The sequence below is a fragment of the Sander lucioperca genome, chromosome 20, assembly GCF_008315115.2.
Source record: "Sander lucioperca isolate FBNREF2018 chromosome 20, SLUC_FBN_1.2, whole genome shotgun sequence".
Taxonomy (NCBI): Eukaryota; Metazoa; Chordata; class Actinopteri; order Perciformes; family Percidae; genus Sander; species Sander lucioperca.
In genome coordinates this window covers 2531459-2635314 of record NC_050192.1, presented here as the reverse complement: position 1 = coordinate 2635314, position 103856 = coordinate 2531459, and the positions used below count along the sequence as shown (strand labels likewise).

General features: G+C 43.4%; 1 protein-coding gene and 1 long non-coding RNA gene across 4 annotated transcripts; one reads left to right on the top strand and one right to left on the bottom strand.

Annotated features, from left to right (window-relative positions):
• Nucleotides 1–8093: 8093 nt before the first annotated feature.
• On the bottom strand, nucleotides 8094–100982 carry sbf1 (SET binding factor 1). Of its 3 annotated transcripts, XM_031306355.2 has the most exons (44): nucleotides 100704–100982; nucleotides 68328–68413; nucleotides 65267–65404; nucleotides 63955–64083; nucleotides 63050–63160; nucleotides 60812–60889; nucleotides 56049–56078; nucleotides 53455–53560; nucleotides 52747–52879; nucleotides 52497–52605; nucleotides 48327–48440; nucleotides 40077–40154; nucleotides 38940–39053; nucleotides 38673–38801; nucleotides 37877–37975; nucleotides 37347–37554; nucleotides 36513–36625; nucleotides 35048–35197; nucleotides 33967–34068; nucleotides 31736–31804; nucleotides 31315–31476; nucleotides 30306–30571; nucleotides 29128–29300; nucleotides 28929–29002; nucleotides 26303–26495; nucleotides 25495–25622; nucleotides 24591–24766; nucleotides 22202–22338; nucleotides 21335–21542; nucleotides 21004–21200; nucleotides 20018–20155; nucleotides 19834–19929; nucleotides 18982–19056; nucleotides 18261–18433; nucleotides 17229–17405; nucleotides 17018–17119; nucleotides 16752–16937; nucleotides 14896–15022; nucleotides 14314–14444; nucleotides 12718–13062; nucleotides 10836–11041; nucleotides 10167–10254; nucleotides 9880–10011; nucleotides 8094–9387 (listed from the first exon to the last, which is right to left on the bottom strand). In XM_031306355.2, exons 1-44 carry the CDS (start codon nucleotides 100756–100758, stop codon nucleotides 9289–9291), a joined length of 5940 nt encoding a protein of 1979 aa, XP_031162215.1. In that variant the 5' UTR covers nucleotides 100759–100982; the 3' UTR covers nucleotides 8094–9288. The 3 variants fall into 3 exon arrangements, with proteins under 3 accessions (XP_031162215.1, XP_031162218.1, XP_031162220.1); XM_031306358.2 differs by lacking the exon at nucleotides 33967–34068 and having other exon boundaries at nucleotides 100704–100980; XM_031306360.2 differs by lacking the exons at nucleotides 33967–34068; nucleotides 56049–56078; nucleotides 60812–60889 and having other exon boundaries at nucleotides 100704–100979.
• On the top strand, nucleotides 85236–102733 carry LOC116054684. The gene is made up of 3 exons (XR_004106121.2): nucleotides 85236–85537; nucleotides 97278–97280; nucleotides 102722–102733. It is a non-coding gene; the product is annotated as an uncharacterized LOC116054684 (long non-coding RNA).
• The last annotated feature ends 1123 nt before the right edge of the window (nucleotides 102734–103856 follow it).

Genomic DNA, 103856 nt, shown 5'->3' with positions numbered 1-103856 from the left:
CTCAAACTCTTTGTTTCGGTAGATCACTGAACTCCGTATAACAGGGATGTCCCAATCGCAGGGTTTCTGCAGGATTTACCAAGTCAAATTGAAGACTTTTTAAGACCTTTTTATGAAGGAAATTTAAGACCTATATCATGACAGTATTTGCAAAGTCAATAAATGTATTCAAATTGAATAAAAGCGACACGGAGTAATAATATGCACATACAGTCCACTGCTCGTTTGCAAGGCGGCCCAGAGGCCTCCACTTCCTCAACAAAATTCCCTCCTAAAAATAGAAACCTTCGGCCACTTCCTGTACGTCTTCCAACTTTCCAGCTTGCTCCCTTACAAAAGCTAAAGTAGGATCTTGCGCATGTTCACCAATAAGACCCTCCTGTGAAAACCGTTTTGCGGTTTTTTAAACCTGCAAGTTTTGGAAAGAAGGTATTGGCGATATTGACGGGGGAAGCTTCATGGAATCCCTGGATTTCGAGGCCTGGACATACCGAGCCCATAATCGGTCGTCAGACAGTCTGGCGAGGTCAGTGACTCAAGTCTGTTCGGTGTGTTCCGTGCCGTCATCCTTCATTTTGGCCGATTTGACACGTATAATCGGCAGGGCGGGCACTGCCGGCAGTCGGACTCAAATGACCCATCTGATTGGTGGAGTGCTAACCCAGAAACGGGGAGCGGAATGAGCGTGACTAGAGTCTCTCAAAATCTGACGAAAATCTTTTAAACTGACCTTTGTCGATCTGAAATGAAGACAGATTCAGCAACTGCATGGCCTATTTCTCTCTTAAAAAGTTTTCAGAAACACGTTTCGGTGAACTATTTTAGAACAATATGAGATCGAACGTCTGCGTTCCGACTGCGTCCCAGCTCAGGCGGTCCGCAGCCCTCCGGAGCAGATACGCAGAGCTTCTATTTTTGCCAGACGCCGGAGAGCTCCGCAGCAATTCAGCACAGGGCAGATAGTGCGGGACAGGAAGTCGAGCACAGAAACAAAATAAAAATCTGGTTAATTTTCAAAATAAAATACGTGCTCATGGCGGATCATATTTCCCTGCACTACACCTTGAAAACACAGCACAGAGTTGTTTCCCCTCTACTCCTCTGGATGGAAACTAACTGTTGTTGGTTTTGTGGTTCTTTTCTACGTGAATTTGCGAGATCTCGTGGGTCCTCGTGACTTCAGCTGTCACGTCATGGCCACAGCCGTGCCGCAACAAATCCGGACCTGGTGGGTATTGAAGGACGGCGGAGCACGCAGCCGTTCCGCAGACGTTCTGCATTCAGTGGAAATCCGGGGTTAGACCTCCTTAGACTGTGCCACTACACCTCAAACCTAAACCTTACGGTGTTCTTGTTCCAATGCCAATGTTTCAGGCACTTCACAGGGTTCATCAGTCACTATTGGGGTGATACAAACTTGTGTTCCAGCCAAATCATTAATCAACACAAAATCTATTCCATCAACCGGCAGCGAAGGGACAACGGCTACCACTACGGGTCCGTTTACAGTGTTAGATTTCAGGAAAACGATGTAAAGAACGCCAACAAATCCACCTCCCGCACCGGAGTAGGAGCATTCAAGGCAGTGGTGGGTGGTAGGTCTATTACACCCCGAAATAGCAAGGACTTGGGGACACCTGTATCCCTCAATATGGATATGGCCACACCCCCTTCAGACACAAAACCTCTATAGGCTTCGGGAGGCCGCTTGGAAGTTGTGACCTGCAAGTTTGTAGGACTACCTCGGGGCTGAGTTGTAAGCAGAGCAACCGGGTTTCCTTCCTTTTCAGTGCGAAACAACTGGATTTAATGTGACCTGGCTTTTTACAATAATGGCAAATTACATCACTTCTAGATGATGGGGGCTTTTTAGGCCACGTTTGAGGCTGTACCGTGCCTTGCCACTAAGTCTCCTGAGTCATCACCCTCACTCATGGGTTTCTTTTCCTGTCTCCCTGACTTTTCCAAGACACATCCTTGTTTGTTAATTCATAGGAGTCGGCCATCATAGCAGCCTTTTGGCTATCTTTGACTTCATGATTCCTTATGTGAGACGGTATGCTTTGGGACACTAGCTACAGGCTGCTAGCCACCTGTCAAACGACGCTTCCTGTTGGCGTGCAACATCAAGATAGGTCTCCCCTCGACCCAAATTTGCTTTCTAATCCGGTCCGATTCCTACCGGTTGCGTGGGAACCAGTTGCATGGTGGAACCGGGTTTTGGTACCCAACCCTAGTCATACTCCCTGCTCTGGATTTGGTTGAGAGCTGCATATGCCTCTTGTGCCTTACACTCTGAATAAGCAAAGGCCACTTATCCTCCGGCCAGTCTAACTCTTTTGCGATTTTTTTTTTTCTCCAAAAGCACTAACAAAAATAACCAACTTATTCCTGATTAAACCTGGGCACCAGTCTCAAACAGCTATTGTTATCAAACCAGGCCTCATGTTTTAGCTGTACCTTAAGGGCAGCTTGTTTTTGTTTTTCTTGTTCCAATTCCATCTTGCCGCTCACGCTCCCTTTCCTGCCGTTCCAGTTTAGGGTCTGGTAACCACAAAGCTTCTACCAGGAAATCAACAACTTCACCTTTCCTTAGCTGTGGATCAACGTCCACTTCAAAGTACTGAGCCACTACCAGCAACTGGTCTTTAAGTTTGCAAAAATCATTACAACTTAAATCCGTCTGACAAAATGCCTCTACTTCCATTTTGACAACCTAACTGCTAACATTTCCCTGAACCAAAGCAAACACGTGTGAAAACGGCAATGAGTCAGACCATGAGTCAACCTTTGTTTTGTAATACTAAACTCTGGTGGATTTCGGAGGACTATGGTTAACTGCTCCTCAGATCTCTGCAGGGTAAATCCAGACAGCTAGCTAGACTATCTGTCCAATCTGAGTTTTCTCTTGCAAGACTAAAACTACTTTTGAACGTACACATGTTCCACCAAAACAAGTTCCTTCCCGAGGCTATTTCGCAGAGGCACTGTTGCTCTGTGTAGAGCTTAGCACCGCCCATGACGATTGTGATTGGTTTAAAGAAATAACAATAAACCAGAGTACCTTTTTCTCCCATCCCAGAATGCTGTGTGGACTAGCCAGACCCTCCGCAGCGCTGTGGAGGAAGGTCTGACAATACCAGATTAGTATGCCACTAACTCACCTTACTATATTAGTACAGCCAACCTGTAAGGTGTTTAGTCTAACAATTCCTTCCCTAACATAAATTGTGCTAGTAAAGTAAAGGCTGGCTGGCAGTGGGTTGAGTGCGTCTTACCTGGAACAGCAACCTCAGCTAACTCCATCAGCAGCTCCACACAATTAAGCGACCAGCCCCGTCTTCTGTTGATGGTGTCTAGTTCAAGGTTCTATTATTAGTGGTTGGTCGAAAAGAAAACAAAGCTGGCAATAAAAGGCGTTCGGGTTTCCAGGCCACAGGCAAAGGTGCTCAAAACACGCCACCTCGGTGATTCCGCGACAAGACCGAGTCCCTCCTCCAGCTCGTCGAGACTCCATCTCCTCATTAACTCTGAGCACCTGCGGTTAATAAGCCCCGCCCACCAGCAGCCAGCCTCTTACTAAAACGGCCCGGGTGGCCTAGTGGTAGAGCACGCGACGTGAAGCCTCGGTCCTGACGCATTCCTGCACGTCATTCACAGCTGTCAAAATAAAGGCCTACGTGCCAACAAAAACAATACTAAAAGGGCACACTGCTCACCAAACAGTAGCCCAAACCCAGTGGTGTAGTCTAATGTATTTTAGCGGGTATACTGTACTATATAAATATATGGACCAGAATGGACATATTAAAGTGGGGCATCTGGGTGTCCTCCCCCAGGGAAGTTTTAAGCATTAACAACTTAATTTCCTTCATTCTGATACACTTTAATGCACCGATTTACGGTGGAAATACATTTATTTAGCCTATGTGAAGGAAAACAGATGGCAATTCAACATATATTAAACATATAATGGAAAGTATGTTACATGTCATTGTATATTAAGTGGGTATATGGAAATCCTGGAGCTTTCTTAGTGGGTATACTGCGTATACCTGCGTACGTTTTTAAAAATCAGATCGGGACCAAAAAAGCTGATCGGGACCTATCTACCATATAGGATGATAAAGGTGTCATTTGTCCCGCCCCAAACAGGTGCAAAAGGGCGGTCCGCACGAGTCCACATAATCCAGGGACGTCTGCAGAGAGGTCAGGGTCAGCTACAGAGCAGCAGCCCAGGAGAGGGGGGTGTGTGTGTGCGCGCGCAATATATCCATATTATATCCATATCGTGATATGAGACTAGAAATCGGATTAGATTTTGGATATCGTAATATGTCAAGTATTGTCTTTCTCTGGTTTTGAAAGCTTACAGTAAAGTGATGTCATTTTCTGAACCCATCACACTGTTCTAGCTGTTCTATTATTTGCCTTTGCCCACTTAGTCATTATATCTACATAACTGGTAATTATGTATCTAAAATCTCAATAGTCAACCCTACAACAACGATATCGAAATATTTGGTCAAAAATATCGTGATATTTGATTTCCCCTAGCCAAACTAACCTTAGTTGTTATATCTATAAATTTTAACTTCAAGGCAGCTGTTGGTTGCAAAATATCTCAGTATTTTCAGTAAATAAACTTGTACGGACTTGGAACTCACTTGAGATAGAGAATCCATCCCGGTCAACAAGTTACTGCCTTAATGGTGTTTCTGGCATTACTTTACCGTTTCGGTTTAGTCTTACTATCATCGGAGTCATTTGGATAAACCCACTGTACACTACCTGCGCAGCACCAACAGCAGACGAAGTTAGCTATTACATGGTGAATAGAGTGGAGCATTTCAGCTAAAGAGCCAGATGTATTCCACTCAGGACATGGTAGAGAGTACTGCACATTCTTTAGGTGGCCAGAAACGTGACTCAGTGGATGCTAATGTCGCTTCGCGTCTGCTGGACGTGTAAACATCAAGGGGCAACCCCCCCCTGCTCAGCAATGAAACACATGCCAGAAACTGCAGGTCATCGAGTGGCCGCTTGAAGCCGGGTCCAGAAGTGAGTCAATTTCCATACACCCCCGATGTTAAAATGCCCAACTTTACAGCAGAATTTAACAAGTTTACAGTCCAGTACCAAAAACGGTTGTTTTTTTTGGTCTCTATATGTGGTGTGATTTTGAGGTGAAACCTGGTGAAATTACAACACAGATGAACATTTAAACCCACAGTTTTTATTGGGATTCTAAACACTATATTGACATGATTGACAACATAACCCAGGCTCAGAAAATCATTTCTAATAAAAAAAAAAAAAAAAGAAATAAAAATAAATAAAAAAGGATTATGTCATGTTGTGGCTAATGAATCTGCGTTGCCACAGACAGAGGAGTAAACTAGAGTGAAAAGATGAGTGGGGGGGGTCCTAACTGGATGCAGACTGCAGTCGGAAACACACCGAGTCTTCCCACAGGCGGGTTCTGGCTGCTGTGTCACTTTGGTCAGTCTGCTCCTCTTTTAAGATGCACACGGTCACCTGGAACTTCTCCATGTGTGATCATGATGTTGGCTGTGTACCACCAGACTGCAACAAATGGATGCTGAAGTCTCTCCAAACAAACAGCAGTGTGGTGGGATGGATGGCAGTTAAAACACCACTAGGTACTCTCGCTCTAGACCTTATGTCATGCTTGGATCAGGCAGCTACTTTCAGGGATTCACAACCGGTCAAAAGACCAATATTTAGTGAGAAGATGGCAGTCGGAACAGACTGATTGTACTCCTAGTCGTTGACTGAGAGCTTAAAGGGCAACTTTACACCAGCTGAAACTCTTGTTTTGCTGAACCTATCGCTAATCGATTATAATCGTTTAAAGCTACAGTGCGTAGTTTTCTGTCTCCCCTATGACGAAATCTAAGTAATGATGACAACACTGCCGGTGCGTCCACATGACCCATGCTTTCCGTGATCGCGCAGTTACTAGTAGCCAAGGAGGACATGGAGGATTAAAAAGCATGATGGACTCTTCAGAAGAGGTCATTATCTTCACTTGAGTATCTGCGCGGTAAAGTCACCGGACGCCACAATCTTCTGAACATAGCCATGCTGAGAAATCCAGAGAGAGTTGTGTGGAGCTGATAGTCTTAATTAGCTTTGTAGCAACTCATTTGGCAACGGCTGGAATGTAACGGACGTTTGTTAATATCAAAAAGGTTACGCACCAAAGCTTTTAAGCCAAAAATGCTCGAGTTTCTGCTTCTAAAATGTGAATATTTACCGGTTTGTCTTATACGATAATGAATCAAATGTCAGACTGTTGGTCGGATCAAACCGTAAGTTAGAAATATCCCCCTTGCTGCAGATGCGACGTCACAGTGTGATGTCACACTGTGACATCACTGTTGGATGTGGTTACACGTTGATTGAAACATTCAACCAGAGGGCAGTCAAACACTTATGAACAAATATTACTATATTTAATCTTATTATTACAATGTTTGACTACACCGTGCATTTTAAAAGAACTTGCTGATTTTCTTCAGTTAAATATGGAGACTGACTGTACAGCACATTTAGGCAGCCTGCCGTGTTACAATGTGACACTCCGCCACTGACTATTTAATGAAGACAAGAGGAGTCCATTTCGCTAACAGCAGGCCAGTCAGCAGAAGCCAGCACCAGGAGAACTTTGTATGTCTGACATTTATTGTGACTGTAAGCTACATCCAGAACATCCCATCACTGTGAGTGAGGCTTCCTCTCCCACTAACACACTATTTACACTCCTGCATTAATGGTTGGTTTGGCATAAGGACAACCGTGTTTACAAAACAAAAAAAGAAAGACAGAGGGTTTACTTGTACAATAAAAAAAGAAAAAGAAAAAAATGCATTAGTCACATTAATACAGAAATAAACAAATGGCACATTGAATTCCTAATTTAAAAATAAAGTGGTGCTTGAGGAACTTTCTTACTGAGGAGACAAGTTAAATAAATTACTACCATAAACGTTACATACAAATCTGGAGTAGTATATACAAGGGAGTTAATAGACACAAAAAAAAAAAATCTACAATTTCAAAATTTTAAGTTCAACAAAGACAGCAGTAGAACCTTATTTTACATAGCAGGGTTTGGGTTAACAAGTGTGGGGCAGAGTGGTTTGTGTGTGTGGAGGACAGATGTGAATAGAGAGGGAGAGGGAGGGGAGGGGGAGAGGGAGGGGAGGAGGAGAGGGAGAGGGAGGGGAGGAGGGGGGGTCTGACAAACCATTGACATAAAAACAAAAAGTGACTTGATGTTGAAACCTTCCAGCTAAACGTACTGTTTCTCTAAAACTCTACCAGATGTAGACTCCTATGTACCCCAGCATCCTTAGAGGGAAAGCCTGAGAGTTTTCAACCCGAGTCTTATTTCCATAGTTGTGGCCAGTTCTGACTAATGGGTCATTCTAAATGTTCACTTAACCAACTCCATTTGTAGCAATTGGCAAAACATGACTCCAGCAAAAACAGAGATTCCTTTACGAGTTGAGGGAATTCTCCTACAAATGAAGACAAAAGAAGTAGCTAACTAACAGCTGCTTGCTCATTACCCGTAACCACTCACGACCATACAGCCAGTGTGGTAAGCCAGCTGGTCGCCCTCGCTGACCAAATGAGCTCCAGTCTGTGTTTCCTTTCAGTCGGCTTTAGAAACAAGCGTTTGAAATGATTTCTGTATTTAAATGTATGTGACAATCTTGGCGGCTGACGCTGCTTGCCTCGTATATACTGATTAATACTTGAAATGATTGTTTGTCGGAGTCACAAAATGCAACTCCGGCTAACGAGAGAGGTTGTGTTCATTTAGCCTGGCCCATAATGGGCACAACAATGACAATAAGACCTAGGTGGGGGAAAAAAAAAAAAAAAAATCGGACTTCTCCTTTACCAAACATTCAGTTTCCGACACTTGGAGCACTGTGGCGAGTCAATGTCCATCTCTAAAAACGGTAGTCTCTCCGAAGCATCCCATAATATCACTCTGTTCATTAGTATCCCTCCTCTTAATCTCTCCTAACTTCCAGGTCTCCATCTATAGATTGTTGTTTTTTTAAAGATATCACTATAAAATAAATCCCTCCTTTGTCCTTCAGCATCCCTTAAAAAAAATCTGAATGTTAATAGTGGTTGTACGGATTTATAAAACACACACACACACACACACACACACACACAGGTGAAGAGCAGAGTTTAGCTTAGTGAGGGGAAGTTTTGTCTACTTTGTAAACACTCTCAGTGAAAGTTCACCGACACACTCAATACCTGACAGACTCCAATCTCCGCCTGGCTCTCCTGGTTTGATCTCTGCGCCTGATCCATGGCTTTCACAGTATATCGTCACCATCGTCACCATCACCTGCTGAGGACAGGTGACGAGCATTGATCTCTTTCGCATACAAATTTGAGATTTGGGGAAAAAGAAAAGGAAATCCTTCATGAACCCTTGAGGAGCCCTCCTCCCTCCCTCCCTCCCCTCGCAGCTGCAGCCCCCGAAGCTCCGTCTAGATGTCCTGCGACAGGGCTCCGCCAGGCAGTGAGAGGCCAACAGAGCAGAGACCTCTGAGGACGACTGGGAGGAGGAGCGTTTGCTGTCAGCGGGCGTGTTCCTCAGGGTTGTTTTTAGTCTGCCAACCCCACCAGTGCATCTTGTAGGGCCTTTTTCCCCCCTCCCACAGCAGTGTGACGGGGGGTCCTGTTTGTGGCTGGGCCCGGCGGGCGACTGCAGCTCCTCCGTCATTCCTCCCCATGGGTGTCATAAAGGGCGAGCAGGGGTTGGAGGGAGGGGAGAGCGGGGTTGTGGTTTACAGGTAGAGGGTCTGGAAAGATCTTCATGCTGGTCCAAGCTGCAGGACGCCTCACAGAAATGCAACAACGTGCTTTAATACGCATTGTTTTTTGTGTGCATACAGACATCCAGCGCACATAGTGGTCAGACTGTGTGTGTGGGGGGGTGGTGGTGAGAGGCTGCAGCTACTTGGTGAGACGACAGCGAGTGGTTCTTCAGTACATTTTTTTTTTTTCCTGATTTTTTAAATTTTTTTTTTATAACAAAAACACTGAAACGTTGTGACTCAAGGTTATTAGTTCAACGCTAGCGAACAGAACCAAGCTTAAGTGGTGAAAGGCCCCGTTCCCCCTCCCTGCTCCGCTGGGATTGGCCGGCAGAGGTGTCCGTCAGGTGCCGCAGCACTGCTCATTCGTTCCTGGTTGCATTGCTCCTTAAAGAGTCCCGCTTCCTGTCTAGGCGTCCGACAGGCAGCTCTGAACACTGTCCATCCACAGCTGTGCGTTCATGCTGTCCTGGGCACAGAAGTTGTACACCCGTTTGGTCGTCTTGAGCTGAAAGACGACGGGAGAGAAATTAGTTCCAGCTATCTGCACACATAGACACACTGGTTGGTTACGTGAACGTGCTAGAATAAATATGGGTGACCACAAGAAGCAAACTTTTGCCTTGCTGTATTTAAGCAACGCAGCAGTTGTGTTTAAGGTACGGAGCGTGGACTGGTAGCTGGAGAGGTGCCGGTCCAGCCCCCCTTGAGCAAGGCACCGATACGGGATTTAACAAACGGGAGACAAAATAGCTGCAAAGCCTCCAGTTAGGTTTAGATAAGAAAACAGATGGATACATTCAGCTGATTAAAAAGGGCAATGTTTAACTGCTATATGTGCCACAATAATTTAAGTTTCATTTCTATTTGTCTGGTGGTGTGACTACAATGCTAGCAAGAGGGGGAACCGTCTCGGAATAAAGCGTGAACATTCCCAACGTTTTTAAATACTGATTTCCATTCCTTCAGTGCTGCTTAAACAAAGTGTAGGCCAGCTTACATCAAAGAAGGCTTTCTCCTCTGTGTTTTTGGGTGCTCCCATGGCAGACGTTCCTGGAATGACTGATTCCACTTCGGCCAGCTCGATCACCCCTTTACACTCCTTGTCCCGCCTGCTCTCGTAGTATCTCAGCTGGGGACAGGGACACGGTATTAGAGACACAGGCCGTAAACCTTTCAACTCTTTAAGCTAGCTGCGTCAAAGAATGATTGCATTTTATTTGTGGGCTTGAACATTGACTTCAATCATCGCTCCACCCTTTCATTTTCAGCTCTCCGCCGTCTTACCTGATGTTTGGTCTTGTCCAGAACAAACCACCGCGGTTTCCATGGTTTCAACAGCGCCCCTCTCTTAAACAGGATGCCTTCAAAACTCCTGATGGGAGAAAGTCCAAACAAAAGTGAAGAGATGTTTGACTTTTTAGGGATTTATCTGACACTGGTACTTACTAGGGCTGCACGATATGAGGAAAATCTCTTTATTGCGATTGCGATAGGATTCACGATGTTGGGAGGGAATGATCATTTATTCATCATTAATCTCAGATGCACTGGAAAATATTAAAATGTAAAACACTGAAATGATTATAGTGTGATTTATATATGAGGACCTGTACCAAACAAAGATGTTTACTTCAGTCTGTAGATAGGATTTGTCGGCCGGGACATCTCTTGATTCTCGTGATTTGGATATTGCACTAGTCCATATTGCGATTTCAATAAAAATGCGATTAATTGTGCAGCCCTAGTATTTACACACTGGCCAAACTGGTGAAAAGACGGTGTGACACATAATGTGGAAACATCCATATACCAAGTGATATATTTAATGTATACAAATGAGGTCAGTTGTACTGTTTTCTCAGCTCCTACCCTTCACAGAGCAGGGAGCCGTGTGCACGTTTGAGCTGCGCTTAGAAACATTTCCAACCCTCACACAGAGGGCTGGGTACGCACCTGTTCTCGCTCTCTGTGCTCTGGAACTGGCTGTAGAGCGTGCTGGTGCTCGGCCGACCGGCCGCGGGGGTGGAGGTGGCGCTGGCCTCGCAGTCCAGAGCCAGGTTGATGGAGGAGCCCACGCCGCTCTCCTGCAGGTACACGCCCTGAGAGCGCCGCTGGTGGCTCAGGTTGGACGACATCAGCAGGGAGCTGGAGAACGACGGCTGCCGGGGGAAGGGTACAGGGAGAGTTTGAGTCAACGAAGCAGAGGGAATGTTTTCAAAAGCGCGGGCCACTCCACAAGCAAAAGCAGCATCGAAATGTGACACATCAACCTCAAGCAAGTCTTCTGCAAGATGCTTCACAAACTATACTGAAACACAGACAATGGCTCGCTGGGAGGTAGAAATCTAAAACCTCCAGTATACTTAAAAAAACATCGGTGGTGTTGAAAACGTGCTTGATTTGGATCTAAAACATGCAAACGTGGTCCTTTAAGTTCTTAACTGCATTCTGCTTTTTCACCAAAAGAGGTCAGTGGAAAACTCCACCTGTTTTCATCTTTACTTCTGATTTAAAACGTTCAGTGTTTGCGTCACAGTTACTGGTTTAAGATCTTTGATTGGATGCAAGAAGAGATGGACTAGTCATTCAACAGATGTTTAGTTAGTTTATCTCAAATGGCTTACACCATTCCAATGCAAAGGGTCTGTTTCTGGAATTTGGAATTTTCTTTATTTCTTTAGAAATAATGCCCAACATGTGTGACATGATTTGATTTGATTAATGCGTTTTCTTTTTTGGTCCAGCAGTGTGTAGATGTTTTTTTTTTTTTCTTGGAGAAAAAAATTGTTAAGAGCCATCTGTGCAGCATTTAAGTGTGTGGGGTGAAATACATTTTTCTAATTGTCAATAACTATTATAACATTGTAAATAATTAAAAGCTTAAGACACATACAGTATGTGTAAATATATGCGAGCATTATTTCACAAATGAATGAATTAGAATTTGATTATGCACACTGCAGCCCAAAGCCACAAGTTGTGGTTTAAGTACAGTTTGTGACAGTCCTACCATGTGGACCGTTTATATATAGCTCTTTTCTAGTCTTAACGACTACTCAAAGCGCTTTTACATAGTACAGGAACCATTCACCATTCACACACATTCACACACTGTGGCCGAGGCTGCCGTACAAGGTGCCACCTGCTCATCAGATAAACATTCACACACATTTACACTCCGATGGCGCAGCATCGGAAGCAATAGAGCGACCGCTCTACCACTGAGCCACAGCCGCCCCTTCACCATAGAGTCCAGTGTTTCCTACTGACTGACTTATATGTGTGGTCAAAGCTCACAAATCCCAGACTTCAGCTTTGTTTGCATTCACAAGCTAATCTTCTGAACACACATGAATGCCACACTTCAGCAGAAAGATAAAGGTGCAGTACGTGATTCTGCACAAAGATTGTTGATATTTGAACTCAACTGCTAAACAAATACAACTCCCCCGTCAGAAGCCCCGCCCCGCAGATTTACGGGCAGATAGCTACTGGTCGGCCGGCACATTCACATGCTGCCTCCCCCCCCCCCAACCATCAGCTGTCGCCGCCTGTTGCTGATTGGCTGGAACAGTGTTTTGTGGCTTGTGCACTCCTTTCTGTTTGTTTTCCATTTACACAGCCAGGGCTGTGTATTCACACTGGATTTTCTTTTTCAGCGCACACAGAAAATAAAGAGCTAGCTGACCGCGAGGAGATATTCGCTAAATTTGACAAAAAGTGTACTGGATTAACATCACTTACTATACCTTTAGTAACTAACTTTTTCAGTTTAGCAGCTACAAACACACAACGAGATGTTTCTGGATGGGGGAAAGTAAACCGCTGGTCTCACCTTGCTTTCCAGTTTGGTCTCAGTCCTCTGCGCGTTCTTGATTTTATCCCACGTGTCCTTCCACTTCTCCGACGTCTGGCCGAGCTCCGCCTCCAGGCTCTGCAGGTCCTGCAGCAGCTTGGTGATGGCGTCGGGCACTACCTTGCTCAGGCTGTCGTAGCACGGCCACACGATGTGCCGCTGCGATTTGGGGCCGCTGCTGTCAGGTCTCTCCGGCGTCTCCTCCGCCACGCGCTCCTGCCGGCCCCTCAGCTCCCAGTCGTAGGAGGGCCCCTCCGACAGGGTCTCCTCCATGTAGAAGTCCCACACCTTCAGGTTGGAGTTGAAGGTGTACGGCCGCAGCACCTGGAACACACAATTACTCACTTTAAACTGACCGACCGACTTTGTTTCAATGCTTGTACGATGTTCACGGAATTAAGTGAATTTTAGGGCTACGTTTGACTCTTCTTTTATTTACTGAAGCTGGTCACTAGCGATTTTTATATTTTTTATTTAACCTTAATTTATACAGGTAATCTCATTGAGACACAGGATCTCATTCTCAAGAGAGACCTGTTTGGGACGATACACAACATCAGTTACAGACAGACAAACAGATTACCAAGATTCACCAAATAGTACTACAATATTTGAACGAAAGTGCCAAGTAGACTTAAAACACTAAAGTACACAAAACAAACAAAATTCCAAAGATGTTTTCTCCAGTGCCCTTAAAATGAGTTTAAATCCCCTAGCGGGATCAGGCTGGACAATTATAGGTCCTGCTGCAGTGTATTCCAGCTTGAGGGGGCAGAAAAAGAGAAAAGCCTTTTTCGCCAAGCTCTGTACAAACTGATGGGACGTAGACAGTGACGAAGGCTGGCACTGCAGGGCTTGCAGGACATGTAACTGGATGAATATGTTGACAGCAACCCAGGGATGGATTTGTAGATGAAGTTATACCAGTGCAAAAGTCTACGAATGGATAATGATGACCAACTGAGCAGAGAGTGCAATGATGGGTGAGGGGTTTACAACCAGTAATGAATCTTAGAGCTCCGCGATAGACAGCGTCCAACATCCGCAGAGAGCTGGCAGACGCATTCATATAAACAATGTCACCATAATCCAGGAGAGGTGAGAACGTGGCGGCAACGAGCCGTTTCCTGGTGATCACTGCTAGGCCTGATTTCACCTCAAAAGCTAGGAGCCTTGGTGTTTGTACACGTCATGGATGTATAATAAGACCTGAACACAGCGACTGAGAAGGAGCCCTGATCGAATGATTTAATCGTGTGGCTCTTCTAGACATTCCAAATGTTATCGGACCAAATGGATCAAATTCTGACAGGGAAATGAGTCGTTTTATGGGGGGTTTGACGCTCGAAAAAATGTGTCCACTGATTTACAGATGTCTCTTTCTAAGTCAGTCTATGGGAAATAGCATTGTTGGGCCCCATGGTATCACACGACGGACACAGAAGTTGTAATTCCACTGTTTGGCCGCTACGTCAAATTGGCTTCAAAGCCTGGCGCACTTTCTGGGGGGCCTGGTTCACGTTGTGTCTTGTAGACAGGACGTGAACACATGGAATCAGCGTGTTGGGTGCTCACCTCGTCGTCTTCAGGAGAGAACATGTAGTTGTAGAAGACGGGTGTTTTCTTGTTGAGTCTGTCGATGTAGTCCCACACAGACTTACACACCTGAGGGCTTCTCCTCTCACCTTTCTCCTCATACAGCACTCCTGCACACACACACACACACACACACACACACGGACGCACACAGACAGACAGACACACGCACAGACACACGCACAGACACACACACACACACACACACACACAGACAGACAGACAGACAGACACACGCACAGACACACACACACACACACACACACACACACACACAGACAGACAGACAGACAGACAGACAGACAGACAGACACACGCACACACAGACAAACAGACAGACAGACAGACAGACACACACACACACACACACACACACACACACACACACACACACACACACACACACACACACACACACACACACACACAGACAGACGGACAGACACACACACATGGCTTGTCAGGTAAACATACACTGTATCTATGAGTATTATATGACTGAGTTTCTGGAGATAGACGAGTGTAAACGATAGTATTACTGAGACTAGGAAATGTCCTTACCCAGCTCGATGCGTTCGTAGTCGGAGTCGAGCAGGAAGGTGCGGAAGCGGTTGGACACATAGTGGTAGGCCAAGAACTTCAGGTAGTACTGACTGAACTCAAACTCCATGGGGAACTGCAGGTGGATCTGAGGGTGCAGGGACAGAGGTTACACAGGTCAGGGTTACACTTTTAAGGGGCGGATATACGTAGCTCAAAAAGGGACGCTGACATGCTTCCCTTTGTACTCCGTACATGGGCATGTTCACATTCACACGTTGAAGCCAGTTGCCAACAACGTATTTCAAGCCTACTGTTTCTTATGCAAGGAAGCAATTAAACTGGGAACGCTGGGTGTATGGGCGCTGGAGTCTCATGCAATAAGTGAGAAACATCTAACTGCTGTGAAGGGTCCCCAGCAATACCTCCACACTGTGGCCAGACCCACACAGCAGCACCGCAAGTCATGTAAACCACACGCTGACTAGACACCAGTCCTATAATGCGAATGAGGAAATTGGGGAATTGTTGCAGACAATGTTTCCGGACTCTGACATCTGACGTTTTTTGCAGAAACGGTTAGTTACCACCTTGCAGTGGAATGGCTTCACCAACCAGTCAAGTTTACATCATGCACGTCCATACTCTTATATGTAGTGAAGACTTTAAAGCAATTGTGTATTTTTCGGAAAAATGGAAGTTATGACTATATTGGCATGTAAGATTCCAGTGAATAATTTCCAGTGAGAAACATGTTGTCTTCACTTAGATACTATACAGAAGAGTACAGAGGAGTGATGAGAGCTTCATCACATGCTGCGACGACAATCACCTGAAGCTCAACATCAGCAGGAACAGACAATGCTTCAAATATAGATGTTGCTGCAAAGAAGCTACACATTTTTAACCGTGAACGCCTCACACGCACATCTTCAACCCCGCAGAACAGGTGATCTGTACAATCACCACAGTTTCAAGATTAGGGTCACTAACTCAGTACCCGACTAGTCTGGCTTACCGGAAGGGATAAAGCCCGACATCCGGTGCGTGAGAGACGCCGGGTTAGAATGAAGTTGACCTTTGACCATTTGGAAATAACATGTCATCACTTCATCATTTTATCCTGTTAGACATCTGTGTGAAATGTTGTCATAATTAGCGTAGGAATTTATTAGTTATGGCCCAAAACCAAAGACTGTAAAAATAATGGACAAAGCAAATGCAGAAGTGCCTTAACGCTGCATCCTGTCTAATTTCCAGCAGAGGGCGACTCCACTGGCTCCACAACGAAAACCGTTACCATAGAAGTCTATGGGGAAATGAGCCTACTTCTCAGCTGATTTATTACCTCAATAAACATTTATAATGTGTTTATGGTCTTAATCGCTACAGCATGATGTTCATTTTGTAAATTATGGCCCCATTTATTTTAAAATAGAAGATAAAGCAGGGGATGCTTTAGGGGCGTGGCCACACGCCGACCTGTCAATCAGGACAGAGACTTAGCAATGCTAACCATGACACATACATTAAAATAGACCTGAACTTGTTTTTGAGTGTTGTCTGTGTTTTCCTCTTAAACTTTGACCCTCTCACTCTGTGTTTTCACTTTATCAAAGTTAACTGGAACATTTTGGTCGCCTGAAAAAAACTTTTTGTAGTGTAGTGCCAACAAAGTAAGCCTAAGAGAAAGTTTGCAGATTTTCTGTACTGCCGTACATGCAGATGAATGGCGGCAGTAACGAGAGGTCTGCGTTTACTCGCTGGTAAATCTCTGCCGGATGACTTGCTTAAGAAGGGTTAAAAATCGGCAACTTTCCCTCTTCCGGCCACTGCATAGTAAGGCAGAAAGCTCACATGCAGCGCTGCAGACCCACCTGGTGTACGCAGTCGAGGAACTGCAGGAAGACGGGGGTGAAGCCGCTGTTCTGGCTGCCCAGCGTCTGCGCTCCACGGTGGCTGAATCTGTGGCCAAACGACAGCCATTCCTTCTCCACCAGCAGCCGGAAGCCGTCAAAGGTCCGGTAGTATGGATCAGAGAGTAGCTGCACCAGGGACACCACCTGCACACACAGCACGCCCCACTCAGAGAACACTTCTCAGGAATGAAGTGGAAGTTGTGTAAAGGGTGTCGACCACAAACCTGTGTGGTGACGTCCCAGCCGTCCTCCAGGCTGACCATGACCGACGAGCCCGTATCCAGAAGCTCCACCACCAGCACAGACACCTGCAGCACTCTGTGTAACTGCACACACACGCACACACACACACACACACACACACAGGGTCAGTAAGAACACTGAAGATGACAGAATAAGCAGTAAATGTGCGGTGTCTCAGCAGGGAGCACCAACCAGAGCCATCCACTCCGACTCCTCCAGGCAGCGCAGGAAGCTCATGTTGGGGTCAGTGGTGGAGGAGCTGGGCACGCAGGCCTTCATCAGCTTCTTGAAGCTGTTCTTCACCTGCCGCACGTCGCACACCTCGATGGGAACCACCTCCCACTGCTGGAACGAGTCCTGCTTCCCTCCCTGAACACAACGAAAGCGTCCAACAACAACCACGTCATTTCACAGCACAATCGTTACTAACGATTCATTTCAGTGTTGATTAATCTGCAGATTATTTTCTTACTCATAGTTTGGTCTATAAAATGTCAGAAAATAGTAAGATATACATCCCCGTTTCTCAAAGTCAAAGGTGAGCATAAGCAAAATTTGCAATTCTTTTTTTTTTAAATAACTTACTTTACAAAATGAAATAACAAAAATCTTTTCAAAATAGACATTTTTGCTTTGCTCAACAGCACAAATGACATAAATAGAACAATAAGAAAAATACAAACTCTCATTAAAATAATACATGTTGTGTGCCCTTATAAATAATTACAAATAAGATGGGTGTAATATAATAACTAATGATTACGTCACAAAACACAGTACAGAGCCTCTTCTTAAAGTCTGCATGCTGTGAACTCCTCTACACTTGTTATAGTCACGACCATACATCCACGGGGCAGCGTAATTCACAGGGCAGATTCAACACACAACCATAGATCAGGCATTAGAGAGCGAGAACGGCAGGCGAGTGAGTGACGTCAGTGTGTGATTGGTGAAGCAAGCAAGGAGAGCGACCGTGAGTGGCCTCGGACATTAGCGTAGCGGCTGTGTGAGGGAAAAGCGAGAGGGAAAAATAGATGGCAAAGACGATGCAAAGTGAGCTAACAGTCTGTCGGACGACTGACCGTCGCAGCTCTAATTCATACACTCCTCTCTTCTTTTTCGTCTGCTTCCCTTTCTCCTCTTTGCTAACCTTTTATCTTTGTCTAGCCCTTAATCCCAGTTGACACTTTAAACATGGCGTTAATCAGTGTTGCCAGTTGTTACCTTGAGCTGGGCCTTGTCTCCAATGATGTAGAGGTAGGCCTTCTGCTGGCGGAGAAACAGCGCCTCGCCCGGCCCTCCGTTGGACTGCGGGGACTCTTTCCCCGCCAGGCGCGTCCCCACGTCTGGGTTGTAGGCACTTAGACGCCCGCTGCCCCGGATGCTGCCCCATTTACCTGCGATAAACACACACACAAAGTTGCCTTTAAAGGAATCATGACGTGAAAACAGGAATCCTCAAAACGTATGTGGAAGCCCTTTTCCATGTTCAACAGCCATTAAAGGATCATTCCGGTTTATTATAAGTCTATTTATAAGTTGTAATAAACTGGAATGATCCTTTAAACACACAGATGTGTATAGTATGACGTCCACAGCTACTAATAGCCATGCTGGTACACAAGGCAGAAATTATTGAAAAGTACCCAGCCCAGTTTGTTACATCTAGCTCAGTGACAGCTACGTTACGATCAAAAGGTGTCGGCTGATTGGCTGCTGACATTTAACAGAGAGAAGAATCAAACAGAAACAACAGACAAGACGTCAGACAGCAGAGCTGCAGCCGCGGCATGCACTCGCAGCCGCTCTCTGATGAACACAAGCAATACCAACAGACCATTAGTCCGCAGAGACAGGAACCACGGCAAACACACTGACGCTACTGTTAAAGAGAGATCTGATTGGTTAGACAGGATTGGAGGGGGGGGGGCGGGGCCTACTGTACCTCTAGAGGGGTTCCTGGCCTTGCCAGACACTTTGGGCTGAGAGAGGGAGATGACTTTCGCCCTTTGACCCAGAGCTGAGGCCAAACGACAGAGATGGCTAGTTAACCAACAACGCCACACAATGGAGGATGGTTTCACTCACTCACTCACTCCCTCACACACCAGGGTACCCCCAGGATTCTTCAAGTTAAATTTAAGATTTTTTAAAGACCTTTTTAATACCACCTAGGATGAAATGTAATGCCAACTTCACGGCCATTTAATGGAAAATCAGTGTGGATTTTAAGCCCAAGAAAAGAAGTATTTACCAAGCATCATTACCTGAATTAAATAAAGCATTTTTGTTAAGCGTGTTTGTACTCTTAAGAACAAAAAATGAATCAAATATTTGTCACATTTAGAGCTCTTGTGCTTTGAAACAAAAAATCTGAAATCAAGGAAATTTAAATGTTTCCCACACAAAATATTTATTTGTGACACTGCGGCATTTATTTAATTCTACGAAAAGACAAGAAAAAAAAAAAGTGAGACCTTTGTATACCAAATTAAATACTTCTAAGGCCTTATTTTTTTGAATATTAAATTTAAGACTTTTTAATACTTTTAGGACCCCGAGGGAACCCTGACACACACACACACACACACACACACACACACACACACAAATAGACAGACAGACACACATCCTAAAGATGCAGTAACTCATACATCATCCTCCAGGTCCAGTCCCAGTTTCAGTAACAAATTTAAGACTTGAAACACAATGCAAACACTTTGTTTTGAAACCGGGACTGCGACAGACTGACAGAGAAACTACAGGAGCCCCGTGGGGACGCACAGACATGTCTCACCTCCTCTGCTGAACGTCCCGGGAACATCCTCCCTGGTGCCCATCACCTGCTTCATCAGAGCACCGATCTTGGGCTGCCTCAGCTTGTCTGAGGAGTCTGTAGACAGGAGGCAGCGTCAGCTGAGTGAGCCCACAGTCCCAGTCACATGTCATGTCAGAGTGTGTGTGTGTGTGTGTCCACCCACCGGAGGTGCTCATGTGTGTGGAGGTGAAGCCGCTGAGCGTGTTCCTGCCGCTGCTATCGCTGTAAGAAGGCATGGAGCTGATGATGGCCTGCAGGTACTTCTCCTGCTCCAGGCTGGTGGAGTCGGCCTGGGAGGGCCCTGCACACAACAGACAACACATCAACAAACTAGAAAACATTTTCTGATTCTAATCAATCTTCATTTAGATGATCCGACATTGATTCATAATAGGGTATATACCGTCTCTGCATCACACCCTCTGCACTACGGAAAGCACTAAATTTTGTACAACTCATAACTCACTGACAGGAAAGCCTGTAGAGTTGCATTTTTCACTCTTGTATTGACTGCTGTAGTGAGTTTGTGTTAAATAAAAAATACATGAATGTACTGTAACTGCTTTGGGGTCAATTCTTAACATTCATATTTTGAATAATCCGCTAGGTTAGAGGGTTCCTTGTACAATATCAAAGATAAATTGGTATTGTAACTGACATATCCATAATCGCATCAATACTGAATCAAACCGGGACCTTATAAATCGGAATTGATTCAGGAAATCGGTGCAGATACCCAGCCCTAGAACAAACCTCTATGCTTCAGGTAACTCTTCTTTATTGTTGGCGTACGAGCTGCAAAGGATTGCAGTTTGTCCTGTAATGAACTGAATTGAAGTATTTTAAATGGCTGATTTATTGATTCCTCTAGATCTTTTTGACAAGGGCTTGACAAAAAATACATCTTGCCTCTTAATCTGTGACCCCTGCCCTCCTTCCTACAAGGTGACTCCTCCACTGGAGGAGCTCCGAGTGTTTATCTAGGCAGCTCACATTTAATGACTGGTGAGGAAATGAGTGGACATATGTATAAAGCAGGGCATTCCCCAAAAAAATAACCAGCAACATTCCCTAGTAATATAAAGGTTCAATGTTGATGATGATGATGATCAACATGGTGCCTAAAATAGATAGAATAGAGTCTTTTACCTGAAGCAGGGGCATTAGGGGACTTGAAGAAGCCCACCACCCCCTTTGCGTGGAGGCCTGCAGATCGCAGCAGGACGGCCTTGGTTCGGGAATTCCTCCAGCAAACTACGGGGAAGCGATTCTGCCGGTAGCAGCGGCAGATTCTCTGTATAGTCGTGTCTGGGATACTCTGAGGCACAATCAGCAGGCCGGGGTAGCTGTGAGACAGACAGACACAGACACACAGACACACAGACACACACATTGTATAAAGCACTGAAGAGATTCTGTCTATATATGACTCCATCCTCTAACCCCTCATCGTGCCTGCTGTCTTCCAGTGCTCTCTCACCTCCTGCAGACGGTGTACATGCGGTTGACGGTGGAAATCCTGAAAGGCTCGTTTTTAGAACGCGTCAGGCTGTTACTGAGCGTGCCCAGACCCAGGCGCTGGTAGTCGCGGCAACAGGCGCGCTCCACGACGTTGCTCATGGTCTGTCTGTCGGATGAGCGCATGGTGGAGGAGAGGGTGAGGGAGCTCTGGTCCACTTCCTCTGAAACTGTGAAGGCACACGGGACAACTCACGGCATTAACAACAGCTCCACAGCTCACACACCTGTGGTAGTTGTCTCCAGCGGAGCTGGGTACCTTAAGGAAATGTCATTTGTGTGTAAAATGACTAGGAATGTTAACCATTAACCGACAATAAGAATTTTGACCGATTAATACAATCAGTTAAACAGGTCTGAAAAAAGAAACTTATTAAAAAGGTTTTTTTTTTGCATTGTAAATTAAAATAGGCTATACAATCTATTTCCTAACTACTAGTTAACTTGCTGGACCTCTGCTGGATGGCGCTCACAGACACATGCCACTATACTGATGAGGACCGGCGGTCCTACACACCGAGTATGCCAGGCAGGCACGCCGTTCCAGGAAAGTGGCTGCATGTGTCCACGACAATGCACGGAACACTGTGGCTGCACGACCGCTACAAGTCCGCAGCTATCCGCGGAAAGTATGTTTGAGCCTGGACGGGTGAACTGGGACTCCTATCCTGCTTGTTGGTTTACGGTTAGCAATCATTAACAAGGGTCGGCTACCGGTCAGAAAAAAACCCTCTAAATTAGCATGCCTAAAAATGACATAGTGACACCAGACACAGAGAATGAACACACTTTCTAAGGAGGCCTGAAAAGAGCATTTGACAGTGATTACCCGAAATTTCATCCTCATCCAGCTCTGACTGGAAGCTGCTCCTGTTTTCCCAGGTGGGGGGAGAATACTTCTTCTTGGTCACATACTGCCGGCCAATGGTCCTCTTGGCACTCTTCACCAGGTTTTTGGAAAGTGTCCTGACAAAGACACGGGGGGAGAAAGAGAAGGGAAAGTTGAACATCACTGTTCTTTTCAACAGTATATCCCATTCAAAGTCACTTGACATCTACTTCCTGTTGGGTCTTTACACACACACACACACACACACACACACACACACACACACACACACACACACACACACACACACACACACACACACACACACACACACACACACACACACACACACACACACACACACACACACACACACACACACACACACGCATTTAGATTTGAAAGCAGTGTCCAACCCCAGCTGACAATAAGCTGAGTGTGCCGCTGGTTTAGCATGCCACACGGCAACAGTCTGAAGTAATGTGTCTGAATGGAGGATGGAAACAACAGGGCCCATAAAACGGCTGCCACATTTTCCTCTGATGAATTATTCAAATCTGAGGCTACATAACGTCAGCAGAAGATTACTCATAAGGTCACAGTGATTCAAATAATAATAAAAAAGCAATCTTTTCTCAATGCATGATACTCATGAAACTCTTCCATGGAGGGTGCAAAATTAACTTTTTCAACCATGAGCCAAATTTTACCAGCCACTCAATAGATTACCATTGTTTTAGTACGGTACTACACAATTTAGTACCTTGCTTCCATGTTGTTGCTCTGAGAGCTCCAATCGGTTCTCCTGCAGCAGTTAAAGCAGAGTGGGACGCTAGAAGATTAAACTGAAAAGTATCATGTGGATGACACGGAGCCAAAGCTCAGAGATAAATGTGACTAGATGCAGCCAGTCGGGAATAAAAAAAAAAAAAAAAAAAAAAAAGCTACTTTGCACTCACTCCCTGCAGACCTGAGAGCATGTTTTCACACTCTTGCGTGACAGAGGTGACGATACATGCACGCACATGATGAAACAGATAACATGGAATAGAATAAAGGCATCTCCTGACCCGGTTTCTGTAGCTGCAGTTGCTCCTGCAGGAAAACCTTCCTTGTTTTGCACACATTGTTTAGGTTCATACAGCCAAATCACAGGGGAACCACAAACACAGACATGTACTTAAGTGGCTTGTGTTTTGTGCAGGTTTGCGGTAACATCGGCTAAGAATAGTGTTGAAGACAGACTTCTTTTGTACTCTCAATCTTATAGACTTTAATGAGCCTTGAACCGCTGCTTGAGTGTTTGTTAACAATGCAATGCAGTCCACAGTCAGTAGTCAGGCTAGTTTTAAACTTTGCACAAATTGCACATCAATGTGATCTGCCAACAGGGTGTCATCTCTTATCTTTCCCCAGTTCTCCGTTCCCTGACGGAGTAACAACCTTTTCACTTTTTAGCAGAGGCTCGGCATGTAATAAGCCTTTAACTTTTTTCTAGACTAAGTATCCAGCTAAGTGGCTAAGCGGTGGGGGTCGCAGGGAGGTAAGCCAAAAAACACAGCAGTGGCCTGCGGCGATAAGTTGAGACGGATTCAACATTTGGAGAAACGCAACCCGACGTCACGCTGCGGCGGTCAGCCATGTAACCGGCGATCAGAGTTGTCAGTCCACTTTGAGGCGGTGTGAGAGTCCCGTACAGGAAACAGGAAACATCCGTGGCTCTATCACTGCCACAACAAAGTTTTAAACAAAGCAACAACAAAGCACAGTCACCCCAGCTCTTTTCTTTCTCTCTTTCTCCGTGAAACGAAGCTGCCTTCAAGTGTGGTCGGAAATGTCAAGATCTATAAAGGATCTGACGCAAGACGGTAACTGTGACATATAAAGTCTACTTGTGCTACATTTGGGGGTTAAAGAACACAACAGGACGTCACACAAACGGGCTGTTTAAGTGACACTCCCGCCACCGCGCAACGGGCCCTTAGCCTGGTGAAATACGGGCGGAGCATTCTTGAGCTCGAGGTGTAAATGCAACAGCTGGGGTACAGAAGTGAAGCATCATCTGTGTCACCTGGTGAGTTACTGTACGGTAATGAACACGCTGTGCTTGACTCACAGGGTGCTGCGGGGGATTTAACAGCCTGTCGCTGTGTCTCTGTGTCTTCAGATTTCCTTTGTTTTTCCTCAAATAAGTCCACAAGTCGCTGTCTTCTGACCATTTGTATGGAAAACATGACCCTTTGATGCTGTGGCAGTTTTGATCTTATGTCTCTCAGCTAAAATCCCTCAGACTAATGTCATTAAAATCTTCAATTTAAAATATGTATTTCTCACAATAAACATTTTATGTACTGACAAATACATTCATTCTGCATGGGTGGTTCCTTACCTGAGTGACTGGTTCTTGTCCTTGGTCTTGTGCTCCACCACCATCTTCCCGCACTGACCCACAGTGAAGGCGAAGGTGCCCTGGACGTGCTGAGGATAGCGCAGCTTGTGCATGTGCTTCCTGAAAACCTCAGCCAGGTCTGATGCGACCTCCTCGTCAAACGCAATCTTCATCAGCTACAGACAGACAGAGAAACAGTGAAATCAGTACAGTAAGCAAAGAAAAGAACGGGATATTTGCTAAAGGAGTTGAAAACGCAAAGCTAGGTTTATGGCAGCCGCGGTGTTCCCGGCACGAGGGCTCCGCAAGTTGTCGCAGCGCGTGGTCGTGCACCTCTGAACTTTTATAACTCGGCGCGCGCTGCGCTTTCAGCTCAAAATGACCTGCTGGGAAGACAGGCCGAACAGCCTCACCTGTACAAACATCTGTATGGTTCTTCATGTACAGACCACAGTCTTGACTATGTGGTCAGAGAGAGATACCACACTGGGATAAGAAAAAACATTTTGCTGAAGAGTGTGGAAAAACATGAGGGGTCGCTTTGTCAAAGCCAAAAACAACGGCTTCATGGAAAGAGCGTTACAGACAGACAGTGGTTTTGATTTGGAGACGCACGTTAATGATTAGAGTAGGTAAATGCAATGTTTGGCCGGTACGTCGGTGTTTATCATGTCTTTACTACTGTTGCCAGGCAGCCTGCTTTCCTTTCCTTGACCGCTCTCTTCTTCTCCCTTCTACTTCTTGCTTATTCACAGATTATTTTGTTTGTACGTCCCCTGGTGTTTCGGAGAATACTGCAACGAACAATGTGTTGAGCATAAACCTCTCCGTTCATAAGCGTCTCCGTACATAAACGTCTCCATGCATGCCACGGTGTTAAGAGTACAGTACAGATAAAGAGTACCTGGAAGGTGCAGGAGCGCAGCTGTAGCCCCTCCTGGACAAACTGATCCATTGGTATAGTGACTGAGATCCTCTTCTCCTTAGTCAGAGAGGCAATGGGGAAGGAGCGAGTCACCACCTGCTCCCCCACTGCAGGAGGAAGACACAAACAAAGAGCAGGGTTTAGAGGACCCACAGACCCGCTTGTGTGCATGTGTATGTGTGTGTGCGCGTGTGTGTGTGTGTGTGTGTGACCAGCCTTGTTAATGTCTCAATCACTGTAGCTTTGCTTTTCATTAATCATATGAGTGGATAATAATCATAAAAATGTGTTTACTCAAATTTTCTGAAATTATTATTTCAGCAACAATTCCTTATAAAGCTGTGGTAGCCAGTTCATTTTTGGCATCGTTGGGCAAAAATTCCATAATAACCTTTCAGCAATTTGTAGTTCAAGTGTTTACAAAGAAAACTAGACTTCTGCACCTCCTCTTGGCTCTGTTTTCAGGCTTTAGCCAATCTATTCCCTATTTGGAGACTTGGAGATTGTTTGTGTGTGTGTGTGTGTGTGTGTGTGTGTGTGTGTGTGTGTATTCTTGTTTAAAGGGCTGTTTGAGGGTTAGGACTTGGTTTTAGGATTAGGGTTAGAATTAGGTTATGGTTAGGGTGAGGGTAAGGGTTAAGGTTAGGCATTTAGTTGTGATGGTTAAGGTTAGGGTAAGGGGCTAGGGAATGCATTATGTCAATGACGGGTCGTCCCCACAAAGATAGTGCCACTATGTGTGTGTGTGTGTCTGTGTGTTAGTGCGAGTGTGTGCATCATCTCTCACCCAGTGGGTCATTGGGCGTGCCCTTGAAGATGAGCCGGTAGTTGGTGAGGAAGATGGCGCCCTCAGCAGGGAGCAGAGGCGGACCTCCCATCAGCCCCGTGGCCTCCTCGCGGCCGTCGGGGATCAGGTGGACCCGCATGCCGTCCATCACCAGCTCCTCCCCGGGCAACAGCGTCGGCCTCAGCAGCTTGGGCTGCACACAGACAGAAAGAGAGGAGGGAGATTAAGGACAACATTTTTAAAATTCATAAAGACTTTTAGCTAAATATTGCCACACCAACAGCCTGATTTCCAGAAAAATGTACCATAAATTAAAAATATTTGTAAAATAATTTCTGCGAAGCTGCCAATTTGCCATAGAATCCATCAGGATCTCTAACTGTAATGACCGTCTGCATCGCCTGATATTTCAGTGCGAACCCTGCATAGACATTTCAGTCTAGCAGGATAATAAGGCTGCACAACGATACACCAGTGTTTCCCCGATATTCATTCTGCAGCAGCACACCACTGCTCTCCTGTTTTACCGAGTGCGGGTACGGCCAAAATACATGGCCACGGACGCGGCGCAACACATCTGCTGCAGAGCGCGTCTATACTCGACTCAAACTGCTACACTGACCACGAGAGCGGCGCAGGAAACACACTGCACACACAAGAGCGAAGGAGAGACCGGTTAACAGGCTCGGTAGTAAACAACACGCTAACATGCCGAAGGATTCTGTGTTTTAAGTAAGTGCTGTGCGGTGGATCTAATTTACAACGATGTGAACAGAGATTCCTGTGAATTTGGAAGTTACTGATATATATAATAATTTCATAGTCTAAAGTTCCTTCAAATAGTTAAAGAAGCTTTAAAGAAAAGAAACTTGGAAGGGTTACGTTTAAGAATGGAATTTGGTGTGGGGTTTAGCAGTCAACCTAGGGGACACACTGTACACTAAAATGACCCTGAAAATGTTTATTTAAGAAACAAATCCCTCTAAGGCCGTGGTTCCAGAACCCCCTAAGGGTGTTGAGATGAATCTAAGGGGTCACGAGAAGTAGTAAACAAGTTATATTATATAGTTTTACCCCTTTGGGCCTTTGGAATTATTCAGATAAAACTGTCTTTAAAAAAAAGAGAAAATCACTCTAAACTTCACACAACCCCTTGCAGCCTGGGATGAGGGGTCCCAAGTAGTCACAGCTTTAAATGTATGGGTCACATACCAAAAAGGCTGCTCCAAACTGCATGATGTTCCAGTGGGAACCCTGTTAAGTTATTTGGGCTCAGAAAGGATTATACGACTGAATAATTCTACACTAAAGCGATGCTGAAAGTTTGCAGACAACACTCGTTACCATTATCCATTTATGAAATGGCAACATGCAGCACTAATTAGACGTGGCACCTACAACTGTAATATACGAGAAAACACCAGTAATCGTGCATCCCTACATGTATGCTGTATATACATTTCATGACCAAACAATCACAATCACAATGACACAAAATCAAAATGTCATGCGAATCACAAGCATGCTGAGGTTACTGGCTGGCTGACCTGCACTGTTTGGGAAGTTTAGACCAACAACAACAAAAAAAGACAGAGGTTAATACTGAAATGATTGTTGCATAACACACAACATGTTCTGGATTGGTGGGATCTTGGCAGAGATGATGATAGAAACTATAAAAGATAAATACACAGAAATAAAAGTATAATAATATTGATTTGGGTGTGTTTATGCAATGGGATGTTCATTCCATATTTAAAAAAATAAAAAATAAGGACTGTGTTGTTTTGAACAGTCCCTGAGGATCCAAAGTTTGACTACAGGGCTGTGTGGGCTGCTGAGTTTTTCTGAATACCAACAGTATGAAATATGATGCTGGCTTTGTCCTCTGCCCCCTTTACATCACTTCCTGTCCCCCAGTGAGGCCCCGGGGAGCTTCCTAAGGAACTCCACCTCTGATAGGAAATGAATTACAACTTTAGCAACCCGCTTCCTAATCTGTTACACAACACCTACTGCCACACACGTCTGTCACTGCCACTGCAGCTGGCAACCACATGGCAGAAAAAGGGCAGAGCTTCCTCTGTGGGCATTTAACTGCTGAGACTTGAATAGCTGTAAATTTCACACAAATGTTTCTGCTCAGCCCTCAATCTCATATCCACTAGCTGCACTGAGCATGCCAGCTCACGACATGAACTTGCACGCTACAAGAGAACATTTTGACGGGACATTGTGGAACGAGCAGCAACATGTTTAGTTTAGTTCATTTGACAAAACATGTCACATTAAGCCAGCGTCCCTCTCCAACACACTGCACGCAGGACCAACAGCACCCTTCAGACTGAAGGCACTCGACTCTGCAGGGCCTCGGGGAGCTACAGCAGCCAGGCTGAGCTCCACCTGGGCCTCTGAGACCAAACGGCACAACAAGGGAGCGCAATCACCAGGCATGCACTGCTTAGGCGTGCTGTGAGTCACACAGTTCTGTCTCTGGCGGACAGACGTACCTGCTGTGACACTGTGAGCCTGAGCTGTAGGGATTGGTGGAGAGGGGAGTGGGCGTGGCTGGCGGGGGCTCTGCATGGCCTTTGTCCAGTGGAATGTAAAAATAGGAATTGGTTACCTTTTGGATCGGAGGCAGTCTCTTACTCTCCCGGTGGACTGCGTCTAACGTCTCGATGTGCATCTGAACAATATCTGCAAAGAGGCGGACAGAAAGCATAGCGATAAAGTGACACATGTTGCCATGACGTTTGGTTGTGATGCTCTTCTGCGGTACAAAGAGAGATCAGTGAGTGTGGCAGGTCTCGGTGGCTCCGTACCTGGGATCATGGTGTGGAGAGCCTTCAGGTGCTCGTTGGTCACGCCGCTCTCGTTACACACTTTGTCTACGAAGCGGTTAATGAAGCGCACCACCGAGTTAGCCACGTCGGAGCTCTCGGCGTCTTCGAAGCCGCTCTCTGTGTCGTAGCTCTCCGCCATGCTGCCTGCAATACTGCAAGACAAAAAGAACGGCTTTAACCATTTATGTTTCTAAATTATAAACGACCAGCTTTAGAAAAAAAACAACTTTTTTTTTTATTTTTATTTCTATCTGCAATGAAAAATGAATATTGGATGAAATGATATTCACTTAACAAATTGCTGATAGCAGATCGGAAATAAATGATGTCAGTTTTGAGAGGCAGGAGATATCCTTTATCACTCACTCATCAGGATGAGTTCGCCCAATGATTTGGGGATTTTAAAATAAAGGTTCATCTTTATGAATGTTAAAGTGCTCATATTATACTTGGTGTGGACAAAATGTATCCCCCCCCCCCCCCTCAAAGTGATCAATGCTACTTCACCAATAGACCAGTATATACCTAAAATAGAAGTACCAGCGCCAGTTGTTTAGCCGCCAACAGGTGACTGTGAGCCGGCTACAGGCACCACCAGATGACGGTGCTTTCAGGGTCCATGGTAGTGGAGTTTAGCCAGATAATGTGAGCGTCATACGGCGATGACGGTTAAGTTTAGGCACCAAAACGTTTAGTTTAGTTTAGGAAAAAGATTGTGGTTAAAACACTCCCGAGGAACAAACAAGTGTTTCCTGGAAAAAAGTTTTTTGTTTTTTGCTGCGAGGTGAACTCCGCTCTCCGGCTAGAAAGCGCTCTGTGTTATGTTGACACCATGTTGTGCTATGTCATTTTGAGATTATTTTCCATAGGATATTGAAGTTCATATTGAAGTGTTTTGGCATGGCTGGCCGAGTGGCTCTATATCTATGGAATTGAAAGGAGGATTTAATTCTTGCATGTTCTGTGTTGTTGTGTATGATCAAAAAACATCTCCCCCCTCTGCTTTTTTCACCAATCGCACCCTGGTTATATGTTATAGTGATAATAACTATATTGCCCAGCCCTTGTGGGAAGGTGACCCTTAAGAGCCAGCCACAGAGCAGTTATTTTTAAGTTTTCACTCCCGACCCCCATCAAGGCTGACCGCTGGCTGGTACCTGTTTGTGACGTAGCTGTTGCTGACGCTTTCCACGTCGCCCAGGCCGGAGCTCCTCAGCAGCCGGTTCTTGCTGGTGTCCAGCGGCAGCAGCAGGTAGCTCATCCTGTTGGCGTAGTGGATGGCCTGGCTGAACACCGTGCTCTCCTCCTTCTGCACGCGCTCCGTCTGCAGCTCCTTGCTGAGCGTCGGCCACAGGCGGCTCTGCTCCGACGCCAGCTCCAGGGCGCTGATCTCCCTCCGACTGCCTGACCCGTCCGGCTGCTCCTGACAACAAATCACACGAGGTCCGTCAACCATTAATCATCTCGAGGCCAAAGTGGCACTCGGCTCAGCAGGCTGGCACACGGACTCATTAGTCTACCAGCTGTGGTGGCAGATTGCTTGAAAAGAAAATCACCAAAAGTTTTGAACAATGTTCAAGACCATCAATCATCATTTCTTTGTTCACTCTGGTATAGGGATGCAACCATACAGCAGTACCATGCCTTCTTTTCTATTTAAAGCTCAGTGCCCATGGGCTGGACATTTTCCTGCGCTCTTGTCAATAAAATAAATTATATGTCTGTCAGGAAAGTACTGATATTTTTATTTATTGGAATTGTTTATTATTATAACTTTAGCTTTTGTGATAAATAGTCTGTGTTTGACTGTTCAATGTCCCACACTTCATCACGCAAAACACTTGCACTTGCTGGCAATTCATATCCATGTTCTCATCCTTGCATAAGTTATATATATATATATATATATATATATATATATATATATATATATATATATATATATATATATATATAAATATATATATAGCAGTTTGGATGGTGTATCATGTTATAATGCTCCATGACACAGTGAATATTGAAACTGAACTAAACTAAAAAATAAATAAAAAAAAAAAACGCAAAATCGAATCGGAATCTCAGTATCTGGCAGAAAAATGGCCATTAGATTTTGTTCTCCAAATCGTTCAGCCGTAGTAGCATATTGAGTGGAGCGTAGGTGCTCACAGAGTTGTTGTGCTGCTCTCCCTCTTCTGTCTCCAGGTACAGAGCTCGGATGTGGCTCTGAACGTCGCTGTAGAACATGGCCTCCCAGAATTGCATCGTGGTCCACACCATGTGCTCCTGGACGCAGCTGTAGGCAAACTGAGTGATGCCCGCGCCCATTTTCTGTCACACACACACACACACACACACAGGAAGAGAAGTTTATGAGGGAGACGAGCCACTTGACATGTCTCAACACTCAGAACTATACTAGAGTATTCATGTTCAGCCATCCCACGATCTCAAAATCCCCTCACTCATTCAATTGTTAAAACCAAGAGGGCACGCTGGATCTCTACTGACTTCATGGGTTTCTTAGCTGTGGCTAAGGCTGAATGTGGGCCATGTGGAAGGACTTTGGCGATGCGGGTTAGGAACTTACTCTGCAGAAGGCTGTGACCAGTGGAAGGAGGGCAGCTGCAATACCATGTTCATCTATATGCGAGCAGTCCTGAACAGAAACAGATAAGCAACCAATGATGTGACAACTTGTGAACCATAAAACACAACTTTATAAAAAAAATATACTTCATCTGAGGCTAACTATTGAACTATTTATTGTATCCGCTTTCAATTTTGTCCTCTTTACACTGTATCTTTAAACAGCACATATCTTAAAATCTGATACTCGTAGAGCTTCTAAAGGACTTCTCCTTTGGCATCATAATCAAAAAGATAAAGTCATTTTGTTGTCCTAGTGTGTTCAGCCATGCTAGGATGAATGGTAATGAGATCCTCTGAGACCTCTGATCAGAAAGCGGGCAGCACATCAGCGTCCGGTGAAAGATAAACTGCTCAAATAACAAAAAGGAGTAGGCCTACACATTATGAAAATATAGGGCTGTCAATGTGTGGCCGGGTGAGCTCAGCTGGTAGAGCAGGCGCACATATATAGAGGTTTAATCCTCGACGCGACCTGCGGCTCTTTGCTGCATGTCGTTCCCCCTCCTCCTCTTTCATGTCTTCATCTGTCCTGTGAAAATAAAGGCCTAAAATGCCCCCCAAAAAAATAATCTTAAAAAAAAAAACATAGGGCTGTCAAGCGATTTAAATATTTAATCGCGATTGCGCATGATTGTCTTTAGTAACTCGCGATTAATCACACATTTTTTATCTCTTCTATATGTGCTGTTGTTTCAATGTTTTTAATGCTTATGTATGTGAGCCGACAAATATGCCTGCTTTATGCAAATGTTTATTATTATCGCAACAATCCAAAACAATGACTAATACTGTCTAGAATATTCTCCGGAACAACATTAATACTGTATGCTCAAAAAATATGCTGAAAGTAAAATATGGCAAACCCAAGCCCATCAAGCCACAACAGATATGACTACATGACATTTTATCCAGCGTGGTGTGTCTTTTGCAAGGCGGAGGGGGGGGGTATGCTTGGCCAGCATGTGGTATTTGAGACTGGATGTACTCCCTGTGGTAACTCAGTTCACATTGACAGTACATGCTAATAACTTTAGTCTTGTGGAGAGAACCATCTGGAAGGGCTTTGAAACTCAACTTGCCATTCAAAAGATCCTTTTCTTTATCCAGAAACTCTGCTAAAGGAGCTTTATTTCTGCTAGCCATCCACAACAAAGATCAACGTTACTGCTGCATCGCTTCCTGATTTCCCAAACTACGGAGGGGACCGAGGCCCAAATCACGGAACGTACGTGCGTTAATCGAGCATCAAAGAAATCGTGGCGTTGAAAGGAATATGCGTTAACTGGTTATTATTATTATGTTCATTTTGACAGCCCTACTATGAAATAGAAACATCTGATGGTGCTTTTCCATGACGTGGTACCTGCTCGACTCGCCTCTACTCGCCTTTTTGGGTTTTCCATTACGAAAAAAAGTAGCTGGTACCTGCTAACAGGTACTTTTTTTAGTACCTCCTCAGTCGAGGTTCCCAGCGAGCTGAGGCGAGCCGAAAAGGTGACGTGAAAGCGACAGACGGGGGTGTCCTGAATAAACCCGCCATTTTTAAATAGTTTAGCCAGCTATGTTTTGTTTTTTTTGCTGCCTCCAGCTTCTTTTGAAACTAAATGTGTCTTCTGGCAACAACACACACCTTCCACGTTCTGTGTGTGTGTCGCGTTACGCCACGGCAGTTTACTGCGGCGCCGCTATGACGACCAGCCATGCTGAGGCGATGGAAAACGGACGCACAGTGAGGCGAGGCGAGTAGAATAGAGTCGAGGCGAGTCGAGCAGGTACCATGTAATGGAAAAACGCCATGAAAGTACGATGGAAACGATGCCAGTGGAACTTCGGTTTCCGGCGGAGACACTAACATCGGTGCACCGAAGAGAGCGGGGAAGAAATAAACAGTGAAGTTGTGAGGTGGCAGCAAATGTACAGTGTTGGTTTCAGTGTGTCTTAGAATAAATGCTCAAATCAAGACCAATATTTAAACAGTGGCGTCAAGGACGCACTGCAGGCTCCGGCTGATAATAATACATAATACACTGTCACAGCAGACACTGCAACCTTACTTTTACAGTCTGTGGTTGCGACGTTAAGGTCACAGTGATGCCTGTAGTAATATCACACATTTTCGTGAATTCAGGTACATTTTATGAACCAAATAAATATAAGGTTGTTGTCTACCAGCGGTCCCTGGGGACGCCGATACCGCCGCCTTTGCCAGGCAGCGGCGGCGCACTGAGCTCCAGGGAGCCGGGGATGAGAGCAGGCGGGCGGGTGTCCCATCTGAGCAGAGCACCGAAACAAAAACACTGACACATCACTGACAGTATGACAAGTACATCCAAAACACAACATTCACTCTCAGTGGTTTCTGTGACATGAGAAATACTTTCAAAGTACTAATGTTCAAAAATACAAAAAAACAAAAACACACAGAGCCAAGGAATGGTAGCCCCGCCGAGTGGAAGAGATCACGCCACACCACTGACCCAGCCGACTTAGAACAATTTTTGTAACTAAATATTTGTAGTTATCGTTCTTGGTGCGGACGGCCCTCAATCCAGAACAACAAATACTTGAAAATAGCATGATTACATTAAAAGAGCTGTCCTCAATTATTTGTCTCAAACATATCTTTACTTTGTCATGAGATGTGCTACTTCAGTACACAACAAACAAATATGACTGGGACCACTACAGACGAACTTTTAAGATCTATATTCACATTATAGAAACCAGGAGGAAACTAGGATTTGGCCTCGTTTTATTCGCTATACCACACACTACCGGTCAAAAGTTTGGGGTCACTTAGAAATGTCCATTCCACTCCATTATAAACAGAATACCAGCTGAGATCAGTTGCATTGTTTTTTTTAACCAGGGCAGCAGTTTTCAGATTACATTATGTGCTTACATAATTGCAAAAGGGTTCTCCAATGTTTTCTCAGTTAGCCTTTTAAAATGATATCAGATTAGTAAACACAATGGGCCTTTGGAACACTGGATGAATGGTTGCTGATAATGGGCAATGTAGATATTGCATTAAAGATCAGCCACTTCTTCCTACAACAGTGGAGAACCCTTTTGCAATTATGTAAACACATAATGTAATCTGAAAACTGCTGCCCTGATTAAAAAAACAATGCAACTGATCTCAGCTGGTATTCTGTCTGGAATGGAGAGGAATGGAAATTTCTAAGTGACCCCAAACTTTTGACCGGTAGCGTATATTTGAGTGATATTCTAGTATTTGCTGGCTTACCTGTAAGGTGCAGTTCATCATTCGGACAATGTAGTCAAACTGCTGGTCATCCAGCACAGCTCGGTTCTGCAGGACGTGCTGATTGAGCTCCTGGGTCAAACAAATCCGGGCTGCCCGACCCTTGAGTGCCCGCAGTACAGCTGGCATTAACTGGACAGAGGAGATGACAACAACAGCTGAATCACGCAGGGAAAATACACATTTCAAAATAAACAGAGTCAATTCTTGAGGGAAAAGACAATAGAAGCCAGTAGGGCTGGATCTGAATATTTGAATATTAGATGGGTAGGTATTCGATTTTTTTATTTTGGGATTCGAATATTCATGTTTAAAAAAAAAACAAAAAAAAACGTGCACGCAGGCTGAAATTTACTATGGTGTTTTGTTGGTATTATGCCACTAGCTGCAGGCTAATTACAGTAATGCAGCGCTATGTCGTCCATCTCAGCCAAGATCAAAGAAATGCTGAGTTACAAGCTAGCAGTCTGATGTGTGTAGCGGTCTGTACAGTTATACTGGATCAGCCTGGTGTCGTTTTCAGGCAATTTGATAAAGGTAAAGATAGTACGACCGTTCATAATGCCAATGCTCCAGGCACCGGCTGGCTGAGCATTCATTCCCAAACACTGCGTCTGTCGTCACTCATCAGACCGTCCGGCAAAAAGTTAAGTCTGATTCAACTTTTGGAGAAAAGCAACCCAACGTCAACCTGCGGTCGACAATCACGTAACCGTTAATCAGACTCGTCTGTCCGTGTCGCTGCGTGCGAGTCCCGTTAACATTACCGTAAACAGGAAACATCACTGGCTATCGCTTCCACAAAAAAGTGATGAAGGGAAAAAAACGAAACACAAGCAATGAACTGCTGAAGAGTTTGTGTAACAAACAGGTGACTGTGTCTGGTAACAACAAAGCAAAGTCGCTTCAACTCTCGCTTCATCTCTTTTCTTTTTCTTCGCTGCCTTCAAGTGATGCCTTCATGTGCTGTCAGGAATAACAGCATATATGCGTGGTTTGCTGGTGGAATGACAGAAGAAGTGTGGAGGATAGGAGTAATCCGCTTATGTAAAAAACGGGAGACTAAGAAAGACTTTTTTTACTTGTTGCCAAGGGCTGGCAAGCTACGAGACATTCTCTGGACGGACAGTGGTGAGTGGCCGCGCCATCTTGGTTTGAAAGTGCCGGCATCCAGGCAGTCTGGCGGTGTGTCTGTGGCGCAGGGCATGTGTAATTAAAGGCGTTGATCACTACAAGCTGATGTACATGATCGGAGTAAGGTAATCAGGATAAATGCCGATCCCCGATCAGTTAAAAAAATGCCAAAATCGGCTCTGATCCGATACTGTGATCAGGACATCCCTACTAAAAGCTAAAATTAACTTTGAGGTGTTTTGGTTCTGCGAAGTAGGTATGTTTTGTGTATGTGTCCCGTCAGTCTGGTCATGCAGGGAGGAGTCACCCTTACCTTCTTGGCCTCCAGCATCTTGTTCTCGAAGATGTACGTGATGCAGTTCCTGACCACCTCCAGCCTGCGGGCGCTGTTGGCCATCACGATGCCGTTCCTGTCCACGGTGTCTCCTGTGGAGACATGGGAGAAGTGATCAGACACTCATCACAGTCACAGTCATTCATCACCTCGACCCCATTAAACACACACTGTGAGACAGACTGTTCACACAGGAAGTTTGAGTTGAAAGTGAAAGATATATTCAACTTGGTGTTGCCCGCTGCCTTACAACAAACTTCTGGCAAGTGTTCACCACCTTCGCTCTAACCAACACCACGTGGCTTTTTAACCATCTGAGGTCTAAGTGCATTTTTACATTGCTTTTTACATTTGAAGTATATTTGCATATAACCTGATACCCATGTGTTTCAACAAACTCAGCTTTCTGTATAATGACGCCCAAATTCGTTCCAGAGCAATGTGTAAAGAGATAATGTGGCCCTAAAGCTAAGAAGTTGATGTCTGCTTTTTGAAATTTCTCAAATCTCTTGTGAAAACAAACCTAAACTCAATTGTTTTGGTGTTTGAAAAGAGTTTACAAAGTCTTGAGTTCACAAAAGTAACGTAATATATGGATAAAATAGTAAATAAATGTCTAAAATGACATTTTGTAATACCGGTTTTTGAATAGGACTGTTGTCAATCATCGCTTGGACTCGCCAGCGTGTCTTTTGTCCTCAGAGGGTTAAACATCACAGCTACACATTTTCTACTTTACAACTGCACGCTTCTGATTTCAAATGACCCAGACATTTTCATCTGAGTCCAGTGTCAGTCCCCTCCCCAGCTCACCCAGCGGGGGCCCAGATGGCACCATGCCCTTGAGCTCCGCCTTGACCACAGGAGGTGCAGTCTTGAGCTTGGCGGCAGCGTGGTCGATGAAGAGCTGCACAGCGACATCGTCCAGCACAGGGAACGGCGTCGGATTGTTTACGCCGCTCTGGTTGTTTTCTGACGGCCGCTGGACTTTGTGCATGGCCACAGCGGGGTACGGATTCTCCTAGAGGGGGGGAGGAGACAGAGAGGGAATAAAGAAGGGACAAGATAAGGAAAACAAAGAAGCGACTGAACAAAAACAGAGCCTGAAGAGAAAAGGACATGTCTCATACTATTAGTTATTAGAGACAGGGAGAGAAAAAGAAAAATGGAGAGTGAAGAGATATGCTGGGTCAAAAAAAGTGACGGAGAGGAGAGTCTCACAAGAGGAAACTGGTGGGAAGAAAGAGACACAGCAGGACTAACAGGAAACCAGCAGGATAAAGGGTAAGTAATAGGTAGTCTTTAAGAAATGCTATTTGTTGTCAATTATATTAAAAATATACATTTTTGAAGAGCAGCTCAGCCAGTTCCTTGACGTGGTTCAGGACTTTGTGTGGACAGGCTTCCTCTTGTCGTATCCGCTCCACGTGATTGGCCACCAGCTGTGGAAACGGGACAAAAGAAGTTAGCTTACCTCAAATGTCAGCAACTACCTTTCATATCTGAGCCACGTGTGTTCAGCAGCACAGTGACACACAACACAAAGGCTACATCTACACTGCTACGTTTTGATTTAAAAACTAATATCTTTTGCTACGTTTACGTCTGGCGTCCACAGTACTCCAGCGTTTCCGAGCCCCTAAAACGGAGACATCTAGAAACAGGGCTGCCCCCGTTTTGGTTTGAAAACTCTGGGGTTGCTTTGCAGTCTGGACGGGCACAAACAGAGACCTTTGGAAACAACAAAACAACATCTTATCTGTTAGGTAGGCTTACATACCCTTCAGTAACAGTTCCACCTCGTCGTCGCTCCAAGAAAATAAATCCCTGCTCTTACTTTTCACCGTTGTTGTTCTTTCTTCAAAGAATTTACTTTATATTACACATGCATGAGTTTGAACCGCAGAGTAACGTCAGACAATCTGCTTCCTGTTTACACCGGCACGCGCATGCCTAGTGTATGCCAATGGTCATGTGATATGTGTCGTCAGACGTGTTAACATGGACGGAGATTAGTTCTGCTAGGGAGCTAAACACTCTTGTGTAGACAGAGATTGGTTTTTGTCTCAAAACGCTGCTTAAAAATGAAAATGTAGTGGTGTAGATGTGGCCTTAGTCTAGCTGTGCTGACAGACTCACGTCATCAAACAGGTCGGTGGCTCTGTAAGGAGGCCCCCGCTCTGACACGAAGCCTGCAAACGCCATGCCGTCCAACACCTTCATGAGGAAGTCGTCCTCCGTCAGCGACCTCTGACCCAGGAAGGCAGCCTGTGGAAACACACGTCACGCTAATCAGCTGCTATTCTCATTCGCACACTGGCCTCCCTTTGAAGACTCTTCATTCCTCCTCTTAAGAACACAGATGATTGGTCAGAGCTGTGATCATGTGCAGTATTCAGTACAGACCTTGTGGAAGCGGATCACTGGTTCTGGGTGAATGCGGATGATGTGTAAACACCAGCGATAGCCCTGGAAGAGTCGAGCGAACAGCCACAGGAAGACTCCCCGGATCTCCTTATCCTGAAACACGGTCAAGTTAAAGCAAGCCAGCCAGAAAACAAACACACACACACACACACACACACACACACACACACACACACACACAATTGACCCTTTAACGTCTTTTTCATGCCAACAAGCATCAAATATAAAACCTACTGGCCTCTCAGAGCAGCACAGTGTATAAACTAGGACTAAATCTGTCCACTATAAAAAGTCTGTTTTGGTTGAGGGTATGAGCAATTTGGCCGTAACAACAGTTTACTCTGGTTACATCTCGGATTGCAGTAACTCAGTATGCTGTCTATTGAAAAGTGTTGCCTCTTGAAGTTAATGCTGTGCCCAGAATGTGTCACTGTGCTGACTTTACAGGCAACATTTAGGAGAAGTGCTGCACAATTAGGACTAATGAAAAACCTTTTCATTTGGTAAATTCTCCGATGAAATAAAGTGAAGAAACGTAACTTTACTTAACATTATTAAAACCTTGGTCTCGCTTTGCCAGACCCTCCTCTACGCCGCTGTGGAGGAGGGTCCATACAGAATTCTGGGATGGGAGAAAAATGTGCTCTGGTTTATTGGCATTTCATTAAAGCAGTCACAATGGTCATGGGCCGTGCTAAGTACCGGGAAAAGCCACAGTGCAGCTGCAAAATAGCCTCGGGAAGGAACTTGTTTTGGTGGAACGTGTACGTTCAAAAGTAGTTTTAGTCGTGCAACAGAGAACTCAGATTGGACAGATAGTCTAGCTAGCTGTCTGGATTTACCCTGCAGAGATCTGAGGAGCAGTTAACCATAGTCCTCATGAAGCCACCAGAGTTTTAGAACGCCAACACAAAGAAAGCGGAAGGTAACCTGACATCTGGCTGAAAAAAAAGCAAAATCCAGCGGAATTATTGACGGCGACGGAGCAATCCCAGAAGTGAAACGTCGTGGATATAGACTATTAAAACCTCAACACAAACGTGAGACATCCTGCTTTTTTTGAGAACAAAGCTGCTGAGAAAAGCCGGCCAGCTGAAAGCAGAGAGTTTTTCTTACCTGGATCTTGAGTGCCGAGGGTTGTGTGGAGAGAGGGGGGAAGGCGTGATCAGCGACTTCCAGCTCTGGATCCAAAACCTACAACAGCAACAACATGAAAGCCATCGTCAATCACTATTCAACTGCCTCTCGTAGACTCTCTACTGGAGCCTGTTCCTGCTGCATCAGTGGAACTCTGGGTAACTGAGTCAAGACCTCAGAGAAATCCAGGATTTTCCCTACCATTATGAGGCCGTTTTGGGCACCACTTAAGCCAAATACATGTAAAATCGATGTGAGCATCAAAACTAACTAAATGACTTTCCTCACATCTAATGGTTGTAGTTGGTCCCCAGTGGACTTCTTTAGCAAGTTTTGCCTTTTAAGCATTTTCAATGCCACAAAACAATTTGTGGTTGGGCTATTCATGTGGATCACCAATTCACACAAACACTTGACTAAATATGACTAAATATAAACATATTTTGGTCAAAAGCTTGTAGAAAAGTGGAAGCAATTAAAATAGTCCATGTTTTATAGCGTGCAGCAGCAGCCAGAGCCCTATCAACAAATACTACCTTGGAAACAGTATCAGTGCCAGTCTCAGGCCATTCCATTAAAATTTCATTCAGCTAAGTGTAAGGAGAGCACAGCGGCTTAGCCCTGAATCCCAGTTGCTACCCAACAATCTACAGCACCATCGTTCCTGCAGCCTGCAGCGAGGGAGGTCAGCCAGCCCCACCTGTGTGAGCTGATCGGACTGATACTGATACTTCTGGGTCTGTTGGGGTCATTGATCCTGCACCCGAGGTGGAAAACTGCTCAATTGGAGCTGCAATCCTCCAGTTAATAAATCTGTGTTGGTGTTTGTACTAGGGCTGAACGATTAATTCACATGACTCGCGAGAGCAAATCAGTCTGCACTCCGTAGAGAAAGCATCAACTTAGCATGCTGACGCTACACTGTACCTTGAGCTGAGTTCTGTCATTCAAACAACTCTGAGTTGTAGTTTAAAACTTTTACAGCCATTTTAATAAAATGAAGGGTTTTATTCTGGTTCGAGTCCATACATGCAGTTAATGGATACAGACACGCAGAACTGAAGGCTCGGTTGGCAACTATTAGCTCTGATTAGCGGTTAGCTCCGGTTAGCGGTTAGCTCCGTTATAAAGATATGGAGTGGAGGAGCTGCCACTGAGAGGGGTAACAACCAGACTGATAAATGACGTTCGGGGAGCTTTCACAGCAGCGTGGCCGCGGAGTTTCAACAGTTTTATTAGTACAGTTAATCCCACGGCAAGAACACCAGCAACTAGCTAACGCAACGATAGCTCTCTGAGGGGGCTGGAGGCAGCTCCTCTCTGTGCACTGTAAAAAAAAATACACTGTTGTGTGTGTGTGTGTATATACTATATTTTTACTTTTTTAACTGTCTAGTGTGTAATTGTGTGTTGTTCATACTATAAAATGATTTATTGTTTGTCTTTGTTGAATAACACAAAAGACAAAGCTTAAAAAATAATCGAATCGCAATATTTGGGAAAAAAATCGCAATTAGATTATTTTCAAAAATCGTTCAGCCCTAGTTTGTACACACACAGCTCTGCTCGCTGAGGCCCATAACCCGGTGAACTTCCCTTCAACCCGTCTCCAGCTCTCATTCCATCCATGCAGAGCAAGGACCACAACACACAAGAGTCTCCAGGTTAGAAGCCATAAAGCACACAGAGCAGCCAGTGACAGAAACTGTCCATAACACAAACACATGTGGCATGACCCCCTGGGTTTCACAATAAAAATTTTATTTTTTATTTTTTCAATAAATCTATTTATTTCGAGCCTTGTCATCTTAGGCTTTTAGCAGAAGCCCCGGTCAGTGGGTCGAGGTTCAGTGTCTCGGTTGAGGACACTTTGACACACAGCTGATGTTAGGAACAAATAAGCTGTTTTGGATTTTAGGATTGTACACATCTGTTTTTATGTGACAGTAGTTCTAAAAAAAACACTGTCAACAGTCCATGACGCAATCATAAACACAATCCTTATACTCTAAGATCCATGGGACAAAATTGTGGTTTATTTTATTGCACTAATACCCATTTTCAACTAAAATTAGCGTGCATATGCAGGTTTTAAACGTGGGGCAAACCCTCTAAAAATAGGCCATAGACTGCTTTGCTCTCCCGTGACGTGTGCATTTCTTTTTTTTTTGTTTTAGTGTGTCACGTTCAACGTCATGAATGCGCCGGAAAACAGATTTAGTAAACAGCAGAAAGCAGCATGGAGGCCGTAGACGATGTTAAGGAGGTTTCTTATTTTTCATATTTGTTATTATTCAGTCTCTCTTTCAAACTCGGTGCAAACTAATTTGGAACGATGTGGGAAGACAGAAAAAAGGAGCGCTTCTTTTTGGTGGTGGTTGAAAAAAGTGTAACAAGGTGCTCTTGTGCTCTCTAGTGCAAGGGTCATCTGATAGCATCAGAACAGCGTGAAAACCAAGGCACCCTTGATAACGCAAAAGTTAAAACGCCTTTATTGATGCGGCTAAGGCATAGCAAAAGTAAAAAATAAATAGGCAGCCAAGCATTGCGGCGCACAGGCCTTCTTTGTCCCTAAAGACTTTCTTTAACAAGGGTGCCTTGGTTTTCACGCTGTTCTGATGTAATTTTCTGCTTGCACAGAGATGGACAGAATTTGTGGCTGAGATGACAGAGCAGAGCTGTAGTCAAGTCCACCTTTGTCGAGTCCACGACCAGGACTAGTCGAGACCGAGTCAAGACCGACTCCAAAAAGGTTCAAGTCCAAGTCAAGACAGAGTGCAAAAAAACGTTTGAGTCCAAATGAGAGACAGTCAAGATCGTAGAAAGAAAGGGTCAAATTAGGCCACATGATTTATATAAAATATAAAATGTTCCCATTCTTGAACTTATTTCTTGTCCTGAAGAATCCATAGTACAAAGTGCTCGCTGACATTGTGTCTGTGGCCAAAATGAAAAGGACTGATAGCTGATGACTGAAGTCTATGATGCAGCCAGGCGTATACCAGGCGACCAATCTCGATGCCTGTTCTAGATGGATTTTGAATTGAACTAATACCTGTTTTCTGAACGAGCACTTCATCAATGTTTTTTTTTTTTTGAAGGAGGAAGTTACTTGAGAACAAAAGCATACAGTGCTGGACTCAAGTAACAAAGTCAAGACCAACTAGAATATTTGGCGAGTCCAATGGCCGAGTTCGAGACAAGTCCGAGTCCAAATACCAACCAGTCCAAGACGAGTCGGAGACGACAGAAAAGCGTCTCGACTCCGGACTCAAGTACTACAGCCCTGTGACAGAGTCACAGCATCGCGAAAGGAAAAAGGGCGAAAACTAGCGTATCCACCCCGGGTGTCATGTGACAAAATAAACTATGCAGTTCTTCTATGTAGATCATGCAGCATATCATCCAACTGCAGCTGTAGCATTCATTGCCGTTTTTTACTTGACGTCTGCAAAGAGAGAGACTATCTTCAGTTTCTATTTTGTTCTTATAGCACAAATATTTCAAATAGGACGAGAGTCCGTGGGAAGAGCATTGATTCCCAAACTTTAGGCTCCTCGCAGCATCCAAATACACACTTGGCACATCTCAGCTGAGACAGAGCAGTGAATGCCAGCTCCATCCTCTCCCAAATAAACATATCCTACCCTTTGCCTCAGTGACATCTCCAAAAACTCCAACCCTGTGCAACCCGCAGAGAGAAAACCGTCGTCTGGGGTGTGCCAATCTTTTACCAGAAACTCATCAGTAGGAGTCAATAATCAAATAAAGTCAATCCTCATGTTTTAAACAGGACTGCGATCACAGCTACAGCAAACAAACCAGACTATCCAGGGAGGGATGATTTGGCATCACAGCACACATTAGAAGGATTTTCCCACAACCGGGAACTGACCCAGTGCTATAGAGAACAAGATAACTAGAAGCTATCCAACTCCATATAGAGATGGATCCACAATGATTGTCCTGAATTGATTTGAGCAATAGGTTTTACTATAAATAGTTTCACTCTTAAAATACTGAGTTTCTGAATCTTTTACACTGATGAACAGACAAAGACTAAAATACTTTGACAAATATCTCTAAATATCATAGATTAAATAACTAATTGAAAAAGTATTTACCCCCACTCAGGACAACATTAATTAGAGGCAGCCGTACAGCTTGAGTCTTAGTATGTATGTGGTTTCAGCCTTGCACGATATGGACACCGCAATTTCTTAATTTTTCTTTGCAAACGTCCCTCAAAAGTGCCGTCAAGTTGCACGGAGACAGGAAGCGAACAACACATTTCCAGAACACTGACGTTCCAAAAATGAACGTTCTCTGCCCTGCAGTCTGTGTTCTTCGTATTTTTATATTCATCTGTGAAGATGTGGATGGCAATGTGGCAATGGATCAAAGTCTGTCGGTCCACCACTTTGGTCCGGACTGAAATATCTCTATTGGGTGCTAACATGCTGATGTGAGCGTTTAGCTCAAGTTCAGCCTCATAGAACATGTCCATATACGCGTTGTTTTCACGGAAGGGATCACCTGCTTCCCAGCATTGCACGCTAGTCAGCTTGCTGCCAGTTTCTCTTCACTGACCACTGACAAGCAAAGAAAACAGTCTACAGCAGGGGTGTCAAACTCATTTTAGTTCATGGGCCACATCCCCCCCAGTGAACCACTCCAGAAAGATCAGAGACTGTATCTGCCACAGAGTTTCTTGTCAGCTTGATGTTGTCAAATGCAGGTTGCTTCTGCTCAGACAGTGTTTAAGGCCATTATAGGAAAAATAATAATGTTAGGGACCCAGGAGAGAGGGGTAATATTCAGAGAAAAAACTCTGTGGCTGGGTTGGTTCAGTGGGTAGAGAAGGCGCACATATACATGGAGGAAATTTATGGAAGAAGAACTCGGATATTCTCTGAGATTAAAGTGGTAAATTTGGAATTGGAATTAATTTCTTCTCTGCAATTTTTACACTTTGCAAAGTCATCCAGTGGGCCTGATTGGACCCTTTGGCGGGCCTTTCTGGCCTACAGGCCGTATGTTTGACACCCCTGGTCTACACCCTCCTACAACAGCGATGGCTGCACCTGATTGGACGAGCGCTTCATGTGGGGCTGGCTCCTCCTGGATTTCAAAACCGACCATAATGGCGGCTCGTTTGGAATACGATCTCTTATTTAACGAAAATAGTTCACCGGAACATGTTTTTGAAAAGATTTTAAGCGAGAAATAGGCCATGCAGTTGCTGAATCTGTCTTTAGTTCAGATCAACAACGGTCAGTTTAAAAGATTTCCGTCAGCTTTTGAGAGGCAACGAGCCGAGCTGGACGCTCCTTGTTTGCATTAAGTTGGCTGGATTCGACTTTATGCAAATGAGGAGTGGGCGACTCGACGCCTCGCTTCTCCAAAGTCCCCACAACCCTACCAGAATGCATTGCACGGCTGCTTCCATAGAAATGAATGGGAGGCGTGGAAATGACGCTGACAAAAGACACACAAGCTGCTAGCATGGCTGTAGACTCCTTGTCTTGTTTTCTGTCAATCACTGTCATAAAATCCAAATTACATCCTCTGTTATTCAATAAAATAATAAAACATGACAAAGTTGATGGGAGTGAATCCTTTTATGAGCGCTGTATAATTCTGTAAAACAAGCAGAGTCATAATGAGTAGTTTGTGCAGCAAAGTGTTTACGACTCTGTAGCACGTGAGCTAGCAGAGCAGCATGATAGCGTGGAAACCTTTCCTTGGTGTCACGGTTCGGTCACGCATCCTTAAAGGAGAGGAAATCCTTAAACCAGACAGTTAAATGGTCCGGTCGGATGATTGGGGAGCCACAGCTTTACCCAGCGTCCCTGTATACCAGACAGTTACAGAGGATAGATACCTCTATTTTAAATGATGGCTCCCACCCTTTGCACAGTGATTTTAAGCTTCTTCCCTTTCGGACGGAGGTTTTCAGTCCCAAGGTGCAGAACAAAGCAGTACACAAATAGCTTTGTTCCTGCTGCTATCACTGAGCTGAACAAGCTGCAAATATGATGCGAGCATTATTTAGTCTGTTTTTAAACCTGCTTTTATCTTAATTTTATACAAGAGAATAGTTATTTGAATGCCTTTATTTCACTTATTTATCTTTATATTTCTCTCTTATGGCCTGACTGGTGAAACCTTAAATATTTGTATCAGATTGTAAGTAGTTTTAAATACGTTTTCATAGTTGTGTGTTATAACGGATGTCGTATTTCTGCTGCAAAACAAATCTACCCACCTAATAAAGTAACCTGAACCTAAAAACTGAGCATCTGTCAAAGTGTATCAGAGCCATTTAATCAAAGTCCAGAAAAGCCAGAAAAACAATATCTTGTATTAACCAACCCATTCTTCCCACTTATGTTTCAGTTTCCTGCAACAGCTCCAATGTGATCCAAATTCCCACATTCTGCAGATATCAATAAGAGAAAAAGGAAGCAGGAAGAGCATTTGTTTACATACCTAAACAGATAAAAACCATTTCTCAAAATGGGCTGGCACTGGATTACCAGAAGCTGTAAAGTGCTTGATACAGAATGAGCTGGCAGTTTTTTCAGTGTTTAATATGAGCACAATAGTGCAGTGCAAGAAAAGCACTTTTAAAGGCTGCATTACAGTAAAGTGATGTCATTTTCTGAACTTACCAGACTGTTCCATAACTGTTCTGTTATTTGCCTTTACCCACTTAGTCATTATATCCACATTACTGATGATTATTTATCAAAAAATCTCATTGTGGAAATATTTTGTGAAAGCACCAATAGTCAACACTACAATATCGTTGCGGTATCAATATCGAGGTATTTGGTCAAAAATATTGTGATATTTGATTTTCTCCATATCGCCCAGCCCTGTGTGTGAGGGTGATGTGGTTAAAACGACAACATCGGCACCAAGCTTCAACTAGAGCCCTAATAAAAACACAGACGACTAAACTGAAACTGTTCCGTTTGTACAATTCATTTAAATGCTCCAACGTACAACAGTTTTGTGAATGTCTGCATCTCCTAATTTAAAGAATTTACTCATAAATGTCTGGGAATAAACTTAAGAGAAGGCAACATGTCATGCTTACTGAATGATTCCTGGACTTCTATACAATATGCAGTGGCTTCAGAAAAGTATTCAGACCCCTTCACTTTTTGCACACTCTATTTAGATGTCACTTTAAGAATGGGATAAACTTCCCAAATCCAGGTGTGCAAAGTTTGTAGAGACTTACCAAAGAAGACTCAGAGCTGTAACTGCTGCCAAAGTACTGAATTAAGGGCCTGAATACCGAGTCATAAATTTGCCTAAATGTCTAAAAACATGTTTTCACTTTGTTATTATGGGTTATTGAGTGTAGACTGATGGGGAAAAGTGGCTAATGTATCCGTTTGAAAGTAAATCTGCAACACAAATTATGCAAAAAGTGAAGGTTTCTGAATACTTTCTGAAGCCACTGTAATGTTGAACTCTATGTGTGTTTTGAGAGAAGAATATTTGTGATGTTTTTTAGACTGCTTTTTTTTTTTTAAAAGATTACTATTTTAGGCCTTTATTTTTATAGGACAGCTGAAGACATGAAAGGGGAGAGAGAGGGAGAATGACGTGCAGCAAAGGGCCGCAGGTCGGAGTTGAAGGGTGGAGCATCAGCCAAGAAAAAAAAAACATTACATTTTGGAGCGAAACCCAATCACTGACATCACGGACAATTTTTTGTTTTGCACTTTCGTTAACACTGCGAGATAAGGTGTTTGTGTTGCATTAATGAGGTGTCGGTAGAATCTAAAAAATGAGTTCCAGACTGGGAAAATTCACACTGCATTAACATTGTGAGATACGGCACGCCTTGGCGAAGTTCTGCGCTCTCTGAGTGCCCTCTTAGTTTTGTGGGTGTTTAACTTAAACAAAAATAAAATCCACCACTTAAAACATGCAAAACAAAATGAAAAAAAGTTTCAAAGATGATCAACACCAAAACCAAAATTCAACCTGAAAAAAGTTATGCAAAGAAAAAGGGAGGCAAATCCTTTAAAGCTTCCTGGCATCTCAACCCATGAAGGACCACCGGGGAATTTTATTGCTTGGTAGAAACCACCCACTGGATGTTAATGACACTTCCCAGTACTCACTGGTAGTGTGTGTGTGTGTGTGTGTGTCTGTGTGTTATGGGTGTGTTGTGGGTGTGTTCAGAGTTAAGGCTGCAGCTCTTACCATGGAGAGCACAGTCTGGGTCTGCTGGAGGAGCGGCTCAGGCAGCAGGGAGATGTGGACACACTCGGGGATGGTCACCGTGCCGCCGTCCAGGTCAGCGATGATCACATCCAACTGAAAACGCACACACACAGAAATAAAATTTTTATCAACTGTCAAATTGAAAAAGATTTATTAAGGTATTACTTTTTTTAAACAAATAAAGTTTTGAATGAATCCCAGGATACATCTTTCGGTTATATCACTGTCATGTGACCCAGATGATGTAATAACACAAATACACAGCCTATAATGTAAACAATGCCTCCTTATTTTCATAAAACATATGTTCTAACTGTATCTCCTCCCTTGTCATTTTCTGTTCTTATGAACATGTATAGGGCCAAGTGCCAACAACTAACAATTGAAATAATAATAAAAACAAATAGTCTGACCAATAATCACTTATATAATTACAATTTGGTATATCTAAACAAAATCCACAATTACCAGTCATACATACGCCTTAAATAATGTTATCAATTAATTGCAGTTAAACAAAGGATCCGCGATTATGCAAAAAAAATTGACAATTAGACAATTATGTAATAATTGTTACAGCCGTAGATACACAACACGATTACAGCAACTGACGCTAATGCAGAGAAAGACTAGGGATCAACGGATTATTGGCCCGTTTTTTTTGGCAGTTTGCAGATTATCTGTATCAGCGTTTTATTTGCCTGATAACTGATAAAGTTAATGATTTAAAAAGTGGTCTACTTTAGCTCGGCTCCAGCTCTGTGTCTGTCCCTCTGCTCCGGTTTCTCTCCCCACTGAGTCTAACTTAATGTCCCGCCCACAACACTATCTGACTATCTTCTACTGGGTATTACGTTCATAGTTTCTCATTTATTAAATAATTGCTCAAAGCATTTAAACAAAGTTTTGTGTTGGAGTTTGTAAACTTAAAGATTTTCCTTTTCACTGTAAATGCATAGTGGTTCCATTAACTATTAACAATCGGTATCGGCCTTGAAGAACCAGTATCGCTTGATCCCTAAGACAGACAAAGTGGTCTTAACTCTGTCGCCAGCTGCTCATTACAGGCCGCTAGCCGTCAAACAACACAAACACAGTCCCATTTCAGTGCAGGCGGCAGGAAAGGCTGCCCAAACGATAACCTCTGACCTGTACATTGATAATGGCCATGTGTCTACTGTACATCACACAGGGTCTGGTTGTGATGTCAGACAACGGCTCCATCAGGGCAGCATGCAGCACTGTATGGGTTCATTACACTCTCATCAAGCTTTAATAAGACAACCGCTAATTATTGCCCTTGATCATGGGATCTAGACAGTAACTATTGCTACGTATATTGGTATAATTTATCTTGGCAAGGTCTGTAAATAGTTTTATATTAAAATCTACAAAGGGAGGCAGGTAGCAAACAGCCAGATGGGCAGTTTATTAAAAGACAGGTGAACCATTGCTTAATGGGTCAGTGAGAGTTTACATGAACATTCTCTCCATTGTAATCAAAACTCAGATCCATGGGGCGGCCTCTAGCTCAGCCAGCAGGAGCGTTGGCCCCACGTTGGCTGAGTCCTGAATCCAACCTGCTGCCCTTTGCTGTGTGTTCTCCCCCATCTCTCTCCCCCCTTTCATGTCTATCCACTGTCTCTACACAATAAAAGGCAAAAGCGATCTTAAAAAAAAAAAAACTCAGATCCATGTCAGTGTAGCTGAGGGTATCTTAAAGTATATAGCCGGGTTTCTTCGTAGATCATTTTGGCCTCCTCCGTCTGATTTTGAAAAGGCCATTCTGGTCTATTTTGGGAGCAAGTTTATTAAACTATGGAATAGTTATATTATGTTTTTGTGGCTTTTTATGGCCTTTATGTGATAGGATTGCTTGAAGACAGGCGAGAGAGAGAGAGAGAGAGAGAGAGAGAGAGAGAGAGAGAGAGAGAGCGCGGCAGGCAGCAAAGGGCCGCGGGCCAGACTCGATCCCAGGCCGCTGCCAAGGACTCAGCCTACAAGGGGTGCACACTCTACTGGGTGAGCCAATTTCTGACAAATTAATGAGAATAAATAAATAATTGTCTTCACAAAGCGTTGTCATTTTCCCCCACGGTCGACCGTGGCACAGGTAATTCACTTATTACGCCAATCGCTTCACTCAGTTGAGCCAATCAAACCGATTGTTTACCGTGCATAGACGGTTCACTCGAGAGAACAGACAGATGGGACAGATGACAGCATGGAGCTCTAGACTGTCTGAGATGGTTCTGCCCAATTGCACCTGACTGCAGTACGCAGATCGGGGTTGGGCTAAATGTGGGCGGAGCAAAACGTTTGACTCCGCGCGGGCGCCACCTACGGACAGAGTGGCGTAAAACCCAGGTTGTAGAATGTAGAATAACGATTATAATATAGTATATATTATACATAGATATATATAGATTATAATAAATAATGATATTTGAATTATAAAAAAAAGGAAAAGAAGAACGGGGAAAGCAAACGTGACTCGCAGGAAACGAGCCACGGTCTCTGGGGGACGCGAGACAACAACGGACGGTTGGGTTTAGGAAAAGAAGAACGGGGAAAGCAAACGTGACTCGTGGGAAACGAGCCCCACCTCCAAGCCCCAGTAAGTGGCTCTAAGCCTGGGTTAACATGCTCCAGGCCCCTCATGCTCCCTCCCAAGCCCCAGTTAGAGCCTCACTGGCTGGGCTTTGACCTCCAGGGCCCTCAGCCTCACTTCCAAGCCCCAGTAAGTGGCTCTAAGCCTGGGTTAACATGCTCCACGACCCTCATGCATCAGCAGCAGTGAAAGCTACAGTAACATACAGCACTTCTGTCTTATTTGTGTCTCACAGTCCTGTCCAACTTCTATCTGTGGACATGTTGCTGCGCTGTTTGTATGCACAACAAAACGGCGTAATGCGTTGTTTTCTTCTGGCATTGCTGACAATGGCTAACCTGGCTAGAACTTACACCACAATTAAAAAAATCTGACTTGTAAATGGAACGCATTCAACTCGGGTGTGACGTCATTCCCAGCTCTGGCTTCACAGTTCAGAGGGAAATGGAACGCACTATAAGTACCGCTCCAGGCTCACCGGTGAGCACAGATGCTCCATTTGAGCAAAGATTCAAACTACTGGCAGGGCAGCCACGGGCCCATGTCTCTCTCCAGGAAAGGAAGTAAAAGGAAATGTAACACAATGAAGAGAAAAGGGGACTTTTTTTTTTGTGATTGTTGCGGGCAAAAATCCTTGATTATGCAGCACGTTTTCTTAAAAAATGCGATGGAATATGCGGGATATTTATGCAATTTTATGCGATGAAATTGCGAGAACTTGCAAAACCTGCGGTTTCATCATGGCTTCATCGCGGGGTTTGTAGCTTTTCGATGATGTTCACGTTGCGTAATTACGTCACTTCTTAACGTTCCCATGGCAACAGGGGAAACGGCTGCTCTTGTGTGAAGTAAACGCAACATTTTTCAACTTTCTGCTAAGATATGTGTGACTTTTTTCCAACGAAAATGCGGGGATTATGAAATCATGCAAGAGCCGCATATTTTGTGCGGAAATTGGCAATTAATGCGGCGAAAGTGCAGCGTATTTGAAAAAATGCAGCCCCCGCTTAAATATGCAGACTTTGGCTGCTTATGCACTGAATTATGCGATCGCATAATCGTGTTTTTCTGGAGGGACTGACTTGAAATGTAGGCCTTAAGTTAACTCATTTGATTTATGTCAAAGATGGTTTTTAGTTTTCCATAAAAGTTCAATGCGTCTATATGTTAAAAGTATGCTACTTTGAAAATTGACAATAAATATTGTTGAAATGAAATGTACTATTTATTTATATTTATTTGACATACGTAGGGGTAGGATGCAATGTAGACATTATGTGGTTCGGACCTTTGTTGAGAGGAAATATTAGAAACTGGACCTCTTTGAATTTGAACAGAATACGTCACAATCTAACATAAATAAATCTAGTGTGTAAAAGCAGAGCGGGAACTGTTGTTGAGAGTCAAAGACTCCCTGGTTCTTTTTATCTGATGTGTGAACATGTGATTGTCTCTATGTGATGCATTTTTCCACATACGACCAACAGAGTTTACTTGGTCTTACATTGGTCTATAATATTGTACTGATGAGAACCCACCAATTCTTGTGTCTCCGAGCGAAAGAACGAGTTGACACCGATGATGAAGGGAGTGGGGGTGCTCAGGACCTCCAGCAGTTTCCCCGGCAGGATGGGAACGTAGGTGAAGCTGAAACGGGGGGAAAAAAAAGAGATTTAGCACATCTGCTGTCAACTAGACTGTGCTTTACCCATTAGATATCAGACCAGATGTGTCCTGAAAGAAAGATCTAAAGACGCAGTGTGGAGAGACTGAGGAGTGGAATCACACCTGTATTTGAGGGGGAACATGATGGCCAGCAATCCCCGGCAGGCGTCAGTCAGTCTCTGGTAGCTGCTGGACAGGAACAGGATCTTATGTTCCGTCAGCGCGGCACAGAACAGATACAACACGTTGACTATCCCTGAGGGCGAAGAGAGCACAGACACAGAGGCATCACAGGAAGTCCAGGACAGAAAACCAAATTCACAATCATATGTTCTACCGGTTAGGGATGTCACAAGACCCGGTACTTTGTACTATATGTTAACCCTACCGGGGGATGCAATCCTTCCGCACCTGACGGGGGCAGTATATATACGCCTACAAGTGTTCTAATCTGCCGCGAATTGCTGGAGAAGAAGAACGCCAACCACCAGCACAGAAAACGTTTTCTTCAGATTACATGTAAATCACAGTCTCCTTGACACTGAAAAAAGAGTGACATGAGACTTTCCCACCACACCCAAAATGTTTAATTAAAAGGAATTAATGTTTAAGTATTATTGTTTGTGGGTTGTTTTGTTTTTTTTTACACACTGTAGTATCGAGTTTGGTGGTATCGGTACCAGCAACTAGATTTTTGGTATCGTGACATCCCTGCTACCGGTAGATGTGCAAGTTAGTGAGCTAGATTCACTAAGTTAACATCTGGGGAAAAAACACTACTTGGAAATGGGACAAGTGTAGAATTAAACCCTGTATTTTAGTTAACCGTACCGAGCTGTCTGAAGAGCTGGGCCACGGTGCTGCCGCTGACAGGAAGCGCGTCATCGATGGGAGTCTGGATAACTTGCCGGTCGCCAGCACCTAACGTTATAGTCCTCTATAGATGGAGAGAGAGAGGGGGGGAGGGGGGGGGAGAGAGAAAGAGTGAACAGAAGGACTGAAAAGGTGAGGTGAGAAAAAAAAACAACTAAGAAACGAATGGTGCTTCTCAGAGTCAGGGTTTGGCAGCGTGGTTTAATCACAGCGGTGCGTGTCCATTGAGCAGCGGGAGTCAGCGACAGAGAGATGGAGAATCCCAGAAGCTTAGCAGGTACATCACAAATTAAAGACAAGCCATTCCAGCCGATCGGGACATGAATGGAGCTGGGCAGGACTCCATGCCAACGACCTTACTGCAAAACAACACCGTATCGACAAGCTTTAATGGGAGAGAGAAATCCCAGCGACGCGGCAGGTGTACCGCCCCGGGGAGAGTTTCCACTGCAGTCTAAAGTGAGCACAGGTGGAAAAAGGTTGATCAGAGTGAATCTGTATGGATGATTGATTTAGGGACCGTGAAGCATCGACACAGTGTAGAAACCCTTCTCTGATCTGTAAAAAGGTTGAAACTAAATGCCTTTCTTAAAGAGCTCACAACAACTCAGATACTGCTTATTACAGGGATGACATTCAGGATCTCTGATTGGCACTACATTATGTCTAATAACTATGTCCTCCATTACAGGAAACCACATTAACTTTGGTAAAAGTGGAAATCTACTTTGCTCCAGACAGAATGCAAAGCCAATAAATATCGACTTGTGTGTGGTTTGGATAACAAGCGTAACCAGGAGTGGAAATGGGGATGATTTAGAAAAAATAGAAATCAATACAGTATGAGCACAATAACACAGTACAACTAAGCCTAGCAGCACAAGACGAATGACACAGTATACCTTGGGGACATGATTTCTAAAATACATGAAACATGTGAAACTTATTTATTTTGCTTAAAATTTGTACAAATCAAATTTCAGGTTATGCTTTAAAAAAAACCTGCATATGTCAATTTGGATGGCACAATTATGGGCAAAATAAAAATCCAGATATTTCTCGCAGATAATCACAGATTCCCTGACCTACTGCATATAGAAAACAAAATGACATGAAAGCACCTGGACTATTTTGAGCAACAGTAGACATCCAAGGTGGATTTTAATATTGTCAGAGGGGCTTAAAGTCAGTTTAATCTGCAATTAGTTTCTGAAGTAGAACTTCTTCTCAAGTGGTTGAAATGCACCAAGTCAGTATGGCTGTGTGTAGCGGGGAGGGGAAAGTGCAGCGTTATTTCATGCTCTCTACAGCGGCAGCAGCAATAGCAATAGCATCAGTGACCACAGGCGAGCTGTTAGCGATTCAATACTGTGATCCAACATCTGATCATCAGGTGTGTTTGATTCACTGTTTGGCTCAGGAGATGTCATAATAAGGGGCCGATATGCTAATGTTATTTGCGTCGCCGTTGAGGATACTCCGTTCTGATAGGCTGAAGGTCTGCGTGGCTCTGATGTGGCATCTTCATCACTGTTCCAAAGGACTTCTTCTCATGCCTGGAAGGCTACAGGCTTTGTCACTAAGCTATGGCCTCTAATGCTTGCTGGAGTTGGTTTATAACACACTATATTGTAGTTATAGGCAGGTGTGAGAGTTTATTCATGTATTTGTCAACAACTATAACTCTTCTTTGCCTGTTTAGGCTTGGTACTCATACCGAGACACAGAGCCCGTGGATAAAATACTCCTACACTCCGTGGCTAACACCAACATAGGCAGTTAAGCTAACTTCGAGCTGGCAGTCGCCTACTAAAGAAACAGAGCTAACTAGCAGTAGCTAGCTAGCCTGAACCGGCAGAGGTGTTCTTAGCGAGGTGAAGAGCGTGAGGATGACTGTGGTGATGGTGTTTATATGTGCAGGCGGGGCCCAACATACGTCACCACAGATCATCTGCCTTATAGGTGTAAACAGAGGGGTCTTCAGTCAGGCCAGGCGGGGGCGTGATATCCCATTCTCTATGTATTGTACCGAGTGAATAATCTGAAAGGGAACTCCTCCTGTAGACACCCAGATGTGGAGGCTGCTGTGTTAGCAGATAGTGAATGACTATGCATTAAATCACAGATGTATGTCTTCATAGGAGAACTTATTGCTGACAAATACTGTATGTAATTTTGCACACTTAAAATGTCCTTATAGCTGCATACAACTGCATTATAATGTGTTATAAACCATTTAATAAATGTGTATTAATGTTACTAGAGGGACATAATGTTATGAAAAACAACTGGAGGTCCATGGGACACCCCTTACTTATATATTTATTTATTATATGAGAAAAGTTGAGAGGCTTGTATCAGATGTGCACCAAATATGAAATGAATGATCAGTTGTTGGTCACATATTGAATCTGCATCAAAGCATTCTGATTGGTTCTCCTGCCACAGGAGGTGTGCACGGATTGGCTAAAGGGAATGGGTGGAGAAAAGGAAGCTGAGAAAGCTCAGAGCTGATTGGTGGCGAGAGGAGAATAAAAGGCAGGCCGGCGTACCAAACTCTCCTCTCTCTCCTCCTGGCCCGGCTACACAAGCACCCAGCAGAGAGAGAGACACACACACACACACACACACACACACACACACACACACACACACACACACACACACACACACCCATACACACCCATACCCCCACACACACACACACACACACACCGCAGGATAAGACACAGGTTAGAAACAACAGGAGTGAGGGCACAGAATGCCCAAACTAAATAACAATATGACAGTAATGTCTCAGCATGGCAAAACAAGTAAGCTGCATAAACAATAATATCGTGAACATGAACTGCAGGATGACTGCTGTGGACAAAAAATAAGGATGATTGTAACATTAGACATGAGAGACACACACATGCATTATAGCTATATGCATCTGGCAGCACAAAAACAGCAACAGATGAGTCATCATTTCATTCTACTCCAAATAAACACACAGCGAGCAACAACAGTACAAATATGGATACATGAATGACATGATATAACAGTAATACTAGTAATAGAGGGGTATGCACATTACTTTTACTAGTGCCGTTTATTGGTCTCACACACACACACACACACACACACACACACACACACACACACACACACACACACACACACACACACACACACACACACACACACACAATGATGGCACAGAGGAGGTGCCTCATTGAGCACAATGTCTGCTTTTGTCTTGTGAGAGACCAGATTCTATCAGATAAATAGATAGATACTTTATTCATCCCGAAGGACATTTTTTTTATCAGAAGTTATATGAACTCCTCCATCCTTACCACACACTGTAAAAATAATGGACAAAGCTTCCAGGTCTGAAAAGTGAAGCCAATGTGGATGGGCCTTAAACATGCATTCTGTCTGATTTCCAGCAGGGGGCGAGTCCAAAAAGAAGTCTGTTTCTATAGAAGTCTATGGGGAAAAATCCCTACTTCTCACTTGATTTATTACCTCAATAAATATTTTCATAATGAATGTATGGCCTCAATCGCTAGTTTCAAGTCTTCTTCAATAGAGCATGATGTTCATATTGTAAATGATGGTCCCATTTATTTTAAAATAGATGATAGAAGCAGGGGATGCTTAAACTTTCCCCCTTAGGCGTTTAGCTTAGCGCAGCACCATGGGAGCCATAAACAACACTGGCTTGGCTGCGTCACCCGAGCTCCACCCTCTCGTCACAAATTGTCACGTCGGGTTTCAAAAAACCAAGATGGCGACGGCAATATTGCCAAGCTCAAGGCTTTTCAAACGGCAGACGTCACGGATGCTACGTGCATTCTTTTTACAGTCTATAATCCTTACATGGTTTTGAAATTACACTGTAACAGTAACACTGATGTGATACGGGAATTTCTAAAGCCGAGGTATTCTTATTCGAAAACTGAAAGTATCTGTCCTAAAACTGATACTGGAAACCCACTTCCTGCACTGAGATCCCCTTCAGTATCTAACTGCAATGATAAGAGGTAAAGGGAACAACTGAAGTCCACAGGCTACGTGACAACCAACAGAAAGTGACCATGACCTCCAGCTAAACAGCTTGTTCAACTTGTGAAGTGGGGTTTCTGTCAGTTATGCCTTAAAGTTTGAATGTATTATTCCGAAATTAAATCCTGTCAGTCAGAGCACTTGGCAGTGAGACAGGCCAAGTCCAGAAACTGGGAATCGGAATTCCCTCTGTCACATGAAGCCATGTCAGAGACAGATTTACACAGATTCCTGGAACAGCTCGGTCACTGATGGATGGTATGATGAGCACTTGAGTTTCTTCCATTGTAAATACAAGTCACCCCATACACCATGGGGAAGTCTGGAACTACCACACACATACTCGCACAAAGGCCATAGGTCACGGCTGTGTACTGTACAGATTGCGGGGATTCACTGTGTTGATTAAGAGGACTTGATAAGGAAAGGATGCATAAGAACTCAGTGGTTTGTCACTTCTGTGTAGAGGCCACCCTGCTGCTCTCCCTTTGTTATTCACCATTTCTCACATCAGGCCAACAACCAGAAGTTCACTTCACATTAGGGTTGTGTAAACTTCTCAGATAAATGACTGGAGTGTTGTAGCGTCCTGCTGGTCAACCTGTCTAAATCATACACTTGTTAAAAAAAATAAAATAAAAACTCTGGTTATTTCACAAGCTGCACAGCAGCACTGGAACTGGAACTGTCACAGCCTGCCCCATTACTAGCGCTATGGCAATATAGCTCAAACGTTTAGACGCCTGCAGCCGTTCATTACACATTTTGCCAAAGTGACCATTCACTAAGTCCTGTCTCCTTAGTTACTGTTGCTACGCTGGTCAAGCTTTGCATTCTCCAATAATGCTACGTTTTCATGTTACAGGAAAAAAAGGCATTAATGATGAGAAGCAAACACTGTGATGTAGAAGAAAAAGATACTTGGCGTTCCTTCGTCATGCTGAGATTAGGGCTGCAACTGACGATTATTTTCACTGTTGATTAATCTGTCGATTATTTTCTTTATTAATGGATTAGTTGTTTGGTCTATAAAATGTCAGAAAATGGTGAAAAATGTCAATCGGTGTTTCCAGAAGCCCAAGATGATGTCCTCTAATGTCTTGTTTTGTCCACAACTCAAAGATATTCACTTTACTGTCACAGAGGAGTGAAGAAACTAGAAAATATTCACATTTAACAAGCTAGAATCAGAGAATTTTAACAATTTTTCCATATGAATAGTATGGTGACCCAGTCGTCAAAGTTTCAATGTGAGTTGAGCGTGTTAGGTCTTAATTCTATGAACTTTTCTTTCCAAAAAAATTACTCAAACTGATTAATCGATTATCAAAATAGTTGGCGAATCTACGAAAAAGAGCTCTGAATGTAAAAATGTAATGTATGTGAACTATAACTGCTCAATAAAAAGACAAAAAGATTAATTTAATAGTTTAGACAATTAATCCATTAATCTTTGCAGCTCTAGCTGTAGGTAGTAAGCTACACAGCCTATACAGCTTATAGTTTTAGGTTTGGAGAGAGTACAGAAAGAAACAATCATCCAAACTTGTTACACACGGAGTACCGTTCTTACTACAGTCCCATGTACACAGCTCGACAGACCTGCCATCCCTAGTTGCGGTTGCTAAGCTGTGATTGGACAATCACTGTTTGGGGGCAGGGTTTAGCAAACTATCAATTGAGATTACAATATCTTCTTATAGAAATTCAAAACCTTTTCCAAACCTGTTCAAATGTAAATTTTAACTGTAAAACTTTGACTTGTAAGTTGAGGTTGCTGGATTTATATATATATATATATATATATATATATATATATATATATATATATATATATATATATATATATGAGAGAGATGATAAATATAGAGATGATTTCAGTGTCATGTTACTGGAGTTATTCTGTTGTCAATGTCAATTTAGGTCATCCTGTTGTCTCATCTCCTTTTTTTACTGCATCCACCATGTTTGTGTGTGTGTGTGTGTGTGTGTGTGTGTGTCTGTGTGTGTGTGTGTCTGTGTGTGTCTGTGTCTGTGTGTGTGTGTGTGTGTGTGTCTGTGTGTGTCTGTGTGTGTGTGTGTGTGTGTGTGTGTGTGTGTGTGTGTGTGTGTGTGTGTGTGTGTGTGTGTGTGTGTGTGTGGGAAAAGTTTACATGTACAGACTCTGTGGTAATGACAGACATTTAGTGAGGCTGTGTGTAAGTGTGTGTTTCTCTTTTCTAAGTGGCCTGTCGTCCTCTTGAGTCTGAGGAACATGACTGTCTAAGCTTGGAGGGATAGAAGCAGTACAAATGTATTTCTAAGGGCCTCAAGGATATATATATATATATATATATATATATATATATATATATGGGATTTGAATGAGATTGCCTATGCGCTTGTTTGTGTTTTCAGATGTGTGTCAGTGTGTAAGGTGAGCCGTGCATTATCCTCTACTGTTTAGGTCTGTCTGTGTGTTAATGCTGATTAGATCTGAGTCTCTCATTCAGATGCTGTGCTGCCCGCTACGAAGCCATCTGTTGTCCTATATAGTTGCCCAGCAACTGAACTACGACCTGCACCGCAACGCCTTTTTGTGTGTGTGTGTGTGTGTGTGTGTGTGTGTGTGTGTGTGTGTGTGCGTGTGTGCGTGCATGCGTGTGTTTTAGAGAGTGGGAAAACCCCAGCCTTGCAAACTGTTGGCTAGTTGGTTTGTGTACAACGCACAGAGCTGACCGTAAACAGGAAAGAGGCCGTGTGCGGTAAAAAGTCTAATTGAGACGCATATTCTGAATGGGCTGTATACATGTTCAAAGAATGCTCCTCAAACCTGAATAATATCGGCATATCCCACATGTCTTAATCAGAAAATGTTATATTCGGAAATTAAGCCTAATTCTGAATATCCAAACAAGTATGCTGTTCACATGACCCGTATTAAATTAGAAATATTGTCATATTCGGATTAATAGTGGAAAATAGTGTGCATGTAAGCGTGGTCAGTGTTCTAAGAGTTTGCACACAAAAAAAATCTGGTTCAAGACAAATGAGATGAAAAAAATTAAATGAAACGCTTGAAATGATTACTATGATCCTGTTTTGATGACAAAACACACAACAAAGCAGGTCAAAAATAGCCGAAGCGCCATCAATCACGCATGATTTGTAAAGACTGCACATTCCTTAAAGAAAAGAAACCAACTCGGGTCTGTTGGATTAACAGAATCATTAACATTGAGCTGGCTGTTGATTGGTGAAGCTTGCAGAACAGTAAAGTTACCTGGAGACAGGCCAGCAGCCAGTCACAGGCCAGGGCCTGAGGAAACGTGTCTAAACTACAAACTGGGGACTCATCTATCTGTAACACAGAGGAACCAGTGTACAGTAGGGTGCACACAAAGACACACATGGGTTAGAACATCTGGAAACCACAGCAGATGTGCATTTAGAGAAAATAGATACTTCGTACTGTATGTGCACCATGGGCACGAACATGTGTAATTAGGATGTTTAAATGCTGATTCAAAAACAAGTCACTCACTGGAAGTGAGATTAAAAAAAATAGAACATGTTTTTTACAAAATATATGAGAAAAAAAAAAAACTGAGTAAAGGGGAGTGAGAAATAATAATAATAAAAAAAAAGAAAATGACAAGTGTTCACAAAAACACAAAAAGTATTGTGTTTTATCATATCTGAGGTATCGCAGATATGATAAAAGTTTATCTGGTTGTGAATGGAAGGATTGTTGTTTTCTTCAATGGCCAATATGGCTTGCAAAATGTGGTGAATCGGTCTAAATCTGTTAAATACTGTCCACAAAGGACTATGTGTTTCCCTTTGAAATCAATGTCTCCCAGTATTATTTAGGTTTATTTTTTATTTTATCATACATAAGACTGCATAAAAGCCAGATAATGAAAAAATAACAAATGTGTCAGAACAGGTCAAGAACCCTTAGGCTTATACAACAGACCTCAACTCAAGGGGAAAAACATAAAGGAAAAAAAGGTGACAAATGTCTTCCAGTACATCCAAGACTACAAAAATGAAATGAAATAATGCTGAAATGTCCACATTAAAGTGTGTTTACAGGACGAGAGATCTGCTGTAAAACTAGCTGTATGAAGGAGATTAGTGTCACTTTTAACCTCATGACTCTCTGTTTATAGTAATCCAAGTAAGAAATGTGCAGGCACGTTACAGGCACGTGCATATTCATAGTCTTTCTACAGGCATACATACTGTACACACATGAAGGAATACAGGGTCCAAACCTCTATAGCCACAGCTAATACTTTTCTGTTGTGCCGAGCTGACACAGGTGAAGGTTTAGCAGCAGGCAGTCCATGCTAAAAACAAGTTGCTATACTAGCGGGCTGCGCCAAGCTCTACTTCTCTACACTGCTTACTGCCTCAAGAAGCTGCACGGCTGAGCAAGGCATGGGGCAACATTAAGGAGTGTACAGTATACCACCCAGCAAAGCCAAAGAGTTGGAACAGCATAAGAAATGAGACTGAATTCTGTCACAGCTAGGACTGGGTATCGTTAAAAAATGTCCAATACCGGTGACTTTAATAGACTTGGTCGGCATTACTTGGAACACCCACTAAAACATAATTTCCATTTCCGGCGTGGGGGAAAAACAAACCATTCTAATTAATGAGCGTAGACCTTGTTAGCGGTTAATATTTAATCTTTGTCATTTACGTTTCTTTTTTTGCTTGGTACAATGCTGAAAAGTTGCTGCGTGGTGTTCTGCGCCTCTAATAAGTTATCAAAAAATTGTGTTTTAAAGTTTTATATACTGCCGGATAGACAGACGGAGCCCATGTTAATACCACTAACATTGCTGCTACAGTCGAAACTGTAACAGTTGCAAGGAATTTATTCATTTAACGTGCTTAGACATACTTGTCTTTAATATAGCTTTTATGAACGTGGGATAAGAACAGACTGTTTGATGACCCTGGGATAACGTTACTGATAATACAGTCAGATTCAATCATCTAAGATGAGATAACAGTTAGCTGTCTCTTACCTGGAGACTCAATCAGGTAGCTAACGTTAATACAAAATAAAATAAAAAAAGTGCTTTTGAGTAGTCCATACTGGGTTAACGCTATGTTATCCGGTCAGGGGGAATGGATTGTTTTCCCCCACGGCGACTCCACGCCCCCCAGCTATGACGAGTCACCGACCAAGGGAATACCTGTTCCTAGTCTCGCTTTGCCAGACCCTCCTCCAAAGCGCGCTGAAGGAGGGTCTGGCTACTCCACATAGCATTCGGGGATGGGAGGAAAACATGCTCTGGTTTAATGGCAATACGGTCAGTGCCTAAAAGGTATTGAATTCGGTACCCAGCCCTAGTCACAGCTTAGCATCGTCCTTGGTCAGCTGTTCACAGCACATTTGGTTTATACGACATCATACCATGACTTGGGACTTGTGACTTTGTAGGGCCGTGTAGCTTGTACAGGTGTGTGTGCGAGAAAGAGATGAACGGGCAGCAGTTACCTGGGAGCCTCCAGCGATGGGGATGATACATGTGAGGAGGTTTCCAATCACCGTTTCCAAGGGGACAGGCAGGCCGTCGACATGGACGGTGTAGATCAGACCCAGACAGTTCTGTTCAATCAAGGAGGGGGGGGGACACAGAGGTCATAGGTTAACAAAAACATGGCCCCCGTCCATATTTTATACAGTCCAGTAGGGCTGAACGATTAATCGTTTTCAAGTCGAAGTCGATTTGAAAGAATGCGGTTAGCTAATCGTTAATGAATGTTTGGTCTAACATTTTTCTATTCCTCTTTTTGTAATAATATTTACAGTTTTTTCATAAGATGAATGCTGGAATAATGTTACAGATTGTTTCCCGAAATGTCCTATTTTCAGTGGATTTGTCCTTTAATTTGTATGACTTTATTTAACATGATGGTAGAAGGTGCAACATGTAGATGCTGCTATTGAACAGAGTCATATCAGTTTACAGGAAAGTACTGATATTTTTTTGTTACTATAACTTTTTTAATTAAAAGAAAAACACTTATTTCTGGCCATTCATATCCATGTTCTCATCCTTCCATAAAAATATAGAGCAGTTTTGATGGTGTATCTTGTTCTAATGCTCCATGACATGTTTTATCTGTTACACAGGGAATATTGAACTTTAACTAAACTAAAAAAAACAACCCACAAATCGAATCGTAATCGCAATATCTGGCAGAAAAATCGCCATTAGATTTTGTTCCCCAAATCGTTCAGCCCTACAGCCCTGTGTCCCAAATGGTGGCCGTTGTCGTGCTAATACGACATCTGTCGCCAGAAGGTCAATGCACACAAACCCAAACACACGTTGGTGTCATTTTCCACAAAAGGATATAGAAGTGGGAGAGTATTTGGGGCTGTTGTGTGTGTCGTACCCTGAACACCTCAGTGTAGTCCAGTCGGGACACCAGCACCAGGCTCTTGGGGGCGAAGACCTGAGCTGATTGGACGACGGCGAGCCCCTCGTCCACCTCATCCGCCTCGCTGGCCTTAGCCTTCTGCAGCTGAACACAGAGAAGCAGAGACAGAATGGAAGTCACATCAGGCTGAGATAAACACTTCAAACTGTAAAACCTGGTTCACACGCAGGATCTGTAATAGAATAGTCTGGCATTGCCAGACCTATCTCCACAGCGCTGTGGAGGAAGGTCCGGTTACACCACACATACACTCTGGGATAGGAGAAAAAATATGCTCTGGGTTGTTTGCATTTCTTTAAACCAATCGCAACCGTCTTGGGCGGTGCTAAGCTCCGGTCGCAAAGACAGTGGATCTGTAAAATAGTCTCGGGAAGGAACTAGTTTTTGGAACATTTGCACCCCGCAAAAGAAAACGCCACATAAAATATTAACTGAAGTTAACTGTTGACACAATACAGTAACGTGAGCTATTTAAATTTGCTGGATACATGGTTAAACATAATTTGCTCTTACCAGTGTATGGCCGTGTGTGTATTTTGTCCATAGCAATCCCACCACCAATAGCTCCCAAAACGTCCCAGTTAGAGAGTAGATACCATAAACATATTCTTTGTAAATCTTTACAATCATTCCCTGAAAGAATCAAGCAGACCTGCCTTGTTGCACCATCCAAACGTTCTTCAAAACTTGCTATATTCAGCATGTAGCTAATCAATCCAGACTAGTAATATAATGACGCAATATGGGGTTGTGCGAGTGGTGCAATTATAACATAACATAACCAAACATAGTCCTCATAAACTCTGGTGGATTTCTGAGGACTATGGTTAACTGCTCCTCAGATCTCTGCAGGGTAAATCCAGACAGCTAGCTAGACTATCTGTCCAATCTGAGTTTTCTCTCGCACGACTAAAACTACTCTTGAACGTACACACGTTCCACCAAAACAAGTTCCTTCCAGAGGCTACTTTGCAGCGGCACCGTTGCTCGGTCGGGTGCTTAGCACCGCCCAAGACTATTGTGATTGGTTTAAATAAATGCCAATAAACCAGAGCACGTTTTTTCTCCCATCCTGGAATGCTGTGTGGACTAGCCAGACCCTCCTCCGCAGCGCTGTGGAGGAAGGTCTGGCAAAGCGAGACTACAGAGAAAGCTACAAGCAGCAATACAGGAGGCCAAGCAATCGGCCCATTCCAAACAGGCATGTTTTGAACAAGCACTGCACTAGTATTACAAAATTGTGCAAATTCAATGCAGTCCGTCTCACCTGGGGGTTGTCCAGGCCCTCCCAGAAGGTGAAGCAGGCACAGTAGTGGCGCTCTGAGTTGATGTCGGTCAAAACCGCTACAAAGAAGGAAGCAGGTTGCCGCTCAGGAACCAGCTGCCAACCGCTGGGCTGACAGAACTAGAGGAGGAGGAGGAAGTGGAGGTTGAAGAGGTGAAAAGGTGAAAAGGTGAAAAGGTGATGGCAGCGTCGCAGCCAGAGAGGGGAAACAGGGACATGGGTTGGAATCAGATGGTGATGGAAAGAAAGGGCACAAAAAAAAGAAGAGAAAGATTAGTGTACATAGCAACCTGGGTGACATATCAGACACATGTTTGTACTGCACCTCAGAGTGATTCATCCAGGGCTAGGCTATGATTAACGCAACAAAACAGGTTCTGAAAACTGTCCGCCTACTTCATAACACCAAAAGCTCTGACTGAACCATGTGAATGGATGTGAAAGTTGGCTCTTATTTCTAATCCCAATGTAGTTGCTTTTAGGACTGTGCAATGAATCCAATTTTTTATCGTGATTACTAATTTGGATCCTAGTGATCACAAAAACATTTTGCACATTACGTTTTGCAAGTAAATTCTTATTTTGTCTTGTGTTCTGAATGAAAAAAATGGGAAAAGTATGAAGGTGAATTTCACGATTCAAGGTATTTTCACTGTTGATTTGTTTAACTGTTTCACTGGGGGTTTTAAGAGTAGTACCCGTATGAAACCATGCCCCTATTTTCCAAAATGGAAAAAAAAAAAATATCCCAAAGAACTGGAGTATCCCTAATTATTACGTCACATCCTTCATTCTGCTCAGTTTCTGAGCATGCGGTCTCTTTTTTTGGGCTAACTAAATAATTTAGCATGAGAAAGCATGACAACCCCGCTTAGCCTTGTGAGTCACAACTCGGTTTCTGATCTCAAGTTCAAATGCTTCCTCACATGTCGGTGTATGAAACATGTGTTTTCTGTGATCCCTGAATAACCTGAGCCTGAAGGGGATACACCTCCAACACAACACAAGACGCAGTTTCATTACAGGCATAAAAAGCTCCATTCAAGATAGCAGGAGTTTAGGACAGCTGACTGTTAAGATGCTGACACACAAGTGGCGACGAATGAGCCAAATTAAGTTGTCGCTCGTCTGGCGATAGCCATGTGCTTTCCTACGCTGTGACAGGAGTGTGTAAATCAAACATTAAGTTGTTACGTTTTACTAGCCAAACTAGCTAATTAGCCAGCCACGGTACAGAGGGCAGAGGAAGAGAGGTCTACGGTCTTAATATTAAGTTGTATGGTATAAGACAATGTTTAATTAGTTAATTTGATAATGTGTAGATATGAAGATCTTTTAAAAGAAAAATGTTTATGTTGAAATAAATATACCTATACAAGTAGTTATGTTTCTTGTTGTACGTTTGCCCTCGTATGGATATAATGTGCAAAACTCAATATTCCAACTGTGTGTTTTTAGGAGGAATATTTAAATGTAATGTGTATTGAATTGATCAGATTAGATGAAGGTGAGAAACGAGAAGAGCCTTCAGTGGTTTGCTCGCTTTCCTCACATCCCGTTTTCTTCCCGTGCACTCGTTCGCTTACAGTAAGCTGAACAGCCAATCAGAGCGATTCGTCTGACCGACAGCTTCAACGCTGAATCTGTCATCGGCTTTTTTTTTTTTTGCCGATTCAACATGTTAAATGGGCCACGCAAAAAAAGCCAAGAGTCCACGATGCGGGACACACCAAAAACAATCTCTAGGTCTGTACCAATTATTGCATAATTGACTTATTGTCAATTTTTTTATATAATCGCGGCTAACATTAGCTCAGGTTTTAGGCGTGTGACTGGTAAGTGTTGATTTAGTTTAGATTTGCTAAATTGTGATTATTGGTTGGACTATATATTATATACTATATGTATTATTTCAATTGTTAGTTGTCGGCACTTGACCCTCTCCACGTTCATAGCAACAAAAATGACATGGCGGGATACAGTTAGAAAATATGTTTTATGATAATAAAGACGCGTGTATTTGTGTATTCATTCAAAACTTTATTTGTTGGGAAAAATAATAAATAAATAAATATTCTGAAATGTGAATGAAAGAGACAATGATATTGTTAATCGCTATTAATTCTGAGACAATTCAGCAAAATTTGGAATTGTTACAACGATCTCCCTGGTGTGTCAGCACCTTTAGTCTGCTAAAACCTTCCAACAGACTCACCTATCCATAACTGATACTCTAACACTTAGCAATCTCCCCCGTAAACACAGCTCTCAGCCTGGCCAGAGTGTGACGAACGTAACAATCCTATGAAACCTGTAATACCTGCACTTAGGCTACGTTTAGACGGAAACGATCTGAAGAGAAAACGCATAAGTGGCGTTGCGTTCTCACTTTTTATTCCGCGTTTAGACGAGCGTTTTGGGGGAGAAATCTGCGTGCATATGGTGACGCAAAAGTGTGTGAAATGCGATGTAGTATGCACACCAGGCGGCTAGGTGGTAGTGTGAAGCACTGCCACACAACACCACCAAGTCTGTACGCCTGCATAGAACCTTCCTTCTACTTGTCTCCCTCTCCTCCTCCTCTCTCCCTCTCCTCTCCCTAGTGACGCGAAGAGAACAACAAAAAGCTGACAATTTTGTCTGGACAGACGAGGAGGTCGAGTTATTGCTCCAAACAATGCACACACAGGCACACACACAGACACAGACACACGCTGCACACACACATACACTTGCACAGTGTGTTTTTACCCTTTAGAGGGGAACGCGACGGTGGAGTGTTTTTAAGATTTCCACTCTGGAGGGTGGTTTCACTTTTATGCGTTTTCAAGCCCCAAAAACGCCGCCGCCGCCGCCGTCTAAACGAAAGGCACATCTGATAAAATATTTTAACGTTTTCACCCGCGAGCGTATTCATGTAAACAGGGCCTAAGTCTCTAACCATTTAGCTGCCCAGGGAATTGAACCCCTAACCCTGAGAGTGTTACGTGCCTTGTTCTACCCACGGAGCACCCCTGGAGCATGTCTATAAGTGTTGACTTACCAGCTCTATGCCTTGTGGGAATGGGCTGTCCTCCCAGTCTTTCTCAGGAAACCGCTGGAGAATGCGACCTAGACCTTCACCCTCCACTGCAGAGACACATAGAGAGACACAGATCAGACCATGGTATTTACATTTTGTGTTGACTGTTTGTTTCCTTAAATAAGCTCCTTTGAGTTTTTTTTTAAAACCATATCAGCACGCCGATTTTTATCTTCTTTTGGTGTTCTATCGTTGTGTTGTGCATGCATGCATATGTTGGCATAAATAAATAAATAAACTATGAATTCATGTTAATATAAAATGTATGTTTAGGCACAGGGATTGGTCAAAGATTGGATGAAGGGGAAAACTCCTAGCCTCCATCAAAAGAGTTAAAATACACCTTTGACAAGTGTGTAAAGTTGAAGACAGACTTGAAGACTACAGAGGTGATGCGTGCAGTCACTGGGCCCAGCTGTTGTTTGTCAGTAAATAACATAAGTGCTCATTTCTATTTCAACACAACTAAACTATGACAGCTTTGGATGTGAATGGACCTTTGACAAAAGGTAGGGTGGCTGTTCCCGCCTACTTCCAGTCTTCATGCTGCACTAGGCTTCGAGTACCCTAGTTACAACTATGACTGATGAATTTTGTGTTTGTAGAGCTGACCTTGTCACTAAATCTAAATCAATAGTTGACTATGTTGGAGGCAACAAATAAGTTTAGTTAAAGTCTGAGAAACATGTTATTAGTTACAGCTGTTTTCATGCGTGTGTGTTGTCAGGTTGGTCTTTTAAATGAGTCCATATCAGCCTGCTAAACAGTAGTGTGACGTGTTAAAATGCTTATTTGCGGCTAGTTTAATGAGGCCATTTCCACTGTGGGGCCTGGCTCATCACAGTGGCACAATGACACAACAAAGGCCGACTTATGTAACCACCACAAGTCCGTCTTTCAGCTTACTTCCATCTGAAAACCTGCAGGCTGCTTAATGGCAGCATTCATCCGCACAGAGACGACACTCATCCTCCCAATACAAACGCTTCTAAATGTAGCTTACAACTGCACAAAACTAAATATTATCCCATGCTAAATGAAGGAGAGATTTTCACCAGCATTTAGTCCAAACGTGGACAGTTTGGTCCTGCCTCGGGGAAAACAACAGAGCCTTTACCAAGGGAACTAAAACAGAAGCACAGACACAGAGACAATACACAAACAGAAAGTAGGCCAGGTCCCAAAACACACAGGGAAATGCTAAAGTCATCCCCTCTCCCTTTGCGGACTAGAGATATGTGGACGCTTGTGGGAGTGGTGCTCTGGGATCAGGTTCATTTCCTTTTGGTTTTGAGATGATTGGCCCTGATCTCTGAGGCTGCTCTTAAGTGCTCCGGCATCGACAAAAAGCACTGGAACCTGGAGAGGGGATGCCATGAGGTGCACTGTTTCAGTTCTGTAGCTTTTGCCTTTTTTGTAACTTTCCTGAAGCAGAGTTGAAACATCAGTGGTCAAACGTTTATTCCATATGAGTAGATGTCAATTAATTGGGCATCACAGGCCCAAAATGTTGAGTGCCACATGAACTAGATAAAACAGATCTTGTATTGGTTCAAGATGGACCTTCAACTTCACACAATTAAGTCTGTGAGACTATGCACGTACCACAACTGAGCGTGTTTGTGGATTACAATCAAAGATTTGTATTCATTCATCAGATGTGATGTCTAATTTGACTAAAGGTCTACATGTAAATAAACTATATTTAGACCACTTTACACAACAGAGCTAGCCTGACGAGCCAGACCCACATCCAGATGTTGGGTCTGGGAACTCACCATTGGCAGGGCTCACTCCGAGGGGCGGAATAAATGGTTGTCTTTCAAATTCCCTCCGCACGCAATAGGATAGCACTACAACCAGGCAGAGCAACGAAGAAGGTAGCGGAGCTAGTTGATAGATTCAACTTTGGCCGTATCCGGTCGGCAAAACTCCGAACACATCTTCCTTTTTTAAGAATGACTTCAGTGACGTTCTTTGTTCTTTTCTCAAAGAAAAGCTTAACTCCAAATCTTCCAGAAGACCGCTTTTTCCCAACAGCAGCAGCAGCCATAAGCCCAGCCCACCGACTCTATACACGATGTGATTGGCCTGACCAGAGTTTGGTTTTTCCAGCTCGCAAGCCAACGGAGAGTGCCTAGACCCCCCTGGCTGCAAATTAAATTTGCTGCCGCTAGGGTGCGTCTAGATTTCTAGGCTACAACAGAGCTGCATAGTTCTTAAAGAGATATTTAGCTGATTAAAATGCAGCTCTGTGTCATGGCAGTGTGGGCAGTGTGTTTAAATGTTGTTTGGTTGCCCTGCGGCCACGGAGCTCCCAGCTGAGCAGAGCAGCCGAGGTCTGCCGAGATCTGCCAGATAATGAGAAATGACGCGTGTCGCATCATCCGGCAGATCTTGGCTGCTTTGAGCTTTGTGCACTGGCGCCACGGAGGGAGGCCAAACACCGTTCATCTAAACACACTGCTCACATTGCCATGACACAGAGCAGGATTATAGTCGGAAGAATCCCTTTAATAGACTATCACATAATACTTATTAAAAGAGGTCAAATGAATCACAGTCTACTTGTAAAAAGGGATTGATGGACTTTATTATGATTTATTAAGCACGTGTGACTTAGCCAACCCCCTTGGTACACTGTGATGAATCATCTGGTGCAGTATACCATAGCCGATGGATGAAGGGACCCCATGTCACTTCCCAACTACCTCCTTAGAGACGGTGATTTGAAAAAGCAGTGCACGTGTCGCTCTGTGTGTACTGTATGTCGTGTTTGTTCTGTAACAATATGTTGTCAGTGGATGACGAGCTGCAGGTGTGTCACGAACACACACACACAATGAAAATCACACGCACAGAGTGTGACAGTGCAAAGCCAGGCTAGTGCCGACTCACTATCAGCCAATAGTCCGGCAGGGTGGGGATTATTCAGCCAGTTAAAACAGGACATCCTGCAACTGAGGGAGGAGTGTATCAATGAGCCAGAAAATGAGTCTGCTGGGAGTGACATGCAGGCCTTACAGCCACAGACACACACACAAACACACACTCACTCTCACTCTTGTGGTTTGTTTCGTGTTGAACTCCTTTCCCCTGAAAAAAACCCTCAACACAAACTAAACCCAAGTCACTCCTTATGCTGGGTACGCTAGATACAAGAAGTGTCTCCTCGTCACAAGAGGCTAATTATCTCTCCAATCCAATAATGTCAGGAATATGTGCATGTATGCACAAGGAATCTAGGGAATGTAAACAAGACTTAAAGGCTTCCAATTGACTTCACAAAACCAGTCTCAAAAATATGAGAAGGTGCAGAGCGCGATAGGGGCGGTGCCATGGTCAAAACTTGTTACAACCACTCAACCGTGGAGCCGGTAGCCATTTGGCTTTCAGACAGGTTTGTTGCTGCTGTGACATCATTATGTCAACGAGACGAAATATCGCCATGATCGTGACAGGAATCGTTTATATGATACTACAAAGTTGTATCAGTGTCGCAAACAATATGGCATGGCACACTCCTAATTTACACTTACCAAGAATGGCTCAAGCTAGCTCCTCTTTAAAGCACTGATAGGTTATCGAGATACTGACTCCATACCCTCACATCTGTTCCCCTATTAGAGCTCATATCAGACTTGGCAAAGCAGCAAGTTTGCAACCAAAAGGAATCACTTCATTTGGCTTTGATCTCTGCTCTGTAGGAAACCTGGTCCACCCGACTTGTTCTTTCAACGTTTCCACAGCTTTGTTCACCACCACCTAAATACGCCTTCACCTGCAACTGCTTAATTATGAACAGTAGTACTCTATATTTCCTGTTTGGGGGAACTCGAGTCGTGTCTGTTCCCACCAAGCCTCACACAGTCTAGCATGGATTACTAGCAGAGCAAGTAATGCTGAGTATGCCGGCAGCAGTCTGACAATATATTCTTAAAGCAGTTTCGGAGCACGCTGCCAGACTCAGAACTAGCTCATAAAACTGAAATAAAACTAAAAGTCTATAACCTCTTGGCAACAAAAAGCAAAAGTAACCTCTGCAGTTGTTAGGACTTTCTTCAGAGAACTGCAGCAGGCAGGAGAGCATAAGGCCCAGAATAGACAGCAACGCTAACTTTATCATGTCATCTGTCGCCAAATGCTCTGTATAGTTATAGTTTCTATTTTTGATTCTATTCTATTTTAGTTTATGTAACTCTTATTATTTATTTCTGTTACTTTCTATACTTATCTGTATATCTGTTGTTTCTGTTGTGCTGCTGCAACAACCAAATTTCCCCACTGGGATTAATAAAGCTGTATCTTATCTTTTCTAAGATATTAAGATATGAGCCTGCAGTAATACCTCCACATCGCCTACTGGCACCATGACAGGAACCACTACTGGCATCAAACTTATGCCAAAGGGATCTTGTAGCGTTATTATGGAACCCACGTAACTTCTTTTTTTTGATCAAGGTCTCTTTTATTTTCAAATATAACAAACAAAAGATATACAATTCACACATGAAATAGTCAAGTCTAGTTCCTGTCCATACAGACAACCCAAACAACTCCCCAGTGCCCCCCACCCACAGGTACTGGACTCCCAGCGAATTTCCATACATCCCAACAAGCTCAAATATGAGTCTGCAGATTCATACATATATAATTCAAATATCTAAGTAAATAAAAGAAAAAGATGGAACCCACGTAACTTCTAGGCAAGTCCCGCCCTACGAAGCAGCCCGATTGGTTGGGGTTAGGCATTGACTTCGAGTGGTTAAGGTTAGGATAGCCGATTGGTCAGGGGATAGGACCTGAACAAATCGGGTTACGTTACCTCGCGTTAGCATGGACACCTGGCCAATAGTAGTGTGTGAATGCTATTGAAGGGCCTGGAAGTTGCGTTGGATCCATAATAACACAATCTGGTGTGATGCAAAATTGAGTGATGGACACCTACATGAAAAAAGACTTTGCAACCATGATGCAAATGTTTGCTTTGTCCCTTTGAACAGGTGAGTAATTCTTCTTTAGGAGTGTTTAGTGTTCAGGAGTGTACAGGAGCCACAGAAGTTCCGACTGATTTCACTGAAATGCTGGCTTGCATAATGTCTCATATCTGTTTTGCAAAAAGTTGAGATACTTTGGTCACGTAAGTCTGGTTTTCAGATAAAGCATGCTGTTACTTGTGATTAAAGCTCCAACTTCACAGCGCTGATCCGGCACATTGATTGTGAAGTGAAATTAACCTGGTGTATAGACCACACGTGTTTCAGACGCGTTTTTTTTTTTTATTTGCACGTCTCACGCAACAGATAAGCTCTCATTTTAATCTTTACAGCGGCTGCACCGGCTCCATCAGGTCCATGTCTCAGCCTCGTCTCACAGGTGTAAACGTGACCTTATTTATTTAGCATGATTTACGCTTTAAGTCTAGTTTTTCGTCAATACCTTTAGCTACATTTTTGCAACCTAGGCGAAGCGGAGGTGCTGTGTCTCTATAAGGAGCCAGAGAGCAGCACATTCTGCTCCGGCTTGTAATCCCACAGACTCTCCCTTCACTTTCTCCCAGCAGCAGGGAAGCAAGACACAGGAACTTCTTGGGTATTGAGGAGGTGCATGTTTATTCATGGACAAACTGTAACCTACGCTGTACATTTACTTCCCGATCCCCAACACTTCCCTGCCCTGCTGCTGAGGATTTCAAATTCGCGGCCCAGACGGAACCAGTACAGACACTCGCCTCATAGTCTATATCCACGACATTCCACGTCCGGGATTGCTCCGTTGCTGCCGGAAATTCCACCGCATGTCACGCTTTTCGGCCGGATGTTCGCTACCTTCCTCTTTCTTTGTATTGGCGTTCTAAACATTGGTGGATTTATGGACTTTTGGACAGCTAGCTAGACTATCGGTACAATCTGAGTTTTCTGTTGCACGACTACAGTGCTGCTGTGGTAGAGACAGCGGGTAAGCAGGTTACTGCAGGCGCATATGTCATCTCACAGCTTCTTATTTACAGATATAGTGCTATAGTGTTTACACTGCCACTACGCACAAATCAGATGCAATGCTACAGATGTAATGTATACAAAACAGACCATAGAAAACATACATTATGAACCTCGTCCCCATCTTTCCTCCTTCATGAGGTCACTTTGCCTGTTCTAACGTGCCAGTATTGGTTTTGATTTCTAGTATCCACACCTTCGTTAAAGATATGGAAGTTATAACGGTGTCAGGTTACATTTCATACAGGCTTTATAAAACCTGTCAACATTTACATATATTGTCTGATATGTCCTTATTGGTGTACACACAAGAAAATACAATCTGAATCAAAAGCTAGATCTACCACAAGATTTCAACCATTCAGGACTGCTTGGATCACACTACCCCTTATTAAAATCACATTTTTTTCAAGCTTCTGCAGAAACACTATTGCGTGTCACTGAACTGATCCACAGTTTGTTGGCAGAACAGCATGATCTACATCCAAACCCTGATGACAACTGTATAAACGCTTATAATAATATCTACAAGAAGCAAGAAAGAAAGAAAGGAAGGAAGGAAGGAAGGAAGGAAAGGAAAGTAATCAAAGTACTGTTGGAATGTCAGGAACAGGAAAACTCCTGACTGTTTAAAGAGAACACGCTGCCTGTCATTTCATTTTATACATCTACATTTCATACGTAACCCATACCTTCGTAGTCTCTCTGTGTGTGTTAATACAAAGTAAAAGTTCCAAGTGACTGACAGTCAACAGTTAAGTCAGTTCTGGAATCAGAAGTTGTATGTAAACAATATAATCTAATTATTCACGATTATACCTGTAGGCTACCTGGAACAGGAAATTAAAATCGGGATTTTGTAAACAAAGCGACAGTTCTGTATCTGGTACAGTGTGTGAACATAAGAAGCACACCCACGTCAGTACGGGTGGAAAGACAAAGGTGTTGCTGAGGGAAACCACAGCTAATGCACAACTGATGATAATGAAATGAAAAAAAAGCTGTGATGAAATGTTGACTAGACAAATACTGCTACTTAATCCATTTGTAGAAGATTCTGCAACACCGAAACACTGAAAGAGATAAGCTGCATTTCACTGAAGAACGGTGCAATATGCTCACCTGCACCTGCAGAATTGCACAATATGCTCACCTGCACCTGCAGAATTGCACAAACACTTTGCTAAGAAATTAAGGTCACAGGTCAGCAGTTTTTAAGTGGACAATGATAGGAAATTGCTGATATCTGTATCAGAAAACGATACTATATCACATAATGATAATGTGATTGCACAAAATGTTATCACATTGGTAATTAAATAGTTTTGTATCAAGTTGGTCATTACCTCCTGCAAGGCCAGACAACCAGTTGCAAACTTTACCGAGGTGTTCTGAAAGATATCCACCCAAAATAATAATGCCTGTCCCAGGTATTTGCTGGACCAATCAAGTGAACAATAGAGGGCTGTGTGATGATGATCTTGTGGCTCCGCACTTCTTGAATGTCCACAACCGCATGAAAAATTGCATGGCATGCTTTTATTTTTCTGCAATTTTTGCATTTTTATATCATTTAGCAAATAACAACGCAGATTTCAGTGCCACTATATGCCTGCGCTGCTCTCTGGGACTCCAAAACTGACTTTAAAGGCAACAGAGGCATCACTGCATGTGACTCTAGCGCTGGATATTGATCCAAAAATTTGGATACGGGTACCGATACCGATATCGTGACTTTGATGATGAGCCATTTTAACAAAAATAAATTACGTTACAGCAAAAATCTTTTCATTTATTTTTTAGCTCCTACATCTTTGTGTGTAACGTAGAGTTTTTCCCGCGTGGCTCTATGATGATCAATGTTATGACAGCCAATCGCCAGCAATATTAGATCTTGGTAGAAGCGTGCTGCGTGCTCATTGGCTCACTGATGCTGATGAGATTTACTCCTTAGGTGTTGAAATTGGGTCTTGAATGACGAGGCATTTTCCGATACTCGATCCAAGGAGGCCATTTGGTCGGAGCCTAAAAAGTAAAAAATTCGGTACTCAGTCCTACGTGACGCTGATCACAACAAACAATGAGCCCAGCCTAAAAATTATCACACCTGGACTACAATGACAGCAGCAGAATCCATCTAAAATCTCACTTAATATAGTTTCCAGTCCATGTCACACCCACGGCTTCCCTGTCAGATCCAGTTGAATGACTCTAGACTTGGCGCTTGACGCTCCAGCGGGCTGTGTGCAAAGGAGCCGCCACATACAGCAGTGATGCACAGATGCAACTTTTCCAATCATGCAATATGGACATTGTGATTTTAGTTTCAGCGACCAATGCTTCCTGCAGGTTGGCATTTAGAAGTTGTGACATTTTCACTCATGTTTTATTTAACAAACCCAGCCAGCTTCTCGGCTTTTATTAAGCACTTACTTCTCTCATTGGAGTACGGGCTTAGGAGGTCACACAACAATTAACATCAAACACGATGCCAAAAGTGGAGAATGTTGTTGATTGAGTTGATATGCTGTTGCATCTTACACACCTCAGTCCATGTTTTTGGACAGTGTCTTTTTAGTATCCATTTGTCTTTGCCTCCTCTTTCTCTATTTAGATAACTTCCTCCTTCAGCATATATTTTAGATATATATATTATGATATGGCCATGCACTCTATGTGTAGGTTTTCATCAGTGCGTTTTGCATTTATTTTCTCCTGAACAGCCTTCTTTGCATTTCTTGCTGTGACAACAAAAACAGGTCCTTTCTGACTTGCTGTGCCTTCTCACAGAACTGTGTAGACTGACATGATGTTCCCTCATTATACAAGCTGATGCAAACACCATACATACCTAGGATGTTTTCCGATACCGTTGCTAAAATGACACCTTTACAATGGTGCCGGTGCCTAAACAGATACTTAAAAAAATAATAATATATATATTTATTTATTTATTTTTAAAAAAAGGAGCACAAAATGAAAGTCGGCGACATTAAAGAACGACTTGTTTATTGCTAAGGCCATATAGTCAAAATTAAATGATTTATTAAAAATGTTATAACAACAATTTATAACAACTTATTCCACCAGTAAATTGCTGGTAGATGGGAAAAGGGTATTTTACAATAACTTTGAATGCACCTCGAGGCTGGCGAGGCGAGTTTCAAGTAAACGTACCGTCTGTGTTGTTTCTCCGACAACAGCAGCTGCAGACTGTTAGAGGTCCCGCATGTTGGAATCCTCTACAGGGAAATACAGTCACACTTTACACCGTTTAGCTGTCAGCATCTTAACCCTGTTTGATCCAGCTGCTAGCTAACGCTAGGCTGACATCAATGTTAAATGCTGCCAAGTCTAATGTTAACTAGCGTCACGTGCAGCAATGTTTCTGTTGCCTCTAACGTCTGTTTCGGAGCATCAAAAAGCAGCGCAGGCATTTCAGTAGCACCGAAGTGAAGCACCGAAATCCACGTTGCTGTCCGGTCCGGTAGATACCGGTCATAAAGGCAGGTCTCGGTACCCAACCCTATACATACCACACTCATCACATCCCCTCTCACAGTATAAATATCCCCAAAGTTATAACATCAAAAAGCATGACAAATATCTAAAAACAGTGTTAACAAAGAGTATGAGTGACCACAAGTCACACTGACGTAGGCTCAGATACCAAACTGGTAACTGCTGTGAGGCTTCTGCGCTGCATTGCCCTGTGTTCCTGTTATTTCTGTCCACCTCGTGAGTTTAACAGCAGCTGTATATCACACAATAACACAATCAGCAAGTCACAATCAGTGCATTCAGTTCCTACAGTGCTGAGCAACCAAAGAGACCCAATCAATGTGCAGACTGTGGACTCTCTATAAGCAGCCAGTAACAGCCAAATCAGGCCTCAAAGCTTCCGGGTCTGCCATCCAAAGTCGGACACAATAGTTCGGCCTGGCTATTTCAAAACGGTCCGCAAGTTGTTTACAGGCATTCAAAGTGGTTTGAAGCTGGAAAGCTTTGGAAGTCCATTTGTTGGGATCAATGAAAAGGGATCTGTTCACATTTAAATGTATGCTAAATGCTGTACATATAGCCTGACATATGGACTAAATTCCTACCATCTCGCTGCTCTGATGTTCTTTTGACAAGGAGGCATCGTTAGCCAGCAAACAGATTTAGCAACTTTGAGGACAGCAGCTGATACTGAGAATACATATTGTTTATGCAAAGACCGCTTGTTTTTGAAAGACGTATTAACCAAACAATAATGCACAATAGTTCTCCTGATACAGGAATATAATAGATGAGGCAGAGTCAAAGATTTCCATGACAGAAAATAGTTCCCTTCTACAAGTTCATAGTTTTCCTGAGAGCAGTGTTTTCCTTAGGTTAGGTTTGTGTTAGACTGAGGTGCACATATTTGGCGGGGTGTTTAGGGGTCCTCCCTCAAGAACATTAGGTTTTTCAATAAAAGAAATATGCAATTTCACATAATTCTCAAATTATTATTACTACCATATCTGCGTCCAAAATGTTGGAAAAGGTAGAGCAGATAATAAATAAATAACACTGAAAAGCTTAAAGGACAATTCCGGCGTAAAATGAACCTAGGGGTTAATAACACATGTGTACCGCGTCGACCGTTCTCTGGGATGTTTTCATGCTAATCGAATGAGTCTCTAGCTTTAACCAAGCTACCGCAAAACCGGTGTTTAGCTGCTAACGCTAGCTTTCAGGGCACTTGGTAAATCACTATTTTCTACCACTAACAAGGCTCAAAATAGCACCACACTTCAACAGAAGCATAATGAGGGTCCCTACATGTAAACCGAAGCATTGAGAACTTTGTAAGTGTACACACAGTTTATTACAAAAGATAGATTATAAAGACAGTAGTGTTGTCACTACCCGATGTGAGTCAAGTGCCGATGTGAGTTGCGCATGCGTCACTTTGCGACAAGTAGCCTACAAGAACCTGCTAACGAGAGATTTCTGTAATGTCAATACAATAAAAATAGCAATCAAACACAACAAAGGCCGTCACTTGAATGGCGTTTTGAGCTAACATTAGCAATCAAACAATCATAAATAGCTAAAACGTTTTTGAAATGATTTCCATCTTCTGTTATTGTTTGCAATGAGAAAAGTTTATTTTATGGATTTCACAAATTTCAGTATGACAAGTTATGCCGTAAACCGTTTAAATCTGAGCATGCGCAACTCACATCTGCACTCGACTCACATCGGGTAGTGACAGCGTTCGTGTTTACATTCGGCCGCCATCTTGGAAAACAGTCATGAGCAGTCGAACCACGAACGCTGTGCAACCAGTAACCAGTAACATAGCTCAAACACAGCGATCGTGATTCGACTGCTCATGACTGTTTTCTAAGATGGCGGCCGAATGTAAACACTAGGTTCATTTTTACGCCGGAATTGTCCTTTAAAAGACAAAACTTGCTAAATAAGTCCACTGGGGACCAATTCTGATCATGAGATGAGAAAAGTCATTTAGTTAGTTTTGATGCTCACGTTGATTTTACATTCATTTAGCTTAGGTGGTGCCTAAAACTGCTTGCCTAAGCCTTATACTGGTAGGGGAAACCCTGGAGAGCATTATCTCGGTTATAATAATGCAGTTATCAAAGAAAAAAGGTGAGTGTGTGAATAAGTAGCTTTGGAAATATTGTGCAAGCTACACCAAAATAGGTCCAAAGCAAAAGAGGGCTTTTTTTAAGACTTGTGCTGCTATAAACAGTAAATAATACTAATGATGAGAAATTGCAGGTTTCCTTTTTTTTGACAAATCTATCTTTCTGCAGACCAATACCACAGATCCAATCAGAGCCTAATGCCAGCCACAATCAACCAGAACAGAGCCACCGGACAACCAGGAGGCTCACCGTCTGAACCGGCAGCAGACTGCTTCTTACGAATTATACACATGCTGAGAAGACCTGGTCGAATGAAGGCAATGAAGAAAAGTTAAAATGGGAGAGAGCGAGATAGAGGCGGGCCTGATGAGGATGAAAGGCGGGAGCGAGGGAGGAAATGTGGGTCACACAGATGACTACTAGCAGAGATACTCTGTGACACAGGATGGAAGGAGACTGCCTGGTCATGTGATCACTGACTTATGGCAGTCAGAGTTGAACAGAGTGTGTAGCTCTGTGTTTGTGTCTGTGTGTGTGTGTGTGTGTGTGTGTGTGTGTGTGTGTGTGTGTGTGTGTGTGTGTGTGTGATGCTCCTGGTGCTGAACCAGACCACAGCTTCTCGTTCGCAGGCTTCCAAACCACAGTGACACGACATCAGGCGGTTTCCACGGCGACTGCAGCAGTCAAAGACAAAGACAAAAGAGCTCTGAGTGAGCCTTGTGGGTTTTTCATCCGCCTTTGTGTGCACATACACAACAGCATGTGTGTGTGTGTGCAGATTTGCAACTATGTACAAAACGAGGAATACAATTTGGCCTAAAGCAAGCTCACTGCTGCATAAGGTTCTGAGAAGAGATGTTCCCATACTATTTTTTTCCCTTTACCGATACCGTTTCCGAAACCTGAACTTGTGTATTGGCCGATACCAAGTACCGATTCAATAACAGTTTTGGGTTTCCAGCTGTATACTCCCAACCCTGCCTGTCTCGGGTTAAATTCTTTGTAAAAGTATTTTATTTCGGGCTACATTACGAGGTATCGGCTCTGTGCATAGACTCGCCCACTCGCCGATAGCAAGAAACTGGTTCTGAGAGAGGAAGTTTCCTTATTTTACTAATGAAACACCATCTTACTGATGCAATGTTTTACTGCCATTACACGTTTCCTACTTATTTAGCTCTGTGACCTTCCCTATGATGAAAACCTTCATTAGTGAATCAATGCAGCAGCAAGAATGTGCTATACAACACTGCAATTATTATGCTTACATGCAGTAAGTACTACTAATATCTGTGCATCGTTTGTTTAATCCCATGAACAGCTTGCAGCAACATGGCAAGTCAAGTGGGATCAGAGTGTGCATGAGGTGAGCCGCCAGCGCTGCAGAACCTCTCAACAGTATCTGCACTGTGTTCAGATAACATCACCAGAAACACTCTGGGTGAAAACATACAAAACTATGACATCATTATGTCCAGGCTCTATACCACACCCTCTGACAGGGCTCTCTGCTGTCCACCCAGCTAGCTATTACACACACATTCATTTACACATGAATGCGTGCACGTGTGTTTTCTGATACACACACACGTGCAGGACAGTCTAGTTGAGTAATGTGAAGGAGTGTGAGTCACTCTGTGATTAAAGGCAGCACTACACGGACAGGCTGAGGCCCCGTGTGGGGTCAGAGGCAACACACGGAGCAGCGCATCAGTAGGCACCGCTTGACATTTAGAGCTGTCTGAATTTGGTGTCAGATGACGATGACAAAGACGATAATCCCGCATAAATAAACCAGCCAGTCCATGTTGAAAAACCAAGTGTCTGAGTGAAGCTGTCGTTTAGGAGCCCAAAAAAAAGAGGGTGAAAAAAGAAATCCCTGCTCAATCTGGAAACCGGCGTCACCCTGGAGACAATGTGGGACATTTTCTTTGTGCAAATGCTCTTGAGCAAACTCACATCACCCAAAGCCCCAAAACAAAATCGAAAGGCTTTCCAGGAGGGGAAATGGCCTCCGAGAGGGCACAGCAGCTCTAGTGACTAAACGTATTTCAGTTTGAGGCAGTCGGTTGCTTCAGATCTAACTCAAATCAAATAGTCACAGACTAATGATTAATAACATGACTTTCATGTAAGGCTGGGCAATATATGGATACTATATCTACATCGACATATGAGGCTAGATATCATCTTAGATTTTGGATATCGTAATTTGACGCAAGTGTTATCTTTTCCTGGTTTTAAAGGCTGCATTACAAGTGATGTCACTTTACTGAACTTACCAGACTTACTAACTTAAACAACTGTTTTATTGATTGCTTTTGCCCACTTAGTCATTGTATCCACATTATTGGTGATTATTTATCAAAACTCTCATTGTGTTAATATTTTGTGAAAGCACCAACAGCAGGGCTCCAGACTGCGACCAAATGGTCGCATTTTACAACCAAAATTTGAGAGTGTGCAACTGAATTTTACATCCAGTCGCACATGTGCGACCAGTAAATTTGCCCCCTTTTTTACATGTTAAACGTCAAAATTTCGGTACCTGAGAGCGTGTAAGCTCAACCTTATCTGTCCTCTCTGAAAATTGACAGAGAGCGGAGCTCTGACACAAACGCACACACTCGCGCACACACACGCATAGCTGCGGCCGCAATACTATTTGGTAAAAAATATCACGATGTTAGATTAGATCGCCCAGCTCTACTTTTATTTCCCCTTTGCAGCTACAGGAGGATGTGTGCGAGTGTGCTCTGCTTTAGTCGGAGCCACCAGACGGACTCCCTAGAGTGGAGAAACCTGTCCATGCTCACAGAACATGGGCCATCCACTTTGCAGTCACTCTGGGCATTGTTTCAGACTAAAGTACATCCAGGAGTCAACTTCCCCTGAACACAGACCTCAGCTTGTTTAGTCTTTCATATCCTGGTCCTAAATAGCATATCCGTATACTAGTTTGGATTTGTTTTTAATTGCAGACAATAAAACCCATTGCAATACTCTGAGGTGAAATTGAAAGAAGCCTGAAAGTTAAGTATCCGGCAAAATAATACAAATGTTAATTTAACCACAAATTTGATCCATGTTGCTGTTCCACAAAATGAACAGTATGGTTGTGTGACTGGGCCTTAAAGGTGTGGGGTTTTGACACTATGGTTTTGGGTATCGTGGTGTTAAAGGCAAGAGGCTGCTTGTAACACAGAGTCATTGATTTGCATTGATTTGATCAATGCAAAACACTGCTAATGTTATCGTGTCATGACGTTAACGGCCAGTGTGGGGGGGAATCCTACTGCACCGATGCATTATGAGGGACATATATTCAACTTTTTATACGTACATCTACACTGCATAAACTACATTTCAGAATACAGCAGTAAAACATTTTGTGAATAATTGGGTCCACTAGTAAAATGATCATGTGTGTGTGGCCAGGTTGGCTCGGTTGGAAGAGCGAGCGCACATATGTAGAGGTTTGCTCCTCGACGCAGTGGCCACGGGTTCAACTCCCACCTGTGGCCCTTTGCTGCATGTCATTCCCCCTCTCTCTCCCCTTTCATGTCTTCATCTGTCCTGTGGAAATAAAGGCCTAAAATGCCCAAAAACAATTTCTTGAAAAAAATGATCATGTGTGTAATTCACCAAACAGCAACAACAGACTTCAGTGTACTTCTGTGGACAGCAATGAAGGAGTAGGGCTGGGCAATATAGCGATATGATATCGATATCGTGATAAGAGACTAGATATCGTCTTGGATTTTGGATATCGTAATATCGTTATAAGTGTTGTCTTTTCCTGGTTTTAAAGGCTGCATTACAGTGCAGTGATGTAACTTTCTAAACAGACTATTAGAACAGCTAGAAACAGACTGTTCTAGCTGTTCTAATATTTGCCTTTACCCACTTACATCCACATTACTCATTGTGAAATATTAAGTTAAAGCGCCAATAGTCAACCCTACAATATCGTCACAATATCGACATCGATGTATTTGGTCAATAATATTGTGATAGTTGACTTTCTTCATATCGCCCAGCCTTATGAAGGAGCCACACCTCTTAAAAGGTCCCATGACATGGTGCTCTTTGGATGCTTTTATATAGACCTTAGTGGTCCCCTAATACTGTATCTGAAGTCTCTTTTATATAGACCTTAGTGGTCCCCTAATACTGTATCTGAAGTCTCTTTTATATAGGCCTTAGTGGTCCCCTAATACTGTATCTGAAGTCTCTTTTATATAGACCTTAGTGGTCCCCTAATACTGTATCTGAAGTCTCTTTTATATAGACCTTAGTGGTCCCCTAATACTGTCTCTGAAGTCTCTTTTATATAGACCTTAGTGGTCCCCTAATACTGTATCTGAAGTCTCTTTTATATAGACCTTAGTGGTCCCCTAATACTGTATCTGAAGTATCTTTTATATAGGCCTTAGTGGTCCCCTAATACTGTATCTGAAGTCTCTTTATATAGACCTTAGTGGTCCCCTAATACTGTATCTGAAGTCTCTTTTATATAGACCTTAGTGGTCCCCTAATACTGTCTCTGAAGTATCTTTTATATAGGCCTTAGTGGTCCCCTAATACTGTATCTGAAGTCTCTTTTATATAGACCTTAGTGGTCCCCTAATACTGTATCTGAAGTCTCTTTTATATAGACCTTAGTGGTCCCCTAATACTGTATCTGAAGTCTCTTTCCCGAAATTCAGCCTTGGTGCAGAATTATAGCCACTAGAGCCATCTCTGTGTCTGTAGCTATTGAGGAGGAGGGGGGGGCAAGGTGGAGGGTGGGGGTGTGGCCTTGACCAACTGCCACTTTGCTCGTTTGAAAGCCATGATGTCTCTCTCTCTCTCTCTCATGGGTAGGCCAAATTCTCTGGGCGGGCAAAGCAGAGAAAGGGGAGGTAATTCCACATCGGCCCATCTGAGCTTTCATTTTCTCAAAGGCAGAGCAGGATACCCAGGGCTCGGTTTACACCTATCTCCATTTCTAGCCACTGGGGGACCATAGGCAGGCTGGGAGAACTCACATTAATGTTAAAAAAACTCAAAGTGAAAATTTCATGTCATGGGACCTTTAATGAGTAGTTATTAAAATCAAGCTTTTTCTGAAGTGTTGCCTAGAGACACGTCTAAGAAGTCAAGACAAAGGCCAGGAAGAGGTGAGGAAAAGATTGCAAGTCGTCTCATGAGAGGCATGCATGTCAGTATGCAAAGAGTGTCCAGCATGTAACATTGAGGCTGGAGGACAATCACATGATGAGGAAAGCACATGGCCCGCATGCTGACACGATGCTGTCACCAATCAATCTTGTGGCTCTAAAGGAGCTCTCAGTAAACAAGGGGATAAGCATGGGGAGGCACTCAAGATACATGTGTTTGGTAAACACTGCACAAACTAGGGCAGTGCAATCAATCAAAATTTTTATCGCGATTACAATTTTGGCTCCTATTGATCACAAAAACAGAATAATCGATAAAAACGATTGTTTTGCACGTTACGTTTTGCAAGCAGGGTTCACAAATAAGAGTAAACGCCACTTCGGGCAAGTAAATATAACAACGCACTCGCCCGTTGGGGCATCATCGTTCCATAATCATTTGATCTGAATGTGCTGTTGGCCAATCAGGAATTGAGTTGGCACTTGATGCTTTTGACGTTTTTTTCAACATTTGTTACACTTTTGATGCTTTCAACGTTTGTCTTTTTTTTTTACAACCTTTTTTTGACGTTTTTGTCTACATTTTTTATGGTGTTTTTAAACGTTTTCTTTTACGTATTTTTTTTCCCCGAAGTTGGACTTTTCCCCCCGATATTTTTTGACATTTTTTCCCGACAATCTTTTTTGACGGGGGTTGTTTTTTTTTTTTAAAAAATGTTCCTCGTATTAAAAACCCGTTGAACCCTGGCAAGTAAACTCTTTCTTTTGTGTTATGAATGAATTGAATGAAAAGTATTAAGGCAAATTTCAAGTTTCAACGTGTTTTCACTGTTGATTTGATTAACTGTCTCACTGTTTTTTTTTAAGTTCAATAATTGCAACATCTTTCCAAAAATCAATAAGGAATCGAGCTAAATAATCGTGATCTCCTGATTAGGAATTAGGAATCCTGATTAGGATTTTTTTTTTTTTTTTCATAATCGAGCAACCCTAGCACAACCCACTTAAAGATGTCAAGAATACATCATTCAATCATCCCGGTCGCTAGTTGTAACACACACCCAGCATCTGGGAACGTTGCATAACAGGCAGTAGCAGGGGAGGATTCAGAAGAGGACAGTCCCAGTCAACCAGAGCATATGGTTGTCTTAATGAACCTGAGAATCCACCACAGACACATTGACACACAGGAACAGTGTTTCCTCTATGTTGATTGGCAAGTGGCGGTCCGCCACGGTTAGATTTCCCCCCCCGGTATCAGAAATGTACAAAAAGCAGTCTATCAGCAGTGATTGTTAGAGAGCACGTCTGAGAATAGCGCGGACACGCGCTTCACAACGCGAGTGGGCACGCGTGCCACTCGGAGAAAAGGGAGAAAGAAAAAAGAGACAGGCTGTCCAGAGGACCCGGTTGAGATGGCATGTGTGCATCCTTGAGAACTGTAAGTCGTATAACTTATGTTGTCAGTTCATTTAAGCCTGCATTAGTCTATAGTTCTTGCTAATTTTTTGTTTCACCTTCACCTGCTAGCTAAATTACACGTGGCTGTTGATTCAATATAATAGCGATTGCTCAACGCCCTTGCTCACGTTTGTATTTTTGGTGCATTATTTACATGCTGAAGTAGTTCCACTGTATTAAGATACTGGAAGTGCCGGAATTCCATAACTACTAGAACTGCCATGAGCGGTCATTTTGACCGCCAGATTCCAAACTCTATAATCTCTCATGATAAATACCTAATTGCGATATTAATGCCTAACAGTGTTTCAATAATTCATATCATGGCATAGTAAACCGTGATTATTTCACGCATTCATATCCGAAAAATATTGGGGGAAATTCATTCAACATAATTCACAGCCAAATAACAATTAAAAGTATGTTATTTGAACATTTGTATCCTAACCTAACCTGGCACTGCCTCCGTTTTGGTGTCTGCTGTGGTGTCAGCGCTGCTCGGACCGTGTGCCGCGGCCCTTTTTTCCTCCATAAACTCCGCTCTCAGCTACTCTGCCAGTTGCTGCATAAACTTCCTCCGGGACATTTTACAGCTGGTGCACTCCTTGGAGAGGATGTGTGCAATGATTCCGGCCAGTTGTAGGATGTATAAAGTTATATGAACACGTAGACAGCTACTGACTATCTACGTGTACAGCGCCTTTCACAGAGCGAGCGCCCGGTGTTTGCCTTCTGATTCAGAACAGAGTGCGCTGTAGTAGCCTACGTTACCAACTCTGGCTTTGCCTTCGGCCCATCGGTGATGCCCACACTTGTTACTCGAGACCGCTAGTTACGTTTCTCTGACAGAGACTATGATTATTACTAAGCAACCAAGATGCATCTTCAACCATGCAAAAGATTAAAAACAAAAACGCGAAAATCCGAGCGGTCAGTATGACCGTGTATGGCCGAAATAGGTAAAAGTGATTGTATTTTCTTTGCCTTTTGTGAAATGTATATAAAAACAATTTTAAATGAAAATACAGACTATTTTAGGAAAAGTCAGGTACCAGCAGGATTGTATTTTTTTATTTAGTAAAGTTACTACACATATAAATTTCAAAACGGTCAAAATGACCGTCCTGACCGTTCTAGTGTTAAGGGGGGGGTTAAACAGATCTGCCCCCACTGCTAAAAAAAATCCTAAAGGAAACACTGCAGGAAATATGGTATTAATGCAAGCAGCTGCTTCAAAACAAAATGCAAACGAGACTTATGTGTGCTACCCCCGAATACTGCAACAGAAAACATGATAGCTGTGGGCTAATGCACTCAATCACAACGTATCTTCTGCCAGCCAGACCTTTGTCTTTACACAGAAATACATTACGTCCCTCTAATCATTTCAACCAAACACTCTTCCTTCCTCCTTTACCACTTCTACTACACTGTGCCAGATTGTATGCAGTTGCAAAAAAAAAAAAAGAAAGAAAACCCAATAAAACTCGTTCTCCTACCACAGCACCCACACACGGCACAAAATGACATCTTGTTACTGGGGCAACCAATAGCCAAGAAACAGACGTGTGCATGTCTCATAACCAAACAGGAACCAGACCAAGTGAGTCTGAAAAACAACGGAGGCAGACAGCTACAGGAGGTTTGGGCTGAATCTGAAGCTGACTGTATGATTCCCAAAAGAAATGCTTTAATGCTTCTCCTCAACACTGAAGAAGTCCAGTGTGACACATATCTGTGGCTGCTGGTTATATACTGCACATGGGTTTCATTTACTTATACTGCACAAGTTTGCGGCAAGACAAGTTGAGACGTGCAACTACTTGCAATGTGCCGGTCTACAACGTTCTAAAAGCAGCCACTGGCAACTTGACAGGCTGAGTCGCAGGCCGACGCCATCAGCTGGCTTGAGTCGAGCCGAGATGTCGCAAATCTTTGGTCTGAACTGGGTTTTACACGGCATATAAACACGACTGTGTGACATTATTACTTATGTTCCCTTAAATACTTTTAATCCAGGGGTATTCTCTGGTATACTTGTTGGACACTCATGTCCTTTTCAGACATGGTCTAATCTATCTCTTTTCAATTTCCCGTTTTTGTCATTCAGACAGGTGTCGAGTGTGTAAATAATTGTTACAGTTTTAGTAGTTTCTACAGTATCTCCACATACATTTTAGAATAGGAGAAAAAAAACACGCTCCGAGTTGTTTGCATTTTTCTATGTAACCAATCACAATCGTCTCGGGATGCAGAGACGGTGGCTCTGCAAAATAGTCTCGGGAAGGAACTTGTTTTGGGGGGAACATTTGCACCCCCGCAAAAGAAAAACGCCACATACAATATTATGCCGTGTGTACTACGTCCACAGCAACCCCACCAATCGGTCCCAAAACGTCCCAGTTAGAGACTACATGCCGTAAACTGCCAATCACCTTATTAATCAATGTCATCATATCAGCTTTCCACAGGCCCAAAATAGCCCGCTTTGAAAAACAATTCTCCTACGTCAGTCCACCAATATAAAATGACAACGCTTTAAGTCCAGACTCTCACTTATTTCCTATTTGCTCAGAAGCAATACGCAAAGTGTTTTGCTGGATGTAGATTCATTATATTGAATAAAATATATACACATGTACTGGTTGATGAATATTGTGATTTTATAAATCTATTACTTTTTACCTTGTTTGCACCGCATAACCATTGGAATTGGAGGGTTGCTGGTTCAAGTCCCCATACAGACCAAAGTATGGTGGTGGACCGGTAGCTGGAGAGGTGCCAGTTCACCTCCTGGGCACTGCCAAGATGCTCTTGAGCAAGACACCGAACCCCCAACTGCTCGGGGCGCCTTTCCATGGGCAGCCCCCCCCCTCACTCTGACATCTCTCCATTAGTGCATGTAGAGGTACTGAGCATGTGTGTGTAATTCAGGCCTGTGTGTAATGTGTATAATAATAACAGAGTGAAAACATTGTAATTAATACAATAAAAATTAATAAAGTATAAATTATTGTTATTATTAAATTATTACCTCATTCAGTGTTTGGTGGTTTTATTAAACTTATTTTCTTTTCTTTGTGCATGCCAGACCATGAGTGAACAACAGAATGTATTACTTAGCTCTTACAGTAATAAGGCAGAACAAGATGTATTTCATCTTACTGTGCATATTTAACCTTGTGCTGCTGCAGCTTTTACATTGCTAATGACAGCAGGTTTAGACTCGTGACATTTACATACTGCAAAACTGATTTGGGCTCTTTTTCAGGCATGAGTCCAACAAGTAAAAGTGCCATCAAATTTCCGCAACATGTACGACACTGCATGTCGTGTAGCATGTGGAGCTCACGTGAGCATGATGTATTTTGGTGATGTGACAGCATTAAAACAGTAGTACACTACAACAAAGTGTGCATTTTCTAGGGCTGGGCCATATGGAGAAAATCAGATATCACAATATTCTTGACCAAATATCTCGATATTGAGCGATATTGTAGGGTTGACAATTGGTGATTTTTAAAATTAGATTTTAGATAAATAATCATCAATGTTTCATCAAGTGAAATTATAGAGAAAAAACTAAATTCTCAGCTCAATACTATTTACATGTATGCACAAAAATAGTGTGATGTTAAAACCTGCAATTCTTCAAATGACATTCCCTCAAAATGTTTCACAACAGATTTTTGGAGAAAATTTAGTTAGTATGTGCTTGTTATTATCAATTTTTATTAGACAATGTAATTGTATATTACAATATCTCGATATATGATGTCATCGCGATATGATTCCATTGAAAGACGCTAAATTATCATATTGAATTATCGCCCAGCCCTAGCGTTTTCAGGTACTATTTGTTACTTTTGTGAAAGTTGAATATGTTCGCCACAAAAGAGAAGCTCAATGTACAAGTTCAAAGTGGTACAATCAAGCAGAGGCCTACTGGCAGCATGATGTAACGCTACATCTCCCTGTCAGAGGAAGCATGAGACAATAATCTGAATAACCTTTAAGCTCTTTTGGGGAGGGGGGGGGAGGGGAGGAAGCAGCAAAGACGTGCCACAAATACAGTACAGTGATACAGACCTCAAACCAGGTCTGGACCCAAAACAGTCCTCTAATCTGCATATTCAAACCAGTCACAGACTACCCATCAGATTAGAGCAAGCACAGTGGGTGTCTGGGAGGCAGATTAGCTTTTGTTTTCTTCCTCCAAACAACAGATTTAAGCTGGAGGCCTTCCTAATGGCCCTGACACACCAACCAGACGGCCGACCATCGGCAGAAAAGCCAGTCGGACTGATCAGTCGGGTCCCCGAGGTCCAAAAAAAATGCCTCAGAACACACTGAGGCGACGCCGACTTGAGCGTACACTCGGCACGTGCGCGAAACATAAGCTGCATAGCAGCAGGCGGCGTTGCTCTGTATTGTTTCCATTAACAGTCTGATTATTTCCCAGAAAATGAAAACCGGCAGCTGATTGGACGAACGCGTCACGTGGTTCTTTTTTCTCCGGAAATTCACAGCCAGACTGTCATGGCGGCTTGTTCAGAATACGATCTCATAATGTACTAAAATAGTTCACCGAAACGTGTTTCTGAAAACATTTTAAGGAGAGAAATAGGCCATGCAGTTGCTGAATCTGTCTTCATTTCAGATTGACAAAGGTCAGTTTAAAAGATTTTCATCACATTTTGAGCGGCTCATCCGCTCTCCATTTCCGGGTGAGTCCCGACTGCCCTGTCCCCGACTGAACATGTCGGGTCGGCCAAAATGAAGGCCGACGGCTCCTCGGACGGACGACGGCACGGAACACACCGGAGAGACTCGAGTCACCGACCTCGCCAGACGGTCCGACGGCCGATTATCGGGCTGGTGTGTCTTCTCTCTAATAAAGATGATGTTTAATCTTTTACCACTATAGTCACTCACCCACCGTTTCTCATGTATTTCTTTAGCCACTGCAGAGAAAAATGTATGGATTTGCATGATTATCTCATGTAGTGATGTCACGATACCAAAAATTCAGTAGTCGGTGCCAATACCTGTAAAATAACACGATTCTCCATGCTGATTTCAATACCACGGTAAAAAAAGAAAGGATTTTCTAAGATTCCATGTACTTTAACTTGAAACATGAACTTCTTTATTAAAATATTTGAAAAATATAAAAATGTCATAACAAGACATACAAAACATTTGCAATAGAGCATAGAACAACATGACAAAGTGCAATGAATGGTCATAGTGCAACAACTAGTGTCCCCAGACACAGTCCAGACTTCCAGGCATCTTTTCAAAAGGTAACAGTTGCGCGACCAGAGACGTTACAAACGCCGGGTAAATATTGGCGATGTATTTGAAAGATGGAGACATTTTTTGTCATTTCAACATTCGTGTACTCACATTGAATTATAAAGCTAGAGTAGGGCTGGGCAATATTTCAATATTATATCGAGATTGTGATATGAGACTAGATATCGTCTTAGATTTTGAAGAATTTTAATATCGTTATATGGTAAGTTTAGTCTTTTCCTGGTTTCAAAGGATGCATTACAGTAAAGTGATGTCATTTTCTGAACTTACCAGACTATTCTAGCTGTTCTATTATTTGCCTTCCACTTAGTCATTATATCCACATTATGATGGTTATTTATCTCAAATCTAAATGTGGAAGATATTTTGGGAAAGCACCTACTGTCAACCTTACAATATTGTTGCAATATCGACATCGAGGTGTTTGGTCAAAAATATCGTGTTATTTGATTTTCTCCATATTGCCCAGCTCTAAGCTAGAGTACCCGAGTTGGTTACTCGCAAAAACAATTGAGACACAGCCAGTAAAGTGATCCCGACTGGTCCTGGCTAATGCCGCCATGCTAACCCTGCTAACTGCTGGCTAATGTTACCGGAGGAGCAGGCAAGCGACCACGGTTGTTTACAACGTGTAGCGTGTTCAGCGGCCGTAGCCGACAACGGTGAGTTATTTGAAGCCAAGAGAGGGGGGGGGGTGTAAATCAGGAAGAGAGGACCGTGAGTTTGCAGTGAACATGCCGTTTTTTTAGGTCGGGTAGAATCTATATCCGTTGACTCTCGTTCATATTTTTTCAAAAGATATGTCCCATGGACCGGAAGTAGAAGGGCGTGACTTTGGCCACTTGTTTGTGACCTCCTACTTCTGAATGTTTTGACTGGAACACTGTGAAGCGTATACTGCCCCCATCAGTTCCAGAAGACGCACAGCACCGATGCTGCTAACACTGGCATCGGCGCTAACGGTGCCTACGGTGCTTCAAAAAAATGGGCATCGTCGGCGTTTTGTCATTTTAGAACAGGAAGCAGTATCGGTTCTCGTGACACCCCTAATCCCATGCATACACAGTCGAGCAAACAGGGTGTTGCAGTGATGTGGTTACCGCAACAGCCAACCAGCCTCACACACCCAACTCTACTAATCCCAACAACTCTCTATCTTTAAAATCAGAATTGCTCTGGACACGCTGGAATCACTCCTCGGTGATTTTAACGATTGCTCCCTTGAGCACCAACGGGCTGACTGTGAGCAACACTGACTCCGCCTTTGTCCCGAGAGGGGACAGAGAAATTCTCAGAATTCCAGGGGAACCATCAAAGCACCAAGGAGCAGGGCATCTCTAACATATGCACGCACGCACGCACGATTGGGATTGATTTAAAATCCCATTGACATTTGTAACTATGCCAATAACTGAAAATTAGGGCTGCGTGATTTGGAGAAAAGTAAGTCATGTTGCGATTGCAATTTACAATGCTGCGATTGCGACATAATAATGCTTGTTTGATTATCGAGGAAAATGTACAAAATACTAACATTTTGAAATTTGTCAATTACTCAACCTTAATATACAAAGTTAAACAAGCATAAGAAGAAATACATAAACAAAAAATGTGCAATACTTTTTTTTTTTTTTAAATAACGTAATATTAATGAATTGAATTTAATAACTTCACTTTCCCCAGCCAGATTTCTCCCATCCACGCAGACTTTTCTTCTGTCTTTGTAGTCATATATTAGTGATGTTAGGTTCTGTGCCGAGGCTTCGGAGCGTGTGTCGAGAAATCCCGCGTATCGAGGCTTGTTTAGTTTTAGAACAGTGACGTCATTGATGACATCAGAAGCCTCGCTGGCCGTCCGTACCACGTGACTGGTTTAGGAAGTGGTTCGAATCTTCACGGTTTTATTACACATCCATAACCTACCCAAGCACATTCACGGCCCTCTGCCCAGTTAAAGCACCGCACTTTCTTCAGGCAAATAAAAAAACGCAGATACAGATAATCTGCTAACTGCCAAAAAAAAACAGCTTGATAATCGGCCAGGGCCGATAATAAGGAGACCAGGCGACCCAAAGAACCGACGACCTTCCGGTCACAAGCTCGCTTCTCTAACCTTAAGGCCACCTATGCCACGCTTCAAGTTTTTTGTTTGTTTGGAGCTGTATATTTTTCTGTACTCACAAAGCATATCGTATATCACATATCGTCTGGCGCCTGAGCTCTTTTTCCCCATATTTGGGTCGCCTGGGTTCCTTGTAGAGGTGTGAATCTTCACTGATCTCCCGATTCGATTATGATTATCATGTCAGCGATTCAATATCTCGATGCATCAAATACATTTTTCTATTAAAGCCATATAGGATATTTAATGCATACCTTTTCAAGCTTCAAAAACAAAACATTCTGCAGTGCTCTAACACTAAATAAATTGGATACATAAAACTACAGCACCGAGCACATGGCACTTCCTGAATGTGCAAAACATAACAGAATACGTAAACAGAAAGCTTGTTAGGCCTATATTAAATTGTAAACAGAAATAATCGATTATGGCCCGGCCGATTATCGATGCAGCATCGTCCACGTCCACGATTTGATGCATCGATTATTTGATTTCAACACCCTCTAGTTCTTTGTGTAATAATGCTTGTATTACCTCCACCCTGTAATGCACAGTCGAGTTACAGACATCACGTAACCCAGGTACATGCTCCCTTTTCTCAGAAAAGACCCACGAAAGAAATGCTGAACGAGAGATTGCATCGAGTTACAGAAGCTAGTGAATAGCCATGACTTTGGCGTTTGTTGGTATTACCACTGGACTCAAGTGTCAGGCTGACTTGGGATCCTTCAAGAAAGACGCATCAGTCAGCGTTTCAAATCGCCAATATGATTGATGAATACGATTAGGGCTGTCCTCGCCTAAACAAATATTTAGTCGACCAACCGTATGACTTTTGTCGACTAATCGATTAGTTTGATTTAATCAACAGATTTGTAAAACTGAGTTTCTCCACAAAGAATTATGCAAAATCACCACTTTATATTGTGTTTCACACTGATGTGCTCATAAGTTTCTTGGACATAAGTCATTCAGCATGCAAAAGCATAACAAATGACTAAAAGAAAGAAGTCTTAGTCGACTACGACCAAAACGACCCATTGGTCAACTAATGGACTTAGAGGGGGCTGCCCTAAATATGATCAAGGTAAAGAGTTACCTCCAAGATTTTGAATTGAGAGCACAAAAAATATAATTTTCAAGTAAATAAGGAAACCCGTTTGTAGATCAATTTCATATTCAACACACAGCTGACAATAATATTGCATGAGCAAGTGTTTATCCCATGCATACACAGTCGAGCAAACAGGGTGTTGCAGCGATGTGGTTACCGCAACAGCCAACCAGCCTCACACACCCAACTCTACTAATCCCAACAACGCTCTATCTTTAAATCAGAATTGCTCTGGACACGCCGGAATCACTCCCAACGGGCTGACTGTGAGCAACACTGACTCAGCCTTTGTCCCGAGAGGGGACAGAGAAATTCTCAGAATTCCAGGGGAACCATCAAAGCACCAAGGAGCAGGGCATCTCTAACATATGCACGCACGCATACGCGCATACACACGAAAAATTCTCTCACATAGCCTTGGATTACGATTTGAGTATACAATAAGACACACACACACACACACACACACACACACACCTCTATCTGTGTAGTAGGAACAGGGCGAGGGTACCATCACAACAGTGATATGGTTGGAGGTTCTCCCAGACCACAGCATGATGACAGCTGTCTGCGAGGACTGTCAACATGTTCCTTGCTCTTTTAAATCAAATACATTATAATTTATTCAATTTTTTTTTTTTTTTTTTCATGTTTTGGTGTCCTGTGGTGGTCTACATGCTGGCTTCAAAAGCTTAAATAAAACAGAAACTTTGTTTTGGTTAAAAAATAGGGATGCTAATTTAGAGGGGGCTCTCTCTCGAGGGGGTTTCGAACCGATAGCCCACCCTTGTTAACCGATCATTAATTTTTAACTGACAAGCAGGCAACCGAGTCCCAGTTCCCCCGTCCAGGAGGCTCAAACGTGGACAGCTGCAGACTTGTGGCGGTCGCACACCCACAACGTTCCGTGCATTGTCGTGCACACGTGCAGCCGCTTTCCTGGAACAGCTTGCGCGACCGACACGAGTCCACAGCGGCCATCGCATCTGCGTGTCTGCCTGACACACTGTGTGTGTAGGACGGCCGATTTAACCCGACGGTCCTCATCGATATAAATGCCACGTAGAGCAAGAAAAAAATAGCAGCTTAAAAACGCAACTTGCTAGTGCAAAGGTAGCACTAGCAAGTTAACTAGCAGTTAAGAAATAAGATTGTATAACCTATATTTTTTTTATTATTGTTTTTAACTGTTTAACTGATAGTGTTAACGTTTAAAATATTGACATCATGACTAGTCACAAACTGGTCAATATGTGACGGGCATTAACCACAACCCTCAGCCCAAAGGGGGGTAAACGTTGCCGTGGTAACGCAGCAAACACACAGGGACAGCCACAAACATTCAGGCAGACGGAGGAGCTGACACACACACACACACACACACACACACACACACACACACACACGTCAGTGCACCACAGCCACGACCAGCCACTCTGTCCCCCTATGAAAGGCAAATTGTGAGGGCTATTTCTGGAGGGCCTGTAGGGCTGCAGCCATGCTCTGGAGCGATGGAGGAAGTGGCTGCCCACAGGCAGGCACTGCTGGCAGCATCACACTCACTCCTCTCTCCGCCAATCACTCTCTCCCTCGCTTCATCTTTCTTTCAATCTGAGAGGTTTCTATTTCCCCTATGTAGCCTCATGTAGGCCTTTGGCTTGCATTCACACTCTACTGAATGCACCTGCGAGCGCCACATGAATGAGTCACAGCTTTGTCACGATGACAGAAATCCCTACTTCAATGCTACAGCCACAGTCTGACTCAAATAGTAAGGCTGTTCAATAGTTCTGCCAGATATATCCTGACTCAGGACACCTCGGCGGCCTCGGGCTTTAGGGCACCAATCGCAACGTGATTTCTTGTTACATGCATAAAGCATGTCATTGCCTCTCACTTCATTTCCTGTCATCTCGATCGTGAAAAACAAGTATCACTCTTATCTCGAAAGTGAGTATGTGCGTTTCTTAATAGAGGGTGTTGGGGATAAAAATTTCTGGAAAAATTAAACAGGGAACTGTTCATTGATAAAGCAACCAGACTGGAGTGTATGTGATGTCATACTACCATTTAAATGGCATATCAAGGGCAGGTTGTCATTTGAAATGTTTCAACACAAGCATCCTTTGCCTGGACAGAACTGTCTAAAATTGGTAGGCTGAATCCTGATTTCAATCAGGACCTATGAATCTGAACGTAAAATAAAAGCACGTTTGACAGCCAGCACTTAAGGTTGAAAACATCACTGTCAGTCAGCTTGGCAACACTTAACTCAGTCAAACTGACACATCTGGTTATAAAACTGGTGTTAGACGTGAAATATGAAACTATTTTGCTTACGGAGCTGACAACCAACTGGCACCACAATCACGGCTACAAAACTGTTCCAGTCGAGAGCTACAGCACACTGCTTTTGTTTTGTTTTACTGTGGTATCATAGCACCGTTAAACCTTACTCATTGTTAGCAATGTCACAATTCTACCATCATGACAACACTGTACGGCAGCAACAGAGAAAACCTGGGATTTGTAAACACAACAGCCTGCATCTTTGTGTCCTCGCTGGCCTCTAATGTTGTGAATGGCCCGAGCTTGACTGCAAGCTGTAGGGGTGTGTGTGTGTGTGTGTATGTGTGTGTGTGTGTGTGATTGTGTATCTAGGAGAAGCTGGGCTTCAGATGAGGGTTTGTGTGCCAGAGCTGTCACTCCAGCCTGAAAACAACCATTCTGCATTCTGTTTAGGGCCTCCGCGGCAATGACCATCACTGCACCGCCAGAGGCACACAGATGGAGCTACAATAGAGCCTGTATGTTAGCGTCTGTGTGTGTGTGTGTGTGTGTGTGTGTGTGTGTGTGAATGCAAGTGAGTGTGTCTCTTCCCTGTCTTGAATGAGAACGCCTCACACAGTTGCACACACAAACACAAGCCCCTTTCCTGGTTTTTCAGACACGCACAGGGAGACAATCTGGATTCTCGCTCTAAACATAAGTCTCCCTCAGGTCCTCTCCCCAGTTTCCTGTTTGGGCCTCGGGCTGCGTATCCATTTTGGCTGCTGGGTAGCGCACTCTGCGCAGCGGAGGAACCGCTGTCAAAACACAGTGACAGTTTCTCGAGAGACCCATGCTAAGGAGAACCACACCCCGGCAAACTACGGCCCCTTTCCAAACCCACGAGCAGCCATCTTGGCTCTAAGTGAGATCCAGCGATAGTGGCAGTGAACGTCGCATCTAGGTTGAGCACAATGCGAGCAACCTGACACCTTAAGAGACAACCGCGGAGGGTGAATGGAAGATTCAAGGCTCTGCCCCCAGGGTAACAAACCAAACTATCACAGGGTTTTCAACAAGGAACGGACGCTAAAATCAAAGCGAAATAAGAATAGAAACAGTTCTGCCTGCAGGATGTGCATTTTGGAAACACCCACAGGCTTTCTGTTGGTGATGGCACTCTGTTAGGCAGATGAGCAGCGATGATGTCAGCCCTGGCTGAAAACCTGTCAGTGCCCACGCTTGCAAAACATTCCACTGACTGAGTGACAACCAGGAACCACCCACCCACTCACCCCCATCCCCATCTCTCTCTCCCCCCCCCCCCATACACACCCACATAACCCCACACCCACACGTAGACAGGATGTATGAAATATGAAATATTTAAGCACAAGAGGAAACTCCACTGTGCTTCAGAATTCGAGGTATTGTTATGATCGAGGACCATTCATTCCTGATTCAAAGCCAAGTGTTTTCCTCAAAGTCATTTAGCATTATGATCAAAAAACTATCGTACCACACAATCATGGAAAGCGGGGGTGTCAGACTCTAAATTCAACCCCAACCCCTGACGTCTACTTTTGACACTGTTATTCATTGGTGAGCACGCTTTCAAGAGGAGCACGCCCACATGTACAATATCAAAATCGCTCTCCGTCTTTTTTTTTCGGAGCTTAGCAATGATGTGTGAGGAACCAGACAAAACGAGAAGAGCGTACACTAGTATCAGAAGTAAAGACTGTGCAGAAGTGTATTGATCTAACTGAACTTAGGGCAGGGCATCACACGATGATGGAAATTACACTAATGATGGGAATAATCTCTTTGATGCTATTGGAGATGTTTAACACAATGCCTCCACCGAGAAGCCTTTAGAACGGTTAAGTGAAGTTCCTGTAAACAGTGAGGCAGCAGTAGTAGGCCAACGCCAACAATCATCATCACCCTTAAAGTGTTTGGTTTTACGAGGCATGGGAGCCTTGATCCATTAAGCCACGGTGGCTTTAATGTCTGGTTCCCAGATGCTTTTTACAGGCCTTGTTCTGCTCTGCATTGCATTCATAGAACAGGAAGGAGAGTTTCTGCAGCGCTTGCAGTGTCCACGTTATAACATCCTGTGTTCACGCCCCCCCCCCCCTTCTGAAGAAAATACAAGGTGCAATAAGTGCTTTCATGCAATGAGAGAAGTGATGTAGGTTGCTCCAGCATCATCGAGAAAAAAGCCAGTTCTCTTCCTGCTTTTAGCCACAGAGAGCTTGTCTTGTAACAATTTGCCTCTAATGAATTAATCATAGACAAAATTCCACTCTATATAAAAGACTCTACCACGTTACAAGCTGCATTCTTCCATTGGAAGGGCGGGTTGAATATTTCATGATTAAACAGGCCATTATACTGCACAGATCTAGGCCAAGGCTCCGGCTGAAGGGAGGGGGGCTCAGATAACGGTCCAAACCCCGTCCCACAACACAAGGGAACAGAGCTCCGGTCCGAGGGGGCTCAGGGAGGGGCAAAGCCATTTGGGTTAATCCACACAAAACACAGACAACGAAAACAATCAGCAACTCCGCCGAGGAGAAGCATCGATTTTTAAAAAAAATGCTTAAAATAGAGTCCAAGCGGAAATCAGCGAGGTTTTCGTGGTGTGACTGTCCCAAGTAACTGCTCAGCAGCCTGCATCCACAACACTGACAACTCACTGTTTAACACATTCTGTGTGAAGTTCTGCTTTTAAAATGACACGTTTAAATGACGACTGTTGCACTAGTAATAACTGAGAGACAACTAGGGAAGATGCAGCTGAAACTGTGAATAAATCCGTCTTAGGTCACAGCCGACCAAGCAACCAGCACCCCCCCCCCCCCCCTCTCAGAGCTAGCCGAGCTAACGTTAGCTCTTAGCAAATAAAGTTAGCCTAAGTTTTCTGTCAACAGTGTAATACCATTTAATTTGTTAAAGCTAAAACATGCCTGGAAGTTAAGCATTGCAATGGAGCTGTGCATTCAATGTGTCTCCCCGTAAGAAATGCGTGACATCAGCCGACAAGGCTAGCATTTAAGTACACTAATCCCGTGAGGCCTGCGCGTCCTCGGCCTAAAGTTGTCAGAACTGCCAGCTGACAGCACCTAGCATCGGTCAGTTGTGAGTGGCGACCCGGCCCGTCCCCGCCTCCCTCCCCGCCTCCTTTTTACCCACAGCTAATAATACGCCGTTAAAGCTAGCAGTGCAGGCTAACTCAAGTACCCACCTCGCTTGTCGAGGTCGTAACCGACCACTAAATAGTAGTCGGCGAGCCTGGCCATCTTTGGAGCTCACGGCGACAAGCCTTTCTCGCTAAATCCTCTTCTCTTTTTGCCGTCAATTGTCCATTTACGTCCTACCGGCGATAGACACATCACGGGCGACAGTAGCATCCTTCCAGCTGCACCCCGCCGCCATACTGTCAGTCTGCCTTGCCCTGACAGCGGAGAGCCGCGAGTCTGCGCACTGAGGGATTTGCAGGGAGGGGCTGCTCGGCAGGAATGTCCCATGTGAGGAGCCAAACCAAGGGGCCAACAGTCTGACCAAAACCTATAATAAACACAACAGTACCGTCGCTAGAGGGGTTAAAGTTGGTGACGATTCCGGTACTCCTAAACTGAAAAGCAGCCACAACAAATTCAGTAGGGCTGCTTTATTTTAAAACGGGCATCCAGGGCAATATTATTTCAGGGGGGCCCAGCTTGTCAAAAGTCAAGGCATTTGATAGCCTCCTGAGTTAAATCTGGTGCTTTTTAAACCTTTTTAAATCTTTTTAAAGCTTATCTAAAAAATCAAGATGGATAAGTAATTTTGTTAACCCAAGAGGGCTGTTTGGCCCTTTCATTGAATGTGTGGATTAGACAACTAGCTCTTGCTCAACCAAGAAAACCTACTGAATTTGCCATTTTGTTGAGCTGCAGTTGGGTTGGAACCTTTTCCTTCTGTGGCATATAGAGGGATGGGGCAGCATGGCAGCAATGTCCACCACAGGGGCCATTGCAAGTCTTACCACAAACTAGTTGGGATGGATTATCTGCTTGCCACTCTGCTTTAGAGAAGGGACTCCTGACCTGAACCCACAGTTTGTATTGTGTATTGTATTGGTGGGGGGAGTCATGTATGATTGTTTGTAAGTGGAAGCATTGTCCAGATTTTGCAGGGTGATGTATGTTTCCCTTCTTCTCAACCTGCACTTTAAATACAGTTGAACATTGTTAAACCCCCCCAATGTTTATATAAACCAACTACACAAGAATGCCATTTAAGATGATGTGGCCCAGTCATAAATTGATTTGTTCAAGTGCATTTGTTATAGACATGGCCAGGAAGAGATGTGGTTGGGTGTAACTCTGTAAAAGCTCAACTGTAATACATTCTGTCTGTGTTGTAGCCAGTAGGACTTTAATTAAAGATCCATCTTTAATGTGGATCATATAGCTCCGCTGAACTTTAGCTTGGGAATTAGTAGACTAGTGATGTGTTGGAAACATATAGTCAATTAAAGGCATAGTTCAGGCTATAAAAAAAAAAATCAGCCATTAACTGAGTACTCAGTCCTAAGTTTTATAGACGGGGGCGACTTCTAGCTCACTCAGTAGAGTGTGCACCCCATGAAGGCTGAGTCCTTGGCAGCGGCCCTTTGCTGCATGTTGTCCCTCCTCTCTCTCTCCTTTCCTGTCTTCAAGCTATCCTGTCGATTAAAGGCCATAAAAAGCCCAAAAAATAACCTTAAAAAAAAGATGTCAAATCACAATCACAGTTCCGAACCAATGGACGATCATCTTTTTAGAGCTTCAAAAAACATTAAATGTCAAGGAGACTGATTTCACCAAAACTTCTTGGGCAGCATTAATCTAACTTTCTGCTGCCAAACAATTTCCAAACTCCAATGTCTATCTCTTTTATCTCAAATATTTTCCCCACCGACAATCCTCGTTCTGGTTGCAACCTTTAGTAGCAGACAGAGTATCCTCAGTAAGGAAAATATAATGAATATCAAGGGCATAATCCCCCCCCCACACACACACACACACACACACACACATATACACACACACACACACACACACACACACACACTTCTTAAACCAAAGTTACACCTTTGGTGGATATTACCAGAAAGATGTAGAACCTTTGGCTGTGTAAACACTTGAATTATGCCAAGTTAGGCTAGGGAAAACCTTGGCGTGATGCTGTGGTGTCACTTTGGATAGGCAGATGACATGTCAATGGGATGTGAGGAAGGCCCGATGGCCCACATCCGTGTGGCCTGTCCTTGGCTGTCAGCACTGTAACAGCCTCGGGAGAATTCCAACATTTCCTGCGCTGTGACCTTTGACCTAAAGTGCTTATCACTCTCTGGTTGAAAACAATCCCAAGCATGGGATGTCACATTTTTTTCTTCAAGAGCTTTGTTTTCCCAACACTCAGTAACAACTTGTCTCCCTCTTTTCTTACACAGTTATCTGAGACTCGGGGTCTGAGTGAGAGGAGGACAGCGCTGCTCTGCGATAAACGCGGCCTCTGACAACCAAAGCTATGTTAACAGGAGATAGCATGCAACTCAAAACTGCTTTGTGAATACCAGCGTAGTTTTAGGGAGTCACACTGAGGTCACCGCTGTGGTTTTTGATTCTTACAGCTGACGTTAACTGTATCTTAACCTTGAACCACACTTGACAAGTTGCCAGAGAGACAGACAGTAGAGTACTTTCACACAGCCTGTTCAAGGCAGGAAAATATTATTCCGCTTCGCCGCTATGTATAAAAGGTACAAACACGGAATAAGGGGACAGAGTTGTTGCAGCGGAGGTAGTAAAAGAGCATAATCAACATCTGTGTAAAAGGGAAAGCCGGCATGGCGGGACTACACACACACACACACACACACACACACACACGCACACACACACACACACACACATATACACACACACACACACACACACACACACACACACACTAGACGTCGACACTGTTGGGTTATACATTACACCTCTTTTACTGGCATGCTATCTAAAATCACACTTGGTCCTCACATTTGTAAAACCGGAACCAGAGCTGAAAAATCACTGAAATGATGAATCACTAATCACTAATCACGTAACTATAGTTACTGATTCATTTTCTGTCAAACCACTTATTGATTTGTGGACTAATTGTTGCAGCTTTTATTTTTTAATTTTTTTTTACCGCCAACAGACCCCAAATAGTCAAAGTATCCAAAGTACATCATTTAGAAACTCTGAGCTCACTATAATCCAGACTCTCCCCACACAATAATGATTTTTTTTACATAATTCACGTGCACTCATGTTGTAATTATGGTTTTCCAACATGGACTGAACACAGCCTAGGCAGGAAGAAGACTAAGTGCACT

Coding starts and splice junctions, on each gene's coding strand:
- sbf1 (XM_031306355.2), bottom strand. CDS start 100,758: ATGGCCAGGCTCGCCGACTACTATTTAGTGGTCGGTTACGACCTCGAC. Junction 31,477..31,735: donor TGGTCACAGCCTTCTGCAGA/GTAAGTTCCTAA, acceptor TGTGTGTGACAG/AAAATGGGCGCGGGCATCAC. Junction 14,445..14,895: donor CTACGAACGCATCGAGCTGG/GTAAGGACATTT, acceptor GTGTGTGTGCAG/GAGTGCTGTATGAGGAGAAA.